General features: G+C 41.1%; 2 protein-coding genes across 2 annotated transcripts; one reads left to right on the top strand and one right to left on the bottom strand.

Moving 5' to 3' along the window:
• Window positions 1-29,945: 29,945 nt before the first annotated feature.
• THOC7 (THO complex subunit 7) lies at window positions 29,946-37,584 on the bottom strand. The gene is made up of 8 exons (XM_058031765.1): window positions 37,438-37,584; window positions 37,006-37,123; window positions 36,035-36,162; window positions 35,596-35,682; window positions 34,782-34,839; window positions 31,732-31,798; window positions 31,540-31,609; window positions 29,946-30,325 (listed from the first exon to the last, which is right to left on the bottom strand). Exons 1-8 carry the CDS (start codon window positions 37,454-37,456, stop codon window positions 30,258-30,260), a joined length of 615 nt encoding a protein of 204 aa, XP_057887748.1. The 5' UTR covers window positions 37,457-37,584; the 3' UTR covers window positions 29,946-30,257.
• A 26,197-nt stretch (window positions 37,585-63,781) lies between these two features.
• On the top strand, window positions 63,782-124,036 carry ATXN7 (ataxin 7). Its single transcript, XM_058031764.1, has 11 exons — window positions 63,782-64,025; window positions 64,516-64,584; window positions 87,527-87,631; window positions 111,952-112,204; window positions 112,860-113,122; window positions 113,877-113,959; window positions 115,685-115,950; window positions 116,345-116,543; window positions 117,411-117,532; window positions 117,811-118,753; window positions 119,883-124,036. The coding sequence occupies exons 1-11, from the start codon at window positions 63,782-63,784 to the stop codon at window positions 119,898-119,900; spliced, it is 2,565 nt and encodes an 854-aa protein (XP_057887747.1). The 3' UTR covers window positions 119,901-124,036.
• Window positions 124,037-124,446: the final 410 nt, after the last annotated feature.

Raw genomic sequence — 124,446 nt, 5'->3', positions numbered from 1 at the left:
GAATGAGAGGCTTTGGCTTCCCAGGCCCTTGGTTTTCTCTGAAGGAATGTATTTCACTTGTTGCTAAGATGCTTCTGCTGATGTTCTCCTATGGAGCCCCACAAGCTGCTGTGCTGCCTCCCTGCACATCTGCCCTGGAGCCTGGTGCCCAGGGAAAGGTGGCACAAAATAGGGTGGGGTAATAAATTATGTAGACCTGTGTTTGTATATAAAATATATTGATTTAAAATGTATATTATATATTTTGACTTATCTATACACAACCTATAATATATATGTAATATGTACAATATATAACCACTAAGATACACATGCTACATATAAACTATCTTTATGTGCATATAAACACATGAAACCTCTTAAAATATCTCTATGTGCTTCTAAAGACATGAAACCTCTTCCAGTTTTCACTATTCTGACTTTATCTCGCCTAGAAACTTCATTTTGCTTCTGAATGACTTTCTAGGCCACTTGTGACTGCACTGAGCAGTACAAATCACTTGATACATTCCTTTTCTGTTGAAAAACTGGGGCTTATTCCTAGTCTTGTGGGGTTTGGGTTTTTTTATCCCTCTATTTATTAATGCATTAAAAGATCCTCCTTCTCATCCTGTGACATCCTAGCAGCTTTAAGTGCCTTGGAGAGGGGCTTTGTTAAAAGCCCTTTGGCATTAAAGCGCTGCTAAGTGGAGTAGGCAATCATTCTGCTGGTGTGACAGAGCCTTCCTCTGCCAGGAGACATCCTGGGCCCTCCCTGCTGCTGCTGCCTCTGACAAAGCTTTTCCTCAGCTTGCAGTATTGGTCTCCTAACCTTTAGTAAGCTCTCTCTTAAGCCTCATCTCACAATTGTCATTTCTCTTGTCTCTGGTATTGATGCTAATGAGAGCAGGGTTGTTACCCACCACAGGCAGCTGTGGCTGGGATCTGTAGTGGAAGATCCTTGAAAAATAAGGGGTTTTTTTTTCTTTTTTTAATATCTGTGAGCTGAGGACTACTTTACTGCCAGTGAGAGTGTAAAGAGTACAAAGCCAGTCTTATTCATAACTTAATATTTCTATTCTCTCCTTTCTTGCTAGAACCCAATGGGTGCCAAATATTTCATGAGGGTTTGGGACTTTCCTGACACACATCACTTTTTTTTTTCCTTTTCCCTTTTTTTTTTCCTTTTCCCTTTTTTTTTTCCTTTTCCCTTTTTTTTTCCTTTTCCCTTTTTTTTTCCTTTTCCCTTTTTATTTTCCTTTTCCCTTTTTTGTTTCCTTTTGCCTTTTTTGTTTCCTTTTGCCTTTTTTTTTGTTTCCTTTTGCCTTTTTTTTTGTTTCCTTTTGCCTTTTTTTTTGTTTCCTTTTGCCTTTTTTTTGTTTCCTTTTGCCTTTTTTTTGTTTCCTTTTGCCTTTTTTTTTTGTTTCCTTTTCCCTTTTTTTTTGTTTCCTTTTCCCTTTTTTTTTTTGTTTCCTTTTCCCCTTTTTTTGTTTCCTTTTCCCTTTTTTTTTGTTTCCTTTTCCCTTTTTTTTTGTTTCCTTTTCCCTTTTTTTTTTGTTTCCTTTTCCCTTTTTTTTTTGTTTCCTTTTCCCTTTTTTTTTTGTTTCCTTTTCCCTTTTTTTTGTTTCCTTTTCCCTTTTTTTTTTGTTTCCTTTTCCCTTTTTTTTTGTTTCCTTTTCCCTTTTTTTTTGTTTCCTTTTCCTCTTTCTTTTCCCTTTCTTCCCGGTTTTTTTCCGGTTTTTTCCGTTTGTTTTTTTTTCCGTTTTTTATTTTCCTGGGGTTTTTTCCGGTTTTTTTTTTTTTCCGTTTTTTTTTTTTTCCGTTTTTTTTTTTTTTCCGTTTTTTTTTTTTTCCGTTTTTTTTTTTTCGTTTTTTTTTTTCCGTTTTTTTTTTTTTCCGTTTTTTTCTTTCCCGTTTTTCCCCCCCCTTTTTTTTTTCCGTTTTTTTTTCCCCCTTTTTTCCTTTTCCTCTTTTTTTCCCTTTTCTCCATCACAAGCTCCTCCAGTGTAATCCAGCCCATTATTTTGGAGGGAGGGGGGCCGTGATGACAGCAGAGCCTTGCTGCTTTGCCATTTCGCCTGTGATGCGCTGCTGTGCCCTGCCTGCCTCTCGCTGAAGGTAATTACCGTGTGAAGCCATCAGCTCCTGCTCCAGACACACACCCACACCTCCTCCCCCAGCTGCAGGAGGCAGCAGCCAAGTGCTCAGCTCCAAACCCTGCATTTCAATTATTCATTAGCTCATGGTTCCCCGGGGAGCTGAGGGAGGCTGGGACTGTGAGGAGCCTGTCTGGAAATAGAGTTCAAAGACACAAAGGGTTCGTCTTGGCAAGAACAGATGTCCTGGAGATGCCCAGTGTGAACCTCGTTTAAAGGAGGTGCCCTGGTCCTGTGGCCAGTGACTGTCCCCTTGTCCTCAGCACTGGAGAGGGCACACCTCAAATCCTGGCTCAGTTTTGGGCTCCTCACTACAAGAAGGACACTGTGGGGCTGGAGCTCCTACAAGAAGGACATTGTGGGGCTGGAGAGTATCCAGGGAAGGGTCTGGAGCATAAATTTGATGAGGAGAAGCTGGGGGGACTCAGCTGGACAAAAGGAGGCTCAGGGAGGATCTTCTGGCTCTCTACAACTCCCTGAAAGGAAGCTCAGACAGATGAGGGTCAGTCTCTAGTCCCAGGTAACAAGTGACAGGTCAAGAGGAAACAGCCTGAAAGTTGCTCCAGAGGAGGTTTAGACTGATTATTGGGAAGTATTTCCTCACAGGAAGGATGGTCAGGCATTGGAACAGGATGTCCAGGGCAGTAGTGGAGTTTCCACTCCTGACAGTGTCCAAATAATATGTAAATGTGGCACTTAGGGACATCATTTTATGGTGAACATAGCAGTGTTGGGCTAGAGGTTGGATTCAATTAGGGTAGAGATCTCTTCCAACATAAAATATTCCATGGCTTCCCACACACAGACTGTCCCAGAGACTCTTGAGTGCAGCACCACAGGGTAGGGATGCTATTGGTTGAAGTATCCAAAACAAAAGTGTGGGGAATATTTAACAAGCTTTTTTTTTTCCCCAGCAAGTTTTCTTTGCTTTACTGCAGGGCTCTTAATTTGATGAATTAATGTGAGAAGTGCTAATGTACCAGCAAAGACAGCAGGCAAAGATCTGTCTGCTGATCCCAGACATGACTGATTTCAGCTGTGCTGCTGAGCATGGGATGTGCTGATGCCACTGAAAACTGCCATAAAGATAACAGCAGTGTGTGTGCAGCCTCACAGGAAGGTGTTTGTAGCTTTTCACTTCTCCTCTCCCTCCTGGATGAGACTTGGGCAGTTATCTTTGAGAAATAAGCGCAGGATGCTGGAGCTCTGCTCTTTAGTGCACGCGACAGAGGTGCCCAGGCTGTAAATGGTGACACTCAAACCTCCCTTCCAGAGGGTTTCTTTTAAAGCTGTGGAGGATGAGCCCCATCCTTGGAGCCTGCTGCAGGCTGTGATTCTCCTGCACTGGCTGCCCAGGAACATCTTTCCAGCACCAGCTTTGATTGCCTGAGGAAAGATGGTCTCAGCTCCAACATCTGCAATTCAACCCCAGAGAGATCTGGATCTGAAGACAAGTCATGCTCCTGTTACTGTGTTTGAGAGCCAGGTTAAAGTGTCCAAAGGGGAGACGCTGCCTTGTTCCTGATGTATTTGAGCAGGCAGCTCACTGCCCCAGGCTTTCCACACATATACCTAATTTTACAAAATCTATTTAAAGGGCATGTAGTGATAGGACAAGGGGAATGGCTTTAAACTGAAATAGTAGGTTTAGAATATTAGGAATATGTTCTTTCCTGTGAGGGTGATGAAGTGCTGGCACAGGCTGCCCAGAGATGTGGATGTCCCACCCCTGGAAGTGTTTAAGAGCAGGTTGGATGGGGCTTGGAGCAATGTGATTTTGTGGCCAGTGTCCCTGCCCATGGCAGGAGGGCTGGAACAAGATGATCTTTAATATCCTTTCCAACCCAAACCACTCAATGATAGAAATAGGGATCCGTTGTTGGGTTCCTACAGTGTTTCCAGAAGCAGCTCTCACCTGGTCACTGTGCTCAGTGATGTGTTGGTTCTTTCACAGCATAAAATAACAATCAAGGTTTGCATATGGAAAAACACCTTTACAGCTTCCTGCCCTGGTTGAACTTGCCCACAGCAGGTTCTCAAATGATGTGTATTGAAATAGAACCACCTTGAAATGCCTATGTCTCAAGAGACCTCCAAGCAGAGAGGACAAGATTGTTCTGTTGCTTTTTTGAAAGATAAATGACCTGACTGCAAGTGACAGTCTGCTCACGTGATGTGTTTAGTCATTTGGCATGAAGCAGAATATCTAAACCATTAAGGTGTGTGGGCTCTGCAGTGCATAAATAAGTTACAAATTAGGGATTCTAAGTGGCTGCTTGCCCCTTGCATGCAGTGCTCCAAGTGATTACTGCTCTCTTTGTCTAATCAGAGTTCCTTGGCTCAGAGCAGGTTTCTAATTTAAACACTCGAGTACAACATTTCACTAAATTAAATCATTGCAGAAATCTGTGTCTCATGCACAGCAGATTCTACCCCCACCTTATATATGACTTTTTCCCTTGACTCTGTAGCACATTTTCCTCTGAAGGGTAAATGATTCCTGATATAAATATGAATAACCTTGGCTTTGCAATATTGTATCCTCAAGCAACTCAGGTAAGATGTCTGCTAGAAAATGCTGAAAGCAGCTTACAACATAAAGCACATGTGCAGATATTGTAGCAAACATTGCTCCAAAAAGGAGCCTCCTCTGAGTAAATGTCCCTTTATGTAAACAGCTGGCAGGCAAAGCAGTGAAAGTGGTCATCAACACAGGGATTTCCCCTACAGCCCTAACAGCATGTGCATCTTTCCTGCTCTGCCCTGGCTCTCAGCTCTTGGCAGCCCTGCCTGCAGGGTTCAATGCAGACTTTAAGCCTGTCTGATGAAAAAACCACCATGCTGCAGCTGGCTGTGATCCAAACTGGAGAAAGCTTTGATTCCCTATTTAGTCATGGAGAGATACTTCAGGTGTCCAGGGCTGAGAAAGCTGATAAATGTTAATTCCTGTGCTTGCCCCAATGAAAGGGAGAGCGTGCTGTGCTTGCTAAATGGTGACACCCAGCAAAAGGTGCATCCTGGGGCTGAGGGATGCAAACAGAGCATCCTGTGAGTAGAGGGAGAGGACATGGCAAAGTATGTACAGGGGGAGAAGATTGCCCTTGCCTGCAGGGATTTAACGTGGAGCCTGACATAACTGTGTGCTTGGGCTGGAACTCACTAGCAGTGCCTTTGTAGGGTTTCTTTCTTCCCCTGCCAGAGGCAGAGACATCTCAATTGGCTGTAGAGCAGCTGCTGCACTGGGCAATGAGCACATTATTGCACAGCTGATGCAGCTTGGCTCAATTTGCTGAGCTTGGAGCTGTGGCCATCAATAGATGCCTGAGATAGCACAGCATCCCTGGGAATGGGAATGCTGCAGCCAGCAGATACCCTTCCCATGTGGGGATTATTGGTTACTGGGCTTATCCTACAAGGGTAGTGAAGCAGGCTTTTATATGCATGAAAATATTCAGGTTTTTAAAGGTCTGTGAAAGTCTGGCTTAAAAAAGGATTCTTGGGAGAGGATTATGGCAGTTTACACTTCCTGGGGCCTTGTGTGAAAGGGGCCAGCCCTGTGCTTTGCTCATGGAGGGGCTCTCATTGCCTTTTCTGAATCAGTTCTGGCTTTTATGGAGCTCAGCCACTTATCTTGGGAAGAGTTCTGTCTTCTGCTCTGTGTTTTTGGCCAGGTTTTCCTACAGAGAGTGATGCTGTCTTGTCTTTTGGCCAGCATGGGGATGGTGGTTGTGCAAAGCCTCTCTGTGCCTGCCCAGCCCTGAAGGACCAGCAGGGAGAGGTTTGTGTATAGAGGAGCTGAGCTTTCCTCTGGCTGTGACAGGAGAGTTCCAGGGCACCTGTGCCAGGATACACCCATATTTCGAGTGTAGTTCATTGCAGAGCAGGGACAGGGCTGGTTTTATCGATGGCTTGATAATCGTTCTGCCTGTTCTGTAACCCCCTGTGCACAAAGCTGGGGAAACACCTCCAGTGTGCACACCCTGGGCAGGGAGCAGCAGCATCACATCACACCAGGCTCAGGGAGAGGTGCCAAACTCCAGCCAGGTGGGAGCAGCAACGGGGGGCTGAGCTGACCCAGTCAGGTGATGAGCTGCAAATTACATCTTTCTCAATAAGCAGATAATTTACAAAGCATTTTCAGGGTTGTTTAGTTTAGGTTTGGTTTTCTATTTTTTTTTTTTATCTAAGTGAACAACTCATCACTTCTGGATGTGTCTGCTTCAGACAAGGGACTGCTCACAGATCATTGACTGGAATTGTTCCTGCCTTCTGGTTTTGATCTAAACCATGCGCTGATGAATGAGAGAAATATTTTTAAGGACAAGAGGATGGTGGGTGCCATATTTCTGGTGTAAACTGAATAAGGAGGCATGTGCTAAAACTCACGGCAATTTTGTGAGCATCTCTCAGAAATGCCAATCTCTCCTTGGCATGTGAATAATCCCTAATAATGAATAAAGCTGTTGATATACCAAAACAAATGTGAGGGAAGAGTTTGCCAAAGGAGCAGATGCTGTGTTGCATCCCCATTGTATGGTTAAAACTCCCAGAAAATAATTATCCTCAAACATTTTGCTTTTCTATTAACTGAGAATTCACAGAGTTGTCTCATTCTGCAAAATTTCAGTTCCTCAGAAGAAGCAGAGATGACTAGAAGTAAGGCAATAATTTCCGTCTGTGAAATGAAAAAGTTCTGAAGCGTTTTTTGGTTGGTTAGTTGTTTTTTTTCAGCAGGAGAAAACAATTCTTTCTTACTTTAGATTCTTTTAATCATTAAGTACATTTCTTTTGAAGCCTAGATTTTTTTCTTTTAATTTTTCCTTCACTTTTCCCAGTTAGGCCACTATACCCCCCCTACAACATTATTATAGGAGATACTTGCATTCTAGTGCAAAATTAACCTAAGAGAGACTCCACAGAGTCTTTCCTGTTCTTGTTGCTGGGATCAGAAGGTGAAACCCCTCCAGGTGTGTTGTTTAGAAACAAATCAACCTTCGCAGTGTGCTGGCTGTGCCCAACTGTCCCTGTGAGCCCAGCCATGGTTTAACCCCCAAAAACTGCCATCCTCCCATGGGAAGCACCACCAGCGATGCTGTAAACTCCTTGGGCAGAGTGTAACCAGCTGTGCTCACATGGGGCTGCTGTTCTAGCTTGGCAATATTTTTATTTTTGCTTTGCCATGGAATAGAATAAAAGGAATAAAAAAACCTCCCATGACAGATGATTGTGTGTGTGAAGTCTTACAGGAAATAACTGCTCCTCGTTCAGCCTGGAGAAAAGGAGGCTCGGGGGAAATTTTATTCTCTCCAAAACTCTCTGAAAGGAGGCTGTGGACAGATGGGGGTCAGCCTCTTGTCTTGGGTGAAAAGTGGCTGGTCAAGAGGAAACAGCCTCAAGTTATACCAGGGGAGCTTTAGGGTGGGTATTAGGAAATGCTCCTTCACCAAAAGAGTTGGAGTGTGGGAACAGGATCCCTGGGGAAGTGATGGAGTCACCATCCCTGGAGGAATCTAAAAGACACATAGACAAAAGGCACATAGACATGGCTCTCAGGGACATGGTTTGGTGCTGGGCTTGGCAGTGCTGAGTTAATGGTTGGACTTGATGATTTTAGGAGGTTTTTCACCCTGAATTACTCTATGATTTTTGCCATGGCTGGTATATTTGCACGACTGCTTTGCAAGCCTGTGTTGGTCAGTCTCCACTTTACACACAAATACTGCAGCCCATGGGCAGAGGTTTCAGTGGGCAGACACAGAGCAGCATTCAGTGCAGTGGGGTGGTTGAGATGTCTGGGTTGGCCCCATCCAAGCACGGCCAACCTGGCTGTTCTGGGCTCTGAGTCTGCAGCTTTCATGGTGCCTGCTATGTCATGGGAGGGCAGGGATTCTTCTGCAAGTGCTATGGAAGATGTGGGGAGCACCTGCAGGCCCTGGCTGTGCTGCCCTGGTCAGCCCCAGGGCTGCTCTTTGAGCTCACACTTGCTGTTTCTCAGACACTGAATTGCACCCATGGGCTTGGCAAGAGCTGTGTGGGTTTTAACCCTGATAACACAAATGAAATTAGCACGGCTGATAGGCTCATTATCCAGTCCTGGTCCTTTTATTACATTTTGCTCTCTAAATGGGAGGTAGGACTCTGCCATGTTGCACAGACAAGTTTATCCAAAATAAATGACCAATAACTCATCCCTAATTGCAGTGAGCACACAGGAGTACCACACACATTTCCAACCACTCTGAATCCACAGGGCAGAGCTGCTCCAGTCCCCACATAGCAGATTAGCTGGGACCTCTGGAGGTCCCACCAGTCCCACTGATGGATGCAATTGCCTTTTACAGGGAGGGCTCACAAAGTGGCTGCTCATCAGTGTTCCCTTCAATGTCAGTTGTAACCTGTCAGGCACTGAAATAAAACAAGCTGTTGGCACCGCAATGTGTATTTATGTCACCTTCTGTGCACATCGTGGGTCCTATAGGCCACAGGAATCCACATAATCGATTTAGTCACTGCAAAAAGCTGCAATTTGCAGGAGTGACATGGCCAAATTATTAAAACTCCCTAGAGGGGCACTGCCCACCATCTAGACAGCCAGACACCTGCAGATTTCACCCTTTAGCTGTCAAAATGGGTTTCCTTTGATGTTGCAGGTACAGCCCAGGGCTGTGGCATTCAAATAGTTCAAACATCTTTTTTAGCAGTATGAAATCCAGTGTGTTAAATGATTTTTCTCAGGACTTTAAACATGGAGGGAAATGGTATAAACATCTTTAGCCAGAGATGCTATAGGGAACTTGAACCCCCTATTTGACACACAGGAATCTGTTTGCCATCATTTTAAACACAAAGGTCCCATGTGGAGGCAGAGGTGCTGCAGGGCTCCAGCTGCCAGCAGTGCTTTGTGGTGGGGGCAGATGTCCCAGTTTGGACTGGTCAGGAGGGGCTGAAGTCACAGCTCCAGCGTTTTGTTGGTGGAGGAAGACGGGGAGGAATTGCAGGTAGAGGAGCTGCTCTGTGATGGCAATACCTCAAGGTGCCTTCCACAATGTGTTGTGACCACCACCTCTCTGGTAAAGGCCAGCAAAGCAGGTGTGAGAGTCCCTGCTCATTGCTGGAACTTCTGAAATTTAGAGTTGTGTGTGTGTTTGTTTTCTCAGCCTGTTAAATGGACTCAATAGCTTTGCTGTTGCATGATCCTAAAATAAAACTGCATTCCCTCAACCTTTAAAGTCCTTGTCTTAACTTGTGCTGGGATTCTGGGAAGTTCTCCTTCCTGGCCACAGCAAGAGGGGCTCCCCAGACTCTGCTTCCTCTGGTGCAGATGTGCTGCACTGAGCAGCTCTCAGACAGATGTTGTATCTAAAACATTGAGGTGACAAAACGTGACCAGTTTGTGCATATTTGGGGAAGCTCTTCCATTCCCCTGCTCTGTAGTTTGTTTTTTAAAGGATTGGCACAGTTCAGAATCTCCTAAAAGAAAAAAAATCCTGATTTGCAGTTCCTCCTAATTCACAATCCTTCCACACAGCTATCATTTGCTCAGGAGAACCAGATAGTAAAATGACTGTGGCTGCCTGCCTCAGACTGAGTGATTAGGAGAATGTAACTGAGCTGTAGCAGAAAAGCTGAACAAGGATCCCCGAGTCTGATGGCAGAGGAGTTGCTGGTTGTTCATAGGAACTTCTTTATCTGAGATTAATGACAGGAGGTTAGTGGCATCTTGCTCGAGACCCTTTTTTGGCTCTGGGACACTTGCCAAAGTTTAGACTCCCATTCTGAGTGTTGACAGGCGGAGAGAGCACTTCAAAATGTGTTATGGACATAATTAGTTACTGTTATCACAGTTTTCTTAATTAGAATATCATAAAAAGGGGAAGTGTGATGATTTGCACGAGGAAGATTGGAAGAGCAGCAATTCTAAAGGCTGGAGAATGAATACCAGAGAGGAATATAAACGTTATCTGCCCCTGGGATGAGGGATGCTGCTCACCTGGGACTTTCAGAGGTGCTCTCAGTATTGACTGAACATTTTCTTTTTTCCATGAACTTTTCACTAACTCAGCCAAACTGCAGGAGCCTTTGTTCAGCAATTACCCATCCATCTCCTGCAGGATGGCTCACCTGCTGCTACCAGGATCCTGGCAATGCTGATAACTTGCAAATGTTAAAAGGAAGCCTTACTTTTGAAAATACTTCTTCCTTAAGCTACATTTTTCTTGCTGTTTCTAGACAACAGAATCCAAGACATTGAATTTATTCATTCTCATAATTGTGGGGAGAAATTATAGCTCTTTTTTTAAAGAGAATGCCAGCAGCTAAAGAAACCCAGTTATCACTCTCTTGCCTGGCAGTTCCTTATCAGGGCTGTGCCTCACTTCCCAGCCTTCACAAAGGCAAGGCCCCAGCTCTCCCAGAGCACAGCTTGGGAAGAACTGGCTGCTCCCATCCTCCGCACCTGGCTGAGGCTGCTTCTCCAAGCTGTTTTCTCTATCCCCTTGCTGGTGATGGATTCAGAGTCAGCTGTTTGCAGGCCTGGCTTTTTCTGCCATGCTGAGGTTGGCTTTGCTGTTGCAGGGAGGAGCATTGCATGCCCTCAGTTATTTCTTTGGGGTTATGGAACTAAGGCTTGCAATGAAATTTCCCCAAACTGCCACAAACCCAAGAGCTGCTTCTGAACAAGCTGGACTTGGAGAAGGCGTTTTGGAGGAGTAGGGGCTCCAATGCTCTTGCCTGAGCTGTGCCTCCCCTGCACCTCCCTGCCCTGCCACAGAGAAGCACAGGCAGGCTGTAACTCACAGCCAATAAACCTGTTTCTTCTGTTGCATTAATTCTTTGTCTCCAGGGAACAGCCCACACGCTGATCCCAGCTGGGTGTGTCAGTGGCCTATGCTGCACCTCAGTCAGCTCTGCAGGTGCCCTGAGCCCTGGAACTGTCCCTCTGCCCCTTGTTCCTCAGGAGGAGCCCCTAGCAATGACAGGGAGCACTGTACAATGACAAAGACACCTTGCACAGAGCCATGGTACCAGGATTCATTGGGATAAATTAATCCTCTTCCTCTTCCCTTGACAAGTCGTTTCTGGTGCGACTGAACTTAAAATACCTAAATGAAATTCAGCGTGACTTTTTCCCCCCCATAAGATAATGACTGAATCATGGTTTCCCTGGAGGCAAACCCCATTCTTTTCCCTGATGGTTTTCCTTGTGCACAGGGCTGCACAAACCTGCCTGCATCCGCCCCCTCCGGCGCTGTGCACGCTCACGCTCACACAGGCACTTGTTGCATGAAGAATGATGGCTCTGGGAGCCAGGAGGTGTCTGCATCCATCAGGGGTAGCTGAAACTACTGCTACAAGTGCTCTCTGGGTTTAAATTCTGAGAAGGAGAGGGGGAAGTGCTGGTTTGGGGGAAGTGCAGGTTGCCAGACACAAAACCCCAAAAGCATCGCATTTGCAGGGACGTTCTCAAGGGAGGCTGAAGTTCAGGCTGGGTCACAAAATAATTACAACAAGGTATAATGATGGAAAGTGTCCTCTTGGGACTCCTCTGGTTCTTCAGGATTGGCTCCAGGGAAACAGTGCCCCACCCTGAATGAGTGATGGACTTGGTATGCCTTGGTGGCAGAGGATGCTGCACCAAGTGCACAGGGCACCAGAATTATTTCATTGTTTCTGCCCTAATCTCACCCCTCCAGTGGGAGATGAGCATGGGAGCAGGCTGGTTCCCAATGGCATCTTTCACTCCAACAGAACACACAGCTGATGGGATGGGGAATGAGCAAATTTCTTCTTTTCTTCTTGTTTGTACTTTCCCAGCAATAAGGTGAGCCCAGAGGTGCTGTGGTGCTTTTTGAGACAGCTTGGCATAAATCTGTGAAGGATTAGTATTGTTCAAGCCTTCTCCCAGGGAATGTCCCCTTTTGCCTTCTGTGCTGGGTGTTCTTCAGGCGTGCACAGCTGGCACCCAAATTCCTGCAGCTCTGGCCCAGGGCTGATTTGGGATCAGGTGCTATTGGTGTTGGTGCTCCAGGCAGCCCCTGTGTGCCTTGGCTCCCCCAGGAAAGAATGGGAAATGGGTTAAAAATTCAACAAACTTTGCACATTCATAGGGAAGGGACTGCAATTTTTGCATTTAACACTCTGTTAGATCTAATGGAAAGCTGGTATTTTTCTGTAGGTGTGAAATTAACCTTTCAATAAAACTAAAAGCTATCTTGAGTCTTTTCAGGATGAAGTTTAAAATAGAGCAATTATGAAACTTGCTGAAAGACTGCCAAGTTTTCTTGTTGAAAACTGCTGCAAATGAATTATGTCTCCCTTGTGATTTACAGCACAGTGTGAAGGAACTATAGTTTGTATTTAAATCTGTTTCCATTAAAGACTATTTGCAGCTCACAGAAATGATTTTTTTTTTTTTGGACAAAATTGTCAAACTCTATCAGATAAAATTCCTTTCAATGCTCAGTGCTACAAATTGCTAAACATGGCATTGTTTATGAGTGCCATGTGTAGTAATTGTATGCCTTGAAAGAATATTTTCTTTCTGAGCGAGGACAGCTGACACTAAACAAATTAGCTCAATTTCTTGTTGAGACTGCTGGAGGCAAGAGGCGATGAAGGGGGATTTTCTGGCCTTAAATCCCAGCAAAACTGGGATTCTCCATGCTATGCTTCCTTATCCTCATTTAGGTTTAAAAAGAGAAGCTGAAGCCGTGTAGGTTTAGCACTCCCACATGTCCAGGCACTCGTGGTGCCAGTGTAGGGAATGATGTTTGCCAGTGGGATTGTTACAGGATACTGCAAAAACTCATTGAGTCAGCAACCATTCTGGAAATGCAGCCAGCTTTGCATCCCACTCCTAGAAACAAGGGATTGAACACCAATTCAACTCACTGCTGTCTTTTCCTCAGTAGCATTCACTGCAGACAGCAAAGAAGAAATTCCTGGGCACGTGGAGCTTGGGGATGATGATGGTCACAGGAACACAGCTGTAGTGTCTGTGGTGGAAGCTGCTCCTTTGGCCAGCTTTCTTGGAAATTGAATTTTTGGTGAAATGCAGCTGATGGGTGTGAAGGATAGGAAAACCAGATGGATCTGCAAAATGGGATTTTTCAAAAAAGGAGTGAACATAAAAAATATTCCTGTGTGGAAAGACCTCATGTCACATTACAGATACCATAATTTCATATACATTGACACCTGCAGCTTCAGTTGCATCCTCATAAATTCACTCCTCAGTGACCTTGAAAGCTTGATAAAGCAAACCAGACCTCCAGTTCTAGGTGCTTGTTAAAAATATATTCCATATAATGACAAGGTAATTCTATGAGGTTAATTCTATGAGGTATTCATATCTGAGGTTAAAAACAAAAGAGCATTTGTGTTTGGGGTTTTTTAAACTCTGAAAACAGTATGTTAGAGGCAATAATCAATCTCCTGCTCAAAACCACCCCCCTTCCCCAGGTATCTCTCCTCCTTTCCCTGCTTCAGCCATGTACCCAAACCCTGTAGCACCAACTGCTTTGTGCATTATCCACCTTGCTTCCAGCCATGTGTGGGCTTGGGTCAGGCTGGACTCCACCATAAACCAGGAAGGTTTTTTGCCAACAAGGCACTTGGGCGGAGTTTTACTTCCCAGATGGTGTTCCCAGCCTTTATTTTGCTTAAGATCCTTGATGGACTGCTCTCTGGCACAGAATGAGCTACATCTGGGGACCTGTCCTGGGAAAGACACAAGCAAATTATTTGCAGTCACCCCTGAGCCCCTGCATGTAATCAAAAAGAAACCATTAACCTGTCAGAGTAACTGATACACTTGCATCTCCATAATTATCCTCCATAAATGTCTGTCAGCTGTACAAGGCTCATATTTTGCCATCCATCCCCATAGGAGACTGCTTGCCTGGCTTGTGGGGGTGGGCTTGGTGCTGGCCATGGCTCCAGCAAGGTGATGCTCATTTACATCCCTGGAAACCTGCTCTGATACATGTAATAGCTAGCAGGCAATTGATTTCTTGGTAAAATATGCCTGAGTGTCATGATTCTTGAAAAACACAGCAAATCAGCTTCTAAAAGTGATGAATCACACTTGTGACTGCATTTATGTCAGTCTTGCATCAACCTAGTGGTGAAATTTGCTGGCTGCAGGTTCAGCTGTTCTGGCACTGAAGTCAGCACTGATTTAGATGGTTTAAATTATTAAAATTATTTAAATGATGCTGTGTCTCACTCTGCTGTCCCAGAGCTGTCTGTGCAGCCCCACGAGGGGCCAGCTCCAGAAAACACAGAGGACCTGATTAATTGTTAATAGAGTCTGAATGGAGTGAATCAGGCACAGGTACTGAGGGTGGGCAGGACTCCCAAAAGAGCAGGAAAGGGACTTTTGTCATGGCTGTGCTGTGTGTTCAGTCAGATGACAGAAGGTGAGTCACTAACAGTGCAGAATTAAAGGCTGGAGTGCAGTGCTCACCATCAGGGCTCCAGCTCACAGCTGTGGGCTCCTGGGGACTCAGCTTGACAGTCACCATTGTGCTGTGTAGGAGCACTGGGAATTTTGGTGTATTTTTAGCATGCAGAAAATCACTAAAGGCTGTAAAGAAGAGAAAACTGAATTTTATTTTTTTTTTTCTTAAGGGAAAAAGTGCTTTTTTTTTCCCTCATGCAAATACTCTGCAGGAACTTGGGCAGAGGGAATGCTCCCTTCTCCATGGGTGCTCAGGTGGGGAGGGCTCTGCCCTAGTGGATAACTCTGGGAAATTATTTGCTCTGCTGTCTGAGCTCCACTGCACTTTCAACCATGTTTATAAGCTGTCAAAAGGCTGCAACAGATAGTGATATCTTGCCAAAGCTATTCTTGGAAAATGAGCTATACCTGGGCTTGTGCTATAAACAGCAGCAAGAGTCCATCAGGAACTCCTCAGTATAATAAATATTGAAAGCTCTGCCACACCAACAGTCATGGGTTTGAACTTCTCCTGGTTTATGGTGCACTGCCAGGAGCAAGGGGAGGGTTTGGCTGCCACTTGATAATTGAGAGCTCCCCTGTAACACTTCTGCCTTCAGTTCTTTTCCTGCAGTCTTGTCAGAACGGCCAAATTAACTCAAAATAGGGCAAAGGTTTTGTGTGTCCACTTTGCCTAAATATTTTGCTATGTGGGCATCCACAGCTTCTCTGGGTAACCTGTTTAGTGTGTCACTACCCTTATAGTAAAAAACCTTTTTCTCTTTATATCTAATCTAAGGTGCAAGAGGGAAATATTTTCGATGGATTTCTAAAATTGCCAGATTCTTCCAAGCTACTAATCTTGGAAGCTGATAAAAGAGCTGCAAAATCCCATTTCCTGTTTCATGATCTAACACTAACAGCACAAGAGGCATAATTTTCACAGAGGCTTCCAAAGCTTTAAGCTTTTTGTTGTTAAGAGAGCAATATTTCCTTCAGCACACCTCCTCTTTCCAAGGTCCTTCAAAACTTCTACATGAAAAGCTTTGCTCAACAGAACACAGCTGAGAGGTTTCAACCGGCTCTCATTTTGGACAAATAAGTGAAAACAACTCACTTTTCCCTGCAGAAGAGACTTTGATATCAGCTTACCTGCTACTGCTGGCAAGCCTTTCTGCTTTTGAGTTACCTGAGAGTATCTTGAGTTACTTGTGGCTGCCTCATCCCTGGCATTGTTCATGTCCAGGCTGGATGGGACTTGGAGCAGCCTGGTGTAGTGAAAGGTGTGCCTGCCTGGGGCAGGGAGATGGAAACTGGATGAGTTTTAGGATCCCTTTCCACCCAAACCATCCTGTGATTGTATGGTGAGTGGTGCCTGCCTGGGTTGTGCTGTGTGAAATGGAGCTCCAGAGAGGTTTAGGGGTTGTGCAAAGCCCTGCACACCCTCCACTTGCACTGTTTGTTATTATTTCCTGCTCCCACCACTGGATCCTGTTTAGATGCACACATCTGATAGAGATAAAAGTTCTGCTGATTAAATTATGTTTCTGTAAAGTGGAGAAGAGAGGGTACAGTATAAAAATGTCTAAATTTCCCATGAAAATAGGGATAAAATTGCACATGTGAAACCTACTGATGTAGATGGCCTGCCCCAGCTCCACAGCAGCAATAAGAGGCCATTTAAGGAATTTCACAAGATTTTTGAAGGTGGGATGACTATCATTATCAATTATTTCATGGCTAACCTTAGGGGAAAAATGCCTGTTAAAAACAGATTGAAGAGAATAGGCTTCTATATTTAACAAGGCCAGAAAATATTAATATGCGAGTGGAGAGACATGGCTAATGAATAGGATTTGTTATTACTAAGGCAATCTATAACTTCTTTGAGTGCCACAAGTGGCAGGGAAGTCATTGCTGAAGTGACTGGAATTAATGAGCTGTCTCAGGAATTTTATCAAGTTCTCTATAAAAGTCTTTCCCTTGCTTCTGAGGAGATGGATATATTCAGAGAGAGGCAGAGAAGAATTTTCTTTGTATCTGCTTAAAGGCTGAATGTTCATGAGGGCCCAGAGCTTAGGAAGATCTTCATGCTGAATTTTTATGGCGGCTTTGAACAGCATCAGGCCCATTTACAAAGAAATACATCTAACCTCTTCAATCTGCTGCTCTGCCTCCTGCAGCTCCAATCCACCAGGACACTCTGGTCTGTGAGCATGGTTAGAACAAGAGCAATGATGTGAATAGACTGGACTGGACACAGGTTTTGATGTAGTTTTTTAATAAGGACTCTGCTCTGCAGCTTGTACAAGTTATTGTTTTGTGTTTTCCCAGGGCCAGATTGATTGAACCATTCTACACCAAACTGATTTTTAATGTAGCAATTATAGGGGTTTTAGAAGAACATGAAAGCCCAAGGTTTTCAATGTAATTTCTCAGGTGGAGCTGCCTCATAGCTTTGTTAGCTGCACTGAAAGTGAGGAAGATGTGAAACCAACTCTCCTCTCCTGTAGAGGACAGCTGATGCACACAGCTGTCACAGAAATAGTTATCCCTCCACATGTCCTACCTTGCAGTAATTGGAAGGTAAATGCATATTTATTAGAGCAGCTGTGCTATGGCTGACTTGGAGACAACTTATTCACAAACCCATGTCACAAAATGTTCTCTTTACATGTTTTTTTTTTTTACATATTCTCTTATATCAGAACTCTTGAGGAAGACTCTGGTTCACCCCCTTTTCTCCTGCTGAACTCTTGGCTGGGGTGAGATCCAACAGAGGGGCATCACACTTCTTTAAATAGCATTTCCTTGAAGAGATTGAAAGGTCTGAAAGGCTCAGGGTGCGTATTTGAGTGAATGTATATATGCATGTATTCATCATTTCCCGTGGCAACTGTCATCCTCTTTTTATTAAAAATTTCTCACACATATCTACAGATATATATAAATTGCATGTAGGAGTTGCTCTCTCTTATACCCTAAGAAGAGAGCCGAATAAGTAAGGGAAGATACAGGACAGAAATGTGCTTTCCTGACATTAATACAGAACCTGTGTTTGAAAGTGCCACCCATAATCAGCACGAGCAAAGAGCAGCAATCTTTCTCCTGTTTCTGCTGCTCTTTTACACTCAGGGCTGCGAGGCATCACTCAGCAAGGGCAGAACCTGCCAGGCTGCAGCAGGTGGGTGCCTGGAGCTGAGCATCTTTGCTGCTCCTGGGCAGCAGGGCTGGAAGAGGTCTGCTCCCAGCGCTGCTGAGATGTGAGTGCAGAGAACGTGGCCAAGGGCAGGGCAGGCTGCAAGGCAGCCCTGTGCAGAGAGGAAAACAAGTCCTCTCACAGGGTTCACTCTTGGTGATTTTTATTTTAAAAATATGAGATAAGGGGCCTGAACAAAGAGAAGAAGTAAATAGGTAAGAACCTCGTGATGCCTAAAGAGGTGTATGTGCAGAACAAATGAATGGCTTTAGGGCTTGCCATCAGTCTTTTTAAGATGTAACTTTAGAGTCCAAGAGGTTTTATCAATTTAGAAGAAAAAGTGCCAGTTTTCAAAGTATTTCAAAGTATTTTTCTAAACCTCTGGTTTTAAAGCCTGATTTTCTATGCTGGAGAGCCCCAACACCAAATGGGCTCTGTTATAGCACCCAGTACCTCACAAATCCTGCAGTTTATTCCAGACACAAACAAGTCTGTGCTGTCAGCATTGAGCCCTGCACAGGGACAGCAGGTCCAGGTGAGGTTACCTGCTGTCCAGACAGAGATAACCCCAGGTCTGGGCTCTTCTGGGGGGAACAGGGTCCGCCCACCTTCCACAGAAAATGCAGGCACCAAACGCACTCCAAATGGGAGCTTCTAGCAGGCACTAGTGACATTTAAGCTATAAAAAAGTACTTTTGTTTCCTGCTGAAACCTTATGAACCCTGATTTGACACCTTTTCCACAAGCTTTGGAGCTGTGGTGAAGGAGGGAGGATTAGCCTCGAGGCAGGTCATGAGCAAGGACACAAACTGGTTCTTGTTCATCACTCAGCTGATCACTTCTTTTTCCAGGGCTAGTTATGAGATATGTTAATTTGAACTGGCAGCAGATTTTGCATAACTACATCTCAGTCAGCCCTAACATTTGCCATGGATTTTTGTTTTCATATTATTTAAACCTTATAATGAAGTTTTACAGTGTAGATCTTACTTCAAGCTTTGCTGCAGAAACATCCAATGCTAGTAGAGAATAGACTCACTGCAAAGGATGAAGGCTGGGATTTTATTGCTATTTGGTGTCTTGTGCTTGGGCTTAATGTCTTCAGAGTGTAGTACACTAAGAAATGTGGGGATTATGTCCATAGAACTTGCAGCATCCTTCTTTTCATGTGTGTGACAGAGCTACCTGAGGTTTTATGCAGGAACAAAGCATTTGCTGTTGATACAAGAATAATTTCTGTGAAATCTTCTTTTTATCTGGAATGTATGTATTTCATCCTCTCTTTGTAAAGGTAGTTCCACCAACGTGGTTACCACTCTTTAAGGAATCTTGGTTGCATTTCCCTTTGGAAACCACAGACACCTGTGGAAAACACCTTCCCATGTGCCTGTGGAGGCTGAGGCACTGCTGCAACAGCAGAGCTTTGCACAGCTTTGTTCCTCTGCTTTGTGAGGGAGCTGCCAGAGGGGAAGGGGTGTAGTGCCCAGGGAGGGCAGGCACAGCCAGGCAGGAAGGCAGCAGCTCTGGGGAAGCAGAGTTGCAGGTTCAGGAGGGGTGGGAAGGAGCTGGATGAATGAACTTTCTGCCCAGCAGCTCCTGTAGCTGAGGCTGATGCCCCTGGCTGCTAACCACAGCTCTTCTCTTGCCAGATGTGGGCGTCACTGGGGGTGTGATGCCCCACAGGAGAGGCTGTAGGTGACAGCAGGAGCCTCATCCATCTGAGGGACCCCTGCACTGGGTGCATTGTGATAAACTCCCTGCCTGACAGGCCTCACATCTTTATTTTCCCATCATGGTGTTGGTGGTGCTGGGAATACTGATTCTGTGTAATTAAGCCACAGCAGGTCTCGTTCAGCAGGTTTTTATTCCCAGGAGTTTTCTCTGCTGAGCTCTGTGGGGACCCCTCCCTTGAGCCAGCCCTGCAGGGTGCAAATGTGTTCTCAGCAGTGCCAGAGGGGGATTTTCCATGCCCTGAACATCCCTGTGGGAAGTGAGAGCATCCCTGGGTGCCCCCAGGCAAGGGGTGAAGGAGAAGCTGTGAGCTGATCCTCACTGGAGAGCTGTGCTGGAACAGGCAGGGAGGTGAGGAGGGGCCATGCCCTGGCTGGGCAGGGCTGACTGTGCAAGGCACACAGCACAGCCCACAATGCTGGGGGTCAGGAGATGGAGGGGCTGCACACTCCTGCCCTGCAGGCAGGTAAATCAGCTGCCATGAGCTGTTCCTGCTGTGACCTCTGTGTCCTGGGAGCAGCCAGCAGCATCTGCTGCCTGGTACCTGCACACTCAGGGCCATCTCTGGTGGCCTCTGGGCCTGTGTCTACAACACCTTAACACTTTCTCTAAATTCCTGAATGAAGGAAAACATACAGTTTGAACTACAGTTTCATTCTGCAGTGGGTCAGAAGCAGAAGCTGGGGAAGTGATAAAGCTTCATCCTGTTGTTAGTATTTTTAATATTGCAAACTGCTGAGTTCTTAGCCTGAGTTCTTAGTTCTTGTTCTGCTTGATGATGTTTCAGTGCTTAAAATGTAGTTCTAAATTTTATGTAATTACTAAATAAACCCCCACTGGTGCTTGAGGTACCCTCTAAAATGGTTCAGCTAAGCTGCTTGGTCGTACTGGGCAATAGCTGGACCAATGATTTGAAGGTGGAAAATGTTAAAGCAGCACTGAGCTGGCTTTAGTGTGATGGGGAAAAGCCTGGTGGGACACTTGCTGGTCTCAGGATGTCCCCACCCAATATTGTGACAGAGGAATCATTGAAAGTGAAAGGAAAGCTCACTACTCATTCACATAAGGACTTTACTGAAATTTCCCCAAAGCCCTTAACAAGCAAGAAATGCATCTTAATAAGCAAGAAGTACAGAAAACCTCCCTAAAACTTTAATTGCTGGTCTGTAACTCTGGAACTGGTAATCTCACTTTTATTGGGTCTGCTGAACAGCTGGATTGTCAGCCACTGAAGATATTAGTTTGTAATTAAAATGCTGCCAGCTCCTTAATTACAGGCACTGCTACAATATCATTCACCACTCTAATTTTTTGCCTTTCTGATGGGGAGCATGAGTAATTCTTTTTCTTCAAGATTTTCACATAAAATATTATTGGAAAGGATACATTCCTTGTGTCTCTGCTAGTGGGGGGAGTGTGCCTTGCTGGTGCAATGCACTGTGTGAGTGCTCAGCAGGAAAAACTGCTTCCAGAGAGAAAAACATCAGGGTGAGGTTTTCAGCCATGCAGTCTGATCTGAGAGTAGAATCTGACATGATAAATTCTGTGATTGATCTCTCCCTTGGCTGCTGAAAAGCTGGGGTGGCTGCGCTGATGGTAGGGAGATGATAACACTGCCTGAGAGCTCAGCTCGTGTCTTATGTGCAGCTCTAGCTCTTCATCTCCTATTGTGCCACAAGGAAAAGCAGAGCACAATCAATAGGGACCTTTTTTAACCTGTTCAGTGCTTTGTCTAAATGAGCAGTAGCAGACATGTACTCTAACTTTGGGGTTAAAAATTTTCACAATGGTTGGATATTGGAACCAGGACCCATAGAGGCAGTGGGAGCTTCATCCCTGGGGACGCTCAAATACCCAGGTTCAGGCTTGGAGCAACCTCACCTAAACATGAAGCTGGCTCTACTCTGGGCAGGAGGTGGGACTAGACACCTCCAAAAAGTCTTTTCAGCTGAAATAATTGCATGGTCCTATATGGTCAGTTTAGGTACCTTACTTTTCCTTGTGAGCCAAGGGAAGGCAAAGAGGAGCAGGTGCAGGAGGGATGTGGGGATGTGCAGCATCCACACAGCGAGAGTGGGAGCTGGAGAGCACACCAGGAGCTGCTGTGGAGCCCCAGGAGCAGACAGCACGCTGTGACTCAGTGTCTCGCTGGCTTGAGCCCACCATCCACGGAGCTTTACAGCTTTTTAGCAAACAAACAAAACCTGCTGCCATTTCACGCCCCGGGGACGGCTGCTGGAATTAATGAGCAGGAGAAGGACGGGGTGCTGAACCCAGCCTGCTGAGTCTGACGTGGTTAATCACAGGCACCGAGACTGGCAGGGAGCAATTTGAAAATAACACAACTGGGAATGTTTCTTGTCTCATTTGCGCTGATGCATCCATGCAATCAGTACATTTTGCTCGGGTGCTATTATTTCTCAGGGAAATTGCAGCTCTCTGCTCCATGTGCCCAGTCTCCTTCCCGCTGCTCCCCCAAGGGATGAGCAATTGCAAAGCAAACAGGAGGAGGAAGTTTGACGATGGGTGGTAACAGGGCAATGTGAAGTAGCAAGATAGCTGAACTTTGCAGTGCTTCCCCAAGTGTCAAGACAAATAATACCAAGTATTTACTGTGCTTCTATTGTTGGTGGGAGCGTGGGAGTGGAGGCAGCAGAGGGGACTCTGGGCTGGCTAGATTGAGAAGCTGTGGTAGTGATGGGTGTGAGGCTGTGAGCTACTGTCAGAGAAAATGGGAGTCACTGAGATGTGTGTTGATTTGATCAATTTAAGCTTTCAGATGTGCTTTGCACAGTGTATCCAGAAATCCGCAAGTTTCCAGGTGCAGGGGATGTGTGTGTTTGGAAATATTCACGTATTGCCTGCATGTATGCACACAGAGAGGCTGCAGGTCTTGTCCTGGAGAGGGAACAAGGAGTGGGCAATCAGCTCACAGTTAATTGGCTTTGCTTTTCCTTTCTTTTTGCTTCCTTTCTGCTCTTCCAAGACAATAAGCTCGCTGCTGCCATCCCTCCCATGGTCATTCCCTGCAGGCAGCACAGTGGTTTGATGCTGCAGTCTGTCTTTGAGCACTGTGCCCTGAGCATTTGTTGTGTTCTGGCTGCTGCTTGTCCCTATGGTGCTATATCCCGTGGTTTCTGTTTGCCCCCAGCCAGGCTTGGTCTGCAGCTGACTACATGCAGGTTATAAGGGTTCTGAAATCCTCTGCTTGCCACTTGTATTAGCAGGAGAAAGTAAATATTCCCACTGCTTTTTAGCAATTCCCCTCCTCAAGCACTGTTAGTGGCATAAACCATCTATCAGCTGGCACCAGGCTGCAGCAGCAACTGGCACACTTGAAAAGCCTGTGACATTGGATTCAGAAGGATCCACAGGCCAAGTAAACACTGGCAAGGCCTGGGCCTGAGGGAGCAGGGAGCCCTGGGTAGAGCCTGCAGTCCCTGGCTGTGTCACCAAGGCTGGGCTTGCACAGCCCAGCCTGCTCCCAAACTGCAGGGAAATGCTGTGCTGCCAAACAACCCTGCTGCTTCCCTCAGGATTTTGGTCTCTAAATATGCTGTGATGTTTTTGTTCTTTCTTACTTTTTTTTTTTTTTTTTTTAATCTGAATAGTTTTGCAACTTCCCTGCACCGTTTTCTGCGCAGCCCCTTACCCAAAATGCAAGAGATGTGTGATTTCCTCCCTAAAACTTGCTTGTTGGGTGCTGGCTGCAGCCCTTATATCATATCTAGCAAATTAGCATCGTGTGAGAGGCCTGAGATAGAGATGAACAGTTTTCTGTCATTGATTTGCTGTAGGATGGCACAGTGTTAGCTGATGTTCTTCTAGGGTTAGGGTCTGGGTTTAGCCCTGTCAAATTCAGGGCATGTCTCTACCTGCATCTTGAGAGATGATGCAATGGAGCACAAATCCCCCTTTTACCTCTTTACATTTGGTAGCTATGCTGGCTATTTATTGTACTGGAACAAGATTACACAAGGGGTTTTCCCCATGTGTCTTGAGATCCTTTGCCATCCCTTGGTGTGCTTAGTGCAGGTTTGGTGGGTTAGGCAGTAAAGAAGAGAAAAGGAGAGAAACCATCACGAGCTAAATACAAATACAAGCTGTATATTCAAAGAGGGGTTTGCTGACTCTTACACCATCATCCTGAATGTGTAGTAGTGGCAAGTCAAACCCAAACACAACCCAAATGTGCCTGTCTGCTCCCCCAGCTCCTCAGCACTGCTGCTCTGCCCAGGCAGGTCCTGCAGAGCAGTGCCCATCTGGCCAGGGTAGTTCCTGTCCCCCCTCACTGCCACCCTGAGCCCATGTACACAAGCAAAGGCACCCATGGGCATTGCCAGAGCCCACACAGGAAAAAGCTTTCCTTCACTTTGCTGAGTGTTGTGGGCTGGGAAAGGCTGGCTGAAGTGCTGGGAGGAACCTGTTTTTCTAGACAAGAAATTGAATGAATTTGTGCCCCTGACAAGCTGAGTCCCAAGGTGCAGAATTTCTCTCATTCCTCCAGTGAACCCTGCTGCTGTCACACACCAGCAAATAGCTTTGCTGCTCACATTTTATCTGACTGAGGCACAGGTGTCCCAGGGAAGGTTTCTGTCATCAAAACCACCAGTTTGCCTTCAATCACTCCTCAATTCACCTCAATAACATGACATGCCACTATGTCAGAAGGGCAGAAATCTCACACAGATGTGCAAGCTTTGAAAAATAACCAGCACGTGTCAGCCAGCGAGGGACAAGCCCAGCATAACCAGTCTCTGACCCCAGGGCATTTATGGGTGTGTGGGCAGGTTCTGGGTGCTCCCACTGCAGGAGGTGTCACCACTGTAGTTTTGTACCTTGCTGGGCACAGGGGACACTGATAATGTGGTGTGGTGGCCCCAGAGCTCCATGACCTTTCCCATCTCTTGTGCCACAATAACAGAGCAAAAGAATTGATCTGAAAGCTCTCTGTGAATTCATGCAGAGTGAGTCAGAAGATACTGATATCAATAGGCACTAAGAAAAAAAAGCAATATTTTTCCCCCCATATTTTCTCTCATATAATTTAAAACATCCCCACCTCTGAAATTCCACTAGATATTCAAAATTTGCTCAATGTAACTGGGAGAAGCTGCACTGGGCAGTGCTGGTTGTTTCCATGTGTTGTGTCTAAATTTGTGTCTTATGCTAGGTAATCTACCAGAGGCTTCTGTTTTCAGCTTTGAAGCTTAGTGTTGTTTAGGAGATTTTAGCAACAATAAGGCACTTTTGGGAAGATACACAGTTTGAAATAGGAGCTCATGGACAGGATTTTGGAGCAGCAAATGTAAATGTGAATTTCATTTAGGCTCATATAAGATTTAAGTGTAGTAATATTTTATGTAAATCTTTAGGAAGGTGTCTACAGTCAGTTTGCCCTGCCATATCATAAATAATATATTTTGTTTTTATTCCAAATGGGATCCTAGTGGGGCCTATTTGTTACATGCAGCACACACTGTTATTTCCAGCATACACTTCTGATGAAATTTTGTGTTGAGAAGACACAACTCCTTTCCTCCTTGGAGATAAATCATCATTTTAAATTCTCTTCATGGTGACTTCATTGTCAGCAAACTGACACAACATGAAAAAAATGTTGTTTAGGTAGTTTACTTTTTATTTTCCCTTTATTGTGAAAGCAATTTAAAAACACAAGTTTTTTGCTGTTAAATATTTTAGGAACTCTCATGCACTATAATGCTTTTAGCAAACTTTTGCCAAGTTTCTCGCTATGATGATGCAAATTCAGAGCAAACCAGTGTGTAATGATCCTGAAGCCACTCTTGGCCTGGTTTCAGGATGATGGGGCTGGATGTGTTTGGGACAGCAGAATTTTGCATGCCAGAGGGTGCTTTGCTCCTGCTGCAAACACTGTCAGACTGGTCTTCCAGCCCTTGCATGGGGGAGGCAGCGTGGAGGGTTTGGGATCTGTCATCAGCAGCAGGAAAATGAAGTATTGGATATGCTTGTGTTGTGTCATGTGGCATCCCAAGGAATGGAGGTTTTGGGATTGCACCTTCTCCTCCTTGGCAGTGTTTTATGTGTTCTGGGGCATCTTAGAGAGAGGCTTTGAGAATCAGGGTAGTTCAGGCAAGACAGTGAAAATGAAGTGTGGGGGAGAGCAGGGAAAACCCTCTTGGGGCTGTGCCCAGGACTTGGGCTCCGTGAACATTGTGGGTCCCTCCAACTCAGAATAATCCATGATTCTCCAGGGTTTTAACCCCTCCAGACAGTGGCAGGACTGGCTGTGTATGGGAAACGGTAACAAAACGAAAAAGGAAACGTCTGAAAAGGGCTCACAGGGCGGGAAGCAGTGGGAACAGGGCCAGTGGGAAGGATGGATCCCTGTAACGGGCCAGTGGGATGGGATGGGATGCACGGATGGATGCGTGGATCCTGGGAACGGGCCGGTGGGATGTATGGATCCCAGGAAAGGACCAGTTGACCCCGGGAAAGGAGTGGGATGGGATGCACGGATCCCAGGGAAGAACCAGGGGTATGGGATGCATGGATCCCAGGAACAGGCTGGTGGGATGGGATGGGGTGCATGGATGGGTGCACAGATCCCTGGAAAGGGCTGGCGGGATGCGTGGATGGATGCGCGGATCCCAGGAAAGGACCGGTGGAATGGGATGGGATGCGTGGATCCCGGGAATGGGCGGATGGGATGGGATGGGATGGGATGGGATGGGATGGGATGGGATGGGATGGGATGGGATGGGATGGGATGGGATGGGATGGGATGGGATGCACGGATGGGATGGGATGGGATGCACGGATGGGATGCAGGGATGGGATGCACGGAGGGATGCGCGGATCGCGGGAGGCGCCGCGCCCGGCCAGCCCGGCCTCTGCTGCCCCCTGCCGGCCCCGCCCCGCAGCGCCGCCTCGGCCCCGCTGCCCGCCGCCCCCCCGAGCCGCGCGGTTCGTGCCCCTCACAAAAGCTGCGCAGACTTTCATGGAACAAGTGTGGGGACACGCGTCTGTCCCCAGGTTCCTGCCTCGTGGGTTCTTTGGTTAAGTCCAGCTCCAGCCACTCAGCCAGCAATGGCTGCCCAACACAACCAGGGCAGCCAGGACAGGTCAAGAGCTGCTCTTTCCACTGAACAAGCCCTCCATCGTTTCACCTAGCACAGAGGTGTCAGCCCCTCATCCTTCCCTTCAGGCCCATCACTGAACAGCTCACACTGCCATGCCATGCCATGCCAGCTCCTGCTGGATGCTTTCCTGCTGCCAGCTACAGGTGAATCACACGAGGCCAGGGTGGACACAAGCCAAAGCCAAACCTGGCTTAGCCTCGTGGCTGCTGTGGCAGTGCCCAGCACACAGGAACAGCCTTTCAGCAACCTTTGCACAGGGCCCAGCCACACACAGCTGTGTTGTGTGGCCCTGGGCTATGAGCGGAGGGAATTCTGCAACAGTGCTAACAACCTTTATTATAACAGACTTGGGAAATGAAGGCTGAGGTAACCCAAACACATGTTTGACAATTGGGGTGAAGCACAACAGGTGGAGCACTTCTCTGTTGCTAACTTGCTTTCCCCAGGGTCTGTTGCATATAGGTCTGTAAAGTGATTCATACACTGGATGTGTCCCTGCTAGAAAGAAAAAGCTACACAGGTTCCCAGAGCAGAACTAACCTTGGCAGTACTTGCCTGCATTTCTGAATTTTTTTCTTAGCTTTTTAAACTCGGGTGAAAAGGAAACCCACTTGAGCCTTGAGTGGGAAAGCATGGTACAAGCCAGCTGTGACATCTGAAAAACTTACAAGTATCTCAACTCATAATTTCTAGCTCATAAATCTTTGGCATTTTTGCTTTTTTTTTTTTTCCATTTTCTTTGCTGGCAGCAAATTTCTTCAAATTCACATGGTTTCAGAGCTATCCCATCATTTGACAGTGTGTCATGGTGACATCCTTTCTTCTCCTTCTTCCATCCCTTCATGAAGCATGGTAAATCTGTCTTAACAAGTCCTGCCCAAGCTGCCAATTCTGTCCAATGTTCCACTCTCCCTCTGCTGCTCTCCTTTGGACAGGACAGAAAAACAAGTCCTGGCACTGAAAATGTCAGTTTATCACTTCAGCAATTCTCTTTCTCCTTCTGTTTTTGCATCCACATGGCAAGGGCACTGAGATGGATCACTTAGGCATATAAATTTTTCAGCTTAGATAGAGTCAAGGAAAATCATAAATCCAGGAAACAGCTTTTTAAAATAGTGTGGTTGTTGAGATTCTGAATTTATGCACCTAAGTTTTTATACATGTACATTTAGAGTCAATGCAGGTAGGCAGCATGACAGAGCAGAGCTTTCTAGGCAGGGATGGAACAGTGACCATCATGTGTGCCCTGCAAAAATGGCACACAAAAAACTTCTGGAGTCTTGGTTGTAAGGCAGGTTAAATACTGCCTGGTATATGAATTCCATTTGGTTTTCTTTTTTGGTACAAATCTAATGTTCAAGAGGTTAGAGGTATAAATACTGAAAAAATAGGAGCAAGTATTTTGGGTGTTCAACTGAGGCTGTGTTTGCAATGAATTGATTTTACTTTTTTCTTTGACTGGCCTGGTGACATCACTTTCTTGTTGTCACCTTGCACTAGGGCAACTTGATTTTCCAGGGCAGTAATTTATTTTCAAGATTGCATCACTGTAATTTGAACTAGAATATATTCCTTTGCCATGCATTTCTATTGCTTCTCTTGTGTGCAACTCTTATTTCTCTGTAAATATTCCTTACCAGAGGGACAGACTTAGAGGCTGGCATGTTTCTGGTCAGGTTCTCTACAGAGCAGTGCAAGTTCTGAGATAAGATACTTGATGATCCAAGTAATTTCCAAAGGATTATGTAAAACAATGAATGGAAAAATTTCAGATTTTCACTGTTACAAAGACGGTTTTTAACTGGTGAATACTACATCAAAATACAGTCCAGATAGCTCATGGAGGCCATTTCAACCACCAAAAAAAATTAATATGCTTTAAAATTGTCCTTGAGTCCTTGTCACTTATGATCTTCATAATTCATATATTCATGACTCCTCCCTGATTTGGCAATAATTTAGCGTTGCTGCTTTACAAAATATTTTACACTTCCCTGTTGTTGTGAGGGGAACAACCCTGTACAGTTAATACTTTTTGATGGTGTACTTCTACTGAATGCCTGTTGTTTGCTTAGCCACCCCTCAACCTGCCAAATTCGTAGTGCATGAGAAGCAGTGCATGTCTGTACAGGCTCCATCAGGCAAAGCTGAGCTTCCCTGTGCTCTGAGCTGACCAGCTGTGAACTAGAAGACTTCTGACAGCTTATTAGTTCAGGGCTGCACTGTGCTACTGAAGCTGTGTGACTTCTTATTCAGCTGGCTTGCCTTTAGCAAACTTGGAATGTGAGCAAAGCAAGCTCAGATATGTCTGCTCAGCCCAATCCACCCAGATCCACTGAGAGTGGGAATTACACAGCATCTAGGCTATAAGTGTCTGAAGTCTCAGTTGTGGAAATTCCCCTCAGCTGTGATCCAGTGAAACAGCAGCTCTGTTCCATGTAGCACTGTTATTTCACCTGAACCAGGTTTGCTTATGGCACAGTCTGAGTGAGATCCAAAGTGTTTTCCTTTACCCAAATCATTGGAAGGCCCCATTTAGTGAGTGTTTTTAGACCTACTACTGCCCCTTGTTCCTTCCTCTCTGTCTTACAAAACACAGGGCATATTCCATTCTCTTCTCTTTTGCGCAAGGATGAAACTTTGGTTACTTCCCAACAGATTGCTCAGACAGCAGGCTGATCCAGGTGGATGGATAGATTCCACTTTGCCTGCTAATAACAAAAGTATTTCTGATTCTTTAACATCACGATTATTGCTCTACTGCTTCAGTTTTTCACCATGAGAAAAGAAGGGTTCCACTATTTGTTTCAGAAATTATGATGTATTTTGATAACAGTCAATTCACAGATAAAATCCAGAAGCAGATTATAAATGTTACTGGGATTAGATTCCTGGTTCTTCAAGAACAAACCTTTTAAATTGAAGTTGTAAATGTGCCATTTCAAAATGTGACTATTGATGTGGTACAACAAATACAGCAGAGCAAGGCTTGGATTGTTGCAGTTCTTTGCATCACTTTGATGAAAAAATTAAAGCTAGTAGAGTATAATTTTTAGGTTTTTATAACCCCTAACAAGCATTCATTCTATAGAAGTGATTTATTTTATATGAAACTATCAAATTCTAGTCTAGTCACAGTAAATTCTAAATGGCAGCTACTTTAAAAAACTAAGAACCAACTTAGTTCAGATTTGAGTCCCATCCAGAACAGGGTGTGGAAGCTGGGACTCATGAAAAGATGCACTGCCCTCAGTCTGATGCCATGTAAGAAAACAAGCTCTTATTATAAGGCTCAATCTCTACTAAAAATAGGAAAATCTGTGAAAACACCTTTTATTGGCAAAGTTTTACAAACACCTCAGTTCACAAGTATGGTGTAAAAGCTTCATCCTTTGTGAAACAAAGTATATTTGTCACAAATTACAAAGTTTGTGGATTAACATCGAGTGCCTGCCTGCAAACATCTGCAATTCTTTTCCCATGAAACATATGCAAAACATGTATTTTTGTATAAAAATTCACAGAAGCAGGAGAAAACTATTTCCAGCTCCATCTCTCTTACTGTTGATTTCAACAGAAAGTGAAGATACTTGGACTTTAAGTAGGAACTGTCAGTCTTCAGATGACATCTACTGCTTGGCCTCTGCTTCCATCTGAGTTTCTTGTGATTCCTCAGCTTCTGAAAGTTTTTCATCATCTAAAATTCAGTGTTACTGTTAGTCAAACATTCTTGGTCATATATAGACTATACTGCAGAACTTTGTTCCACTTTATGATTGCTTTAAATGTGTAGTTGAGTATCTCATTCTAAAAAATGCTATGTTCAAACAAACAAAATAATCCTTCAGTTTTTAAGGATGTTATCTCTAACAGCTGTTACTGAAAATATGGGGTAAATTCTATAGTGTCAATTGAAGCAAATGGTACCAGATTGCTTCTAACCCCTTCTTTCTCTGCTAATGGTTTATTTATTTTATACTGAAGCTGTGCTTTTCACTGAACTGCTACTTTCTTCACAAAACCCTGAAAAGTAATCTATATATTCACATGAAAATGCATTTCAAGAGTAGTACTTAAGCAAGTGTTAGTAACACATAATAACAATAACCTTCTGCTAAAGTGCACCTAGGATTAACAGTTCATTCTGCTTAAGAAGATCTAGATGGCCTTAGAGAATGAAAGTCTGCTCTTAGAGCCATCTCTGCATTTAATCAGGTCATGCTCAGAGGCTGTACCAATTGTTCTGTCTTTGAAAGACAGGGAAAATATACAGCAAATATTTAAAATAATATTACCCATACTAGAGCACGAAAAGTTAGTGCTGATTTGAAAATATTAAGTATTTGTATGAGAAAAGATGAGTACAACTAATTCCTGAATTTAGCTCTCATGTCTGACAGTTTTAGTCCCTGCTCTGTCACAGATTCACAGTCTGAGTAGGTTGGCATTTACCTTTCTTGTATTTCAATTTTTTTTAGTAAAGCCTCAAATGATACCATGGTAGTAGTGACATGTTCAAAACTACTGAAATAGGAATTATAAAATGAAATTTGGAAATCAACACAAGAATAGCTCTCTGTAAGAAATACTTTCTGTTAAACAAACAAAAAACAAAAAACAAAAAAAAAAAAAAAAAACTCAAATGGCTATTCTCTGTCCTCACATTTTAAGAATTCTGTTGCCTACAAATTAACCTGAAGCTAGTTAGGAAATGGCACAGTGGGTAGCTTGTAGAGGACAAAAAACTCAGAGCAGGCTCAGGCTCTGGACTACTACTGGGAAAAAATTCTGCCAATGCAAGAGGTCACCAGCCTCAATTGCACAGAGCCATTCCCCTGCTGGAAGTTGTGGTTCCTTTTGATCTGCTAAAACACCACCCAGTTATATCTATTACCAAAGAACAGCACTTACTCTCCAGGGTTTGCTGAAGTTCATGGATGGTGCTGAGGAGAACATGGAACTGCTTCCTTCTCAGCTCCAACTGGAATGATAAAATACATGTTGTAGGAAACAGAGCACATACAGTCAAACAACCCATAGCAGACTCTACATTGATTGTATTCCTAATAAATTATTATATAACCATCTCTATGAAAAACTTACCTTATCTTCAACATTTTCTTTAATGTGAGAAAGATTTTGCAGTTCTTTTCCCAAAGCTTCCAGCTGCCTGAAAAGAAATTGTCAGAGTATTCTTTAAAAATTCTGTAAAATTCTTGCAAAACAGATTTGCTCTAAGTAGAGGAGAAAGAACACTAAAATATACTGTTTATGTAAACAAAACAAGTGGAATGATTTAGAGGTAAGGTCACTTCATGTAATTTTAAACTATTATGTTCTCAACTTGTAATTTTATGATATTTTATATTTACAATATCTAAAAAATTAGACCTCCAAGCTGGAATACAGCTGTACCATGGGCATTTGTAACAATTCAGTCCTGACACGACATGTTATTTATTTGACTCTACAATACAAGTCAAAGAAGCAGATTAATAGAATCTTAGAACATCCTGAGCCAGAACAGACTCACAAGGAACATCAACTCCAATTCCTGGTCCTGCACAGGATACCCCAAAAGTCATGCCCTGTGCCTGAGAGCATTGTCCAAATGCTCCCTGAACTCTGTCAGGATTGGTGCTGTGACCACTTTCCTGGGAGCCTGTTCAGTGCCCAACCAGTTTGGGAGAAGAACTTTCTGCTCTCACCTGAGCTCACCATGGACCTTTTTTGAGGCCAAGAACAGCAGGTACCATAGTATACCTTTCATATGAGAATGGAACACCAACTCTTACAGTCAAACCCCCAGTTTGGTCTAATGCCTTTCATAATTTATGCACCATGCAATGACAGCAAACTGCTCATTTAAAGGTGAAGTGGATTGAGGATGATCACCCCTGATTAATTAGCAGGCAGAGTCATAGAGGGGTCAGCAAGGAAATCAACCTTTTTTTCCTGAAGCCATTGACAGCTGCTGCAGCTAGTCTGGGAAGGGAACCACAAAAAGCCCTCCAGTCCTAAGTACCTCAGTGTGGATGGGAAAAGGTTATTTTAGTGCTACCTGAGGGTGTTGTCTTTTTTTGAGCCAGCATGCTTGGTACCTCAATGGGAATACCTGAGAGTTGTGTGTGACATTACCCCTCTCTTCAGCTAACAGGCTCATACACTGATTCTGGAAGCATTTGGTTTCTAGTTTCTGAAAAACTTCTATTTGCCCAAGTCTTGCTGTTTATACTGTGCTGTCAGGTGAAAGCAGACTGTGAGAGGACAGACTTTTTTTTTCTAGTAACATCCAAACTACATCTGGAATTTTACTCCTTCTGCTTTACATTCCAGAGTATCTTTGCTTAGCCTTCTTACCTTCATATCTCTTTTTGTAAGACTGTGTCATTTCTTGGTTCCCTGAACAGCTCTTCTGATACAGCATCTAATTACACTGTGGGCAGTGTTGTTCAGTACTTCTGCTCCTATCACTTCCTGAATTGGCTCCTGTGCACTACTTGTGACTAAGCTGTTAACAGCTCTTTTGTGCTGTATGACTCCTTGTTCCAAGAAATAGACTCTTAAAAGCACAAAGAAAGTATTTTTCTAAACTTTGTCCTATTGTGCCAGATAACCTGCAAAAGCTGTAAATGTCACTCTTGCAAGAAACCCTTCTATTTCTTCTCACAAGAAGTTTTCTCAAGTGTTTTCAGTGATTAAGAGTTCCATGAAAAGTGTGACATTGTTAGTGAGGCTTCCTCTGTTCTGAATTAAGGGTGGCCTTTGGTTCATTGTATCATTTTCTGTGTACTTTTCTACAGACTGCATCCTTACCAGCTATAACTCACCACCTTTTCTACCTTTGCTTTAGAAACTTATGCTTGGATGCGTTAAGCAAACTTAGAATAAACAATCCAAACTTAAACAATCCAGCATCCTCGAAGATAAAATTATCATTTATCCAAGAATTATAGAATAGTTTGGGTTGGAAAGGACCATAAAGATCATCTAGTACACAACCCCTGCCATGGGGAGGGACATCTTTCACTATGCCAAATTGCTCAGAGCCCCATCCAAACTGGCCTCGAACATTTCCAGGGATGGGGCAGTCACAACTTCTCTCATTTAGTTGTTTCTATTCTTAATTAACTTATCTGAGAAACTGCATTTTTGGTGGTTCTTTATTAAAGCCTCACTTGATAAATGTCATATGCTGACTAATGAAGTAAGAAGTAGCCAAGCCTCATGAGAATTGCCTGTAATAATCAAAGTTGGGGTAATGAAATCAAGGCACAGAAAAAAAACATACAAGACAGAAATGTGTGAAATATTGTCAGTGGCTTATAGCTATAAAAATGCTATTGTTAGGGTAATAGTATAACCAAATCACTTCCATTTGCTATGAAAGGCTATGGAATATGAAAAGACAGCCTCCCCTGGCAATTTCACTGAAAGTGGGAAGAGGAAAAGTGCACAGCTGCACTTACATGGGAACAGTAATCCCACACCACCTCTTTAATCAGTTTTAGAACAACAAACTCATAGATGCAATAAATCCTGGAATGTTTGTATGGCTCAGTAATCTCCCCACAACTGCCCCAAAAGCACAGACAGTGATGCAAACCCAGAATGTGACAAGCAGCACTGTGAGTTACACACAGGACGAGCTGGACAACAGGTAGGTCTGCCCTGCATGCCAGGGCAGGTTATGTGTGGCAAACCACAGAGCCATTTATAACTGGGCATGCAGGAACAACAACCTGAAGGAAAATATAGAAAAAAAAGAACTCTAGGAGCTTTCTCCTGCTCTCTCTCATTCCACCTTACTTGCTTGTGTGTTATGCATTTCGAGTGACCACTGAATCTGGCTGGTGCAAGTTAAAGGACTTCCCACCATCTCCCTTTTCTGAGATGTGCATTTACATCTCAGTTCACTTATTCACCTTAATTTTTCAGTGGAAAAATTTCAACTACAGAACAATTAGCAGTGCTTCTGACCAATATAGATGGGAGATTAAAGAAAGCTCATAAGGACACAGAAACACAAGTTTTTATTGTGGCAAAGAAATTATTTAAACACGAGGAAAAGTCAAACTGAAATCAAGGAAATGTCAAGTCTGGTGACTTCTAGTTTACTGCTCTATTATAACTTAATGTAGTTTTATACTTACTTCAGTGTTTCATGTCTGTCTGGGTGATGCTGTATGACTTTGGCCAATGCATCATATTCTGAAAGACATTTAAATAGTTGATCTAAATACTTCTGAAAATATTTAGTATAAAATTATGCATGGATTTTTTTTTTTATTTTTAAAAAAACTATTACACATTAAGAATAACATTATGGTTACACAGGTAAACTAACACAGCCATTTCTTGATAGTAAGACCATACAGATGACAGCTACTTCATTCACCTGGAAAAATTTGTGCTGCAGACTGGACAGAACATATTAAAAAGCCAACACTTCAGACCTATGTTTGTGAAGTTGTAAGAACTCCACATTCCTATTGATTAAGGTTATTTTAATTTCCAGTTGAGTTCAAAGTTATCCACAGCATTGATCAAACAGTTGTATTTAAAACATTTCATATTATATTTCTGAAATTTTTGGCATTTCATTTATCATGAAAAAACAATTTTTTGCTTCTAATCAACTGCTCATCTTTTAGAGTGTTGTAGGTTTCAATGATTTATGGGTATACAATTTTAAAAGTAGGGGAAAAATACACCTCTTCAAACAGGTGTTCAGAAAGGACACTGTTTTAGGTTTTCCTGATGCTGCATGTCATTGAGATCTGGTTCAATCTTGCCTGTGTCATCCACCCAAAACATTCAGTAGTCAGTGGAACCCACCAGGCTGAATATAGTAATCATGATGCCTTGCACGTTCAAAAATTTAGAATCTATTTTCCAATACAATGTATTCTAAAAGGTAACAAACCAATGAAGCTCACCACTGTAAATACAGATTTGGCACCTTACCCTGGCGATTTTTTCGAATCCTTTTTGCTTGCAGGATTTGTTTTTTGCATTCAGAGATCTTCTCATGGGCTGCAGCTATACTATTTTCTTTAGGGAAAAAAAAAAAAGAAAGATACAGAGTTATACTGAATTCAAACAATACACGTATATAAGCTATTTGATAAACTATAAAAGAGCTGTTTGTGACATAGTGGCTTGTTAGCTCCATCAGCTTAAAAACTATATGCACATCAATAGGTTTAAAAAGCTCTTGTTTGTATGTATTCTATGTAATTATAAGATGCTTATAGCACAAATGAGTGCTATCTAGTAAGAAAAAAAAACAAACTCAAAAAACCTCCAAACCACTCATTAGATGTATATATTATGTTCACCAGGCTTAAGCTTGTTCAGAAGAGAAACTGTCAAACAGAAACCAGTAACGTTTTCTCGTGTTTACCTATATCCTTATAGATTTTTTCATAATTTTCCATCTCTCTCAGGTTCATGTCATACACCAGAAGAGTCTTTCCCATTGAAAATTCACACTGTGATAAAGTACTCAGCATTCGTTGGTACTGGCTGTATCTGAAAACAGACAAGACATTTACTCTCAAGCAGCATAAAAATAGTTCCTAACTTCATAGAGCAAGAAAACAAAACTTCTGTAGCATAAAGGATGGCTAAATAACAATCATTCAATAAAGAAAACACTTCAAAGATTCAGTGTATAATTTTTTGGAAGTGCAGTTAGAAACACTGTACACATTAATTCCAGCATCATGTCCTTATCAGTATAAAGTTAAAGCACTGAGCAGTTTGACCCAGAGCTTATAAATCTTCCAGCTCGGGTTGGTTCTGTGGCCACCAAATTAGTATTTTAATACAACAGTGCTTCTCTGTCTACACACTGGTAATATTGTGATCTCTGGGAATTTATATCCATTACTAACAGAGACCCCACAGAAGGCTGTCACTTGTACCTTACTAATTTAGACTTGAAAAAAAAAAAAAAAAAAAAAAAGAAAAAAAAAAAGAGAGAACGACAGCAGCAGAAATACCAGCAGTATTTCCCTTCCCTAACAGAACAAACGCAGAACTGCCAACTAAAATATCCGAGTCATGATCCTGTTATAAGAGCGGGACTCCCGGCCGGCTCACGCAGCAGGCACAGCAATCCTGCGGGCATTGGAGCGGTGCTGGCAGATTTCAGGACACAGCCCGCAGCCCCCAGCGATTCCTGACCCGTCTGCAGCCCTCCTCTCCCAGCACAGACCTCGGCGTTTGTCCTGGAAACACCACAGAGCCAAAGAAAAGCAGCTGTGTGCATTTTAACGCGGATCTCTTCCAAATGGATCGAGCCCTGCTTTCCACGGAGACGCAAGCTAAGCAGTTCCAAGACTTAAAAAAACAAAGCAAAACAAGAGATACCCTTCCTCCTGAGATCCGGAATTACACCACTTAATGAAACTCTTCACCAACAAATTGATTCGCCTGTCGTCGCCAGCTCCATCGCCATCGATCAGCAGCCGCTTGCGGATAACTTCATCTGGAGAAAAACTCCCGTTAAGCCCTCACGCCATGGCCGCCGCCTCCCGGGGCTCTCCGGGCCCTTCAGGGAACCATTCCCGGAGCCAGAGCGGGCGGATCCGCTGAGCCGCGGGGCCGGGGGAGCATGGGGGGCCGCGGGGCCGGGGCCGCGATGGAGGCCCGTCTGCGGGGTGAGCGGCCCCGGGCGCCGCGGCAGCCGCTCCCCGGAGGGCGGGCGGGGGGCGCGGCGCCGCGGGGAGCCCCGGCGGGGGTCGCGGAGCGGGGCGGGAGGAAGGAGAGGAGGATGGAGAAAGGGAGGGAGGGAGGTCTCACCGTCGGTCACGGCCCCCATGGCGGCGAGTGCCGGAGCCGGCGGGGCGGCGGCAGCAGCGAGTGAGGTCAGCTTCCCACAATGCAGCCGGCGAGAGCGGCGGCCATGGAGGGGGAGGCGGCGGCTGCTGGGGCCTGAGCCGGCGGGCGGCGGACGCGCGGCCCGGGGAGGGCGGGCGGGCGAGCCCCGCGCCCCGCGTGGAACCGGCCCCCTGGCGAGGGGCGGCCCCGCCAGGTGAGCGCCCGACGGGGGAGGGAAGCGGCGGTCCCGCAGCCAGGCTCCACCTCCCCGCCCCCGCCACCCGCACCGGCCCCGCCGCCCCCCGCCCGGCCGCCCCGCCATGCCCCCGGCACATGGTCCCGCGCCATCGAGGCCGCCGGGGTCGGGGGCGCCTCGCCTGCCCTCCCGCCACGGCCCCGGCTCGGGGTGTCCTCCCCGGGGTGCCGTCACCATCGCCCTCGGTGGTGCCGAGCTCCCCTCGCTGGGTCCCGCATGGCAGCGGTGGTGGCGATGGCACAGGGGAGCGGGCGGACGGTCCCGCCGTGCTGGCCATGACCCAGCGGGCAGGCGGATGGTCCCGTCTCGGTGCCCGGTGTCATTGACATGGCACTGTGAGGGCGGTGGGGTCCCCTGTGGTGTCTGTCCAGCCCCTGTGGGTGATGGAGAGGGAGCGCTGGTCCCTCGGTGCCTTTCCCTGGTGAGGGTGTGGAGGATGTGCCCATGGTGCAGATGTCAGGGAACTGGGCTGGCCTCCCCTGGCCGCCCTTGGGCTCATCCCCACTACTATGATCGGAGGACAAGCAGCAGGGCCTGGGGTGTGCCAAAAATTATTCTGATGTTTCTTGGTGAGTTTGACTGTGATCAGCAGATAGAAACAATAGTTGTTTCTTCCTGTCCTGGCAAACTAAGCTGGTGCTGGAAGAAGTGCCTAGAGGCGTCCGGAGAAAAGAGATATTAAGGTGTTACCATGTGTTGAGTTTCAGGCTTTTGGTCCATAGGCTTGGATGCTTGGGCAGTGCTGGTAATGTTACTGCAGTGTATATCTCAGAAACTGAGGCGTTGCCAGAGCCTGACACCTTTCTATTCCCTCTTCATTTCGGCTTGGACAATTAAGTGGCTCACTGCCTTGTTCTGCTTAGCACTATTCATTGACATTTTTAGGGTGGTGGGGAAAATCAGGATGGGAAAAGAACGAAGTTAATATATGCTGTAATCTGTTAGTTCCTGGTTTTAGAACTGTGAGAGATTAAAAGGCGCTTTCTTGTTCTGGATGGAGGCATTTAACAGCTCTTTACGCATGTGTAGATTGCTTCAAGTCGGTATTTTGTCTTCAGTAGGCAACTAATCAGGCCCTTTGGAAGGTGCTAGTGGGGAAGCATTACTGGGAATGGTCATTAAAACTCCGCCAGAACTTTTAGGAATAAAGCGTTTCCAACATGGAAAACTTGGATAAGTGGCTTCTGATCTTGAATTTTTATGTACTCTTGGTGGGTGATAGCATTTTATATGAAAAACTAACGACCTATCCATTTACCCAGGTTTGGGCCAAAGAATGGGCCATGCATTCATGAACTGTGTAAGCTGTACTGAAGGTGCTCACTTGTGTGAACTCTGATATGTTCCATTTAGTTGGTTTGACTAAAATCTTTGTTTTTCTTAAGGCTTTGGTCACTATGGTACAACCTAGTATTTTGCTAAAGGGTGAGCAGAAGACCTAGCTGAACTTCTCTATGCAAATTTTGTACAGTTACTGCCTTTCCTCTTTATCCACTTACTTCCTTTTGGAAGTCTTAAGCATTTGAAACATCCATTTAATCAAGACTTAATGTTTTTCTTACACCTCTCTGAGCTCTTTTAATTTTCTGAGCCCTTTTGGTTTTTTATCACAGAAAGAAGTTGGTCAGAACTGAAGACCATTGTCAGTGAAAATCCACAATTTATTTAATAATTTCAGAACTTGTAATTTTCTGTCATTTAATCCAATACGATCTTTTCTCACTTTTTGTTCATCATTCCACTCTTGGTCAGATAGTCTTATTAAGGTCTCCAGAATGACAAATAGATAGTCCTTGAGTAATTAATTTAGAATACAGCAGCACATATGACTAGTTTATTATATTTAATGACTTTTCTTCCATTCTTCATGTGTTACTAATTACGAGCTTCTATGAAATTTTTTGTTCTGGGTCTTAAGCTCATAAGAACAACTTTGAGAACAAAGCCGTTATTTTTCTTTTTAAGACAGAGCTTTCAGGCATCACCAATGTTCATTAACTTTTCTCCTTTAGAATGCAAGTAGAACTTGGTAAATACATCATCAAGAATCTCACTAAGGGCAGGTATTGATGTAACAGCCTGTTCTCTCTCCTGCTCTATTTTGACATATTAAATATCCATGGGATGTTTTTGCTTGGGAAGCCAGTTCCAGGTTGCTGGGTTCCTATATGCATTTGAGAATTCATTGTGTCTTAGGAGTTTTTGTTTTGTTTTGCTCCATTTCCAAGTAGAATTCCTCATCTTTAAGTGTGAAACAACCCTCATTTCTCGTGTGTGGAGGGTGTTGCACTGGGCTGTATACCCAAAGCCATGTATTTCCCATTAATTCAGTGTGGTGGATGGTTTGGATCTCTGGAACAGGATTGACCTTATTCTTATTTATTTGTCCTTCACCACTTTGGGTACTCTGTGCTGATTCTATCAGCTGCAGTCTTTCATATAATCCTTCAGCTGACCAGCAGGAGCACTGAGTAGCTCTGGACCTTCCCTAAAGCATCAGTAGTGGAGATTCACACAATAGGAAAAAGTTCTTGCACAGGGGATAGCACCTGACTGTGCCAGCTCTTTTGGAACAAGTACCTGTGTGTGCTTTCAACCAAGCTAAAATGTCACAGTTTTCCCTCTTTCCTTGAATTCTTTTATGTGTGCCATATGGTAAGACCCTGGAGCAGCTTATACATAATAATTTGTTGCACATCTGTCCTTGTCAAAAGTGTTAAATAATCCTCTGTAATGTTTCCAGGTGACTCTGGGTGCAAGAGGTGTAACCTGGGTAAGTTTAGTACTGCAAGATGTTACACGTGTGTGCAACTGGCTTTGATTTTTCATGCTTATACTTTTTTTTTTTCCTGAAAATATGGCTTTTAAGTGCACTGATGGTTTTTTATTGAGGAAATCTGTTAGTGCTGAAGTTTTCTTTCCTGAGAAACAATCTATGAGAGCAAAAGTTTAAAGTGACTGTATTCCTCCTCCCTTTTTCTTTAACTCTGTGTGTATATGATTTTTTTCCCAACCACACAAAAAGTTGAAGGGGAAGAAGCTTTTTATGGTATTGCAGGCTATAATGAGCTATGATTTTTAAGAGCTAAGAAAACAGCTTTTAACTATTGACAAGGTGGATTTAAAATATTTTTCTTTAGCCTCCCTAATAATTTATGAGGTGGTTTTAGATTCCAGGTTTTCTTCATGTTGACTAACTTCTAAATCAGACTTTTGTGTAGCACTAAATCTTACAGAGATCTAAGTATAGTAGGTCAGAAACTGCAGGGTATTTTTATCCAGTCCAACCTATATTCTTGTCAGAAAGCCATACCAAATTTATTTAGTGAGACCTATTTTCTGTAAGTCTATGTTTAGCATTACTTTTTACCACCATCCTTTATCTTTCTGTTGATTATATACCAGGATTCTGTGCAAGACTGATACCAAGTTAACCTATCAGACTGCTTTTCTCGTTTTAAATTATGTTAGAGTTTTATTCTCTCTGCAGTCTTTTGTAGCCTCAGCATTTACTGAAAATTAGCATCAGTGTTCCAAGAGCTTGTCATCTTGTTCTGTAAAAATTCTAAGACACTGGCTAATTCTGCAGATATTAAAATAGTCACTCTTGGCAGATAAACCTGAAATATTTCAACCCAGTGATTGAGATATAAAAGTGGTTCTTAGCCTTGTAGAAAGCTTTCCTGACATGGACCCTTGTGTTTCTGCAGAGCCAGCCCATTTTCACAGAGTTACAGCAGAATGGGAGAAGGGAGGGTGAAAATACTTGTTGTGACTGTAGTGATAATACCAATAATTTTAAAATGCAACATTTTATTATCTGAACAATAATCAATTTTGCTGTCTACTGCCTGTGTTACCAAGATTGATTAAATGTACTGTTAAACCCATACTTTAAAAACCAGGCTCCTGTCAGATAATAGTGTAACCACAAGTTGTGGTCTACAGTATTGGTTTTAGTTGTTATTTTTTTATTTTGTAACTGCAAGAAGCCTGTAAAATTCCAGAAGTTTTGATGGAAGCACCTTAAAAAATATTAGTCCTGGAAATATTTTGTTCATTAAAAAGACATTTTATCACTACTACTTTTCTCTTGAAGGGAGAAAAGCTTATTTTAGTAAAAAAAAAATAGTGCTGTATGGTCCTTTGAAATATTTTTTTCCTAAGTAAAGGCTCTGTGTCTTAGTTAATCTCAATTACACAGGTGGCATTCTGATATTGTCCTCTTTCAGCTCTCTTCACAGGAATTATGCAACAGCTTTCCAAATTTCATATCCAGATCCTACTGAATATTCATGAAGCTTGAGGATCAATTATTGTACATTTCAGGATGATCTGTGACTAATTTATTAAAGCTTGTCAAACTCAGCTTGAAATGTCATGATACTGGAAGTGTAGGTATTGAGTGTAGGAGCCAGAGCTCTCAGGTGCAGGTGTGCCAAGGAAAGTGTGCCCTGTGTGTGTGCCCAGAGGGGCTCTGTGTGAGGAGTGGCATTAGCAGGAGTGGTGCCATGATACCCATTCCCAGGGACTGGTGTTCCCACTTAGCAGGAAAGTCAAGGTGTTTTAACAAGTGTCTCGAGAAACTCTATGTCACTGCAGGACAGATGAGCTGGTTAGAATTTTCTTGTAATTTAAAAACCATTAACACTGTAGACTGCCTGTGCAGTGGCTCGGAGATCCCACATGATGTCTGCATTCTGGGATTTAAAGTGACTCAGGTAATTTTGGGGTGGCATTTCGTGCTGTTCTGGGATTCTGTTTCATGTGTTTTGTAAGAAAGCAGACTTTATTATTTTGGAGGTTTTTTTCAGAAGATTAGCCAATTTTCTAGCATTCTCTTAATTTGTTGGTAGGATGTTTTCACTTTATTTTATTTTACTACGGAAAGAGAGCATATTTTTGTTTTTTCCTTCCTCAGTCCTTCAGTTCATGGCTGTGCTAGTGATCAGTGCTGTGCCAGGGTTTTCAGAGGAAGAGGTGGATGTTTAATGAGGTTTTACCACTGACTTAGAAGAATTTGTCTTCGCTGGCATTGGGCCAATTGGTAAATATTTTTATTTAACTGTGGTTTGAAACATTGGATGAACAATAAGAGAGCTGTGAATATCATATTGACTTGTATCAAGTTTAAATAAATAACTGTTAGTGCTACCGAGGAGACTTTGCACAACGCTTGCGAGGGAAGCCAGGCATTTCCTCCTTTGGAAAGAGCTCCTGCCCGACTCCAGAGCCGTGTTCTCTGCATCACGTGCATGCTTTGGCTCAGCTAAGAAAGCTGAATCAGAGCTCTTGCACAGCTTCTGAGTCAGCTTTTTGAAGTTTAAAAAAAAAAATTGGTTGGTCAAGTTTGTTTTCTTTATTTTTTAAAAGTGGTCCCAAACTTAAAGAAGTTTGGTAGAAGCGGTAAAAGAAGACAGAAATTTTACAAGGCTTTGAGCTTGGCTGCATCATGGGGAGATGTTGAAAGAGAGGCTTCTGTCTCAGGAGATGGAGAAAGGGTATCAGGTCTATTGATAAACATCTGCTTCTTGTTTTAAATGAGGTTTATATTTTGCTTTGGATTATTTAATGGTTTATTTTCTTGTAATAGAGAAACTCTGCCAGTGGGTAATGTTCAAGCACAACTAAAATTTACTGTTCCCATTGAACATGATACACTGACACACGTTCTCACCCCCAATTTCTGAGGTACAAGCCTGAGCAGAGAAATAGAAATAATTGTAGGCATGATTACATGCTTGGGTGATGCCTGCTCAGGTTTTTGTTTGTAAAATGTTGAATGAAATACAGGTGGCACTGGTTGGGCACTGGAACAGGCTCCCCAAATCTGCCAGAGCCCTAGGAGTGTTTGGACAATGTTTTCAGGCACAGGGGGGATTGTTGGGGTGTCCTGAGCAGGGCCAGGAGTTGGGCTTCAGTGATCCTTATGGGTTTCTTCCTGCTTATAATATTCTGTGGTTCTATGATTCCATGATCCTGTGAAAACACTGAACTTTGTTTCTGACCACTGTTAGCTTCCCAATAAGGACTGGAAACAGTGTAAAACCCTAAAGTAAAGTTGTGGCCTTAGGAAGATGGTGTATTCTCTTCACTTTCTCTTTCTGGTGTGCCAAATGTAGCTTCTAAACTTGCTTCAAATGCTGTCTAAACAGATGGTTTAAACAAATATTTCAAGGGAAATGTGATGAGAGGATAACTGGGCATTTCCAGCAGAGACTGTCAGAGCCAGAAGGGGCAGATCCAGGCTGTGGCTCAGGCTGGTCAAAAAGGGAAGGCTGGTCTGCCTGAGGCCAGTTGGGTCATGTTTCCATGAAGGTGGAGAGCCAAATTCTTTAGTGTTTGTTGGTGTTTTGTTAAAATTATACCAACCAGAAAGGCTTGAAGGAGATGATGAATCTGCACATTTTCTATGCAGTAGCTGAAGTAGGAATGTGCTTAAATCCTGCCTCTTGCCAGGGCTAAGCACCTTTCTCCAGGGAGCATTTTGGATTCACGCTCTCTTGAAATTAGGATCATAAGCCCTTTCTTTCAAAAAGGGAGCAAAGGTCAATCTTTGCTTTCAAAACCCAGGAGGTGCAAGTGGTTCTGGTTCCCTTTTCATCATTAGCAGAGCTGTTATCTGCTGGACTGTTCACCACATGTGTGGGAGACTTCAACCCAGCTATCCTCCTTCCTGAGGGGATTAATGCCCATAATTCTTTCCATCAGAGTGAATTTTGTAATCACCAGACTGTTGACTAGTACGAGGTGGTGTTGCTGTCAGAATGGCAGACTGAACACAGCAGTGAAACCCAACACAAAAGGTATCCAGTGGCTGAGGATGAAGGTGTTTAGGGAGTAATTCATAAGAGCAAACCAGTAATTTCAGAAGTGCAAGAAAAGAACAATCAGGATAATTTTTGCATTGCAGGTCAGATTCTATTCAAAGATGTACAAGTGCCTCTCTGGTGGTTTCTGTACTTTATTTCCATCAGGGATAGAATTTGAACTTGAAAAGTATAAAGAACAGGAAAAAAATCTCCAACAAATTGTGGAATAAAATAATCAGCTTCATAAAATGTTTTGATGAGTTACAAAAGGTAAATAGACAAGCTAATGTCAAACATCAGGAAACAGAGGAATTGGACACAAAATACATTATCTATAAAGTATATGTGTATCCATATGTATGTACACATACGTGTACATTTTCATTTGAGGTTTGGAAGTGGCTATATGTGTACCCAAAACATTAAGCCCAAAGTGTTATTTCCTTTAGTAATAGTTGTGAAAGTAGGTAACAATGTATCTATTATTGCAATGTTTTATTTCAAGAAGGTTACAAGGTAACTTTTCCTTATAATGTTTTACAAACAATTATTCAAATTTGCTTGTTGCATTTTCTTTTTTGCAAAACATTAGTGCAGAATGCTTGAAAATCACGAGTTCTTTTTGATTCCCTGTCTTTTGCTTTTATTTTAATAAAAAATTAAATTTTGATTATACACAGAGAGAATTGAACTAATAAAACAGGCAAGGCAGAAAAATTGGATGTTATAATTTAGATTAATAAAGATTGGCTTGTAGAAGATCAGAGTAAAACAAAGCCATGCTATTAATAAGTATGCACCTGTGATTTTGTGGCTCATGGTAAATATTTTCACTTCAGTTTCATTCCAGTGTCACTTTGGCAGTTATAAGTTGGTGGTTTGGTTTTTTTTTCATTTCTGAGAACTGCTTGTGGTTTTTGCTCTGTGTCTGTATATATAAAAAGTTGGATGGTGTTGAACAATAACATATCCTGAAATAAAATTGTGCACATGTATATTAAAATGAAACATATGGTATTTTTTTAATGTCATTAATTTGAAATTTACTTTTAGAAGTACCCAAATTGCACTTGAGCTGCAGCCACTTTGCCTGGATTCAAATAGGAGGATATTTATTTTCAGATTTTCTGGTGGAGCTTTTCTATCCTGTTGTTATGTGAAAGGCTTGCACAAGGAGTGACTGACTGTAACTGTAGTTCATGTCATCAAACAAATGGAAGGAAATAGCTCAAGAGCTGCTGTTTTCAAATGTTTAAAAGCCCTTGAAGGGATTTTGAACCTTACTCATCTTCTCAAATGTTAGTGTAGACTTATGATGATAACACAGGTAACAAATTTCCCAGTGACTGGATTGTTCCTATCAAATCTTAATTTGCAATTGCCTCCCAGTCTTTCTAGGACTAGCCTACTAAATTTGGCATGGGGTTTCAACTCTAAGACAGCCATTTTGCAACCTACATTTTCTTCTCTTTCTCCTAATAGCAGTTAGTGAAGTTGCTGCTCTGCATCTTCTTTTTGAGATGGATGCTATGAGAATGTGTTGCTTCTTTACAAAGGCCTCTTAAAGTTAAGTTGTCTTTGAATAAGCAGTTGTTCTGTGCTGGCTTCTGTGCAGGTGGTGTCTTTTAAGCAGCTGCAATAATTGTCATGGCTTGGGGAAAAATAAGTAACAGCCCTAGCACAGGGCACCTTCTGGGAGGTGGATAGGATACAGCACCGTGTGTTTTGGTTAAGAAATGTACAGCATTTCACAACAAAATGTAATTTTTTTTTTACAAAGAAATAGGAAAATATCACTTTAACTATGTGTGAGTGCAGTTAAAGGAATGGTTTGTGCTAATCCAATTGTCAGCAGGGCCCAGACTTGGCAATGCTCCATTATCCTTTGGTTGAGAAAGGAAGGAGGAGTAATTGGAAATTCCATGATCTCTGGAGTAAACGATCTTCCCAGGCAAGTGTCTCATTGAGAGCAATGTTGATATGAGATACAGTTGTCTGTTGTCATCAGAGAATTTAAAGCTTAAGGGTGATATTTGCCTTAGAAAAAGAAATACTTCAAAAGAGAAAACATAACTATTGAGACTTTACACACATAAATATAGTACTGGAGGATATATAAAAGAAAAACCTCACTTTCATGTGGTCATATTTTGTGAAGATTTACTTTGAAGCTTTCTGATCAATTTATGACTTTTTCTTGCCATTTGATGAGTATTTTTTTATGATTCTGGTTTTTCACAGCTGTTCTTTGAGTACCATCTCTGATAACAATGGGGAACTGCATAGTTTTGTTGCAGGGTGATTGGGCCAACCTCTTTTTTATATTTGTGCTCACACCATAATAGTGCCATTTTATTAACTCATGAACAAGACTTGAATTTTTAAAGTGATAGGAATATCATCTATGCTTATATTTGTTTTACTTATATGTGAAATCACTGCATAGAGTAGGGGTGCATGCTGTGTTCTAGCTGAGCTTCCTAATCTTCCTTAGACAAAAAAAACCCAAGTAAATCTATATAATATTAAAGATTCTGAGTTTGTGGAAATAAGTCTGCTTGATCTGCTTTAGTTTGAAATAGAGTATTCATTAAGTGCACTCATGGAGGACATCGGGTCTGTATCAAATGAAATTAGGAAAGAGGAGGTGTGGAGATGCCAGTGCTTGAAGATTTAAAAAAACCCACAATGCATAAACAATGTGTGCCTGCCACAAGAATGCAATTCCTTACAAAATTCCTTACAAAAAAAGTAAAAAAGAGGGGACTCCGAGGGTGAGAACACAGATCTGTTGGAGGGCATTGCAAAGCAGGGGGCTGTGGCAGGTGGAGAAATAAATAGGTCACATTCAAGCAATGAAGATTGATCACAGACAAACACAGTTCTCTAGTGGAAGTATTGAAAAGCTGGAATAATCACCCGTGGGACAATGGCTTATCCATTGCCCCAGGTCTTTGAGAACAGATTTGATTGCTTGGATTGTTCCCACAGGTAGCTTGGTTATCATGCCTTGGGGCCGAGGGATGGACTGGCTGACCTTTGGAGGTTCCTTCTGTCTCCCCTTTGGTTAACAGATCTCTAACTGGAGACATTTTTACAGGATCATGCTGAAAGCTATTCTCCAGCTCTGTGACCTGTTCATCAGTTCTATTTCAAGTGGAATTTGTTGTATCTGTAAGAAAAGCTGTGGTAGTTGTCAAGGAAATGTGTTTTTCAACAGGTTTGGGTTTTTTGGCAGTTCTTTCATGTCATCCTCCAGGACAATTCTACAGTGAGTCCCTGTCATCCTGCCGTTTAAATATTCTTCTCTGCTGCAGTGTTGCATCTAGGCCAGTTGCAGAATTGTTATTCTGCTTGGAAAAATGATGGGGATTCGTGGAGTGCCTTGTGGGGGAAAGTATGTCCTGAGTGTGGATCAGAATGAGCAATTTTTCCAGCTGGCTGCACTCAAACTGTTGATTTCAGTAACTACAGCTTGACATTTAGTTCATATTTAGGTAGCTGTGTTCAACAGTGAGGTTTGTAATTCCATTTAATTTCATTTTATCTGTGAACATGCATCCCCTTGGGAAAATTAATTTCTTAGTGGGACTAGCAGTAAAAGGAGGGATACTGTCTAACCTGGAGGTTGTGTATCTAATGGAATGATAAATGTGAGAAGAAACCCTCTGTTTTTCTAATGCTCTGTTACCAGTCTGCCTGTCCATGAGCAGCAGAGTGAGGAAACTGGAGAACTGATTTCTTCACAAGGCATTATTAGTCATAGCTAATAAATTATTTTAATAGCTAAAGAATATGCTAACACAGAGCTTTGCCTTTGCAGCAGTGTATAATTTACAGAGAAGGGAACTGCTACTGGGAATATTTTAAAATGCAAATTATTATATTCTCCAGGTAAATGATAACAAAAAAATCCTTCCTTTTATTCTGTTAAAGAGTATCTAGTGGTTGTTTGACTAATGCTTGAGAATTAGGCACCTTATTAATAGTTACATAAGTAGTAGTTAGAAAAAGATATGATTTTATACAGTATAATAAGCAGCTATGAATTAATACAGTTTATAAATATGTGTTAAGCTTATAGTGTGTCAGCAGTGCTGTTTGCTTGGGTGGGCTTTTGTAGACATTCAAGCCACTGGTATATTTGGGTGAGTATGAGTGTATTTCTTAAAATGAAAATATTAGGGTTTTTTAATTAACTTTCATGCCACTAAAAAGACATTTCTTGTCTTATTAATATCACTAATGTCATGAATGTTAAAGCCTTGTCAGCATTTAATACAAGTAAGTCTTTGAAATGTCACTGTTGCATCTTCAGCTAATGATGAGATTCTGTAGTCAGCTTCTTAGCGTGGCCCAGCACATTTCTTAGCAAACAAACTGAAACACAGGATGTACTTGAAAAGCAGTATAGTGCTATTTTATATATATTTTCCCACATATGTGACTCAAAATGTATAACTAAATATCAGTTTTCAGAGAAAAACAGGGAGACGTGAGCCAAATGCTCATTACTCAGAAGGCATGTTAAGAAGAGAAACCTAACTAATTTAATCTTTTCAGTTGGATGTAACTTTCTAGAGTGTGAGTTCTTGGTTTGTATTTTTCTTTTGGCTGGGGCTGACGTTTCTGTTTTTGCTATAGCATTTCTGTCCTGCTTGGTGCACTCTGGCTCTAGGTGGCAGTCACTGGTAGGCAAAGGGAAGATTCCTTCTGGGATGGATGCTGGGCTTGGTGCCTGCACTGATTGGCTTCTCCAGCTGAAATTTTCATGGTGTTGGACAGCAATAACAGTGCCACTTCTGCTTCTTTCCCTTCTGAACTGCGACAGAGATACTATGAAGAAAGGAAAAAGAAAGGAAAAAATGATAGAAAATATTGAAAGAAGAGCTTTAGAAAATATACAAAGGAGAGCTTTAGTAATGCTTACAATATGGAAGATATTTCTTTTATATCAGCACGACTGTGATCTAGATTAACATAAATAAGTGTGTTTATAATGGAAGAAATACCAAATTCAATTTCAAAGAGTAAAAGAGTAAAATAGATTGACCAAAGTGCAGTCAGGGATAATAGGAGTGGAGAAATGTGTGATTGTAATTTCATTTAATTGAATGAGGACTTCCCCACAGTTTTTTAGGCCAGTGTTGAAGGAGAAATAATTCTCTTTCTTGCTTAAGACCTTGTGTCTTCCACCCTTCCCCCTGCATCCCATCCTCCCTTTGCAGTGTCCATCCTTTCTCAATTTCCAAGCTTTTCCCCATCATTACACAGGTTATTTCCCTTCCCTCATATTTGGTAGCTGTCTGTCCCTTGATTCTCCGTGTCTCTTCTCTATAAAATAGGATGGGCTTTAAGTTTTTACTTTCTCACTCTTGGTGTAGGTGCTGTTTGCCTCCCTAACTCCTCACTGCTGAACATTTTGATAGGAAGTTGCTGTTGGAAAAGGCAGAGGCACTCAAGCAAATGAGCAACAGTTTCTCACCCCTTGCTGTGTAGGGCTGATTGCACTACATGAGATGAATGCTGCTTGATAAGAAAGCTGCTGTTATCATAAAGTCACAGTTCAAACCTAGGATTAGTCTATACATTTTATTGATCTCTGGTTTCAAATACCATGCCAAATTACAGTCTTGTTTATCTGTGTGCAAATCCCAAGAATCTTTTTGGAAATATCTAAAGTAATTCTGGATGTACAGAGATATACTTAAGATCATGTTTTGGCTTTCAGTTTTAAACATAAAGAAATTAATTATTATTATTTTGCATATTGTATTAACTACCAGCTCTAAGTGCTTTGCAGATATTCTGCAGGATATTTTTGCCCTAAAGAAGAATAACCAAAAACTAAAATATCTTGATTTTTGCTTAAAACAAACTTAGCAACAAGCTTTTAATTTATTAAATACTAGTTTTAACTGTGGAAAACTACAGATTTTTGAAAAGAAATAATAAAAAAGCCAAACCACCAAAAAACCACCCAAAGATTTAATTAGTTCTATATTTTCACATGTTTCTAATGAAAAAGACCATTAACATTTCCAGAGCTGAGTTTTACAGCTCAGTCAAGTGCATTTCCAGAGGCAGACTGAGAAATATGGACCATCATTTGTGAGGGAAAGCTTTCTGAGAGTTAGGATTATTAATAATAATTTAGTACAGATTTCTCTGTGAAGTTCATGTGCGAGAAATACAAGATAGAGATAATTCTGGTATTATGTCAAGATTATATATTAGAGTGACAGTCCCTGATAGATGGCAGAGGACAGAGATAATGAAGAGTGATGCTTTGTGTTCCCAAGCCTGCCTTAGGCCTGGTATGTAACTGTAGGCAAATCACTCTTTCCTCAATTGCTCTCCCTGTAAAAATGATGATAATGATGTGGATTATTTTGTGTTTTGTTTTGAGATCTTAAGGGAATACATGGAAATGAAGTGGTAGGAACATGAGAGGAAATACAAGGTAGTAAAATATGCATCTGTATTGCAGACAGCTTTGTTCTGGCAATTGATTATAAAATTATTGATTCTGCTGTTCTTTCCTGTTGAGGGTGTCACTATGTACTTGTTCACAGGATTGTAGGAAAAAATCTTGCTGTTTCTTACACTTGCCTATCTTTCAGCTTCTCATTCAGAATTTGTGATAAGGTTATTCTGCTTTTATTCTTGCCCATTACTACCCCCATGAGGGACAGTTAAAGCTGTAGTTGGTGGAGGATAAGGACAGCAAAGGTCTGTCTGTCTTTATTTTCTCTATCTCCTCCCTTTCTGTCTCTCTGTCTCTCTTTGGCCGTTGAAAATGTAGGTCATATTGCATCACCATAAAATGGAACAGTCAGAAAGGTGTCTGAAAAATGCTGACATCCTTAGCCTGGGGTGCATGCCAGTGTCCTTTGTTTACATTGGGAATAGTGTTGTACCTGTGTAGGAACCAGCATCTCTGTTAAGGTTAGTGGTATGGTACCTGAATTATGAGTCAGATTTTAGGATGACTTTCATCTGCCTGCAGTAATTTAAAATTAGACAGATAAAATGCAGCTACTCAAAATAATGATATACACAAGGAGCTAATTTGAAATCCTTAATCTGCAATAACTGTGACGGTGTCATTTGAATAATGTTACCTTTAACAGAGAAGCTCAGTAATAAACTTTGCAAATCCTATTATTCATGTACTCTCAATTGCCTTGATTAGCTGTGTCTTTCTGTCTTGAAAAGTATGTTTACATTATATGTTTGTATATTTTTCTTAGTTTTTTTACTTCATTATTGTTTTACTTCATGCACCCTTTTAAATGATGCAATCGTGTTTTTGTTTTATTTTAAAAATGGAAAATCCTGATGTCCAGTGTCTTACTGCTAGCTACCAGGCTTTCATTGTTTGTGTTTCTGATGTAATACAAGTTGTAATTGGTATGAAATATTCCTGTGGCTTAAAATGCAGAACATACCTTTTTCTTCTCTACAGACATATATAAATACCATTTTTAAAGAAATGTATAAATATAATTGCAACTGTCCATATTTATCTTAGTTTGCTGCAAGAAGATAATGTATTTTAGGGATTGAACTTTGAAACAAATTGTGGCATAAATAATACTGCAAGATGTGGGTGTTTTGAAATATAGGACAAAATACTTGCTTATAGAAAATCTTGCATTATTTCTGAAATGAGGGATGTTTTTTACCTTTTTGTTCAATGCTTTGTGTCATTTTACTTAAATTGTTGAAGTGGAATATGCAAAGGGTTCTTATGACTTTGTTAATCTTGCTGCTGAAGAAGACTTCTCAGTTAAAAGAGAAATTGTTGGAAGATAAAATCGGTGATGACGTGATTTGTTGAGGAATATAATGAATGCTGGTCTTTGCCTGTTGTCATTAGACAAAGGAAAATTACAGTAGTCAAAGTTAAGAGCTATCAAGTGCACTTAGCTGTGCATAATCATTTTGCAATTTTTGTCAATTATCCAAAAGGTGTTATTGCTTCTCCATTGATTAAGGTATTAGTTATGTAGCAACTGAAAGATTAGTTATTAAAGTTTGATCCTTCTCATTATTAAGATACCTATGTTTGAAATAGTTTCAGAATAACTTCTATCATTATTATATTTTACACCAAATATTCTGTGGCATTTGTGTTAGCACAAATAATAGTAAATATTTAGGTAATTCTGAGGAACACTTGCTATTGGTATACATAGGAAATACGTGAAATCTTGAGAAGCTGTAATTTTGCACTTGGTGTTTATGTAAGTTTGGTATTTAGTCTCTGAATGGAGCTGGTAGTTGTTTCTCAGACTGTGCAGATGTGAAGCATTGTGTCTCCTGGAGAGACTGGCAGGGCCAGTTATGCACCTGGTGGTTCTGACACCACCTTTGAGCCCCTGAGATTCTGCAGTTGGGGGGTTCAGAGTCAGTGTCCCGCACAGCCAGGATTAGCCTGGGAGCTGCTGGGGATTGCCTTGGAGTTGCCAGCTGGCCACAAGAGCAGCCCCTGGGCTGCTGCTGCCCTGCTCCTGCCCCTGCACACCCCTCCTGCTCCTGCCTCTCCGAGGGGCAGAGGGAGACCTTGTGAGTTTATTCCCAGACTTAGAGCTGGGTGTGATTATGCCCTGCATGTCCACATCTTTGGTTATATAAATATAGCCTTTGTGTTTTATCTTCAATTTGAATATTTAGTAGGTAACATAGGGGAAAGAGTGTTCCAAAATTTTTGGCACATCCTTTGGTGCAATTTTCTGCAGCAAATTTCTGGCACCTGAAAAGAAACAGAGTTAAAGGACCTTCAATAGCTGAGGCATTAGTTTTGATGCTTTCAAAAGTTAGGGATGCTCCATCACATACATTTCCATTTTCTTTATTTTAATGAGTTGATTTGCAATTATAATTTTCATGTAAATGTGTCTCTCCTTAAATCAATAATATGCATTTGTAATTGTAACTGCCTATATTATATGTCATGTGTGTGGATACAGTTTTGGCTGGGATATACAGCTTTTGCTCTGCAGGCTGTGGTTCCCTGCCTTGCATATCAGTAACTCCTCAAAGTATCAAACAGCAATTTTGTCCAAGTTTCTTTGATAGTCAGGCAATGAGAGAGACTTAATGCTTCACTGGTTTGGAAATGCAGACCTTTTTCCATTTTGCTGAATGGCTGTTCTGGCTTTATTGTCGTTTTTCCACCTTTCACCCAGCTCTCCCTTTTCCAGGGTACCAAGGAGAGAGCTCCACCTGGCTTGTTCTCAATCATCCCATGACTTCCTTGTGTTACTCTCTGCTGACAGTTGTGGTTGTAATTGACCTGCTGTAAATTCTCAACAGGAATCGTTCCTGTTCTCTGCCACCCATTATCCAGAGAAAGAGTTCTCCTTAAAGGGTCATTAAGCTGTCATTTTTTTCTTTTGAGACTTACTCTTTTAACTTCTTTCAAACTCAACTGCAGGTGTAATCCCTACAGCAAAATTCACAGGTGGTGACATAGCATGCTCTGATCTTTTATGCACAGGAATAAATTTTTTGCTGATCCTTCCTTCACTCTTGACAATGTCTTTACTCCCCTATTTCTAGATTTGTAAGTCTTTGGCGATGTCTTCTTTAGTTTTTGTTTTCATTTTTGCATGAAGCAACAGAACTTGCCTTTTATAAAAAAGTAACACATCAGGATAAAAGAAAGAATGTTTTGCATGCAAAGCTCTCATATCCCCTAAAGAAATTGGGCTAGAGATGGAGGAGGATTTTCCTTTGTGGAAATTACTTGTGGAATTACTTCCACAGCAGGTAGGTCATATTCTTGAAGGGCTTGGGACTTTGAGGCTAAACCTTGAATGATGTGCTGGGAAGGAGATGATCCATATCAATTCAGAGTCTCCTGTCCTAAACTACTAAATGACAGAAAGTATTCTTGGTAAACACTGCATTGCATTTTCTTAGTTAGCAGCGGCAGGAGTTGAACAGAAAGTTTTATACTGCAGTATTCAGTGAGATTTGTATGTGTAACAAACATTTTCTGAGACTTCTACTAGTGTAGAAATTTACCAAGGATCACTTCTATTAAGCATAAAGCAAAACAGTGCCTGCAGAGGGGAGAAAAAAAATATTGGACTTGCTCTCAAGTCTTGTCCATTGAAAACAAGAGAAATTTGGATTTTATGTAGTAACTAGAATTTTATTGGATTTTATGCAGTAACTAGAAAGTAACTTGGATTTTATGCAGTAACTGGAAAGTGAGGATGTTCTTCTTAGGATCAGCTATGTCACTGAACAGAGTCAATCTTAGAAATAGTAAATATATCTCCAGAGGATCTCAGTCAAGGTAATGTTAGCTGCTTTGCTGCAGTTTAAAGGAAAAGATGAAAAAAGGGTTTATCCTCAGTGCATAAAAAGACTTTAAAGATATAAACTTAGTTGGCAGACATCTTCCCACAGGATAGAGCCAGAAGGCAGGAAAAGCTTCATTTGGCACCTTCCACTGGGGCAGAGCCCTGCAGGCTGGGGGACAGCTCAGGTGCCCTCTTGAACTGCATTCCTCTTGTCTGGACTTTAGTCCTTTAAGGAGAAAAAAATAGATGTCTCTGAAGTGTCATCCAGTCCCAGTGCTAGGCTGTATGTGTAATTTGTATGTATCTTCATGGCTTTTTAGTGATGAAAAAAAAAAATCACCAGTTTAATTTCAAATCACTTGTAAAAATCAATTAATAGATCTTAAATATAACCTGTGCACAAAAATAGTTGATTTTTTTTCTAAGTTTTAACTTAGAAAAAGGGCTTTGGTTTAGCTTTAGCTGGTTTGGCATTGATTTATGTGAAACCAAAGCAAACTGGGATTAAGTTTAGTTTATATAAACAAGTTTATAAGCATTGAATGAAAGGATCTTGAAAACCTGAGCTTGAGATGATAGAGGTCCTGTTTGTGGGAAGGCCTCCTTCTGAACATTTCTCTAAATTCTTCATCAGTGGTGCAGGGACAGTCCCTGATGTTGATTACATGAGGGATCACTTTTACCTCTCCATGTTCTGTGGCATGGTGGTGAAGCTGAGCTGTCAGTGGCTGCATGCTGAGAGCCCCTGTTGCTGGGGTCATGCTGTATTTGAGAAAAGCCCTGTGCAGAAAGCCCAGCCCTGCTGCATTTCCAGTGTGTAATTTCTGTGATACAGGCACGGCCGCGTGCTCGGACCTGGGCAGCGGGAGCCGGCGCGAGTGCGGTAACCGGGCTGAAGATTGAGGTTTCATCCGATGCATGCCTTTGTGGTAATGTCAGGCTGCCATTTAGAGATCCCCTGGACAGAACACACCATAACAGCTCCCTGCTTACCTTTCAGTTTGAAATCCATTGCACAAACTCTGTTTGTAAAATTGATTAAATGGTTCGTATTCGTTTTTAAATAGACACGTTCATCATTAGGAAACGGAGTTGAGGTTTCAAATGTTTTAGTGCTGTACTCTTTTTCTTTTCTTTCAGAATTAATCAGGTACAAGTTAGGAAAAGCTTCCAAAATCTGAACAGATGAAGATCAATTGATAAATCAACCCAGCGATTCACCATACTTTCAAGGTACTGTGACATGCTTAACCAAATATTTTCCTTAAGCATAAGATTCTCAATCTCTAGATGTGAGAAACGTAGAGAACAGAATATTAGCAGGGTTGCAGAGCAAGTCTGAAGTGTTACCAGATGCAGTGGGGAGACTTTTTTAAATGCAGATGTTTAATATATGTTTCAGTAGGAAATAAAGTGGTGTTGCAGTCAGCCTAGAAGGAGTTCAACTTGTCATGCAAATACCAAACTTAAAACTAAGCTGGATTATATTTTTCAATCAATTAGGTGATTTGGAAAAGTAAATTGTGGCAGATGGGGAATATAGTAGAATCAATATTTTAAATTTATTTATTTTTTATATTTTAGAAGAAGTAATCTTCCTTTTCTGAATAATTTGTTTTTTCTATTTACATGTTTGCATGATATGTTAAAGCATTTGAAGGCTGTTAGGTTCTGGCATATGCCATAGCCTACCACCTGCATCAGTCCTATTATTTTACAAGTTGAGAAAGTGGAATTGTAATCTGAGATAAGACTGTACAGTTGCCTAACACAGTGGGTTTATTCTGCATGACTAGTGTTCATTGCAGAATGTTGGAAAAAAGAAAAAATTATGATAATAAATTGAAATTTTGTCTGAAGGGCTGCTAGTGCAGATTATTATATCAGGTACTGCTGATTCATTGAAAGATTATCTGTTTCTTTCTCTGTTTCCCTTACATTTATCTTTACTCTATATCATCACGTGCATTTCACCATTTTGTATATTTTTGCTTAACTCCATGAAGAAAAAGATATCACTCTTATGCACAGATATGAAGAATCCAGACTATTACAGCCTGGCCAGTATTTGCTGGGCAAATCATCTTTTAATATACTTTGAAAAAGATTGCAGCAGCAGAAAGGGCCATTATATTTAGCATGGATCTGGCCTGCAGAGCTTATTTAAGTGGCAGAGTTAGCCTGGACTCAAGGACTGTGAGGAATGTTTGTTACTGTCTGGATCATGCAAAATGTAACATTTGAAGCTGTAATACCTGAAGTTTTTATAGCAAAATGCTTCCCTGGATTTTCCAGCATCCTGAGATGTGGCTGTCTTAGTGAGCCCAGAGTGTCTGGGTGCAAAAACTGGCTTTGTTCTTTCTACTTCCTCATCACTGAATAGGGTCGCAACATCGATCAGGCTTTCATATAATCCTAGGAAAGTCTAGATTGGAACAATCCTCTGGACATCATCTTGACATAGCCTGGTCAAGCTAAGGATTAAATCTTTTTGGCAAGGGAAAGTTCACAATTTCTCTGGGCAGCCCATTCCAATATGTAATTGTCCTCACAGTAAATATTTTGTTGCCTCTAGACAGAACTTCAGAACCAACCTGTGCCTGTTGCCTCTTGCCTTATCACTTTGTTCCTTATGAAGAGAGTTACCCCCATCTTCTCTATAATTATCTTGTACTTCTTGGAAGACTGTGATTGCATCTCACCTGAATCTTCTTTAGGTGAATGAACCCAATTCCTTTAAATTTTTTCACAAAGTTTTCCAACCTTCTAATCACTCGTTGGCTTTCTGCTGGACCCTGTCCAGTTTTTTGATGTGTCTCTTGAAATGGCTCAGTTTTCCAGCCTATCACAATCTCTGTGCATAGGGACACTTTGGGTGGATCTGTTTGTTTTCCAAGTTTTTGTGTCACCTGCAAATTTGAAGATGTATTTATTCCAATCATCCAGATAATTCTAAAAGGTATTGGATATGAATGAGCCCAATATTGATCCCCAAGGAGCTTTGTTTGTGGCTGATTGCCATTTGATTTTGAGCCATTCCCACCCTTTGAGCACAGCAGTTTAGCCAGTTTGCTGGCAATCTCATGGTCCCCATCTGTGATCTTTCAAACTAATTCTCTTAGCTCCCTCATGTGCATCCTCACAAGTCCCACAGACCTGCCCATGTCCAATTTGTGTAATATTTTGTTGTTGACTTGCTAAGCATGTGATTAGAGCAGGTAGCATCAGCAAAGCATCAGCAGGCAGCAGTCAAAACATGAGAAGAAAGTTTAAATTTGAATGTCCTTGTGCCAGGGTTCTTAGGATCTTTGGCTTGATGTTTAAAGCACATCAGAAGTTATGGGGCCTCAGCAGCTTCCCTTCAAGAAACTCAAGTCCTGTGAGCTGTGCTTGGACCCAGAGTCTTAAACTGGCAAGAAACCAGGCAGGGTTATGAAACCTTGCATGGAAGTTATGTTCCATCAGATCAGTAGTACCAAATTGTCCCCATCAAGTGCTTTGGTTTCAATAAATGGAAATCCAGCACTAATGTTTTGTTACAATTGGCCTGAACAGCTGTGTACTTGAGTAATTCTAAATCATAATATCATATTCTCTGTGTATAAATGAGAATCTGAAAGGTCATACCTGCTTGATTCCTCTGATTAAAATGATTCATCTGCACAGTTAGGTTGCTGAAATAGTTTTAACATTTCCAAATTCAAAAGGTAATTTCAATACCTTATGTAAAATTAGTAAACATTAGTTTGATTTCCAGATCATTAACTGAGTGTATTTTGTGTAGTTTTGCCAATTGACCTTTAACACTTGGAAACTTTGTATCACTACAGTGTTTTCTCTGTAAATTTCCCCTCAAGAATTGACAGTATGTGGTGTCATTAAGCAGGGCAAAGATCTGTGCTCCTCTATTCTAACTAAAAGAAGTGGTTGTAGTCTTTTGCTAGGTTCTTAATGCATGGTAATAACATTGTTTGATAATTTGGGTGTAAAAGTGTTATTGTAATGTTTGGATAAACATATAAGGGCATCTGTTGCTTTCTCACCCTAATGCAGAATTATTTGTAGATGTACTTATTAGCCTCCATTCCCCAATTCTTACTTCTCAGAAAAGGATACCTTAAGTTAGTCCTCTAATCTTAATAATATTGTTCTTTCTCCTGGTACAGGTGGTTTGTAGTAGATATGCACAATAATTTATATTCCAGCATTTAAAGTAGCTGTATTCCAATTCTTCTGAGCATCTCCAGTTTCACCTTTGAAGTGTTACTCATAAATAAAATTATACACATCAACCTCCAGGGTCCATGGGAAAAAGGATAATAAACTAGCATGATTTCTTATATAATTTTTTATTTTGTGCTGCTTATGATTAGTATTATTTTTGCAGGATCACAATCCTATGTGTAGTTGTAAAGGGAGAAGTTGCTGATTTCCTGGGTGTCAGAGTGAACTACAGATAATCATAATGTGTTTTTCTTAGTGTATTAATATTTTGACATAATGGGGCTTAAATTAAATGGTCTGTTTGTTATGGCTAGGTAGTTCTGTCTTCATCTGGATGTTTTGATTTATGTAAACTTTTTATCTCTTGCTTCCATACTTGCCCAATTACAGTCTTATATTTCTCATACTGGAGATACATTTTTAAAATGCATAGAATGTGCTCCCCATTCCAGTGTTTTCAGCAGGAGGTGATGGGAGGCTCAGGACTTCAGCATGTCAGCTTCTTGAGTTGTCACTTCATCCTGAATCTCACCTACCAACAAATAATGACATTTCTTCTTAGTTTTTATGTCCTCCTTGGTTATTTCATATCTTTGGCTAGAATTAACTTACTTGTTTTCGTTTAGTGCCATAATGCCCCCCCCTCAGAGCTTCTCCTTGACAGATGTTTTATGAATTCACTATTTTCCTTTCTTGTGAGTACTGATAAAGTGACAGCCCCGTGGATTCTCCCTGTCTCTCTCCCTTTGCACTTCAACTCTCACATCCTTTCACTCCCATTGTGGAAAATCATCGGTGAATGGTATCATTGTACTTCTGCTCTTGAAAGAGTTCGGCTGCAGATTCATCCTTCCTTTTTCATTCCAGTTAAGAGCTGTCATACCTCAGGTCCTATACAGAGGCTGTCATACAGATTCTAACTGAACAGCTGAAGTAGGTGTTCCCTGTTTGAACGGCTTTCCTGGACCACCTGGCAAAAGAATGAAACCTGCTGGTACAGGTGAAAAAATGCCTGCAGTGTCATGCCATGAAATCACCATCCGCTGCAGTTTTCAGCAGTTGCATGCTGTTTGTAGGCATACATTTAATCATAGTGTTGCCAGCCATGTTTAATCTATTGTTAAATCTACCTAGTGAGCTTTAAAACTGTGAGTTTTCCTTTTCTGTATGTTTTCTTTCCTATTTTTGTCTCCTTTCTTTGCTTTTGCAGGCTGTGTTATATGTTATATGTTTATGCTTTCTTCACATCATTATTTGACTGTTTTCTCTACATCATATCATCCACTGTTTTCTGCTGTTTTCCTGCCTCATATTTTTCCTTCTCTACTTTCCCTTTGAGCTTAACTCCTCTTTGTGCTTTCTCTCTGTTCTCCAAATACTTGTTCTCATTCACAGGTATGAGCGGTTCATGGTTTTTCACACATTGTCTCAGTCCCAATGCTACTGCTTGGGCTATTTTACTTCCTCAGATAAGTCTTAGAACCAACCAAGGGCATTTCCAAGCTCCTTTTTGTTGTGTTAAAGAGAAGTATTGGCTTCTAGGCAGTTTTACACACTTGAATATTCTCCCCACTCCTGGCCAGGTTCACCCCACTGAACTCTGGATGTCTAATGCAGGTGCCTAATTTATGTGTGTGGTTATCCACAGCTACTTCTGTGGTCAGTGGGAAGAGAAGGGCTTCTTCAAATAGTGGTTTGCACCAGGAGGGACCAAACTGATCCCAGAAGTATCCCTTCCTCTCTGCTGCTCACCAAGGGAGCTTTGGATCACAGCTCTTCTAACCTGAGTCTCAGATTTGTAACAGCCACCTCTGTTAAAGTCTCCTGCTTGTACATGTGTTTTCAATTCTGGTCTCCTTCTAACATGATGGATTTTCAGGGGTTTCCCTATTTTTACTTAAAATAGTCAATGCATCCATCTACAGCATTGTGGAAACAATGTAAGAAAATTGAACTAGTGTGCTTTAAAGAGCCAAAACATCATATTCAGCCTAATGACTTTGTGGGGAAAGAAAGTTCTCGCCACTTCCAGTCCCTGTAAAATTAGTTTTTCATCTGCCCCTATTCCTGCTGTCTGACTAATCGGTCTTGTGCACTTGAACTGATGAACTGATCCTTGTGCTGCCACTTCCCTCCCTCTGCTGGAATACTGATGTACTCACGGCACAGAGAGAAAATATTGCAGCAGCGGAAGGTTTACGAAAGGACAGCCCGAGGCCCAGGCTGCAGAATTAGATCTTGAGTGGGAATATATAGGCAGAGAAGAAAAGCTGTGAAAGAGGGAGGCTAAAAATGCAACAGCCAGATTGAAAGAGCAGAGAAGAGGCATAAAGGGGATAATCAGAGCTGTATGAAATAACAGTGGCGTGTGCTTTTACCTGTGTGGCTGGCACTTCTGAGTAACTTGATCAGCGTCAGCTTTAGAAACTAAGAAGTTGATAATCTATTGGCTTGTTAATGTAGTTAGTTAATTGATGTAATTTTTGCCAATTGGTGATGTTTAAAGAAAAGAACCACATGATGTGTCAACATGAAATTGATCTGCCATGGTCAACTCTGTCACTGTTAAAGGGTAGGTGATGGTGTTCTATGACTCTGTTTGGTCACTCATCACTATATTTGCTTTATGATTTATGTAAAGGAAATAATAGAAAAAAGCCCTTTATGAATTTGAGGACGCTTTGGACATATCAAGGTTTCTTTTTCAAACTGCAGCTGAGGCAGCTTTCTGACAGCTTACTCCAGGACAAAGGAAAGCTGCTTGAATGAAGTTTGTAGTATAAATGAGAATATTTGACACAGAGAATATAGATCTGTCTGGAACTTGCTTTATCCTATGCCTGGAGTCTTCATTCAGCTATGGGCACTATCTTAGACTGCATTTGTGAGTCACTGTTGAAGAACTAAGCTTGAAAGCAATCAGGCATAGCCTTTTTTCTTATCTGGCTTCTACACCACAAAAAAAAGCTAAGGTTCTGTTCAGAAGCTGTTCAGCACCTGACAAACATTTTTCTTCCAGTGATGTTCTTAGCTTTAATTATAACTAGTTTTCTATATTATAAAGTATGCTATTTGATAATTACTCAAACAATAATACACTCCATCTTTATTCCATGAACACCTTTATTTATTCTCAGACTAAGATGAAGAGTTTTGGGAAGCTACAGGTAGGGCAGTGTAACTGTCTGACACATCAGGGCCCAGCTCAAGAGGCTGATGGCCTTTGATAATTAATCCTGCTGCAAATGTCTGCAGTAGAAGTCAGTGTTGCTCTCTTTACCTAAATTTTATGGTGTTGGCCTTTTATGAAGGAGCTAACTTAGACTTCAAGTTGATCAGGAAGAGAGAAAAATCACGCTAGCTGCTTGTATTAGATCTGCAATTTTACGAGATACATTCTGAGTGTGACATAAATTATCAGTTGGGTGGAACACTGAAACTATTCTTATAATTACAGCCTATGCTATTCCATCTGATGAGCTTGAATTTATAGATCTTTTATATGCTTAAATTTGGAAAGAAACATCTTTAGCTTGTGTAGTCCCACACTTGAAATAGAAAATGAAAATTACTTAAGACTGTGTGTATGTGCACCTCTGCGGGTTAAACAAATTTATTTACAGTTCTGATTTCTGCTGTGTGGTTTTGCAAATACAGATATGGGATCTGTCAGCAGTTCCACTGACAGTGCCATCGAGTACCGTAGAGGAGGCAGCACATCAGATTTATATATTTTTTTTCTTCGAGGATGTTGTTACTGACAGTGGCATCAAGCATGGCCAGAAATCGTTGCAGATCATGGCCTGACAGTTTGACATTGGTACTTGAACACTCTAGTGGAGAAAACTCTGTAATAAATTAATTCTAAACCCAGGGGTCTTAATCAAAGAGCTTGATTTTGCAAAGCTTAGACTTTATTACTTGGAGTCAGCAGGTACGACAGCATCCTTTAATCCTCGCTTTTGACACGGCACGACGTCATCGCAAAGTTTAGGCAAGAGGCAGGAAAAAAAAAAAAAGGGGGGCTGTTTAAAAAAGAAATGTGAAATAACAATGAGAAAGCTCTCCCCCTGGGAGACAGGTTACGGCATAGCAGCGCGCAGGAAACTCGCTCGGTGTCCCCGTGTGCCGGGGACCGGAGGGAGGGGACGGACGGGAGGGAGCCGGGGGGGCCGGGGACGCGCCCGCCCGGAGCGCGCTTCCTGCTCGCCGCTGCCTTTAAGGAGGCGCCGGCTTTAAGGTGGACCGGCGCTGAGGGCGGGGCGCGCCCGCCCGGCTCCGCCCGCCGCGTCGCCCTCCGGTCCGCCCCCCTGGCCGGGGCAGCGGGTGCCAGGCGGGGTTGTGATGCGGCCGTTGTTTTTGTAGGGTCGCGGGGCCGAGGTAGCGAGGCGGCCCATGGAGCCGGGGTACGCCTGGCAGGCGGCGTAGTCTCGCTCGCCCCCGCTCCTTTCGGCCGCTTTGTTAGCGCGAACACAAGCGCGCCTCACCTACACGGTGAAGAGGAAGGCAGCGCTCCCCGCACAATAATGGGCACCCGGGCGCTGCCCCCCGGGCCGCCGCAGAGGTGAGTCGGCGCCGCCGCAGGGCCGCAGGTTCCCCGCGGGGAGGAAGCCGAGCGAGCGGGCGGGCTGACAGCGCCGCGGCGCTGCCTTAAGAGCGGGGCGCCACCTTAAGCGGCCGCTGACTTTTCTCGTTACATTGTAGCAGCGGAAAGAATGTCGGCGCGGGCCGCGGGTGACGTCAGGAGGGAGCAGCGCGGCGCGGCCGCCAGGCAGCGGCAGCGGCGGCCCCGCCACGGCGAGGGAGGAGGCGGAGGAGGCGGGAGCGGCGCCGGCCCCGCCGCCACCGCAGCGGCAATGGCGGCCGTCGGGGAGCGCAGGTCCCTGCCCAGCCCCGAGGCGATGTTGGGGCAGCCCTGGAGCCACTGGGTCGATGCTGCTAAACTTCACGGGAACGACGGTGAGTGGCCGCCGAGCACCGCCGCCCCCACCCCCCTCCCCCCGGCCGTGCCCGGCGCAGCCCGCGGGTGCCCCGGGACGGCACGGCGGGGCGCCGGGCCCGGCGGGGAGCCCGGGTCCGTTCCCACCCCCGGCGTTCGCGGCCGAGTTCGTTGTGCGGTGCGCGCCCCCCGGGCGGGCTCGGGAGCGGCGCGGAGCGGGCAGCGCCTGCCCCAGTTCCTGTAATCCGGGACACGGTGCGAGCGGCTCGGAGCCGGTCCCCGGAGCCCGGCACCTCCTGCCCTCGATTGAGCCGCGCCGTGGGGCGGGGAGCTCCCGCCGCAGGTGAGGCATCCCCGCCGCTGACAGCGGCTCCGGGGCCCAGCAGCCCTCGGTCCCTCCGGTTCGTGTTTACGGTGCCCACGGGGGAACGGGCTACAGGTCACGAACGGGGGTCAGTCCTACCCTCGGGCTTTTCCATGGATTGAAATCTTGTGGCTTTTTGGTTTTAGGAACAGCATTAGAAGAAAGTTTCAAGGAATACGGGAGAAACCGAGAAGCAATGCGACTTTGCCGAGAAGGTGAGTGCAATTCATTCTTGAAGAAAAGTGCAAGAAGTTTTCTTCCTCATAACTACTTAGCAGAGGGGCAGGCACGGGAAAGAGAAAGGGTCAAAGTTTCCTGTCGGTTTGGATTTAGGACTGGTGGCCTGTCAGTGACTGGTGTTATTAGCATTATTATTAAATTATTACATATTTTGAAAACTACGAGTTAGGGCATAGTCTGTCCTTACTGTGTTTCTATATGTTGTTTGTTTTTTTTTCTTTAGACTATAAATAGTCCTAAGAAAGCTCAGTGACCAACACTGATAAAATCTTCTCTCGAGATACAATATTTTTTATTCTTGGTATAATCCATGTTAGTATTTCTATACCAATCCGTCCCTCTGTCATGTCATTGTGTTATGTTTATTGCTTGGTACTCTGCTAAATGAGAGTGACCTTTCACCTGTGATTAGCAAAAGCCCATTACGGCCTAGTTTCTTGCAAGAGTAACAATGCTACTTGGAGTTGTAAGCAGATGATGAATGAAAGCTATAGATTATTATTTACTTTCTAACAGGCAGTGGAAAAAAGGAAGTGATGAGTGTGGTTTATTATGTTAATTTTTGTTTGTTTGTTTTTCTAGTTCAATGATTGTTTTAGAACAGAGAAAGTTTTAGAACCTTTCTTAATATTGCTGGTTCTTGGTTCACTCCGAGTGCCTGAGACGTGTGCCAGAGAACAGGCCCAGCTGTTTTAAATACTAGAGCAGTTAGACCCAAGTCATTTATTTGATGCTGTAGAAATGGAAGACTGAGTTTGTAGACATGGTTTACAATCCTGGGAAGCAGAACTTGCCAGCGACCTTAGGAGATGATTTGATTCAGCACTTACTGACTGGTGAGCTGCAGGCAGCAAATGAAACCTAAAGCAAGGTGGCACAGGCAGGCAGGGTTGGGAGGCACTGATCCATGTTGAGCCTGAATCAAAATGGCTATTTTTTGTACCATTCCCAGTGTTGGTAAAATTTGGAAAGTGCATTTTCTAGGGTCAGAGTCAGTGGTCAGGGGCATGGAAGAAAGATGCAATAGGCGGCTGTGCTGCAGCGTGCAGATTCACTTGTGTTGTTTTGCCATCTTCTTAAGTGTATCTGTGAGTTCTTAGGCACTTGAAAAACCACTTCATTACTTCATTGCCAAGTTCCAATCTAATCATTGTGCTGGATATGTAATTCATTTTTCTGAATAGGCAAATCATTCAAATGCTAAAAAAGCATTTACAACAATAAACACGCACATTATCCTAGTGAAGATTTTACCAATAAGGATTTTCAGACATTTGCTCTTATTTCTACCTCTTAAAATGCAAGCATCTAAGGTTTCCAGATTCTAAAGATTAGCTGGCAGGGTAAAGAATAATCTATCCTATTTTTTCCCCACTGGAGAGAGATCATGAAACTGTTTTTGTGCAGGCTGACCACTGAGACACAGCTTTTCTGCACTGACTCCAACCATGTGAATGATTTGTAGGGTTGTGAGTTGAAGGAATTTCATAAAATACTTTGAGAATTAAAAGTGAAACTTAGTAGCCCTGTCAGGCTTCCAGAAGTCTATTTATTTTGGTTGCTTTATGACATATGAATGAGACACTGACTTGGCATATACCTGTAGCTGGCCTGTAGGGAGCTTGGCCTACTGCAAAATAGAGCTAAAATAGAAATAATTAAGTTTAGATTAACTTAACTTAAGGAACTAGGGGAGCAGCAAACATGCCAGCATATGTATGTGTTATCAAATAAAACTTTGAAAATGCTGAAATTATCCATTTTCCCAGGAAGAATTTTGCATTCAAAATTGAGGAAGAAACATTTATAAAGTAATTGGACTTTCTAAACCTTGGTTCTTAACAGAGAAAGGTGAACCAAAAGTATAAATTTTGTGAAATCCACTTTAACCTCAAGACTTTTGTCGTGGTACCCCACAGTATTTTAAATACAAGTAACAACAGAGCTCCTTGTGTAAGAAAGTTATTTCTCTACAGATTGGGAGTTGACTCTAAGGCCCAACTTCACAAAAGGATTTCAAGGTTATTTAGGCTAATTTAACCTTGCATTGCAACTCTTCCAGTTTGCATAAAATAATTAAATATTCATGGCCTGGAGAGGGAGCAGAAGAAGGAACATGACTTTACTGCCCACATATTAGAATTGGGTTCAAAACCAAGAACCATTTTCTTTATTTACCAATTGTCAAGCTCCCACTGGCCTGTGTCCCCACTGGGCTATGGATGGTGGTTGTTTCTTTTCCCATGTGCTGTTCTCTGCATCTCCTGATGGGAATGGCTTCATCCTCAGCATACCTAGTGGTAAGAGGTGGATTTCAACCTCACAGCCTTTCAGCTGAGTTTGAGTCTCCTGAATGAAGAGTGAGTGTTCCTCTTGTAACACTAGAAAAGGGGCTTTAACATTTGCCAGCCTCTCCTTTTGTTGAGCTTTAAAGGCAAAGAATGATGGATGCTATTTTAAAGGAATAAAGGAGGATGTAACTGTATAATTTCAGGGCAATATTTGCAAGCAGTGGAGAGAGGCAGGATTTCAGACACACCTTTGTCATTGGCACTTTCTGTGTGCTGATCAGGCAGCTCCTCTCTCAGCATTTTAGTGGTTCTGAAGCCTGATGAGTCCTTAATACCTGTTAATGATGTTAGTTCCATGCAGGGATCAGGAAACATGTTTGTTTTTTTCTGTATCTAACCCTCCTTGTCATAACCAAGCTTGCATTGAAGTAAGAACTAGAATTTGAGTTTGGGCTTCCCTAACTCCCAGTGTTTGTATCTCATACTTCCATGTTTCTTTTTCACTGCTCTTACATGCTTTCTGTTCTGCTAATACATAATATTAAATCTTTCTGTTGGGATCCTCACTGACCTTCATCAAAGTGAGAAACTGACAGGACACTTTCCTATATGTTGCTTCTTGAGACAGTAACAGTCCCCACTGAGCTTTGATGTAGAAATCAGCTGCATGAGTAAGGTATGGGCCCAGTGGACTTGACTTGCTCTTGGTATGGAAAATCCCAGGAGATGGAAGTGAGAGAGGGATACCCAATGGGTTGGGAAGATTTTACTTTAAAATAAGCCTTGAACTTTACTTTGACTTTATATACCGATACCTTCTTCTGCTGAGCAATCCTATCAAGGTAAGAACATGTTAGAAGCAATTGTGCTCATTAGTTATTTTCATATGTAATTGATGTGACAGAATCTCTTGGCTCATGCAGTCACTTAATTACTTACTGCTTTGTGAAGCAGCTGAAGGTGTGAATCCCCTGCCACTCACTTGTGCTGTGATGAAGCAAGGATAGCATGTTGCATTGTAATATGTAGATGAATTCCAAAACAGCAAGGCAGAAAATCTCATCCTCTTCATGCATTTTTCCTGTATTTTTAAATGAAACTTTGCTGAAGTGCATCTTCTAGACTTGTGTGATAGTGGGAGCAAGTGCCATCAGATGCAGCCAAAATGTTTTCAGTCACTCAGTTCATCTTGGAGGTGCAGTAGATCTTAAAAGGAATTTGATGTGTCTGTAGTACCTGACATTGTTTGATTTGAAAAAAAATTATTCTTTCATGTCAAACCTCATAATCAGTGCTTAAAACAGTTTTTCTGGAGATCCTTGCTAACTTGTGCTGAATTTAGTTTGCTTTTAAGGATTTTTCTAGCCCATTGTTGCAAAGAGCATCTCTAAATAGAACTGTGCCTGTGAGTGTAGAGTTCATGCATGGTGACTTTGGCAGGCTTCAGCAGAGGCAACTGTTGCTTCTTGCAAAATTTAACAACAGGTTGGCTCATTTTGCTCTGTCAAAGAGTAGAGAAGCAGTGGATAGAAACAGTGAGGACCAAAGTTGTTTATTGGGGCTGAGGGCCTAACCCTCTCCCACCACCAAGGAACTCTTGACTCTCCCTTCAACCAATTGCTAAAGGTTGTCATGTATGTTCCTTTAAATAAAACAAAAACATGGGGAAAAAATCCAAAATAAGAAACCTAAAACCAAGCCATCCCCACCCCCAAATCTGTATTTGAGAGTCAGAGAGATACAACCCATGTACATCATCATTAAATGCACCATTACTTATTAATTTGTGCAACCCCTTTGAAGTGGTTGGGATAAAAGTCTCTTGTATTCTTATACTGGCTCATAAACTAACTTTGAAATACTTAAAATTATAAGAAAAGAAACCATGGCATCTCAGATGGGAAAATGAAAGCATGGGGAACAGAAAAAAAAGATTTGGCTAGACAATTTAAAATTGATGGTTTTTTTTTTTAATTTATTCAGTGCATGCTGAAACTATGTCTTTACTAGATCTTAAGCACCTCATTCTTTCAGTTACACACACAGCCCCTTTTTTAGTTTGTTTGGGTATTTTTGTGTGTGTTACATCGTTTGAGAGGTGAATCCCTTGCTGCTGTCTATTTCAAGCACTTCACTTGTACTGTCACCATAACTTAGAGTTAATTGGCAACAAAGTAGAGGAGGAGGACAGGACATGTGTAACCTGCGTCCCAGGTCAGAATTGGTGTTGGCTGTGGGGTGATGTAGCAGAGTACCAGTCTTGCAGCTTTTAGAATATTCTGTCTTAATAAAGCAAGCAGTGAGTTTCCTGTGGGAATGCAGATTGTCAGTTTTTAGTGGGCACCTTCAGAAGGCACTCTGGAAGGTTTAGTGAAAGTAGGAATTAGTCAGGAGAGCAGGTGGGAGCAAACTCTGTTCAGCGTTGTGTCACCTGGTAACAGCTGAACTTCTGGTCTTTGACAGTTAATATATCTTGGGGATAAAATAAAAAAGGCTCTGTGTACCTCTAGGGCATTCAGCAGAAGCTTTGAGGCTTGATTATATTAATTACTATTAATGGAAGTTACCAGAGCTGTGACAGTACTAAGAGCCGTGTGATGAACCCTTGTTCTTCTTGAGCTCTTTCTGGGCAGGGCTGAGCAGTGAAATCCAGGCCTGGGAGGCTCACTAGAAGCATCTTTATCACATAGACCCAAGGTCTAGAATTTTCCCAGCAGCAGGTCCCATAAATAATTAAAGCACTGCTGAAACTTCTGTTCCAATATTAAGTTGTAAATACAAGTAAGACACAGCATCTTATTTCAAATTTAAATTTGTTTTTATTCAGCCTTGGGAGGTGCTTAGTCGAGTTGATTTTTTGTTGTGTCAGATCATATCAGAGAGATGCTTAAAGGGCTCTGTAATCCTTGACTACCTGCAAATACACTTGTGAGAATTTTTAATAATTTGAAATAAATTTTTTAAGGTAGCAGTACAAGGTGCTATGCTTCTTTTTTTGCATTCTGCATAGCTCATCACAGTCTGTAATCAGATAAATCTCTTCTTTATTTCATTGCATTTTAATTGATTATTTACACAAATAGTTTTAAGGTTTTGTGGACTGGTTATCGTAAAACAATTACAGGGAGACTTTAAAATTGCATTGAACTGTTTAGGAAGATTGTGGAGGTTTTATGAGATTGCTTGAAAAAAATGCAATTTGAAAGGATGCTTCTGAAATTGCAGTGATTGGCCCTAATTTTTTACTTGGGTCTTTTTTTCCTTTAAATCTAAGTTCTGTTTACAATATTTAATTATTTCTGATGGGATGAGTCAGGTGTTATAAATAGAATATTGTGATGTTAGACTGCAAGTTAGAACTGTGTCATCTCATATGTTTTAAAGATACTTGGCAGGTTTTAGGTATTACCATAATATTAGTGTGGTGTTGCAAGGCCTTGGGGACTTTGGCTGGAAGTGCAGCCTCAAGACTGTCTTGATCTGTCCATAATATGTAAGGAGGCAGGATATTTTCTTTTTTATGAGAACCTTTTGAAATAGTTGTCTGTACACATACATAACAGTCAGGAATTCACTGTTATCTAATCCTTCTTAAGTGGTATGTATGATTAGCTAGGTTATCCCTGTGCAGAAGAGGTGATGTCTTGGTAATACTTAGTTAAATATTGGTTTTTGTGGTGTTTCTATGCTATATTTAACAACAAAAATGCAGTGAGAAGAAGAGTGTAATAAATATGTAGAAATGTGACTTCATTACAAGATAGTAACTTTGTCATCTAAGTAGAGCAGGAAAGACAAAAAGGCTTAGTGAAGGATACTTTTAAATAAATTGGGTTAAGAGGATGCAGATTACTCTCTGTAAGGTAACTATTTTAAAAGGTATTTCTTCCATTGCAGCAGATCTATAAAAGTGAATGTCTCCAGTTCTTACAGCTCTCCTGGCTGTGCCCAGCCTGTGGCTGGAGCTGCTGAAGGTTGTCTGGGGATAGGTGTGGTCTCTTGTCTCTTACAAGACAGAAAAGATTTCATCTTTCACAAACCATTGTAATATTTGACTTGTAATTAACTATTCTAAATAATCTCTAGGATGCTTGAAAATTGTTTCTCCTCCTGTGTAATGAATGAAATAAATCACTGCTGTGAAGTTCCCCATATGTACAATATTCAATGTTATTTCCTAGGCATTCTTACAAGGTAGGTGACAGCACAGAGATGAATAGAGCTTTAAACTTACATTTCAAGTTTTTTAGCAGCAAGTGTTGAATTCAAAGTCTAATGTAGCAGAGTAGCATGATTATAAAAGCAGTTGTCACAGAAGGCAATAAATTTATTGTAATTTGTGTTCCCACTGCTAGAAGGCTTTTCTCAGTGAAAATCCTTCCCTGCTTGTGCAGGCTGTGTGCAGCTGTGAGCCAGGACTGGTGCAGGTGCCTCTCACTCTGCTTCTTGTGGCAGGTCAGACAGCCTGGAAAGCCCAGGTACTACAGGGTATGACAGGATGTGACTTCATCAAAGTAAACTGCACATGCAGCTGCTCCCACATGGCTTGGAGTCATGATTGCTGGGTTGGAAATGGCAAATACTCTGGGCTGTTGGCTCAGCTAGATTAGAAATACTCAAATGCTCAGTTAGTTGTGTGTGCACATGCCCATCAGCCCTGTGGAATAAGCTGGTTTGTGGTAACATGTTCCAAATGAGAAAGATGGTTTATTTATTTACAAGCTCACCCCCACCCTGCTCTCCACTTCTGATAGCTTTGGCATAGCCCACAGATAAACTTCATTGGTGATACAAGGGGAAAAGGATAATTGATTACGTCTTGTTTTTCTGCTGGGGGGATTATAACAGGCAGAAAACATGCAGTGTTCTTGATCTGCTCTTCCTTCTGTTGCTAAGCAGAACTTGAATCTTCATCAACTGTCTGTAATGCAACAGAAAATGCAGCTTTCTCAACTGGCACTGAAAAAATATGTACAAAAGAGCTGAAGGACTAAAATCCTGTAGGGAGCAATTGAGTTTAAGTCCATATTGCTTTGGTTCTGAAATCTAGAGCTCTCATTGTTTTCTTTGCAAGTAAGTTGGTTGGATGCTTTCTCACTGATACAGTTGCCTGGAAGTCCTACAGCAGCTTGCCTTAAAATGAAGTGTGGAGGCTTTAAAGAGTTAAATTTGAAAATCAAGTCCTTTGATAAATACACAGTAAATTGGATGTTTGCTTTCCATGGACATCAAATTCTGCTGTATTTTACCCTTCATAAATTTAACTTTCAGTTTATGTTTTGTTCATTGACTGCCTAAGTGGTGTAGTGGATGCTGTGGGTAGGAAGATGAGAGTTCTGATGGTTTATTAAATGTTACCTGGGGATGTGGGGTCTTGCTGTGAGCCACTGAAGTCAGCAGAGTTTTTCTTGTGACTGGAAGGAGAATGTAGGATCAGGTTGTGGGGCTCAGTGGGTGAGAGAGGAGACAGCCATGTTCACTGCAACCTCACATCAGACAGACACCAAAGGTACTGCACTATGCAAACATTTAATTGTCAGTCCCTAGATAGTACAGCCATGGCTTTGTCAAGGTGTATGTACCCTAAATTACACCCTCTGGCTATTGTTTCAGGCAAAACTACAGAGGAAAATCTGTATCAGTTTACACCTAGGGTGTGGTTCTACAATCTTTTTTTTTCCTCCTAGTAATGCTGGATTAAGCAGCTCCTGTCTCTGCTGAGTGAAACACTTGTGAAATAATAGTTGTATTCTAACTGCAAAGTTGTTTCCAAAACAAGTTGATGGCTGCTTAAAGGAGAACCTTAATTTTCCATCATGTGTTTGGTCTGGAAATCTAGAATCCATAGGACTGTGCTTAATTATGGATCTTTTGAGAGTGACCCTCATCTGATTTTTTCATGTCTGCCTACAAGACTGTATAGCATAATAGATCTTGTGTCTTGGATATCTTTGAGTGTTAAAGATGTCATGTCACTGGATGATAACCACAGTGTAAATCGGGACCAGTTGTAAAATGTGTGTTGTAAAAACTAAACAAGTAAAAACTAGTTGTTGTTATTATTATTATAGTTAGTATTCTTTTAAAAAATTATTTTTTTTATAATTAGTTATATCAGGAGGCCAGGTAGTAGAAATTGGAAGTTTTTCTAACATTTTTGAGGTGGTTCCCAGTAACTCTGTGAACTGGAGAAAATGCCATTTGAATTTGTGTTACTCTGCTGAACAAGACTCATTTATTTTTATCTTTTACTGTTACAAATTATGGCAAAAGGAGAAAGAAGCATCATTTATACAGTATACATAAATGTGTTCCATACAAAATACTCTTTTTATCCCTTCAGAAGAAATCTATACTTGTGTGGAATATCCAGAAGCCTCAAATGCTGCAAAGAATTGGGTTAACTGGCAGTATTTTTGATGGGTATGTCAAAGGAATAGAAAGTGTTCCCAATAGTCAGGCAGTGTGGGTGTTGGATTATTGAGACAGCCATATAAAATAATTTGGAAAGCACTTTTCAAAATAATACATTTTCCAAAGTATTTCTCCACTTTTCCCAGGAAATGTTAAAATCACGTATTTCATTCCTGTTCAATTAGAGTGACTCTAGCAATATATTAAAGGAGTTTAACTTGCCTCTGACAACTAGAAGGCTTTGCTAGGCTTTGGTTTATAACAAATATAATTTTGGGATTTAGGATAGTGTCATGGTTTGACAATGGCCCAATGCCAGGCACCCATGACAGTCACTCACTCACCCTTCCCTGCTACAGCTGGGCAGAGGAGAGAAAAATTTAATGAAGCCTTGATGAGTTCAGATAAGGACCAGGAGAAAACACTCTAAGGGCAAAACAGGCTCAACTTAGAGGTACAAAGTGAATTTATTACTAATGAAGACACAGGAGGATAATGAGAAGTAAAATAAGTCCTTAAACACCTTTTCTTCCCCCAGCCATTCCCTCTTTCTCACCCATAGCAAAGCGGGACAGGGCATGGGGGTTTGGTCAGTTCATCACTGAGGTTTTGTTTTGCTGCTCCAGGAGAGGAGTCCTTCCCCTGTGAGGCCGTGGGGTCCCTCCCATGGGGGACAGTTCCCTGTGAACTTCTCCAGTGTGGCTCCACTCTCACCAGCAGCAGCCCCACAGCACCTGCAGCAATGTGAATTCCCCCAGGGGCACACAGCCCTCCCCAAACTGCTGCAGTGTGGGTCACCCTTCCATGGGGTGCAGTCCTGCAAGGACAGGAGGCTCCAGACTGGAGTCAGAGCCCTCTCTCCACCTGGGGTCTCCCATTGGATCCCAGCCTCCTCCTGGCACCCACCCACTCCAGCATGGGCAGCTCCCCCTCAGGCTGGGGGTGGATCTCTGTGTCCCCTGTGGATCCCCAGGGGCTGTGGGTGGATCTCTGTGTCCCCCATGGATCCCCAGGGGCTGGGGGTGGATCTCTGTGTCCCCCATGGATCTCTGCATCCCTGTGGATCCCCAGGGGCTGTGGGTGGATCTCTGCATCCCCCATGGATCTGTGGATCCCCAGGGGCTCAGCTGCCCCACCATGGTCTCACCATGGCTGCAGAGGAATCTCAGCTCTGGCTCCTGGAGCACCTCCTGCCCCTCCTTCACTGGCCATGGTGTCTCCATGTTGTTCCCTCACATGTTCTCACCTCCTCCTCTCCTCTGGCTAGGAAAAAACTGTGTCCCACTTTGTTTTGATTTTCTTCTCCAATCTGTTATCACAGAGGTGTTACCAGCCTTTGTGACTGGCCCAGTTTTGGCCAGCAGCATGTCCATCCTCAGAGCATCAAGGACTGGCTCTGCTGGGCATGCTGGGCATGGTGGCAGCTTCCAGCAGCTTCTCACAGAGGCCACCTCTGTGGCTGCCCCAATACCAAAAACCAGGCTGTGCAAAACCAACACAGATATTCAGATAATTTGTTTTTTAAAACATAGTCTGTGTTTGAAGGTGTCTGTTCTGCTCAGCTAAGAGAGATAGCAGTCATCCTGCTTTCACTGGTACTAAATAAAAGTATTTAAGAGGAAAGGCCTAAATTAATTTTCTGATAGGCAACATTTACATCATAAAAGTACTTAAAGATGAGTTCCCAAAAGCAAATTTGTTTTTCATTTCTGTGAAGTTGTGTTACTCTAACCAGCTGTCTAGAAATCTTGCTTTTTAAGGAACTTATGTTCCACATTGTAGTTTGTAATTTATAGAGGAGAAATTTTGAGCCAAATTCAATAGATCTGTGTTACCTACCAAAGGCAGTGTAATATGTGCTTATAATTCTTGTCCTAAATACAGGGCTGGGGCTTTTTGTGGCCAAGTGATTGAGGGAAGACTTCTTCTACCAATTGTGTTGTGAGATTTTTAGGGGGAAATATCAATGTCTGAGCTGTACCTGATACAGTTTGATTCTGGTTTGTATCTAGGCTGGCCAGAGCCCTCTCCTTGTGTGATATGTCTTCTGCAGAACCTGCTTTAACACCAGCTGACTGTGCCTGGCTCTTTCAGCACCACTGTTTATATGGAGTGTTTGGAGAAGTCCTAAATGCATCAGTCCTTGTTTGGGAAGTTCCCTTTTCATTCTGCCTGACTCCCACCTTGTGCCCTGAAATGTAGGGACAGAGACCACTGTGTCATTTGCTGGAATAAAACTTATAAGTTCCTTTTCTTGTTTTTATGGCCTGAATTTAATGATCTGAAGTGTTAGCTTGATACTCTTGGAGATAAGAATACTATTTTTATCCTCAGAGTAGAGCACAGGAGTAAAATCTTCACTGTGCTGTCAACATGTCTCATCTGAAGCTTGTTTACAACTGCTTGGGATGCAAAAAGGGTTCTCTGTGCAACAGTGCAATTCTCTGTCCTCCTGCTGACACCATCCAAAATTCTCATGGATAACCACAACAATGTGAAGAAAGGGCCCTGTCCCAGGAAAGGGCAAAAATCACAGCCTGGCTGGATGGTGCTCTTCATTATGAAATAGGAAGACATGATGGAAGGGTGCAGCATCAGCAGTTTTATTTATAATTTAATCCCTCCAGGACTTTTCCTGCACTTGGTGAGCGAGGCCTAGCAGGGAGCGTGGCGTCGTTTGTCATCGCCGTGCCCGGGGTGATGCCACTGACTCATGGGAGCATTTGGGGTGTCCCTACTGTTATGGTGGCCTGGCAATGCTCTTTCTTGGACTCCTTTGGCATTTTTCCCCACGTGTTCCACACTGTTGCTGGAAGCAAAAGCTTTTGAGCCATTTCCAAACCCAAAGCAGTGCATTGTGGGCCAGGCTGGGAGGACTGGATCAACAAGTTTGGCAGCAGCAGCTTTGGCTTCCTGCCTACCCTGGATAGGCACCAGTAGAGATTGCCTCAGTCTCCCAGTGAGTCTGAGCTGAGGATCCCAGCCTAGGTCCTGAAAATGGTGTGTGCACAACTGCTGTGCCTGGCAGAGGAGCTGCCTCTGTTGTAAACCGTGGCTTGGTTATCCTGGGTATGTTTGCAGTAGTTATCTTTTATCTGCTTCAGGAAGGTGGATGTTCTATTTGTTTTCAGTGTACTGGAGGGTGGTAAACTCTACAAATTTGTTAAAATATCAAAGGATCCTGTTTACCTTTCAGTTTTCTGTTGTCTATTTAATCTTAGTGTTTTCATCCTGAGTCATCCAGGGGCAGTTATCTGGTGCTCTGAAGTGTCCTTTTCTGGGTGTTTTTGAAATACCAACTCTGTGTTCTTTGTTGTGCCTTTTCCTTAATATTGACCCCATGTGTCTTCTGTGATTTTCCCTTTGCAAACAGGCTCAATCTTGTAACACAATGCATCAGGAGCATTTCTTGAGGTCTGGGTCTTTCCTGGGGGAGCAGGACACCACTTGCCTGTGTCTCATTGCACAGTCATGCTCTGAATATGTCTAATCTTAAAACCAATAAACCTGATTACATAAGAAGCACAACAGTCATCCTTATGCAGATTCATGTCCTTTTTGACATGAGATGTCTAGAAATTAAAGCTGGTGCCTATTTCACTACTTTTTCCTTAGAGTAGAGCATTTTGCTTCCTAGCTGGCCTAAGAAAGGGAGAAAAGTTCTTTTTTTCACCTCCCACTGTGGTTTAGGTCCATTCATACATATCCAATACTTTCTTCCCAAATGTAATGAGTACTGCTGTCTGCAGAGAGAGCAGAGGAGGGAAGTAGTCTTAGAAGTATCTGTCAAAAATGTGAGTTGGACCAAACCAACCAAATCAGAACATTAGGTAGTCTGAGCAAATTCTTTTCTCCTTTCCTTTTATTGTGCTCTGCTGAAGGTGTTACTTTCTGTGTACATCACAAGTGGTTCTGGTTATGTTAAAGAGGCCCAGACCATGAAAGAGCAGAAAAACTACTTTAAAACAGTTCAGTCCTTTCAGATCTTCTGCATGTATAATATGATCTAAATGATCTTAATTTTTTAATGCATCTTAATTTAAAAATACTACAAGATGCAGTCCTTCCCAACCCCTTTCTGTTGAAGAGTGAAATTGGTGATTTCAGTAGTGGAGAGATAATACCTGATGCAGATTTGTTCACCCTGTTGTTTCAAAGTCTCTTTTTTTTTTTCTTTTTCTTTCTCTGTAACACACATATCATGTATTTTATGTGTAATGTTTGGAGATGGAATTTTGGAAGATTTTGTGGAGACAGGCTCCAAAAATAAAGCAAATATCTCCTAACAGTGAAGAAATACATCTTGGAATATGGATAGCAATGGGTTTAATCTAAAGGGGAGGTGACATGCAAACCTAAATTTCTTCTTTGGAACAATTCAAAATTCCATAACAATAAAAAAAATGCACTTCCACAAAGATTTTTTAGGCAGAACTGTGTTTGTGTTATATCACAAATAACCAGTAGTGAAATTACTGACCTTATTCTGTCAATGTGTAGCCTGATTTTTTTTTTTCCCTGCTTACCTATTTAATTCATATAACTCTGTGTCAAAGGGCAACTAGCATGGGTTTAAAGCCTAACCCTTCTGAACAGGTGGGTCCCCTCTTGGAAGGAAATCTCTGATGACAGTAGCGCTCTGCATGTGCTGGAATATGTCAACTGTAAGAAGTAAAGACTCAGAGTTTACCAGTTCCTCAGCTAGAGAATTGAAATAGTCATATTTCTTTGTCTAAAAGTATGCAATAGCCAAGTTCAAAATACTCTGTGTAACTACATGTGTGTTCAAATACATAACAAGTAAGTTAGCCCTTTTACTGCACTATAACAACAAAAGCACTGTTTTATTTTACACTTTATCTTCTGAGCTTATTAACTATCACAGTGCTGTTGGGGTTTTTTTGCTATAGTACATTTATATTCTTGTTGCTGTGCAACTTACATTATTTTTATTTTTTTTATTGTGTCAAATCAAGTCCCAGTAAATCTGCAAAGCAAAGTAAATTTTACTGAAAAAACTAATAGTGCCTGCCAAATTGAGAGGAGTGAGGAAGTGTAAGCTGGTATGTGAAAATCAACAGGCATCAGTTTCCTTATGGCTATATGAGGCATGATTGAAACAGTCTTATTTTTGAGGTGGATGTTCCAGTGCATGGAGAAAATGGGAGTGGTAGGGGTGGGGTGGTTTTAGGTGGTTGGCTTGCCTAATAAAAGAAAATATTGATATACAATTCAGTTGACAGGTCCTGTGTGTTGTTTTCCTTACTTTTTTTTTTTTTTTTTAACATGCTGATTTGCTCCCTCAGGTATCAGGTGCATGATGTTAAAAGTGGACAGAGTGTTTTTTGCACGAGTATGTGTTGTCTTTGCACAATTAAGGAATTAACACCTTGCTGCTGTCACACAGGAGTTGGGGCTGTGGGCCAGCAGGGAAGAGAGGGAAGAGGTGGAAAGATGAGCACTGTGCATGTCCCAGGTAGCAGGGAAAAAGGTGCACTTTATTATTGCTAAATTTTGGGGTGTTCTATCACAAGAGATGTAGTTGTTGTGTTCCTCCAGCTCCCACTAGTAAGAAAATGTGTAAATGGAAGTGGCTGTCACTGCTGTGCTCTGTCACTTACTGAGTTACAGGCAGCACCAGTCACAGGGCTGGATGAGGACAGTCACACAGGAAAGTGGCAAAAGTGCCACCCTTGTGCCAGGTTTGTTTTCCCTTAAAAGCATGCCTAGGTAGGAGATGGGAGGGGCTGAGGAGCCTGGAACATGTTCACCACTTGCAGTCACGTCGTATCAAAATACTTCTGCAGCTTTATGTAAACTGTGAGTTTAGGTTTAAATAAAACAAACTTCCTTTTTCCTACTCCAGAAGTACAGCTGCTGCAGAGTACACGGAGTGCTGTGTGTGAAACAGGAGAAAAATACCAAACCTGTTGATGTTAGAACAATTCATACTTGCAGTGTGCTTCAGGCTGTGACTTAAGATACATTTTAGAATATTCTATGGGTGATTTATTTCAGTTTAATTGAGGCTGTGTTTGACTAGTGGCTTATCCAGAACTTTTCTCCCCCCTCATGGTAGGTTTTCTGCATAATAATTGAAGTGTTTCTGTGTACACTTTCATATTAGCTTAGTCCAGATTTTAATTTTACTGTTCAAATTATAGGGTTTTTATTCCCTGAATCCAGTTTCATTTTTGTGTCATAATTGCAAAACTCAATTCATTTTTGAGGGTTCCTTAAAGCTATTTTAGAATTGTTTGGGGTTTTTTACAGAAAAACATAAATAATAGTTTGTTGGCTTTCCCAAAATACAGCAGTGGCACTATGAGATCATGCCAACTAAAAATAATGCATGACTTTGAATGAAGATATCTTACATGACAAATTATGTGTTCAACATTTGTGTAATATACAAATTGGTTGGAGAAATTAAAAATATCTTTAGGCCTGAAAACTCATTAAAAAGCAAATGGGAATGGTTTTTGCAGATGACTGACTTCATTCAGGTTGCTGATGAAAAATTGATGTAACAGGATACTATGTGAGTGGGGAGACTTATAAAGCTTTTCAGATTAAAATATGCTACTTGTGTTTCATTGAGAAATTTACTCATCAGTCTTTCTGCAGACAATCTTCTGTAAGCTTCTTCACTGAAATTATTTATTATTCTGTACAATCAACTTAGAAAACCTGTTTAATAGCTTGAGTGAAGAATTTGACATGCGTTTTGTGTTCGATTTTTCAAAGAAATTAATTGTGTGCAGATGAATTCATATACAAAGAATTTAACTAAATACTTAGATGTCTACTTTAATATGCTTTATATATAATTACAGGAACACTGAAATCTTGGGAGCCTAAAATTAGAACTCCCAGCTGTGCAGTAGGCTGCAGGTGCACGTGTGCATGACACACTTCTCTTTGGTATCTGTTGCTCAGTTTTTATCCTTGGGTAAAAGACACAGACATTTCCCAGAACTGTTAAATTTTAGAGAGCTAAAATTTAGTGTTTCATTCTGCATCCTGGCAGAGAGAGGGAGGAAGGGCTCTGGGGGAATGGCTGTGCCTGCAGCCTTGCACAAGGATGGCTGTTTGGATCTGTATGTGCACAGAGGAGTGTTGCTGCCTGCAGCAGACCTTTCTGCTGGAGGTGAAGCTCGAGGGGATGGGGTTTTGGGAATGCAACACAGCTGCATCTCTGGAAAAGAGGTAGGTCATCCTCTGCCCCTTCAGCAGGGCAATCTGAATTTGGGAAAAGCAAAGTAAAATCTAGAGAGCTGTAGCTTTGGAAAGGCACACTGAACTGAGTTTTGAAAGGAGACTGAACAGGGAGGATGCCCCTTTTAGAGATGAACCAAGTGTTCTAACACTAGTAGAGATTTAATGACCGTGATCAAATCTTGTAATGCATCTCCTGTGCCTAGTTAAACCAGATTGTGGGCTTTTTTGGTCTTGAACTGAAAATCATTTCCCTGAGCCAAAACTTTGAGGTTTGAGGATTCAATAAAATGCTGGGTAATTGCTGTATTTGCTGAAGTAGAAAACACAGTCAAAACAGTTAATCAAGTCTTCAGCTGTTCCTTCCTTCAGCTGATCAATCAGCAACTACTCAGTGAAACAAAGTTCATGCACTTGTGCTCAGAACCCAAGGAGAGCTCTGCCTTTCAAATGTCCCCTCAAGCAGCTGGACTTCCAAAGCTGTATGTGCAGGAAATGTAAGTTATTTAATGTACAGAGTGGAGTTGGCAAGGAGTTTTAAAGATGAGTAATGTTGAAGAAAATACTTCAGCACTCTGAACCTAAATGAAACAGCTCAGATATGGGAATGTGCATTTGGTTTGTTTTATTTTGTATTAAAAGGCTGTTTTGTATCTGAGGCAACATGAGCATAAAGCTTATGGGAGAGATTTTTTTTTAAAACAGTGTTTCTGGGTGTAGATTTGATCATTTTATATTTTGTTCGTTTGGTTATATGTATGTTCTCTGCAGCCACAAATTGGTTAGGCCTGCACATATGGTTCATAAAATACTAGTGTTCTATTAATACCTAAGTGTTCATTACTTGAAATTTTGCAGAATACCCTCAAGTATGTTTTGCTAGAATCTCTTACTTTGGTTCCAAACTTGTGTAAACCAGAGCACTCTAATTTCTGTATGGGTTTAGTTATTTTGTTCACAATATGTGTTTAGAAATATTCTTCTTTTGTTATCATCTTGCATGGTACACAGTAAAAAGAGTGCAGTAGTTTAATTTTACGTCAGCATTGATAAGTATACAAAACCACATCTGTTCATGAATGATAAGCACTTGAGTGTTTCTCCAAAATAGTTTGGAAGATATTGTTTAGAAAATAATGGTTTAGCTGCAGAAAGTTAAGTATCTTGTGTATAAAAAGGAAGTTTCGAGGACCTAACTTGGATCACTTAATTTTTTTAAATAAAACATTCATATCAGTTAAAATGAGGACCTGTATTACTTTAAATAGATGAGAGCTTTACTTAAGATAACCAGGTTAGTTAAGATACATTGCAGTGCTGTTTGCAGCTGCCTCAGTTTGCAGCCAAGATTCTCCTTCTGCCTGAAAAATACTTGGTATTGAGACTTAATGTCAGTAATAGATTCAGCAGTGAATCTATTGCTTACCTGCTGTGCAGATTTCTTGGCAGAAGTTTCATTTTTTGGGCTGACTCCAAGTCTGGTGGTAACAGAGCTGAGCTTTCTCTCTGAAATTTGCCTGGTTTTGGTACAGCCTGTTTCATGTGGTCCTCAGTGCTGGTTAGTTGCCTTTCTTCTCCCTCCTCATGCCTCTTCCTCAGATCACAAGCTCTTAAAAATAGTAATTTGGGAGGTTTTGTCTGCTTTCACATACTAAATTACATGTTCACCACAGCCATAAAGGATAAAAAATATAAATATTTTTATTACTTTATCAGGATCTGACAGTACCTGAGACACGTGTTACAAGCAAATTATGAGAGTTATCACAAAATTTCTTTTCCTGCAAGATGTCAACTACTTTGTTACTACAACTGTGCTATTTTTTACCCTTTTCAAAAATTTCTCAGATGTTAGTGGAGAGTTGTGTTGTCTTCAATAAGAGAAGAGAGAGTTGTGTTGTCTTCTACTACTACAAGTGTGCCTGTAGAGAAAGAGATCTAGTAGTTAAGTTAAAAATATGCCAGCACGCCTTGTTTTTACCTTAGTGTGATCAAGACTAATTACCTTCTGATGAGAAGACAAAACCCAGCTAGTGCAGAGCAAATGTATTCAAGATAGCTGTTGGTGGACATAATTTAAACTTACTGTGAAGTAAATAGTTCAAACAATCCAGATTTTGGCAACATTTCAAAATAATGGGATCTATTTACAATTTCCTTATATAGTACTTGAAACAATTCCCTGATATCTTAATGTAAAACCTAGTAAATTGATAAAAGTTGGTGCATTTACTTAAGGTGGATTTCGATCAGACTCCACTAAAAACAAATTCTGTGTTTGGGAGGTTGTAAAGATAATAGGGAGTTATATTTGGGTTGTCAGTATAAATTTAATAGTGTAGGGCATTGTGATTTTAATGCATCTAATATTAACTATAGAGATTAATTTTTTTCTGGAAGTTTAACCAGGTTGGTGTAGTGCTGAAGGCATGTTGTGCTGTTCTGTGGAATCTTTGTAGCCAAAACATTTTACAGTTCACATCAGATATCAGCCTACAATGTCCATTGTCAAATTACACTTAGTGATGAGTAGAATGCACATCTTTGTTGTAAATCAGGCTTGGACTTTAAAACTAATCTTAATAAGCAGATGTTTTTGCTGAGAATGGATTTGGGAGAATGAGCATTAGCAATGCTCTGGCTTAAAAACATTTCTGCAGAACTTTTACATACTCCTTTTGCTTTTTTTAATCAAGCTTTCTATTCTTTTGTCATAACCTTGATAGTTTGTTCTTTGCCCTTTCACCTCTTGGTAGTTTTGCTTTCTCTTCCTCTCATTCAGTTTTCATTCTCCACCTTCTTTGAATTGCAGTTAGCAGACTTCTGGCAAATAGGAAACTGCTGTTCTGGTCTCTGCACACAAGCTGCCTTTACTCTTTTCCTCCAGCAGTTGCTGTCCTGGAGAGGATCTTAACCTCACTTCTTTTGATGATATTTAATTTCATTTCTAGAAGGGATGTTGTCTTATTAGATACTAGGATAGATGGACTGTGCAATGGTCCCAGTCTGAAAAGATGCAAGATTTATAGGAAATTTGATACATTTGGGGAGTTAGAAAAGAAAAATCCAATTAAAATAGATAGCTGTGGTAGTCACTGAAATCTAGTGGGTAATTAAATGCAAGCTGCTGGCCTGTTCTCTGAGGTAGTTTTAGCCTGTTTTATCTGTTCTGTTTTGTGTGATATTAAGTAATAGAAATGAGGGATTGAGAGTATGCAGGCATAGTTAGTTTTAATGAGCATGAGTTTCTTCAGTGTAGCTGTCCTGAAAGAGAATGCTGGAAATACTAAGAAATTATTCAATCATTTGTGTGTTTCCTCAATGTGTTTCAGAGAAGAAAAGATGGCAGATCAGTGTAAGAAAACTTTCCAGATGAGACATGCTGAGCTCCATTTTACTTGATGTACAGTATGCCAAATTAGCCATTATTGCTTTTTCTTTTTTTGTTAGAAAATGATGCTACATTGACCTTTTCCAAGTAAGGACCATTTTCCTTATTACATGCTCAGCAACTGATGCAGTTATCTCAGAATGGTGTATGGCATGGGCTTGTTCTGGTCTTGGTAAAGAGTGCAGTAATGCATCATTTAAACTTGTTTTTCTAAAAATTCAGTTACATTTGAAAGGAGAAGTGAATTCTGGAGATCAGTGTCTAGAGGCTTCCTATTATGGAGGTAAATGAAGTTGTTTTTTCTTTCTAGTGTTAATAGAATTAATGCAACTAACAGCTCTTATAATAGTATCTGTATGTTGATACTATATTTATGGAAAAATACATTGAAAATTTGAGGTCTTGATTTAAATTTTTAGTTTGACCTTGAAAAATATTCCCAGATGGAGAGAGTTAAATGAGCCCAGCTTTGAAAGAGGAACATATGAATCACAGTTGCCAGGCTCTTCCTTCAGAGGCACAGGCTTTGCAAGGTGAAGCATTTCAAAAAGTAATCTTCAAACCCAGAGTAACAGTGCATTGAGATGACACTGGTGAAATACCAGAAACTTCATTAGACTTCGAAACAGAGAATGTGCATGTCATGAAGTGGCTCAAGTGTAAAGTATTAGATGTTAGAATACCAACTGCACAATATATGTGAACTTTCATAAATGGCTCACAGGGGAGCAGAAAAATTGGGCATCCATTGCCTACTCCTGGTACATACTTACTGTGTAAGTTTTTTTAAACTGTTCAGTTAGTTGTTCTCTAGAATTTTCATGGTCTAATTTGTCACTCCCTAACACTGCCACATAGGTGTTTGTCCTGTTGGAACACAGAAAAAGTAGTAAGATTTCCCTAAATCCTGCTCTTGCCCTGCTCAACTAATGATATGAGGCACATTAAAGATGTGAGAGCTTACCTGCCTAAAAATGAGGCTCCTGGATTGGGAAGTGTGGGCTCAGGTCTCTTCCAGCAGCCTTAAATAATCTTGGTTGGGTCAAACTCCTTACAGTTTCAAAGCCATTGTTAAATTGCATTTAGGCCTCTGACCTTTGCTACTCCTTCATTGGTTCTGTTGAGATGTTGTTCTGGTATCAGTGCTGTAGGAGACCATTGTGGGGTACAAGATCTTTTGCATTGATTTCTGTGATGTGGCTGGAGTCTTGTGCATGAAATCCTTTGAAATCAGGTTGTGATTTGGTGTGTGCAGCAAATTCTTTTCTCTGTGTCAAGTGGTTTTACTCTTAGAATGGTCCTTTGTGAGTTTGTTTCTTTCTCCTGGCATTGTCATTGCTTTCTGTCACCTGGAGCTAAGATTTTAAAACTGAAGGTGTTTCACAGTGTAAAGGACCTTTGTAAATTATTCAGATTTCTTGGGATCCTCAAACTGAACTAGGAAAACACTTTATTTTTACATCAATTTCTGTCAATTGTCTCAGTTACCATTTAAAATTGCAGTTCTGTATTGCCAGCAATATTCATGGAAGGTTTCTTAGAGTGACAGCACATGGATGTGGTGTCTCTGACTCGTCTGAAGGAATGCTTTGTCTTGCACTGTTAACAATTCCCCCTGCATTCAGTAAAGCTGGTGTAAAGTCTGAGAATCCAGCACAGTGTGAAAGGCACAGCTATGGGAGCAGGTTCCAGGGTGTGGATTTACAGTTGTCAGGGCATCACACAGGAGCAGCCTCTCTGTGGGCTGTTAACAATGTAAATATCAGGCAGTGCATGCTGTCACTGTCCCATTCATCTCAGCTCTTGGTGAAAGTGACCCTGGAGTATTTGCTTGTGTGTATAAACTTTGATACATGGCCATACCCCAAGGGAATACTCCTTCCTGCATGAAATATTAGCAATGACATTTAAGCCTATACTTCTTTTCATACATAGCTTGATATTACATCACAGAAAGTAGATATTGAAAAATAGACGTTTATTATTCCTATCTGTTCCCCCCCCAGCATATATTTACTAATTTTGTCTGGCTTGCAGTAGTTGGGTGTGTCACAGGTTTTCATGCTTTTTTCAATAAATATATAAATAAATAAGCAAGACTTGCTACTTAAAGTGCAAACGAGATGATTTGTTTATTTGATGTAACCTCAGTTGTGAAAAGGTGTCTGTGATTCAGGTGAGGGTAACTGTGATCTCAGCCAAGTTAGATGTCTTTGGTCATTGCATTTGCATCCAACTGCAAAATCCAGTTGGGGCTGTTATTGCAGGTGTCATGATTATTTGTGTAGCACTAGTAAGATGTGTGGAAAATGTGGGATAAACCTTATGTCTTCTAAATAAAAGTATTGAATTTTTTAATGATGAACATATATACTAATTCTGGAAGTAGTTTTGGTGTGGGTATATTATCTGTCTGTGAGCAACAAAGTGGACAGGGCTGATGGTGTCTTTCTCTGAGCAGTTACCTTGAATTATGGCACGCTAAATGTGAAACACACTCAATTTATTTCATAATTGCTGTTCTGTTAATGAACAAAGCAGTGGATGTTGCTAAAAGTATACACAGGCAAATTAGTAGCTGTAAAACAAAACTCTAGGGTCAGTTCTAGAACAAGAGTAAACAAGTTTAACTTATTTTCTAAGTTTCTATTAAGATAAATCTACTACTTGAGGGTTTTTATAAGAAAATAAGTTTGCTTATATCAGTTTTTAACCTTTATATAGTGTTACAGATCCATAGCCACGTATTATGTTTGCAGGTTCCATTTTTTGTCTTTTAATGATTGAATAACATTTTTAATTATATAAATGTAATATACCTTTAAGTTTTGTAGTGAATGCTGAATGTATTGCTCCAGTAGTCTCTGAATGCAGTTATAACTGTTCAATATATTCTTAACAAACTGTATTCTTCAAAGTAAAATTGAAGAATACAGAATACAGAAAAATTGAAGAATACAGAAACTAATTTTATTTGTAAAAGTCTCCAAGTATGTGTGTTATCTCTGCAATCCACACATGCTTTGACATACTGTTATCTCTGGTTCTGTCTCCTGTGTAGCTGCTCCATGGATCTCTGGTAGCAGATGGCTGGACTATAATGCACTGTTAAACAAATAAAACCATTAGGCATGTAATTCTGCCCAGTGAATGACTGTGTGTTTAAAATGGTTTAAAAAAATTAAATAGCAAATGAAGTTCACTTTTGAATTCATTTAATGACATTGGAATAAAATCCAAAGCCCTTTTCAGAATACATAAAACATCCCCTCTTATGTTGTGTTTGTCTCAATTGAAGTCAGTCTTTTTTTATTGCATTATTGCGTCTGGTATAAAATAATCAGTCCTAAATCAGTTTTCTAATAGATGTTTTCTACAAGTAATCACTCATTTTACATTTATCTTTGTAGTAAGATTTTTGCTTTTGTAATACTCCAGCACAAAATTATCTATTGCATTAAATGCTCTTTTTTCCTCATTTTCAAATTTGATACAAATGTCTCTAAAATTTTCATTCAACACTAGTGTCATGGCTCTGTAATTAAACTGTTTTTCTATAATTGTCAGCAGCTGAGAGATGCCATTTTGTCTTTTTGTTTTTAGATATGCCAATATTTGGTCTTTGCCCGGCTCATGATGATTTCTATTTGGTGATGTGTAACCACTGTAATCAGGTCGTAAAACCACAGGCATTTCAATCACATTATGGTAAGTGCTTAACTATTTTTAATAATTAAGGGTGAGGTTAAATCAGGATTAAGCCTGGCAATTTTTTTTAAATAGATGGTAAATAGATCATTAAATTATAAAAAATGTCAAAGAACATAACCTGTATTTGATAATTTTATATACATTTTAATGCAGTTACATAAAGATCTGTTTTTTGGTTTTTTTGTTTTCTTAAAATGCTGCATAGCTACAGTTCAGTTTCAAAATGACATATCTAGTGTATTTCACAGCCAATATGTGTAGTGTTTGTGTCTCTGTGTGTCATTTCTCTTTGTGTATTTATACAGATTATTTTTACATGGGTTCTGGTACAGTGTGAACTAGAACTGAAAGCTAAACTTAGTGAAATTTATAAAATGTAGTAAACTTCCCATAGCCAGTAAGCTTATTTATTTATTTTCAGAATTATCAATTTGTATTTGTTTTACTGGTCCAGTGGTTTTGTATATAAACTATATAAGGAAGCTCTTGTTGTGGTGGTTGGCCAGTGTTTAGAGAGGAGTGAGAAAATGTGAAGTGCTGTGCCAGTTCAAGTGCTTGGTTATTTCTTCCAGGCCTGACTGGGGGTGGTTGGCAGTTCTGCTTTTCCATGCTCCTCTCAAGACTAGAAATTAACCTCAAACAGTTTAATGTCAATATTTGAATAGGAAGGTTTTTGGAAATCAGCTTTTTGTTTCTTAAGAAATTAATGAGAAGTTTTCTGACCAACTCCTAATAAACATGATGGACAAAGCATCTGAACTGCTCTTCCTCCCCATGTGTGCATGTATTTGTACACTCTTTTCTCTAGGCCAGTGCCCCTAGTGGTTGGCTTGGTGTTCATAGGATACAAGCTGGGTATGGGCAGGAAACCTCTTCCAGAGTTGAGAAAAAGGGATATACCTTTTGTGCACCTTAACTAATCCAATGCTTTGGCAAGAAAAGATGACTTCTGCTTCCTCGAGACTGGAGAAGGGCCTTACTGGGCTGTGCAAAGGGTGAACTTCTTATCCTTTCTCCCTCTAACTTGGCTTTTTGTTATACTGCCTTATGGATTATATAGCTCTACCCTTGCTGCTGGATCCTGCAGTTGTGTCACACAGTGTGACTCAGAAAATAACCTGAATAGGTTTTGTGCCATAATTCTCAATAGTTTGCTTGTTATTCTGTGGGTGGCTGTACTAATAATTTTTTTAAACCCACGGTTTTGTGGATATAATTTTCCAGAGCTGTTGGGAACCAGAAGAAGAAAAGGCCATCTTTTCTTGCTTTTCTTGTTCTGGTTGCTGTAAGCCTTTCCACTAGCCAAGAGCAAGTGTACCCCTTGCCAGTGAGATTCCTCCCATGTCACAATATCAACTTAAGATGTCCAATAACTCCTTCTAAAATATCATATTAAACTGATTCTGATGGCTAAAAATAAATTTATGGGGGAGGACTGGATGATACCAAGTTCTGAGTGATGGCATATTGAATATTCCATCTTGAGGTCAGTAATATTGTAGTGATGGAGAGCTGTGGATAGCTGCAGACACTCAAGGTTGTCTTTATGAAATAAGCAGGTGATTTCCAAACACTGCCTGACAAACAGGTGTCTGGTGGGAAGCAGCATTGTGTTTGTCCCTGTGGACAGGTGGCAGAAGCAGCTCAGGAGCTGAATAGGTGCAGCATTGTCTTGAGCATGGACATGGAAACATGGCATCTTGTAATGCTGCCTGGACTGCTGTTAGACTTGTTATGTGAAGTTAATTCCAGCTCTTTTGTAATTTTGTGAAGTTAATTCCAGCTCTTTGTTTGCAATTTAAAAGGCACGGAGTGAACAGGGAACTGCAAAATGAAGGTATGGGAAGTATTTTTAAAAGTCGTAATAAATACTAACATAACATTTCCATTCTGTATCATTTTATAGAAGTGTGATCCCTAAATGGGAACATTTCTCTAATACAAGCCTTACATCAGTGGCAGATTCATACTTTAGGAGAAGTGTAGAAGGAGTGGATAGAAATGATGAGGTTATTCTTAGTGTTTCTTAAGCTTGTTCTGAACAATGAAGAGCCTGGCGTGGGCTGTGGCGTGCAGAGGAAACAGGCGGGGTCATTCTGATGAGAAAAACAGGCTTGGGTGGGGTGAACGTCATTAAAGGACCTTAGTTTGCCAATCTAATAGCCTCAGAAAGGTAAGGAGGCTGACTTGGTGATTTTGTGTAGCACTAGCTCTCAAAGCCTTCTATCAGCCTTCCCATTTTTTAAATCCTATCACAGCTGTCCCTTAATTTAGATAATTAAATATGAAAGCTGATAAATATGGCAGGTGATTGATTACCAGACAATGATCTATTTTTTAAATAGTATAGCTCAGGAGAAGGAAATTGCTGAAGTCCTCAAAACATGGTTATTTTAAAACAAAAAGTGTGTTATCATGATAACAAAAAGGTAAAGCACTCTTTGGATTCACCACAGTCAGTTCACCCTGAATTAAGTTTTTTACTGATTATATGATTTCAGGAATTGAAAAAGTTGAAAAGTTGCAGTCCATCAACGTATCTTTCTGTTATGTTCTTAAGATTTTTTATTTTTAAATGTTGCCTGAGAAGTATTAATCTCTTAAAATATTCTATAGCTCCTGGTGATGTGTGTTGCTGTACTTGGTGTTCTTTGAAATTTGTCATGTGAAATTTTGTTTTCTGAAGTAGTAGAATATGCTCTGTTAAAATGTCGCTTTTGTCAAAGGAAAGCTAAACAAACTATTAGTTAAACCTAATGAGCTAATTAATTTCTTCCAAAGCATATTTGTTATAAACTACTTAACTGGGTAGGCTGAAAGTGCTTTGCAGGACATATGCTGGCTTTTTTCTCTGGACCATAAGTAGTGAGAAATAATTTAAATGTAACCTTATTAATTAGAATATATAACCTTTTCAGTAAAATACTTTATTGATACAAATGACAGATTTGTTTATTTAACTGATTCTTTTCTATTTCATGCATTTGACTAGAAGATATACTAATGTAAAATAAAATTCTACTTGTTTAGGCAATCCAAGCATGTGTCTGGGCTATGAATTTCCATTTTAATAATTTATTCAGTGATGTTGATATGTGTACTGTGCTTGATTTGTAAAGCTGTTGTGCATAACACCACGTGCAGGTTTGTTTTTAGAGCAATCCAATATAATGAGATGTCTGAAGTCAGCTTGTGGCATTCCTTCCAGCCTGTGAACAGAAACTGGCCTGCAGGGCAGTCCAATGGCTTTAGCCCTTGGCTTAGGGTGGCAGCACTGCTGGGGACATGGTGGGGCAGGAGCAAGCCAGCCAAGGAAAAGCTGTTTAAAGACAAATCCTCTGTTCTGTCAGATCACAGCTGTTTTCATTTGGGGGGCCAGGCAAGTGATTGCAGCCCTTTTATTGCTCCTGTTCCTGCTGCTGCTTTGTGAATGGCTGCACTTTGATGGCATCAGCATCTTCCTTAGATGAGTCAAGATCAGTTCAGAGGTGAAAGATGGAAAAAAGATAAAATGTTCAGGCACTGAGTCTTGTGGGTGAAGCACCTGGGATCACTTATCTTGATGACCTATTCCCAGAAAGTGTTTTTCTCCAGGAGTATTTCTCTACACCCTGGGTGATGGTGTGCCAGCTGTCACACTCCTCAGGACAGCGGGATGTGCCTGTCTCCCTTTGATTTCTGTTCTTTCCTCCCCCAAGACATGGTAGATGCAGCTCTTGTGCTGCACCCAAAGGTTGCTCTTTGAGGAAGCCATTGTGACAGTTATTTCAGGTTGTTCGTGGAAGCCCTGAAGTGCCGTGGTTTTCAGGCTGTGTGACCTTTTGTTGGCATTTCAGCTGTTCCACAGGTTTATCTCATCTCCCTGTGGTTATCAGCCTCCTGGCTAATGAGAGCTGCTTCTCTGCCCTGGCTGGGCTGCTCTCTGGCTGAGAGCTCAGCAGTGTGAAAGTAGCATCAGCATAGACATGTGTGGGGTTTCTTCCTTATAACTTTGCTTTTTTTTTTTTTTTTTTTTTTTTTTTTTCCCAGAGGTTTTTTGCCCCCTCTGTGCCTTAGTTTCCATGAATACAAAGTAGGGTTAAACTCTCAGCAATAATGAAGGCTACCTGTAAAACTTACACTGAGAGTGCCTGTGACTCATGTAGTGATTGTGAAAACCATGAATACAGTACATGTTGGAAAGAGATGATGATAGTGTGTTGGGCTGTTGAGTCATTAAAAAGCTATGTCAAGTGTTTTGAGTAACTTGCATGGGTTTGGCACAGTGGCAAAGGTGAGCAACCACCGGGAGCTTTGCCTGCTGCTGCTGTCCTGAGAGCTGATGGGGAATTGCTTAAACATTCTGGTTTCCAATCAGTGCAGGTTTAAACATGAAGTATATGAATCAGAAGCAGGGTTACTGTACAGATATGCCCATCATCTGTTGTGGTTTCTAGGAAGTTGTGGAATTGGAATAGAGCATCACACAACCTTTTACTTGGAGGGCAGATCCTGGCAGTAGAGAAAGAGATGTTTGCTGGTTACTTGGGTCCATCCTCCGAGTCATTTTGAGGTCTTTAGTGATTCTCCTTCATCTGATTGTGTAACCGAGGTCCTTCCTCCCCCAGCCAGGGCCCACACCCACCTTTCATTTACAGGTCTCCACTTCAAGAGTCTTAAAGGGTTTGGTTTTTTTTTGTTGGTGTTAAGTGTCTGGATTCAGAGAGAACACGTGATACTTGTGATTTTAATTGAGAAAAATGACCTGTTAACTATCTCTGTTGGTGTGCTGATGTATTTTGGATGTGTATAATACATAACTTAAGTATTACAGTCCCTGCAGTGTTAAATGTTTGGGTTCTTCTCACACCATGAATTGAGTATAAATTTGTCCTACTGTGTTTTTGTTAAATTTGGCAGCAGCTAATCGTTCTGAAAAATCTGTCAATATTTAATGTTTTTAAGTTGTTGTGCATGTATTGCGTGTTTAAAGTAGAATAAGAGATAATGTTTAGCATGAATTCATGGATTACAAAGTCAAAGTGTCTGTACAAGGCAGCATTTGAAGCTGATAAGAAAAGAAAGGAATGTACTGAATCTTGTTCCAAAGCCATTGGACCTGAGGACTGGGTTGTTGTTGCTTGGTTTTTGGGTTGGTTGGGGATTTTTTTTTTTTGAGTGTGTGGTTTTTTTTCTCGTGGGAGATAGGATGAGCTCAAGCACATTTTAGAGGGATAAGTCTTCATTGTGGCCTGCATACTTTTGACAGCAAACAATTTGTTTCAGTAATTAATGTCCACTGTTCACTGAAGTCTTTTTAAAGCAGTGTGAAAAGGTTTTTTATAAATTGTAAGAATTTTCTTGGGTATCAGTGATCTTCTGTAGAAGTGTAACAGCCAAAATAAACCTGAATATTCTGTGGTGTGTCACAGCTGTGCTGGAGCAATCTGCCAAGCATATTGCCAAACATGCACAGGTGGCATTTGGCATATTATGGCTCCAGTTAATGTATATGTTTTGACAAATTATCATTATCAGCTTCTGTTTAAATGCACAGTCCTCCACACAGTCCAAGTTGCAGCAGCTGGATCTTAATCTGTGGGTCCAGCAACAACTAGTTTAATTTCTTAGTAGAAATTTGTGAAATTCTGTAGCTTTTGCAAGAATTGTCTTGGCAAATAGCAGGGAACATGATCAGAGGTCAGCACAGGATTTGTTTCAGAAGGAAAAGTTTCAGCTGGCTATTTAGTAATTTTTAAATAATGCATCGTTAAATAAGAAATTATTATAATGTGGAAAGAAACTCTGTAAACATATTTTGAGCTTTGAAATGTGCACCCCAAGCCATTAGCTGAATACCAAATGTGCCATGCAGATTTTACAGAGCGGTGGAGTTCGGTGCTGTGGTTACTTCTATCATCACAGACTGTTCACATGCAGAAGATTATTTTTGTACACAGAATGGCTGTGGTCTTTGTTTATTGCATGAAAGCACAGGGAGTCTGCTGGAGAACCTGATGGCAGTTTTCTAGTACAACTTCCTCCTTTTTGTGGGTACATGAGTTTGTCAAGCTCTGGTTGAAGACAAAGCAATTTTTAAGCATCAGCTAAGAAAAAAAGGTGATGTTCAGCTTCAAATTTAGGAGATAGTGATTATTCAGTTTACTGCTTACCATGTAACTCGTGTTAGTCTCTTGACAGCACTGTGTGTGCTAAAATACTGCACACTTCAAGTTCTTGGTGTGCTTTAGGCTCTTCTTACCTTTGGTTGATGTGAAATTAATTTTATGCTGTTCTGCCATAGCAGAAGACCAAAAGGATGCAAAAATCCTTTTGGTTTAATATTGGCTGAAGAGACAGTATAGTTTTTCTATTCCATTCTTACTGAAATGTTAAAATATTTAAAACTAGACTAACATACAAAATTATGCAAGGGTTCCATGAGAACCCTGCTCCTTTATAGTGATCTCCTTGCTGGATATTTGTTTGGACACTGGGACTGACTGCTCTCTTTTCAAAACAAATGGTGATGGGGAAGAACAAGTGGAAAGAAAGAACGAAAAACAAATATTTATCTTTGTGGGAAAAGAAGAAGCAGTGCCATGTTCACTATCACAGAAACAGGAGTTCAGCAAGAGGGAGAAAGCATGTTGATCAATAGGTTGGAATAAGATCTAAAGAGAACCAAGTAATTCCAATAAAAAGTTGTTATTGAGTGTAAATGACTACAGTTTCACTTTGAGGGTAGCCAGGTGGGATAGTTGCCTCAGGTCTGCAATTAAAAATGACTTGTTTAGTGACAAAAAAATGAAAATGAGAGGACTTAACCGATCTAGAATTAAAGTTGAGTTTCATCACTCAGAACTCATTTTGTGAGAGGAAATGGCACGAACAGGACACAGCTCTCCCAGCCATCATTCCTGACTTTCTGCAGGGTCAGGGAAGGCCACTCTGCATCAGCTTACGTGATCCACATCCTTGGAAGGTTTCCTTCTCAGCTAAAAGAGTTCTTTCTGCCGCCTAGGCCACTCCTCCAGGCTGGAGCTCAGCCAGGGGAGGTGGCACACACTGAGGGCAGGCCATGGGCACGCAGGCGCTGGCACACTGCCCCAGGCTGGGTGCAGGAGAACGGAGCTGCAACCTGTGTAAGAGCTGGGGAGGCGGAAGGAGCCTGAGTTGAAGTGAAAAACAAAGACTAATTTCTGCTCTTCTGGAGAGATGGGAATGTGTCAGAGCCATGGAGATACAAACTTGGGGTTGGAGGGTGGGGTTAGTAGTAGTTTAATTTCAAAAGCTAACCACATGCAGATGAATTATTTATAAGGACTTTCTCATTTGTTTTTTGGGGAGAAGGGTGTTCTCATGAACTGTGTAGATTATTCCAAGAACTGCAAACCTCAGTGAATACCACAGCACTTTGTGATTCCAGGGAGGAGTATTCTGGGAAGCTTGTAAAATTGTTTTGAGTATTGAACTGTCATGAAGAAAATAATTTTTGGTTGGTTTTTTGCCTTCCCCCTCCCCATGGAAGGACATAGTTTCCAGTTGCACAGACTGTACCCTCTCATCCCAGCATCTGACTCTTGAACAACTGCTGTGTTTGGGATGGTCTCTTTTTTCTCTGCAAGCACAACCTCACAGGTCAGATAGGAAATCCCATCAGTAACCATCATTTACACTGCTTCTTGTGAAGGTTCCAGTGCACCCAGTACAGCTGGCTCTGCAGTAGCTGCCTGGGGCAGTGGTGCCCAGCTTTGGCAGGGCTGCCTCAGCACAGCTGGAATTAAGTGGTTTGCAGTCTGTGTGTGTGTGTGTGTGTCCGAGGAGGGGAAAGAGAGGACACTGGGGAATAGCTAAAAAGGGAAATGTAAAACAAAGAACTTGAGTCAAAGACATGTAAAAAGAAAGAGATGAAGACAATAAGGAGGAAGCAAAATAAGGAAGGTAGGACAAAATTACCTTGAAGGAGGGAGAATGAAGTAGGTACAGTGCTGGTTTTATTGCTCTGTAACAAGGGATAAAATTGGTAGAAAGGAGGAGAGGCTAAACAGGGCAAAACAAACAAAAGCTTTTTCACAAGTTTTTCCTCTCTCAATGTTTTGGCAGCAATACTATTAAAGTGGTTTGTGTAATGCTGTGATGTTCTTGGATTTTGCACATTTTGGTGGGGGGTGAGGGCAACAAGAATGTGTCCTGCTTGAGACAGATCTGGCTTTATCAGGCACTGAGCATCAAGGGAAGAGATGGATGCATGCATGTGTGTGCACCTAGTAATAGTTAATCTTTTAGTTTCTTTTGCATTGCCTTTACTGTTTCTGTTTGGACTTCTTAATGTTATTCGACAATTTTCATTTTCTATACTGTGAATAATATTTTTTAGACAGCAGGATGTATGTGTAGCCTTCAGCAGCTTTTGCTATTAGAAGAATGGCCCCCAGGGAAGATGAGGTGTAGTGTACTAGGTGGAAAAAAGTTATCCATGCTGGACCAACATAAAAACAATGTTTTGCAGGAACTTCAACTGCCACCTCTGGAAAAATAGGCAGCACTTTAAAATCTACATTCTCACCTACAGCAATAGTGCACTGGATGGTAACCAGGCATTAGGCATGAGTCAAGCTTTCAGAGAGACTTGGGATGATATTTTTTTTTACCAAATTAAAACAAATCTATAACATTTTGGTTTAGACACAGCTTAAGTCTAGAAACTGTGTTTTTAAGATATAAGCAGAAGAGGGAGTGTATAACACCTTCTGTACAATGAAACCTGTAAGTTTATTGATGAAGAGCAATCAATAACCACATGGCTCTTTTAAAAGTTATTTATTAACTGCAGGGTCAAATTCACTTTCAAAATAACACAATTAATGCCACCTTTTTAAGCTTCTCATTAGGCTTAATTCAGTTTAACACTAAATAATTATATCCAAGTAATGTAAATGGCCTGGAAGGCAATTCAGATTTCTAAGTGGTGTGTTGAGTCTACCTGTAATTCAAACAGCTTTTCAGTATCAGTCTTTGATTAGCTCTTGCATTATCCAACTCTGTGAGAGCTCCGTAACAATATGGATCAATTAAAATATCTTTTTTTAAATGTAGAAAATTAACAGGAATAGATAAATATTATATGTAACTTTATGTAAGTTTGTGATATTATTGTCTAATTAGGTCATCATTAGCTACCTCAGGCAGTAGCAGCCAAAATACTTCCAAACCTTATCTCCTATTGATGAAACAAATATGTAATGTAGTGTTTGTATTGAAAATAATTATTTTTACTCTAACTTCTGTATATATTCCTGCAGTTGTTGTGCAGTTGGGAAGCAGGTTAATCTTTTCAACAGTAACAAAAAAATATAGGAAAAACATTTGTCCTTATGCAAGTTCTGCTGTGTCAGAGGCCACAAGGCAGCAATCCTGTTTTGTTTCACCAAGTTGCATTGGAAAAAGAAGGACCACTGTCAAGAGACTCTTGTCCTATTTTCTGTTCTCTCTTCCCCTGATAACAAGTTGCCCAGGTTGGTATGACACTCTCCCTCTGCACTGCTTTGTAAAGGATGCAATTAGACCAGGCTCCTGCAGGGTTGAAGCAGTTCCTACATAACTGAGTTTTTCCTTGTTGTTTGGCAAGATTGTCACAAAATCTCTAATTCACAATTCTGTATGAAGTAGCTTTCCAAAATGAAGTGTTTTCTTTTCTTACATTTTCACCGCACAGGATTTTCTCCCTCTGCTAGGCCAGGAGTGGTTTTGTGCTGTGTCCTCCCTGTCTGACCCTGCTGGTTGCAAAGAACCTGTTTGTCATGTCTGGCTCTTGGAAAAGCCCTGGTTTCTGTGGAGCATTGTGGTGAATTCTGTGCATTAGGGAGAAGGTGTGCCCTTTTCAGGGCACCCTTCCACCTTTGAGGCTAAAACTTTCCGATGTTTGTAGATTATCTGTAGAGCTGGGTTGGAGCTGTCATTTTTGTGTGATGTACACTGGGAGTTTTAAGAGCTGTTCATCACTGTGTGATTGTACATATGGTACTCACATGGAATTTATGGCTCTTCTCCTTGCTAAGAGGAGAATTGGCTGTGTTTCTTTTGTTACTGCATGGCTGAAGTTGTCACCTGAGTTCTTAAACATTTTAGTTTTCTACTGTATTAGGGTGGGCTTCATGAAGTAATTGTTTTTAGTTCTTTCACTTTTCTAGAGTATAATGAGAAGCCCTGTAGTACTCTGTAAAAGCTCTGGCCTTGCTCATCATTGGCATGGGACTAGCCAGCACCCATTTTCCTCAGTTTCCTTTTGGCTTGCAGCCTCTGGCAAGCCACATGTAACCATGTATATGCCTGGAAAGATGCCACACTGGCTCTCTGCTGACCTCTAAGGTCAGAGGAAAGGTTTTAAAACGGCCACAGTTCAGTCCCCTCCCATCACGGTGACATGTACTATTTGACCAAAGGTCACTGTGTGGGTCACGAAGCAATCCACCAGCTAGCTTCTAAAAATACCTGGGACTGCTTTAATAGCCACAGAAATTATATAAACTTATACATGTGTGTGGTATTGCAAGGCTTGATGCTCACATCTTGCTTGCCACAGACTGAGAAGGACACCTAGGAACTGGTCAGTGCCAAGTTTGTATCTCTGTAGGATTTGTCTCTGTTCAGACTGAGGATGGGCACTTACCTTTAGGGCCATACTTATCTTCTTTTTCTGTGATTACAAGAACATATCTAGGAAGGCTGGGGTTGGGAGATAGTTAGGATGTGGTGAAAGCCCTGCAGAGCTCCTGGAGTGTTTGCTATTTCCTCTGCCCTGTCCCAGTTGTCCAGGTGGCAGAGATTCACAATAGCTGTGGCTGTACACTTGAAATCTAATGGACTCGATGTCCTTTCCTAATTTTAGTCCCTGGAAATGACATAATTCTGTATAGAAACCTTTATTCTATGTGTGCACATGTGCTGCATGAGTAGCAGTTATATTTTGGTTTTCTGGTGTAAACAAGCATGTTGTGTAAGTGTAGTTGATACTAAGGCATAAAATGCTGTCACTTGATTGTGCACCAACAAGCCTGTCAAGTTGTTCCTCTGTACTCAGTCATCTATTTTATTTTGGACTTGCTCCAGTTTTCTGAAACCTGAGGAACTTCTAAGCTTGCTCACTTGGAAAAGAAAACATCAAACCCAGTAATCTTGCCCAATATATTTGTTTTGTTCTGCAGTATGTAAAACACTCCAGCTGCTAGTGAAAAAAAATCCACGTATTTCAGAATCCATTGCCTTGTGGTTCTAGAGGTTCTGGGAATTTGATTCATGCTGGTACTTCAGAGTACTCTTTTCCAAAAACAAGGAAGTAGCTCTATTTTTTGTGATTTTGCTGTTCTTTTGCTAAGGCTGGCTGTGTGGTGTCATGTAGCAAATTGAGGGGTTCTTTCCATGCACCCCCTATAGGAGCAAAGTTGATTTTCTAAGTAACCACACTGGAGTGCTCAATTGATCAACTTTAAGATGTTTGATGTTGGCTCAAAGCCCATTATTCTCTTCCTTCCAGGAAGAATAATAATAGTAGCCAGTAACCAAACAATCTCTTTAAAGCAAAATATTTACAAGAAAATCATCTTAGACATAATAAATGTAAACATAAGCAGGCTGCAGTGTAAGGAAGCCCAGCTTATGCACTGTTGATAGCAATCAGATGAAATTCCTTGGAAGTCTGATTTTTTTTCTATGTACCCCTCAAAGCTTCTAGGAACTGGCAAACTTATCATTACTGCAGCTCACAACCCAGTTGGTTTTTGTGCCCAGTTCTTAGGCCTGCAGCCCTGTCCCTGGGATCAAGTCACAGTTTAATTCTCGCTAGTCCTCGCTCAGTTCACTGCCAGCTTTGGCACAAGCAGGCATTTGGTCTGTGACACTGTCAGGCCTTTGAGAGGATGGCTCTGCTCTTTGTTGTGGACAGAGCAGATGGTGCAGAGGCTCAGACTGAGTGGTCAGGACTGGGGAGAGGGCAGGAATGCTTTTTGCCTGTGGCAGTATTAGCTCGCACCAGCCAGTTTAAAGTGGTTGTGAAACCGGTGCCTGAGTTTTCTGAATTTTGAGAAAGGATAAGTGAGTCTTAATATGTGGTGAAGGCAGTGAAGCCTGGTTGTCTGTGGCTTTGTCCTGTGTGTTTTGCCATCACTCTCCCATTGCAGCACCTTCTGCTCTGTGCACAGACAGAGCTTCAGGTTTCAGAGCTTCGTGTTTTGCTTTTTTTTTTTTTTTTTTGTTGGCCAATTTAATCAGTGCACGACTGGGCTGGAATGTGCTCATGGTGTCCAGCCAGCAAAGATCTTCCTGCTTTCCTTGTGTACCAGTACCAAGAAGTCCTACCTTTGCTGTCGGAATGCTGCTTTTATTGTTAATGATAAACACCAGTATCTTCAGAACATCTCCCACCAGGGGGTGGGAGGGCACTGTCTCAAATCCAGCTCTTCAGTTTTACTACAATCAGCCTAATTTTGAAATACAGAACACTGTAATGTAGACATATGGAAGGAGATGTGATAGACCTGCATTTATCTCAGTTTACAAAACCAGACAAGAAATGTAATGCAAGTAAAAGATTGGCTGGAAAATTTTTATTCTTAAAATGACTTTTCCTGGCAATGCAAAACACACAGGATACTTCAACTTTTGGATTCTCTCCACTCCCCCAGTTTTATTCTTGTTTGTTTGTTTTCAGTTCCTTGACATTCTGCAGTACTCATTCATAAAAGGGAGCTACTGTATGTGTGTGTGTAGTGATAGCATCATGAATGATATAAATACCTTTTTGTGTTTCATGTGTTCAGTGAGAAAATAAAGAGGGGGTTGATGCTGTTCTTTATCTGGAGTGGTAGGAAGCAAACTTTCTTCCATTGCAATGGTTTTGGCACAGTTCAAGTTGTCCTTCTTGGGTGATTGTGTAACTCCAAAGAAATTGGGTTCTGTGCAGTGATTGATATCAAACTGCTTCTCTCCCTCCTGCACTGTCCTGATGCCAGAGCAGGAGTCTCCTCTCTGCAGCCTCGTTCCCTGCGTGTGCAGGTGGGTGTTCTTTGTGTATGGATCTGCACAGTGCATTATCACAGCTTGCAGGGCTAATTTTAGCCTTCTGAACTCAGGTATTAACTGATGGTATGAGTGTTTATATTGAATCTAATGCTGTTGATGCTTTGGGGATTTTTTTTCAATGGCTTCAAGTACTGTTGATAGAAAATAAAACCTCCTGCAATATTTAGTACCAGGAAAAGAACTTACTAATTTCATTGCCTTACATAATGGGTTGCTTTTACTACGTTAAGTAAAATTACTTTTGCATTTGTCACAGTACACTGGCAGCACATGATTTCACTGTGCCACACGCACAATCCATCTCAAGGTGAAACTTTGTGAGTATTTACTGCTCAGTGTTACTCAGAAGCCTTTAGACATTGGAAAATAGTAGGTAAAAATGCCTGGATCGAGGCAGTTGGCATATAAACTCCTGCTATAGCATAAGCAGGCAAAAAAATCTCATTGTATTCTCTGTGCCATTGTGTGCCTTCCCATGGGCCCAGGCTGCTCTCTCCCTATGTGAGTGTCCCGTCATGCCTCTCCCTTCCATTCCAGCTCCTGCCTTGATGCCCAGCTGCTGGGGTTTCTTAGCAGTTGGGTTCTTTGTCCTCACTCTTACCCAGAAGGAAGACAGCTTTCTGCATTGTTCCATGTGGGAATTACATTGCCTGGTCTTGGTCAGTTTATTTGTGGAACAAGCAACAAAATAAAACTTACTTGCCCTCTTGTCCCTAAAATAAGAATGAGCCAAATCAAAGACTAAGAATTCTAGTTTCTAACAAATACATCAGTGCTGGTTTCCCACATAGTATTTTGAAGTCAAGAATTTTGTGAACCACTAAAATCTGTTGGAGACTTACCCAGTTTTAATTATGGGTGTGAAGTAGAGGGGTGTATGGTAGAAACAAATCCTTTAAAAACGCACATGCCTCTGGTACTAATTTTAGTGGTGGAAGGAGTAGTGTTTTAAAAACAGCATAATCCAAGGAAATGTCTTTGTATTTCTCAGTTGTCATTAACAATTAATGGGTAGGTGACATGAGCTGTCAGCTTCTTGAAATTGGTAGCCACAGAGGAGCTGGTTGTTGTCTAGTATTCTGAGTGCATAAACATGGGAATGGTAGTATTTAGTATCTGTGATTTAGGATTTAGTATTCATTTCTAAGCTTGGTAATAGGAGCAGTGACCTCCAGGTTTCTGCAAGTTTCTTTAAATTAAGAAAAAAAAAACCCCAACCCTAACAATGCCCAGGCTGCTGAAATGGTACTCCCTTCTTCTGTTTAAACCTTCTTAATGATGAAAAGTAGTATTATAACACACTGATGCTAATACACAAAGGTGTTTGTACAAGCCAGCTGCCTCTCTTCTTGGCAAACTTCTTATTTTAGTGAAAAAGTGATTTGCTTGGTTTTAAAAATGAATTTGTGTGTAATTTGATAAGTAAAGGAAGACCAAAAATTTCAGCTTTGATTATGGTTACTTAAAATAAGAGCAAAAGCCACAAACTGGTTTTTCCTATTCCTTTTGTCAGCAGATATGCTGTAATTTTTATAAGTGATTACTTAGGAAATGATCCAGAAATTAATCATTTGGTAAAAATTAGATTTTACTGTCCATGTGCTGGCTTTGGGTGGAAATCAGACCCTGACAGTCAGACCTCAGAGCATGGAGACTTGGGATGTGGTGACCCCTCTGGAAGTTCAGGCCAGTAAATAATGGAGTGAATTTTTGCTGCTGGAAAAGCACAGCAGGAGTCTCTGCCAGGGTGCAGGGACTGTGTCTCTCGGAGCAGGGGTACCCCAGGGAGCTGCAGCTCTGGGGGTGCTGGGTGTCCCCAGGGTGGCTGGTGGACAGGCACGTTTCTGGAGAATTTATCCTGGAGCTGCTGGCAAGGCCTGGCAGCTCTCGGTGGGAATCACAGGAGCATCAACAGAGCCTGGGCCTGACCGGTGCCAATGCCACCCCCAGAGTGGCTGGCAGCAGGTTTGCGGGTGAAGCCGGGGCTGGGCAGAGGTCTGGGGGCACTGGTGGCCTCGGGGTGCCTGTGGCCAGCCCGCAGCTCCCGTGGCCAGCGGGTGCCCGTGGCTGGCCCGGAGCTCCCATGGCCAGGGGGTGTCTGTGACCAGCCCGGAGCTCCCGCTGCCAGGGGGTGCCTGTGGCCGGCCCAGAGCTCCTGACGCCTGCCCGGAGCTCCCGATGCCAGGGGGTGCCCGAGGCCAGCCCGCAGCTCCCGAGGCCGCGGGGTGCCCAAGGCCGGCCCGGAGCTCCCATGGCCAGCCCGGATGTGTCCGGTGGCGCTGCCTGCAGAGCCGCGGGCCTTGGCGAGCTCTGTGCACGGCGTGGAAAATCCCACAGCGAGGGATTAAACACTGCAAGCGGCCCCGTGAGCCCTTCTGAAATGTCACCGGAGCCGTCTGGCACGGCTCCAGAAGCGGGCGGGCAGCGAGTTGGCCACGGACAGGGACAACAAACCCCGGAGCTGTGATCCTCAGGGCTGCAGGCCGGGCAGGGGCAGTGCCACACCGCGCCAGACGCTGCTGCTTTGAGCTCATTCCCTGCTGAAACCTGAAAATCCCCAAAAGCCACAGCTCAGATGGGGAGACTGGCAAGAGAAAAAAATAACCATCAAACATTAGACAGCCGATTGCAGTCCCGTCAGCCCCTTAGATAAATTGGCGGCTGTTAATCAAAATGTTAATTAAAGAAACTAGTAAGAGTGTGTTCATTTTAGCTTGTTTTCCTGGGCGTGCTCACCCGTGTAGTTTGTAAATCAGAGGGCAAACACGCTGGTGTTACACTGTGCGGATGGCTGGCTCTGGGCAGGAGGGTCTGGGCTCCGGAGGAAATGGGAAACGCAGGCACAGCCTGCATGTGTCAAGTGCAGTCATATTTTTCATTTAAAAGGTTAAACTGCACAAACATTTTAGTTAGCACATCCTAATTACAGCATTGCTCCATTCTTTCAAAAGGAAGTGTGAAAAGGCTGGTAATATTTAATTTGAAAGACACTATTGTGCAGGCACAGTAGGTCTGTGCCCTCGTTTGACTGTATTAGTGATTTCCCTAGGATTTTGCTGCAGTAAATTTTTAATTAGTGTAAAGTTTAACGTGATCGGTGTTTTCAAACATGAAAACAGTTGTTTTATGCCAATTGTGATTGATCAGTGATAATGAAATAAGCAACAATGATCTTTTTTTATCCTTCAAAAACTTACTAATGCCTAAAAATGGGGTAAAACTTAGAAATGAATACTAAATAATAAAGCCCAGATACTAAATATTAATGTTCCCATGTCTATGCATTTAATTGGGGTAAAGTAATGTAAGGATTTGTCTTAAAAGAAGGAACCAAGTTATTTGCTTTTCACTGATGTTGCAAATTGCGCGTTTACATCTCAAGGGATTTCAAATTTTGGAAATTTGAAAAATACTGCAATACCACTGAACTGCTTCCCATCATTCTTTTCCATTTTGAAAGAGTTAAACATTTTGTGCTTAAAACCTCAGAACAGAAAGAGGGGTGCTGGCTGTGCAGGCAGAACCCCGTGCTGTTCTCATTTCTTGAGTTTTTCCTGCAGTTGGGCACTGCCCCTCAGTGTGGAGTGCCCTGTTTGCCAAGGGGAAGCACGTGGGTTGTCACATCTGTGTGACAGGTGAGACATGGGTGTGACATCAGTGAGAGCCCCGGGAGCTCCCTCCTCACTTCCATCAGCAGAGAGGGGCTTTGAGGTCGGCCAGTTCAAATAGTTCAAATGTACGTGTTTATATTTTAGTTTTTAATCTTACAAAGCTCTCGTATCATGGCAGTGGATGTCACTAGTTAGTTATGCAGTACATAAGAAAAATATTTGTGCTCAGTGTCTTTTTATCCTCTAGTTTCTTAGTGACAAAATCAAAGATTGTGATTTCCTTAGCTGACATCACTATTTTCGTGTACACCCTGTGATATTTCCTCCCATTTCCAGGCTCAAAACAAAGTCAATTCCCTCTTGTTGATCTCTTTTGTGTGGAGAGCTTTCCATTTCAAGGCCTTTCTTTTATACCCATCTTCAGAACTTTGAGTTAGCTGTAGCCCCCTTTGTATTTTGGTTCACTAACAGCTTTTAAGCAAGTTTTCATTGTCAGCACCTTTTCTTTTGTAGCAGAACTGAGTCTGACAGTCAACTTACAACATTTAAAATTTGCTAGGTGTAAAGAAATAGCTACAGGGGAAAACATTTAATTCCCAATCTGGTGTGAATAGAAGCATTAGAAAGATGAAAGCTAGACAGGCATTTGGATAGGTGAGCTGATCTGAAGTCATGACTATATTATAATATGTGATAAGGTCTTCTCAGGAACATTATTGATGCTGAAGAGGAAGAACATGGTGTTAGAGATAGAAATCTAATTTCTGGGTAGAGAATGGGCCGAGAGAGAGAAAAGCAGAAATTCGGTGGTGGTTCTTCCCTTTTTTATTTGCATCTTTTAACACACCATGCTTTATTAATCCTTTGTTTACCAAAGTTTTTATTAAACTTTGCAATGGTGTTGGGGTGAGGCATTTATTTTGAATTTGCTTCATACCTTTTTTGAAAAATTGAACCTTTTCTTTATTGTCATTCAGGGTAAGCATAAGCAGCTGGAAAACTGTCGTCTTGTATTTTTGAGAAAGCTGACCCAGAGTGTCAAAGCTGACCCTCAGTGCATCTTGAGGCACTGCTGATCTGTACTGCTTATTTCTGTCTGTTTGATGCTCTTGTTTGTCGTCACTGTGGCTTTTCTGAAGTTTATTTCAAATTAGAATTTTTTTTTTATAGTGGAAGAATTACTGACTCAATACCTGCCTTTTAATCAAATAGGTATTGTTGTGTCATGAACAGGCTGAGAGATTAGTGTTCATAGTGTGGATGTTGTAATCACTCCATGGCCCCATTAACCATCTGAGACACTCTACTGTCCTTCCATAATAACTTTGCCATATTTGTGTTTCAGTGCCTAACAGGTTTACAGGACAGTTACTGACCACCCTTCTGTGCAAGTTCATTGGGGAACTGTACCAGAAGTTTGGGCTTGGATGTTAAACCCCTTGCATTTGGGTTTGCCTGAACGAGGAGCAGGATGAGGTGAACATCCTTCTCTGGGTGATGAGGGTAAATGTTCCAACAGTTGGTCTCCCTGGCTCCATTTTTGCTTGTGGTTCTGCTCCATTAATAATTTAGTGTCCTGCTTCTATCAGTTTTCCCACTCTGTTCTCCAGAGTTTTACTGGTCTGAGGGGGCTCTGAGTAGCTCAAGCCTGATAGGAGTGTCCTTAATTCCAGTTTGCCACTACACAACCCAGAAAAGCCCTGTCTGTCTGCAGGCTTGGGATGGCACTGTGCTTGATGCTTCAGGGGAAAACCCATATATTTTATATAGAGGAATTTTAAATCCTGTGGAAATTGATTACAGATCTACTTCTGTGCTGAATACAAGGGGGTTTTGAAAGGATTAGTAATAAATAAGGAAAAACAAAAAAAAAAAATGGTTGCGGAAGGGCAGCAGTTGGGAAAGGGAGATATTTGAAGGTTATTTATTTAAATACATTAATTTATTGTTATATTCCTAATAACTGTGTTTGCAATGTGCTCTTCACTCTTTCCTGTGGTGGCATTCTTGGCTGTAAGGGGAGGTGTGCTGGGTTTGGGGCCATTTTGCAGCAGATATCACAGAGGAGATGGCATTCCTGCCCAGGTAGTGTGTGTTACTAGAGAATTAAAACCCATCCCGGCTATGCTGTAGCTATACCATCAAAATCATAATTTATCCTAAATTATAGTTACACAATTATCTCCTCTTTGAAATATTTCAAAGTACTGAAGTTGGCATTCAGAATCTTACTAGTGAGGATGATCACTTTCCATTTCTCTCTCTCTTTTCTTCAATGGCAGCAACAAAACTGATCCTGCTTATGCATAATCCAACACACCTTTATTGAACATATTTTGCACAGTGATCACTTGTGAGTAGATTTTAGTTCTCCAAAATAAATGTCTAGGAAAATGATAAACTTACTGTGCTGAGTATTTCTCAAGTGAGGAAGTGCAAGACATAAGGTTGCCTCAGTATTGCTTGGCCATTATCTGTTTAAAAGATATAATATATGGCTCTTTCTTGGTGCTACAAGAATATGTGACTGTCAGTTGGTTTCTTCTTGTGGTTTTGCTAATACTAATGCTAAAACTAATAATACCAGCTGCCAGATGCAAACCAATGGTTTTTTATGAAACAGTGAGACAAAGCCTCTCAGGACATGATAGATAATACTGGTGCCCATCAGGCCTTGTTGGTCTGTCATACTGGTTGCTTGGGCTCCATCAATATTCTGGTTTGTAACCTTCTTGCTGAAGTGAATTTGGCTTTGTTCAGCTGCTCTCTGTTCAGCTGAATGTGTAAGATCAAACACCACCCAGTTGGAGTGACCTCATCCTGACTTAGAGTGTGCACAGAATTGATGGCACGATTAAAGGGACATCAGTGGAAGATTAGGGCAGAATCCTTGGTATCTAGGTCCCGTGATTAGAGCAGGATAATGAAGCAGCAATAAGTGAGTGAGCAGCAGATCAAGCTCCTGCACAGACCAAGCTGCTGCACACTTGCCAGGGTGGCAGCAAAGGAGTATTTGCCTGCTATGCGTGTGATTGTTTTAGTTCCCAGTTTCTCCTGCAAAATCCTTATGAACCTAACTTTTTTTTTTATCTTTGTCATGATGAGATCAGAGTGCTGGTGGCCTAGAGCTGCAAAGGAGATTTTAGTTGCTTACTGAGTAAAATCTGGAGCTATGTTAAGGTGCCCTTCCATAGCAGTCTGTACTCTGCTGTCATGTCATGGATCCGAGCTTCCTGGAGAAAAGCAATTAGCTCTCCATTATTCTAGGAATGAAATACTCTTGCTGACAGAAAATAAGTTTTTTTATCCTCAGGTAGAAGATGTTTATTTTGATATGCCTGTCTAAATTTCTCAGATGACAAGACACACAGTAGCTCAGTATGATAGAGAAAAGGACAAGTTTAAATTTCATGATTATTGTGCTTGCACTTAGTGATACAGACATGAAATAACAATTACTTAACCATAAAGGTTTTTTTATGCTTTGTTTGAATATACACATCTAATCCTATAGTTTGAGGAGTACTCTAACACTTTACACAATACTCTTAACCTGTGTTACTCTTTTTCTGAATGTTCACTGAAGTTCCAGCATGTCTAGCTGAACCAAACTCATGTGTATGCTCCTGGGTGTGCTTCATTTGTACTGCAGCTGCACCAGCACTGACACAGGGCACTTTGACTTTTTGCCCAGTACTTATGTAAGGAGTCAGTAAAAAAAAATGGGTTTATGAAACTTGATCTGTACATCTTGTATTTGCTGCCCAAAGCTATTAATTGATGCCCAGAGAGAATGAAAAGCACAAAATACTTGCTAGCTTTTTGGAAATAAGCATAAACCTGGGAGGAATGTCTTAAATTTTTAAGATTATTATTGCTCTTAAATTAAGTTTTTCCTTTTTTTTTGTAGGCATGCAGAAAAGTGTCATTTTATGAAAAATCAATTTTTTTAAATAAAAGAGTATTGTCTTTTAATATAGCAATAAGTTATGAGTCACAGTAAGTCCAACTGTTTACTCATAGATAGAAGAGTAAGCAGTAGTAGCCAAACACAATGGGAAGTTTTCTCTTTTTTTTTTTTTTTTCCCATCTTTTTTTCCCCTGCCCCTTCCAGGTTACTTTTTGCATTTTGTCAGAGATTGCTACATGTTTAGTAGGAAATAGACAATGAAAAATAGGATTTTGGTAGAAAACTGGCAACCAGACTAAGGGCTAGGTAAAGCTTTTTTTAAGCTCTGGAAGAGATCTATATTATCTATTTTATCAGGAAGTCCTGTGTTCTTTGTCCTGATGCATATATGATACTTGCTCAGCTATAGCACAGAAATGCTGTGATTTTCCAACTTGATGGTTAACAGTTATCTGTCATGGAGCAGAGACATGGGATGCCATCTCTCTTCACAGCTTTCTAACTCTGTCCAGCCCTTCTCCACAGTGTCACAAACCTGTTGTATAAATGCAAAGGTGTTTAAGGAGGAGTTTTTCTGTTAAAGTTTAATGTTGAACACAGCTGTCATTTTAGATCAGATTCTTTCCAGTGCTGTGGCATCAAGGAAGACTTTCAGGCTCTTTGTCCAAAGCCAAAACTTACTTTTTTCTGATAAAAGCAAAACAAACCAACAAAAAAAAAAATCAACATAAAAACCCAAGCAACAACAACAATAAAACCCCTCCTTCCCCTAAATTTTAGGGTTTAGAATAATCATACACAGGCACAGAAATGGGAATATCACTTTGATCTGCTATATAAGCAATCATGACATTAAAAAATAGTTTTCCTCTTAAGAGTTATGTGAAGGGAAGGGATGTGATTGGCAGCCTTTAAAATTTGAAAACTGAACACCTGGAGATAGTTATATTTTAAAATGTTTTCGGGCTGAGACAGAATTAATGACAAATGGGAACTATGTTAAATTGGCAGAAGATTAGTAGAATTTACTATTGTAATATGCTTAGCATAAAAAGCATGGTGGTCTTGATTATTCAGTGACAGTTTGTGTAGTCATTTTTCCAGTAAAAACTGTGGCAATCTGTCTGTAACTATATTCATGAGATCAAATATGCAGTTCGTAACACATCTGGTTTCAAAAATAATATTGGGTTTCTCTAGTAAGATGAGACTTCAGTGCTCTTCATGTGGTTTGTAAAACAGTTCTTAAGTAGATTTCATTTAAAACCATGAATGTTATAAAAAGACTGAAACATTAAATATTATATTTAATGTAGCAGCCCTACCTCGATTTGTATGTGTGTCAACAAAAAAAAGTAGGTCTAGGCAGGTTATGAAAAATGAGCTGAAAATTCTTCTTGTTTTGTTGATAGACAACATAAGTCGTGGTTATGCACAGAAGTGATAAGTGAAGATTTCATAGCCCTGCAGTGTTACAATATCTCTTTCAGAAACTGTCCCAGAATTCTAAAAATGTTAATTTGATGGATTTTTTTTGAATGTGTGTGTCTGTATATGGAAATCCTCTCTGACAGGTAGACTGTAAAACTTGTGTGTGATCAGCCTTAGTTCTCTTAGGTTATTTTTTTTTTTGCTATCACCAATTTAAAACACTTTCAATTAAAATCACTTTGTTGAGCCTGTTGAATGAACATTTGTGCAAATAGCAGTAGCATCTCAGTTTGCAGTTGCCAGAAGAGAAATACTCCTATTATCCAGATAAATAGCTGGAATTACTATTTTGTCTAGTTGCTTCCTAAGTGATGGAATGCAAGGAGGTTGTCAGTTTTATTCTAGTCCCTTCTTCTTTTCATCTGCTAGGTTTTTTTCAAGAAAGTAATACTCTCACTTCCTTCAGAAAGACAATGTCATCATAACAAACTCCCAAGGATTGCATTAGTCATCCACTGGCTTATTTGAGATTATTTGTAACTGTCATAAGCACTTGGATTTTGAATTTTCTAAATATACAGAATGTGGAAGAGCATTGAGTAATATTTCTCATTATGTCACAGGGTGTAGCATCACTGAACTCTCAAATAGTAACTGAACAGAGCTGCTCAGGGATTCTTGCCATTGCTATAAAAAGCCATTTGGCAATAAGCACTGCGTCATACTAGAAGCACAGGCATTTACTAGAGCATAAATATGCTAAAATATCTCATTTACAGTCTCTTCAGTGGCAGCTGTTCTAGAAAACTAAGTGGATGATTTTGATAACTAATTGTTTTAAATACTACAATTTTAAAGCAGTTGTTCCTTGAGATGGATGATAAGTTACTGAATTTGTTTGTTATTTTTGTCGGGCATTTCACACTTGAATTCTCCACTTCTTGGTAATTACCAGTCCAGAAATGATGAGTATTTCACAAAATTTTGCAGAAGATTTGTTAGGTAGTTTGCACCCATTGTTGCAGTTAAACAGAGAAACACACAGGAGTTGGTTCCTTTTCTTTTTTAGTCCAACTTCTGTATTCATTCATTACTTTTATTTTTCTAAGCTAATGAACACATCTCAAGTGCTACTTCCAAATAGGTCATAGAACACAGATGTACTAATTTACATTTCCCAGAGGGTCACAGGCTTCTGCACAGGTTGCACTGGACTTGGCTGTCACTCTTGGCTCTATTTGTAGCTTCATGAGTAGCCTGCTGCTTCCACAGTTCACTCGAGTCAAAATCTGTAAGGTGATCCTGAGATTGATCTGTGGTGGATTTGGGCACCTCTAACAATACTTGGCTGCAAAAGAGGTGTTACCACTGCCTTTGCACTCCCCTGACAGACCTCTTTCTTGTCTCTTAGATCTGTGGTTTTCATTTACTTGATTGCCAGAAGTGTCTTTTAAGAAGGTGTTGATGACACGGATCCTCGAGGAATCACAGGTGTCCCTGTGTCAGTGAGCACACGGTCCATGTGTCTGTGTAGGCAGAGCTGGGAGCTGCCAGGTGTTCTGAGAGTTCATGCTTCTAAAAACCTGCCTTTACAATAGACACTGTTTTACCTGGAGTGGTGCTAGAAACATAGAAGTTTTCATGGTTTGGTGTTAATTAAAAAACATGTCCAGTGATGGAACCTGACCTCACTTAATTCAGATACTCAGGTTTTCGCAGAAGAGTATCTGTTGCTGCCTTTGATGTTGCTGCTAAATAGAAACAAGAGGGGAAAACCCAACCAAACAAAAACTAAGGATGCTCAAAAAGCCCAGTGTAGGTCAATATTTGAGCTGATGTTTTCAGAGGTGTTCCGTACTGGAGGTCTGGTAGATCATACCAGAAGTTTGTCATTAAGTAAAAGTGAAAATGTTGGATTCAATATAATTTTAACGATTAGGAGACATACTAACAGATAATTCTTATCCTTTAAGGGAATGTGATATTTAAGCTTGCCTGGCCTGAGGACAGGGCTCTCTCGGCTTTATGTGTCTGAGGTCCAGAGCTGATTGTTTGAGATGGAGGGAGAGCTAAGCTTTACTGGCTGAGATGTGCAGCTCCCAAAGCTCAAAGAGATTCCCGTAACCCTCTGGAGACCAGCCTTGAGTGGAACCTCATGGATTACAGAGAGGCTTGAATCCTCTATGCTCTCTGTGTGGCAGGGAACCTCCCAGGACAATAAAGGAAAAATGCTAATGGAGTAAATAACATGAAGTATTTACAAATTCTTTCTATATGGGAGCTTAAAACCCTTTTCACTCTTACAGAAAGAAGACACAGCTCCTCCAGCAAGCCGCCTTTGACTCCTCCCTCCTCTTCAGTATTTTCCCTCATTTCATCTTTCCCTTCAAAAAACAAAGGTAGCAGTGGAAGTGGGAGCAGTCGTTCATCCAGTGGAGGTACTAGTGCATCATCATCAAATTCCAAGTTGTTGAAATCACCCAAAGACAAGCTGCAGATCAGCGGAAACAACAGGTTAATGCATTCGGTACAGCACAGCAAAGTTCCCCATGACAAAATGTGAGTGTGCCTTTTGAAACAGAGTTAAATGTCATTACTTGCATAGACACTGCTATGTCAAGAAAGCTTCCTTTTGTTTCAAAGTATTTTTGATTTAGAAAATAATTTTAAACTCCTCCAGATCTTTTCCCACAGCCTAGTCAAAGATTATAGTTAATGCTCATATCTGTGTTGAGGAAGAACTCTTGCAAAGCTTCACCTTAAATCATCATGAATAAAGGTCATTTTACTAGAGGCTCCTAATTCTTTGATGTAATCTGCATACTTTGATCATAAGGGAGTTTTAGCTCTGATTCAGGTGGTTTTCAACCTGCACATGTGAGATGACAGCAGTGCTGGTAAAATTTACTGCTGCAGAATGGTGCATTTCTCACTGGATGTAATGGGTCCATTGCCGTTGCTTTGGACAGTTTGTATTGATGCTCTCTGTCCATGAATGTAAGTAATGGTTTCTGAAATCCCTGGCCACTCTGAAGTGTCAGGGAAAAAAATGATAGGAGAGATTATGGATATCGTAAGAAATGTGAAAATTAGAAACATAGTAGGAGGAAGGCTTGCATTTATATTGGGAATAGATCAGAGTGTTGTTAAATAATAACATATTTTAGCTTATTTTTTTTCCAATTTTTCTCTCTTTGTTTTTCATAAATAACAGTATGACTCCATCTGTCAAAGTGGAAAAGATTCATCCAAAGATAGATGGTGCCCAACTAAAAGCTGCTGTTGGTCCAACTTGTTCTACTACTGTGAGTTCCTCAATAAAGACTGGCCTTAATTGTCCCTCAATACCAAAGCCACCCTTGCCTTCCCCTGGACAGATACTGAATGGTAAAGGTCTTCTCTCTGTGCCTCCATTTTTGGAAAAGAAACCTGAAGAAAATACGAATAATAGGAAATTTTTACATAAAAGATTGTCAGGTAATTTTTAAAAATTATTATTAGCTATATTTCTTTTAGTAGAAATATATGTATGGAAATAAGTTCCAGAAGTAACTTAAAACTCCTGTAATACTGTAAATTGTTGTAAGAGTTTTTAAATATTATAATTTATATCTATAATTTGACAGACACTTTAAGGATGCCTTGAAATTGACTTTTCCTTTCAGAAACCTGTACAAATCTCAAATGCCTGTCAGTCCTGACAGTTTTAAAATTACACTCTTTTACTATCTGCAAAGATTCTGGTTTCCTTCTTTCTATATGGAAGGTCCAAATGTACACAGAAAACAGAAAAACCAGCACCTGATAAACTGAAAAATGCAAACCCAGTCTGCTCTTTACACTTTTTAACACAATTATTTTAAGTGTTAGTAGAATGGTAGAAAAGTTCTCGACACCAAAGCCAACAGAAACCCACCATTTGTTTGTCACAATTCATAATGGTGATGTCTACTCCTAACAGGGAGCATCAAATCCTCCTTTGAGGACACTTACAGGTGTTTGTGGACTTGAGATCTGTATTTCAGCACCCCATAAGCTTGCTGAGAGTGTAGAAAAATTTATTTGTATACTTTTATTGTGCATTTTTATATGTACTCTGTCATATTTGTAAAGTTTCCAATATGATTAATTTTATGATGAAACTAAACCTTAGTATTTGAAAATGTCTTTTGCTAACTTTTCAACTGTGTCTTTTGCTAACTTTTCAACTTTTCAACTGTGTCTTTGACAGAGAGAGAATTTGATCCTGATATATACTGTGGTGTCATTGATGTGGAAACCAGGAAACCTTGTACTAGGTCTTTAACATGCAAGGTAGGATATCTGAATCAGAATAAGATTATCTGAAGTTTTTATTCAAATTCTTGAGGAACATGATAAAAACAGAGAACTGCATATTTTGCTGTTGGTAATTACCACTGTACATGGTACCTCTCAAAACATGTTGCTCAGAACCAAAAAAAAATTGGTTTTGAAGTTCAGTTAATTATTTATTCGGAAAGCATTTCTCAAAGTAACCTGGAGATTTGTATTTTTGTATAAATCCTTTAAACATGCATGTTGACATGGAGCAAACTGTCTCTCCACATGTAGGTAGCAGGGGCAGTGTGTTCCTCTTTTTGGGAGTAACCTTCCAGTTATAGATCATGAATTTTAAAATTCCTCATAAGCATTGAAAATATTGCTTATGCAGGATTTAAATCATTCAAGCTCTTCCCTTCTCACACTCTTTCCTCTCCCCCCAGCAGTCTGCAGCAGGTTCTTGGTAGGAATTTGTGTAAATGCTAATGCTGCTGGATGTACTGCTGCAGCCAGCTCCTGAAAGAGCCACGGAGCACACCTAGAGGTCAAACTCTAAATTAAACAGTCATAAAAACTTTCAGTCTGACAAAATGTATCCTCTGGCTCCAAAACCCTGGGGGGACACAGGGCTGTCACTTGCTCCCAAGGAACCAAGAATCCAGATCTCCTGCACTTGTGTAATATTTCAGTCCTTTCCTGCAAAGCAGCTCTACCCTCACTTTGGGAAAGGTCTGGTAAATAAACCACCTACAGAACAAAGGTGCATGAAGCTGGCACTAATGAGCCAGAGGAACTGAACTTGAACACATTGCCCTTTTGGAATTACAGAGGGGAGGAAATTGTTTTGCTAATAGAGGAGGGAAAAGCTGCAAGATTTTACAAGAGAAATAGGCAAATCAAAAGTGAAAAAGAAAGAGTAAAAACATTTCTCAGGAATTCTTTAGAATATACTACTCATAAAATAACTTTTGGAATTGCTATTTGTGTCTGAATTACGTGACAAAAATTTTTACCTACTAAAAAGAACCAAATCAAATCCTTTGTGCCATATTAAAAAGGTATTGTGTATGACTTTATCAATTTAGAAAAATAGCTTCCATTTACTTCACCTTACTTAGAATTGGTGCCATTTATACACATACACATCTTACTGTCTGTGTTCAGGACTGTAGTGTTCAGGACACTCAAAGAACTTTGAGTCCTCCCTGACTCTGGATTCTGCTGGATATTTTGAATTCCTCAATATCTATTTGATTACATTAGTTTTCAAGGAATATATTAGTTTATAGGAGGCAGCACAGTACTTTTCTAAATATTTTTCAGGTCTCCCATTAAAAGTCTGATTTTAAACATTATTTTGTTGAATATTTTTTGAAGTGGAAGTAAATATTTTCTCTTCTTGGTTTTGCAGGAGTTGGCAGTTGAAATATCAATGTAAAAAAAAAAGGTTTTTGGTTCTAGTCTTAACCTTATTAAAAATTTGGCAGTTTGGTTTTTAAAAAGAAGTTTTAAAGAAGCCTTTTACCAAATTGCTGGGTTAGTTGCTCTGTATCAGACAAGGACATAATCATCCACCAAGCAATTTTAAAATTTGTTTTCTAAGTCATATTTCCATTTGTTTACTAAACCAGGACTGTGATGATTTTCTCTGTTTTGGAGCTCTCTACACATGTTTTGAGTGTTTGACTTCCACAAATGTCATAGCCTGGGATTAATGATTTATTCCTGGTTCTGCAGACACATTCCTTAACCCAGCGGAGGGCTGTACAGGGTCGAAGAAAACGATTTGATGTGTTGTTAGCTGAGCACAAAAGCAAAACCAGGGAAAAGGAACTTCTTCGACATTCGGATCATCATCAGCAGATGCCCCCTCTCAGGGAACCACATCCCTCACCTACTAAAACTTCCCAGGAGCTGCACCAAAATTCTCATGGAGTTACTCTTACAGAATCAAAGCCTTTATTACCTAATAAACCCAAACCTCACCCCCCCAGTCTTCCAAGGTAAGGAAAATCTGCAGATGCAGTGGTATGAAATGAGCACTGGGAGCTTGATGAGGGAGCGATATGGATCTGTTGGATGGGGCAGTGTGTTTGCTGCAGGCCTGGTGCCTGTCTGCAATTAGCAGTTACCTGCTGAGGGTAAGAGAGTAGTAAAACTACTGTTTGGAGTAGTAAAAGCTGACTTGCAATCAGTGGAAGCAGTTGAGCAACAATTGGGCAATGCTGCTTTTCTGGGGGTACCACCATACTCTGTGCTTGCCCTTGGCAGGTTACAAGGTGGGCAACACCAGGGATCTCTTAATTTAGATTTCTTTCAGTAATAATAAGCACTTAAAGGGTGGAATTTTTAACTGTACTAGGTTCAATAACACCTGGTTACTGCTTGTCTTGCCAGGCCTCCAGGCTGTCCAGCCCAGCACAGTGGAAATGCCCCCAGTGAGTCTCCTTCTGTCCACGAGTCCCCACACCCTCCCTTGCCTGCAGCTGAGCCAGCATCTCGGTTATCCAGTGATGAGGGAGAATGTGATGAAAAAGAAGAGCCTGTTGAAAAACTGGATTGTCATTATTCAGGTCATCATCCTCAACCAGCCGCTGTACGTTTGCAAAGTTAACCTCAGTCTGTCTCTGGCTCTAATTGTGTAAACAAGTTACTTTGGGGTTTTAGGGGTGGTTTTCTGCGAGGTGTGTGATACTTTTTTTTCTTTTTTTTTTTTTCTTTTTTTTTTCCCTCCCTATATTTTGAGAAAATTTTGTGGCCTAGTAGGCAGTGAAGGTTTAACTAGTTACAAAATAAACATGCTAAAAAAATGTGTTCATAGCTCACTTCCCCAGTCTAAAAGAAAACAAAATGCCAGCATACTAAAGATGAAATTGCTAACTGCTCTAAAGGGCTGTGGTTTTGGAATAAGTAAACAGTGTCTTTTTGGTGCAATTTTCTTATTGGACTCCCCTGTCCACACCCACATACATTTTTTACTCAAGTTACCAACATCATGTTAAAGATAGCAGTAAGGTATTTTAATATTTAAATTTTGACAAAAGTTATTAGTATAACTAAAAGCAAATTTATTGTCCTGGATGTCAAATTATATTTTTTTCAGAAACAGACTTCTAGCTGATAGCTGGTAGGTCCTCAGAAGCAGATGTTACATAAATATGTCTGTGTGTATGATGTTTATACATAAACAGACATACTGCTAACCTTCTCTGTTTAATCAAAGGATTTGATTAAAGTCAAATTTGACTTCTTCTATTAAGTATGGGTGTATCAGAAGACAAGAAAATTCTCAATATACCAAGGCCAAAAATTTTAAATAGTTGTTGGGCCACAGACATAAAAACTCTAATTTATTTTTTGATCCTCTACTTAAACATCTAAAAGCATATGTATCATAAACAAATTGTTATTCAGAGAGCTGTCACTGAAAGCAGAAATCACCAATAAAATCATGTCTTTTCAGTTTTGCACATTTGGTAGTCAGCAAATTGGAAGAGGTTATTACGTCTTTGACAAGCGGTGGAACCATATTCGATGTGCACTTGACTTCATGTTGGAGAAGCATCTGAATTCACAGATGTGGAAGTGAGTAGAAATGAAAGTTCATATTCTTCTTGGTGTTTGTAGAAGTACATAAACCTTGTGATTCTAGTTAAAGAAAGTAATCTTGTGTTCAGACTGAAGGTTGATGGTTTGTGCTTTGCATTTTTTGCAACAATTAACTATCAGTTTAATATAATCAGAGGCATTAATCAACCTCAAGATACAATCATTTTAAGGTAGCATTATTAGTATATATGAGTATTAGTCTGAAGAATGGTGACTATGTGAGATTTTATCTTTCTTTTTCTATTCACCTGCAGGAAAATTCCTCCAGCATCCAGTACCGCAGCATCAGTCCGTGCCCCACATCGGACAAACCTGCTGCCTGCCTCTCAGCACGGGGTCAGTGCAGCAGGGTTCCTCTTGCCCACCACGGTTATGTCATCGCCAGCGTTGGTGTCTCCTTCCTGCGTGTCCCTGAGCAGCAAATCGGTACCATCCCACGGGACGACGCTCAGCGCCAACCCCGCTGCTCTGGGTGCCGTGGATCCCGTCTGCAGTATGCAATCAAGACAAGTGTCTTCTTCCCCTTCAACACCTACAGTGCTTTCCTCTGTACCTTCACCTATGGCCAGCAAACCTCAGAAAATGAAATCCAGCAAATCTTTTAAACCTAAGGAATCTCCTGCTGGCAGCGGCACCTGTAACAGCACCGGCAGCGTCAGTAGCAGCGGCGGCTCAGGAAAGAAGCGTAAAAACAGTTCCGCACTGCTCGCACCTTCTCATTCCACAGAGTCCTTTAGAAAAAACTGTGTGGTTAACTCTGGGACCTCCTATCATCCCTCAGTGACAGCTTCGTCCCACAGCGTTGGCCTCAACTGTATGACTAGCAAAGCTAACTCTGTTAGCCTCAAACATGACCAATCAGGGAGGGGTCCTCCGACCGGGAGCCCTGCAGAGTCCATCAAGAGAATGAGTGTGATGATGAACAGCAGCGACTCCACGCTCTCCTTAGGGCCCTTTGTTCATCAGTCTAGTGAGCTGACTGTAAATTCACACAGCAGTTTTTCACATTCACATACTTCCCTTGACAAATTAATAGGAAAGAAAAGAAAGTGCTCACCTGGTTCAAGCAGCATCAACAGCAGCAGCAGCAAATCAAACAAAGTTGCCAAATTGACATCGGTGAACAATGTTCATGCAAAACACACTGGTGCAATCCCAGGGACACAAGGACTGATGAACAATTCTCTGTTTCATCAGGTAGGAGATCTTGACTCAAACTAAGCCAGCATGAAATGCCTCCTCATGTGCTTCTAATTCATGTCTTCTCTTTAATATTAAATAGATAGCCAGTTCCAGATCCTGCTTGAGTAAAAGGTAGTTCTTCTTTTTGTCCAGTACTCGTTTTGAGTGTTTTTATGGTGCATTTATTCAAGACATTTATAAATGTTCTAAATAAAAAAGCTATACTTTAGGAAAGAAACCTTATATGGGATATTTCAAATTCCTTAGATGCTGTTGCCTGTGAATTGCTTTCAGATAAAATTCATTCCTCTTATTTTTAAACCATAATTTTAAAAAATAATCTTGCCAGCCTGCCATGGAACTGAGCTGTGTGCCTCAGCCTGACTCCTTGTTTCTGTGTCAGGAACAAACATTCTACAAAGTGGAACATAATAATGATGCTGATAACAGAACTGTGATACTGTGATAAAATAAGCCTATTATCCCAAGATGTCATTGACTAACTTCTTAGTAATAATGAGATTAAATGTAATAAATCAGATAATAAGCCTTTTTAGTTGGTAAGGCAAATAGATATGCTATAAAGGAAGCAGATCTCATGAGTATGTAAGATCTCATTTTAAAAATTAGTTTGGGGTTTTGATTTTTTTTTGAAACAAATCTCGCTGGAAAAGTAGTGCATTCAGGACCAAAAATGCAAGAAACTTTGTTTTCTCTGCTGCTAAAAACTGAAATCACTGTACCTGGAGAGCCAGGTGGGCGGTAAGAACTTTTTCAGAGTGGTTTCTTAATTTTCAGTTTCAGCCACAGAGGAAGATTTTCACCTTTTTGTGTATTTACTTAAGAAAAAAAGCCTTCAGATGGCTGAATTTATTTTTGGACTTACGTAATAATTACTATTTCAACTATGCAATATAAGTAAAAAAGAAATATGATTTGAGTGAACTAAGAAGAAAAGTATGCTTGAAATCATTACAGCTTCAAAGAGGTTTAGCTGAGGATTTTCAAGTCTCAGAGAGACCAACCTGAGGTTATCAAGGTTGCTTTGTGCCTGAGATTTTCCTCCAAATATGCCCTTGTTAGCCACAAAATAAGTTTGTTTTCAGTGCCTGCACTGATGGTTCTCTCTTTTCTTGCCCCCAAGCCAAAGGCCCGTCCCTGATAGCTGAAGGCACCAAGGTGAGAAACAAACTGGACAGTTTTCACTACAAGCAAAACCTCCATCTGGATTTCTGGACTCCAAGATGCCTTGAGTTTTCCCAACTTCCCATGGTCCTCAGGTGTGGAAATCTACTGGACTGTCACTTAAACAAGGAATTTCCCTGAAGCCATGTCTGTAGCAGTGAATATACTAGAAATGGACACTGGATGAAGTTCAGCCACATAATTGCTCTTATCAGTGTTAACAGTGGTCTGGACTGTTTGCTACAAATCTGTGAGATTTTCCTTACAGGAGTACATCATCTTGCCACTATTTGACATAGTTTGGCTGGGCAAACGAATGTTTTCTGGGGGGAAATAAACATTACTGTGGACTTATTTTTATACTGATGGTGTCTTTTGTAGGTGATAGCTAACCAGACAGACACCCTCAATGGAGAGGACCCCGTGACAAGGGGAAAAATGTGTGAGGCACAATGGAAAGAAGCCCTCAAGAAGGGAATATGGCTTTAGTGTTTTTATAGCAATGTTCCTTTAATGGAATATAAAAAATAGCACAATTCAAAAAATAGTCTGTTTTGCCCAGCCTTTTGCAGGTAATTTGGGATAAGAAGCTATCAGGAGTTTAAAACAAAACAAACCCAACAAAACCAGAAAAACTTGTTTGAGGCCACTGCTCAGAAAACAAGTATAAAAATGCCGTATTTGTGTGATACAAAACCTATTTTCTATTCTTTTGAATGAGATTTTATTGTGGAAGAAAAGTTAATTTTGTTCTTTAAAAATTCCAAAAAATATCAAACAGACAAAGGCAAATAACCTCTAAAACTCTATGCCCAAAGAACCTATTTATTGACCTATACTGTATACCACAGGCCTTTGTTTTTTTTAAAAGAAAAACTGTATTGATGAAATTAGGCTGGATTTGTCTTCCTCTTCCAGCAGATGAAATTAGCCCTTTTAAAAATGAGTTTTTAAAGTATTTAAATATTTTTAACAACCATAAAAGTCAGTTTCTTTCTGCCTTGTTTGTGTAACAAAATTGTTGATGTGTGATGTCTTCTACCGCTCAGTAAGTTTGGGTTTTTTAGTCAAAATTCTGGAATAAATGCCAATTTGACAGCAGAGTTCACTGTGAAGCACTGGTTTGTGCATCACAGTCATCCCAGACCCATCCAGGCTTTATGAGCATGGGAGGCTTTACAGTTTTGTATAACCCAGCCAATTTTTATGAAGTATTTTGTCTTGCTTCAAAACACCTCAAAAATTAATTCCGCCAAAGGGCTCATTGTATTATGGTTTGACTCATCTGGATGTTTTTGTTAAGTTTTTAAACATCAGGTAAAGGCTCAAAACTGACTAAACTTTTATTAAGGGGGCAAAGCAAAGGAAGATGAAATCCTAACGAAGAAGATTTTTATTTTCTGCCTTAAAGGGGCATCAGCTATTGCTAAGAAGAGACAATCTGAGCCTGTCCAGCTGTTCACGTAGCCCAGCCTTCTCCCCGTTGTGGTGGCAAGTAGTAAGTACATCAGGGAATCCAAAGCCACTCTGAGTAGCAGTTGCTTAGTTGTTTACCTAACAATGCTTTCAGTTTCTCCTGAACTTCCTATGAAATCATTGTTATACAGCAAAACAACAAGAAGCCTCTATGCAGACACTTTAGCTTTGAATTGATACAAAAGATCACACTGAGAAAGCAATGTACTAGAGACTCTTATTATGCAAACTTTAAAAAAAAAAAAAAGTAGACAACTTTTCAGGAACAAATGGATTCGTATTTAATAGGATGCCCTGTTGAAAGGATTGTTAGAACTGCAATTTGTTTAATGTAAAAGGAACCAAAGTGAAATGCTTCAAAAAGAAATCCAAGTGTATTAAATCCTGCATGTTTGGAGAGAAATCCATGCTCTGATGAAAGTCCCTGGGGCAGAGCTTCCACTTCAGGATAGCATCAGTCACAAGTGCAATTTGACTCTTGGTAGAAACAAAGGTAAAGGAAACAGAAATTTGACAAGATTGGGCGCTGGCAAGTTTGTGATTGAACTGTCCTCTGGTTTTTAAGATTCTGTTGATCTGAAAGCAAAATGGCAAATTTGTGCTCCTTCAGTAGCATGCAGATGTGTACAAAGTGAATTCCTGATGGCTGCTCCTCCAGAGCCAGTGGGTGCAGCCACCTGCACCATGTGGGCTTGAGCCACTGGAGCAAAGAGTCCGAGCATAAATTCTGCCTGCCCTAGACGTGCTCTAAATATTATGGTTTAGATCTTGGTTGTAAGCAGAACACTGTTCCTGAAGCTTTTATTGTCACATAGTTCTTACTGTAAATAATTAAGGAAGCTTAAAATTAATTTCTCCTTGCAAAATTGAATTTGCAGTGGCTGGGTTGTTTCTAGACAGATTTTGGTATTAATTTAAGAGATACAGTTTTTATAGTCTTTCCAACTTCTCGTTATGACTCCTGCAGTTTTCTTAACCTAAAAAATTGCTGCAATGATGAACAAAGAATTATACAAGAAAAAAAAACATACTTTTGTATCTTTATTTTGGAATTTCTTGTTCTATTATAAATATTGAAGTATCCCTATTTCAGAAGACATATTTTGTTAATTGATTGTACATATTTAAATATGTATTTTTGCACAGGTCTTTTTTTCTTATATCCAGTTTTGGTACAATTGAGATCATCTAGTATTTATTTATTAATTAATTAAAAAAAAAAAAAGCAAATACCTTTTTATAATTTGAAGTGGTTCACTGCCAAGCCAATAGTTAACATGCCTACTTTGCAATGTAAGGGATGCCTCCGTTTTGTGAAAGCTGTGTCCCTTTTCCCTGTCCTGGGAGTGGGTGGATCCACGCCGAGGATGCCGAGCCCGGAGCCCTCGTGGTTGGTGTGGCATTGATTGCTTCTCAGTTGCCTGACTCCCAGCAGATCCATAGCTAAGTGACACACTGCTTCTCTTTTTTTAGTGTTCGTGTGCGTGTGTGTGCGTGCGCATCCGTGTGGGTCTCATGTGGTTTCAAACTAACGGAAAAACTGAAAGTGCCTGATATAACTAGTTTTAAGCTTGGACTGTTTAGACAGCTTCTCCTTAAAAGACTTGAATGTTCAGTTGAAATTTTGGAGCTTGCTTTTTCCACCTATATATAATATATATGTGTGTGTGTGTGTATATATACACACACACATGCATATATCTGTATATCTGAAATTAATGAGATGGGTTGATAAAAGAAAGCAAATTATACTGGTAGCTTTTGTAAAATCTTTTAATTTGAATACCTTCTGTTGGAACAATCCCATTGATAACTCATATTTAGTATAATGCCAAGGGTTTGAAATATGGTTTTAGCCAGCAGTTTATTTAACTGTCTCACTTTGAGAAGGGGGGGGAGCAATATTCATTAGTCAAATAATTTAGAAAATGTTCCAAATTGTTGGTATTCCAAAACAAAGAAAAAACCCCTAGTAAGTACCTCTTAAACCATGAAAAAATAAAGATGTGATTTCCAAATGACATTTCTAAGGCAGTTGTCTTCCTGTAAGAGTTCTCTTGCCAAGGAATCTCTCGTCTTTTACTCATTCTGTCCTGGAGGAGGGAATTGGGCTTAGAAAGATTCTTAAATGTTTCACTGTTCAGCAGAAAATAATCATTTTTACCTTTTGTGCGAGATATTTTATGTTTTAAAGATAATTTTGAAATGAGCACTACATAATGTCAATGTGAATGTAGGCCTTGGAAGCATCTTGCTCGGTGTTGAGCCTGGTTCTAAAAGCAATCTCCTGTGTAAAATGTGTGAATAGTTTGATAATTTGTATACATAATCAAGAGCATCTGATCAGCTGAACTCTGTGTTGGCTGCTGTATAGTACATGAACAAATGTCATGGGATAGAAAAATTACTTTGGATATTTAAAAGAAAAATAAATATATAGTCTATTTGTTTTGTAACAAGTTTCTGTAAATAAAATAATTTATACTATTTATAAGAAAAAGTTGTGCTTTGCTTCATGAAAAAGATTAGTTTGTTGAACAAACATGTTACTAAACAAGGCAATAAAATTAGGACTTTTCAATAAATGAGGTTGGTTGCATGGAATATATTATATGTTTCTGCTTCATTATAAAATCCTTCGCTATTAAAGGAAAACCTTATCTGTATTGGTGCCTATGTGAACTAATTTCAGAGAATTGGATGTGGTCAAATTCTCTCACTGTCCCTCAGCATCGTGAGTCAGCCCGGTAGGTTTGGAGCTTCCCATCCTACAGGGGGCTGGTACCTGGCTTTGAGCAGTGCCTGTGTCACCTCTGCAGCATTTTCCTTTTGTGCAAAGGACCTTCTGTTACTTAAGGTTCACATTTCATATTATTTTCTAATCAGAATAATGAGCAGCAGCCTCTACAGCCCCAGATGTGGTTATGTTGAGTCGTCGTGTTTCCTGGATTTTTTTTCCTCGTAAAAACGTGTCTTCTGTGTTTTCACAGTTTGAAGTTCCAGTGTGTGGATTCAGCAGGTTAAGCACTCCTGCAGAGCTTTTCTCT

This window comes from Melospiza georgiana, chromosome 11, assembly GCF_028018845.1.
Source record: "Melospiza georgiana isolate bMelGeo1 chromosome 11, bMelGeo1.pri, whole genome shotgun sequence".
In the NCBI taxonomy this organism is placed as follows: domain Eukaryota; kingdom Metazoa; phylum Chordata; class Aves; order Passeriformes; family Passerellidae; genus Melospiza; species Melospiza georgiana.
Note: the sequence above shows the minus strand (reverse complement) of the source record. Positions and strands in the feature narration are given on the sequence as shown.

Excerpts from the sequence above, each read along its gene's own strand:
- THOC7 (XM_058031765.1), bottom strand. Across the intron at positions 36,163-37,005 it reads TCCGGATCTCAGGAGGAAGG|ATACAGCCAGTACCAACGAA; the intron begins GTATCTCTTGTT and ends GTCTGTTTTCAG. Across the intron at positions 31,799-34,781 it reads GACAGACATGAAACACTGAA|GCAGCTGGAAGCTTTGGGAA; the intron begins GTAAGTATAAAA and ends ATTTCTTTTCAG.
- ATXN7 (XM_058031764.1), top strand. The coding sequence starts at position 63,782 with ATGTCGGCGCGGGCCGCGGGTGACGTCAGGAGGGAGCAGCGCGGCGCG. Across the intron at positions 87,632-111,951 it reads GGCATTTCAATCACATTATG|AAAGAAGACACAGCTCCTCC; the intron begins GTAAGTGCTTAA and ends TCACTCTTACAG. Across the intron at positions 117,533-117,810 it reads CTGAATTCACAGATGTGGAA|GAAAATTCCTCCAGCATCCA; the intron begins GTGAGTAGAAAT and ends ATTCACCTGCAG.